The 121,104-nt window shown below is 43.1% G+C and overlaps 2 protein-coding genes and 1 long non-coding RNA gene across 6 annotated transcripts; 1 reads left to right on the forward strand and 2 right to left on the reverse strand.

Annotated features, from left to right (window-relative positions):
* Positions 1-17,349: 17,349 nt before the first annotated feature.
* Positions 17,350-19,547, forward strand: LOC115162535 (uncharacterized). The gene is made up of 2 exons (XR_003869572.1): positions 17,350-17,583; positions 19,109-19,547. It is a non-coding gene; the product is annotated as an uncharacterized LOC115162535 (long non-coding RNA).
* Positions 19,548-19,576: 29 nt separating this feature from the next.
* LOC115162530 (uncharacterized) lies at positions 19,577-21,881 on the reverse strand. 2 transcript variants are annotated; one of them, XR_003869569.1, is made up of 3 exons: positions 21,594-21,880; positions 20,447-21,159; positions 19,577-20,060 (listed from the first exon to the last, which is right to left on the reverse strand). XR_003869569.1 is itself a non-coding variant. In XM_029713934.1 (2 exons), the coding sequence occupies exons 1-2, from the start codon at positions 21,721-21,723 to the stop codon at positions 20,540-20,542; spliced, it is 750 nt and encodes a 249-aa protein (XP_029569794.1). In that variant the 5' UTR covers positions 21,724-21,881; the 3' UTR covers positions 20,480-20,539. The 2 variants fall into 2 exon arrangements, 1 of the variants encoding a protein (XP_029569794.1); XM_029713934.1 differs by lacking the exon at positions 19,577-20,060 and having other exon boundaries at positions 20,480-21,159; positions 21,594-21,881.
* An 8,509-nt stretch (positions 21,882-30,390) lies between these two features.
* On the reverse strand, positions 30,391-98,040 carry si:ch211-180a12.2 (uncharacterized). Of its 3 annotated transcripts, XM_029713962.1 has the most exons (14): positions 97,917-98,040; positions 90,183-90,494; positions 89,520-89,822; positions 79,410-79,718; positions 78,206-78,316; positions 62,985-63,146; positions 61,815-62,150; positions 60,216-60,266; positions 59,678-59,932; positions 42,486-42,830; positions 41,947-42,225; positions 41,264-41,533; positions 30,695-30,742; positions 30,391-30,480 (listed from the first exon to the last, which is right to left on the reverse strand). In XM_029713962.1, exons 1-13 carry the CDS (start codon positions 97,966-97,968, stop codon positions 30,711-30,713), a joined length of 2,817 nt encoding a protein of 938 aa, XP_029569822.1. In that variant the 5' UTR covers positions 97,969-98,040; the 3' UTR covers positions 30,391-30,480; positions 30,695-30,710. The 3 variants fall into 3 exon arrangements, with proteins under 3 accessions (XP_029569822.1, XP_029569832.1, XP_029569813.1); XM_029713972.1 differs by having other exon boundaries at positions 30,391-30,742; positions 61,815-62,048; XM_029713953.1 differs by having other exon boundaries at positions 30,391-30,742.
* Between the last annotated feature and the right edge of the window lie 23,064 nt (positions 98,041-121,104).

Genomic DNA, 121,104 nt, shown 5'->3' on the forward strand with positions numbered 1-121,104 from the left:
AACTGGCACGCAGATCGGTAGAAATGGTAAGATAAATATGCATTCCACATGAGCAAGGTTGTCGACTCCTCGTGTAGCCTATTACCGGCAACTTCAGGAGAGTAATGGCAGAATCTGCAAAAGCCAGCAGGAGTGGGAGGAGAATAGCTGGGTCAGGTTAAGGTTCCTGAGTGGCGCAGCGGTCTAAGGCACTGCATCTCTGTGCTAGAGGTGTCACTACAGACCCTGGTTTGATTCTGGGCTGTATCACAACCGGCCGTGATCGGGAGTCCCATAGGGTGGTGCACAATTGCCCCAGCGTCGTCTGAGTTAGGGGAGGATTTGGCCGGGGTAGGTCGTCATTGTAAATAAGAATTTGTTCTTAACTGACTTGCCTAGTTAAATAAAGGTTAAAAATAAAAGTTTTTTTTCTTCTGGTTATCTAGATCTCTGGCGCCCTCTTCAGGCATTTGTCTTATTTCATCAAACCATAAGCTTAAAGCATCAGACAAGCTCAATGAATATAGTTGATTTTATTAAAACACATAGGGTGTGTACATGTTTACCCGTTTCAGGAAACTAGGCGCATGTCGCAAGTCATGATTTCATAGGGGAGCTGTTTGAACGTTATATATTTTTATTTTTATCAAAATGCATTTTTTTGGGCAGAAATGCCTTCTCGAACATGTGAACTTTCATGTGATTTAATTACAAACTTTAATGCAATCTGTAAATATGGATACGTTTGTTAAATTACGAGCCTAGTTGGTTCAGCCAAAGAAAAAGTCAGGAACCTTCCCGCTAGCCATGATTGACTGAGATAATGAGTGGGCTGGACATGCCCGAGAGATGAGTTTCAGATTGGTCTGCAGTGTAGTATCTTGTGTCTATAAAATGAACTGCTTGTTATCTTGTTATGGATAGGGGGCAGTATTTTCACGGCCGGATAAAAAACGTACCCGATTTAATCTGATTATTACTCCTACCCAGAAACTAGAATATGCATATAATTATTAGCTTTGGATAGAAAACCCTCCAAAGTTTCTAAAACTGTTTGAATGGTGTCTGTGAGTATAACAGAACTCATTTGGCAGGCCAAAACCTGAGAAGATTCCAAACAGGAAGCGCCCTCTCTGACAATTTCTTGGCCATCTTGATCATCTCTATCCAAAACAGGGGATCTCTGGCATAACGTGACATTTTCTAACGCTCCCATAGGCTCTCAGAAGGCGCCAGAACGTTGAATGATGACTTTGCAGGCCATGGCTGAAAAACAGTAGCGCATTTGGATAGTGGTCGATCTGAGAACAATGAGACTGGGGGCGCGTGCACGAGCCGACACCATGTTTTTATTTTTTCATCTTTGAATGAAAACAGGGTTTCCCGGTCGGAATTTTATCGCTTTTTTACGAGAAAAATAGCATAAAAATTGATTTTAAACAGCGTTTGACATGCTTCGAAGTACGGTAATGGAATATTTAGAATTTTTTTGTCACTTCGGATAGTGTCTTGAACGCACGAACAAAACGCCGCTATTTGGATATAACTATGGATTATTTGGAACCAAACCAACATTTGTTATTGAAGTAGAAGTCCTGGGAGTGCATTCTGACGAAGAACAGCAAAGGTAATCCAATTTTTCTTATAGTAAATCTGAGTTTGGTGAGTACCAAACTTGGTGGGTGTCAAAATAGCTAGCCATGATGGCTAGCTATCTACTCAGAATATTGCAAAATGTGCTTTCACCGAAAAGCTATTTTAAAATCGGACACAGCGTTTGCATAAAGGAGTTCTGTATCTATAATTCTTAAAATAATTGTTATGTTTTTTGTGAACGTTTATCGTGAGTAATTTAGTAAATTCACCGGAAGTGTTCGGTGGGAATGCTAGTTCTGAACGTCACATGCTAATGTAAAAAGCTGGTTTTTGATATAAATATGAACTTGATTGAACAAACCATGCATGTATTGTATAACATAATGTCCTAGGAGTGTCATCTGATGAAGATCATCAAAGGTTAGTGCTGCATTTAGCTGTGGTTTTGGTTTTTGTGACATTATATGCTAGCTTGAAAAATGGGTGTCTGATTATTTCTGGCTGGGTACTCTGCTGACATAATCTAATGTTTTGCTTTCGCTGTAAAGCCTTTTTGAAATTGGACAGTGTGGTTAGATAAAGGAGAGTCTTGTCTTTAAAATGGTGTAAAATAGTCATATGTTTGAAAAATGGAAGTTTTTGGAATTTTGAGGAATTTGTAATTCGCGCCACGCCTATCATTGGATATTGGAGCAGGTGTTCCGCTAGCGGAACGTCTAGATGTAAGAGGTTATACGTAGATAATCCTTCCTACTGCATTTTTTTTAAAGGTATAGCGTTAATCATGGAGAACTGCAAATATGTTGCTACTGCTCTCAATAACATTGATGCCCTGAATTTATCAGGTGCTATTGACAAAGGTCAGTGGGAAAAAGTTGTAGCTACTTTCTGGAGGATGATCGTGCCATGCTGACTCTCTCTGACTCTGAAAATGAATCAGACGATGAGGAAATCCTGATTTCGGTAAAAACATTTTAATTGAAGGTATTGTAGAGTCTTCTGATGACAGTGATGGGGAAGAAACGGCTATCAACAGTGTTGTTGTCACTGAAGAAGTTGAAGTCACCTCACATACTGTATGAATCCTTAAAGAGATGGTGGGGCTGGCTTAAGAGGGTGTGAACAATGCTGAATGGGTGTAGACAAAGGAGAGCTCTCCAGTAGGTACCAAAACATTCAAAGGCCGTTTTCTCAAAAGTGAGTTTACAAGTTTATTAACTTTCAAATCAGAAATACTTTCCCATTGTTCCTCAAAAATGCAGTGTATGATATACCATTTTGTAGCTCTGAGTCTCTAATTTTATCCAATGTAAAAAACACAATTTCAAATTTTGCTACATAAGACCGATTTGAGCCGGTCGGTCACATATGGAAAAATACACAATAAAAATGTCGGGCCAATCAATTTTGAACAATCCTCCCACTCCTGCTGTCTTTTGCAGATTCTGCCAGACGACTTTCGGTCAACCAATATTTTTTTGTTGTTGTCAGAGACAGGCCTACATGGGATTCTCATATAACATTCTATGTAGCTATATCTTGTACAACACATATTTTCTCAGCTGAGTCTCAGCTTGATATGTTGTTGTAACTTGTCCGACTCGAATAAAATTTAAGTTAGTGTAACATCTGTGAGGGATCCTTTTCATATACGGGACAGTTGAAGAAGATAAAGGACACCTCTGAAGTAGTTCTAACAATAGGGGCCTTTTTACCATTCTTAACACTAGAATCCGCCATAGGCCAACGGCCATTGATGTTTGATTTTGTAAAGAAAAAACATCAGCCTCCAAAAAAGATGTGTCCTGCTCCTTTCTGACATTTCCTAAATGTTTGTATTTTACACTGCTCATTTGACAGAACTTTAAAATCACAAACAGAAAAGTATTTCGAGCCTTTTTACTTGTTTTTTTTTCACATTGGTACCCAGCCAGGCGCTAATGCACCTCTCTCTCCTCACTGAATGAATGACAAATGGATGAATGGGCGATAATTGCTTCATAAGTTACTTCATAATCAAATTTAAATTAGGCCTAACTGAATGATGAGGGTGAAGAGGTTGATTTAATTTAGAACAACATTATTGTAATGATGAGTTTGTGTTATGACAATTAATTTTAAAATATAAAAATATTTAACATTTATTTAACTAGGAAAGTCAGTTAAGACCTCATTCTTATTTACAATGACGGCCTACACCGGCCAAACCCAGACGACGCTGGGCCAATTGTGCACCGCCCTATGGGACTCCCAATCACGGCCAGTTGTGATACAGCCTGGATTCAAACCAGGGTGTCTGTAGTGACGCCTCAAGCACTGAGATGCAGTGCCTTAGACCGCTGTGCCACTCGGTAGCCCCAGCTTTGGCAGGTTGATACCATTCTCTTTTACGTTTTACTTTGTAAAAAGGTGTTACAGGACTGTTTTATTTACTGTAACTCTATTACTAAACAAATGTATTGTAAGGGAAACAAAAACATTCTAGGTCTTTAGAATAATGCAAAACATATCCTTGACTCTATCCAAGTTGATGAGCGGGAAACAAACAATGCCAATCAGCCTGCACAGCAGGCCCATCAAAACTACACCTAAACTATACATAAACTAATTTCACACATAATAAGAGAGCCTATGACAAGATTAAATTGACAATAATCTGATGAGTGACAATATTAGTGTAACGGTTGTCGTAGTAATTGGACCAAGGCGCAGCGGGTTGAGTGCTCATCTTAATGAACTTTTATTGTGAACACGACTAATAAACAAAACAATAAACGACCGATCAGTCTTGTAGGTTCACATAGCAGTACAAAGAACAACCTCCCACAATTCCCAAAACAAACATACTCCTAATTATAGGACCTTCAATCAGAGGCAACGATAAACAGCTGCCTCCAATTGAAGGCCCCAATCCCAAATACCTAAACATAGAATTAAACACCCTAGAACAGACATAGAAATAAACAAACATAGAACATAGACCAAAACCCCGGAATACATAAATCAAACACCCCTCTACATAAACACACACCCCAAACCATATAAAACAAATACCCCCTGCCACGTCCTGACCAAACAATAATAACAAATAACCCCTTTTCTGGTCAGGACGTGACAATTAGGCCTATCAGTTGTCAAATTGTACATGAAGAGATGGTGCATCTTGCAATTGACAGATTCAGGGAAAAGAGGATCACTTTACTAAAACTTCCTTCAGAGTCACATGCAGGTAAAACATAGTGATTTCTATATAGTATCAGAAAGAGCATATTCTGCAATTTCTATGATACTTACCTTTGTCAAATAACTCAAAATTCAGGAGGTGCTACTCTATTTCCAAATTTCACTTTTTCCAAGAATATCCATGCATTCAGCACATGACCACTCGTGCGGCAGCATTGCTCTGGCTACTCAGCAAAAAACAGTAACATTATAAAATAAAAATATGTTATTCTGTTGTCAGTCGATGAATGGGCGATAGAAAACATATTGAAATTGATAATGGTGCATGTGACTGATGAGGAGGGTGAATAGGGTGATTGAATTTGATTGATCTGAATGATGAGAGTGATGAGGGTGAAGAGGATGATTGAATTTAGAACAATAGTGTAATGATGATGAAGAATTGAAGAATTGTGGGCGGTCTAATTATTTTATTATGAAAGGCTGGAAAAGGTATATAATTCCCCTCGGAGAGTCAAATCAGACACTGAGTACACAACATACAATGTGTGTAGTTCACAATGGCAAGCCGAACCGAACAAATTAGTTGGAGTAGGATGGAGGAACGCATATTGAGCTTGAAATCTACGTTCCTGATGAAGAGTCTTCATCTGATTTTGATTTTGACTTCGAGTCTCCGATGCCTGAGCCTTGCCACAGAAAAACCAGAACAGAGGCAACTGAGAGGGTGATCCCAATTACCATGGTGAGACAGGAGTCTGGGAGGGATGGCACGGTTTGGGTAGAAAAGAGTGACGAGTTTATATGACATGCAAATGTTGCAGAACACCAGAGATTGTTCTGCTGCGCACAGAAAAGGAAACAGTACCTGGGACATGTCTATGGATGAACTCAAAGCATTTATTCCACACTTGTATGTCTGCGGGGCATACAGCTGAAAGAATATGGATGAGAAGTTATTTTGGTCTGATAGGTATGGGGTGGACTTTTTCCCGAGAGACTATGCCACACAACCGCTTCAGAAAAATTATGCGACACTTGCGACAGGTGCACACAAAACAAGGCCCATGAAAACTGTGTGCAGTGCTACCGATTTGTTTGTGGGACTTGCTTACACAAACCCCCGAAGCTGTGTACTGACTGTGGACCCGAAGCATAAAGACAAGACGAGAATGATTAATGCTTAAAGGCATGCGTATAAGGGCACGATACAGTGTCTGATAAAATCAACAAATGACTGTTTTATATCTTGTCATGAATATACAGTACTAGTCAAAAGTTTGGATACACCTACTCATTCAAGGGTTTTTCTTTCTTTTTACTATTTTCTACATTGTAGAATAATAGTGAAGACATCAAAACTATGAAATAACACGTATAGAATCATGTAGTAACCAAAACATGTTAAACAAATCAAAATATATTTTATGTTTGAGATTCTTAAATGTAGCCACCCTTTGCCTTGATGACAGCTTTGCACACTCTTGGCATTCTCTCAACCAGCTTCCCCAGGAATGCTTTTCCAACATTCTTGAAGGAGTTACCACATATGCTGAGCATGAGTTGGCTGCTTTTCCGTCACTCTGCGGTCCAACTCATCTCAAACCATCTCAATTGGGTTGAGGTCGGGTGATTGTGGAGGCCAGGTCATCTGATGTACCACTCCATCACTCTCCTTCTTGGTCAAATAGCCCTTACAGAGCCTGGAGGTGTGTTGGGTCATTGTCCTGTTGAAAAACAAATGATAGTCCAACTAAGTGCAAACCAGATGGGATGGCGTATCACTGCAGAATGCTGTGGTAGCCATGCTGGTTAAGTGTGCCTTGAATTCCAAATAAATCATTGACAGTGTCACCAGCACCCCCACACCATCACACCTCCTCCTCCATGCTTCATGGAGGGAACCACACATGTGGAGATCATCCGTTCACCTACTCTGCATCTCACAAAGACACGGTGGTTGGAATCGAAAATCATCAGACCAAAGGACAGATTTCCACAAGTCTAATGTCCATTGCTCGTGTTTCTTGGCCCAAGCAAGTCTCTTCTTATTATTGGTGTCCTTAAGTAGTGGTTTCTTTGCAATGTTAGCAAGCTAAGGCTAGCGTGTTAGCTTAACTAGCTAACTTTAGTGCTAGCAAAGGAATAGATCATATTTGGTGCTAGCTAGGTAATGCTAGCTAAATAGCACTAGGCAGCTAACATTAGTTCTAGCTAGATAGCTTGTTAACATTAGCTAAGCTAACTTTAGGTTAGGTTCTAGTTAGGTTCTAGCTAGCAAGCTCCACTAACTGGTTGTTGTTGACATAGCTAGCTAGTTAGAACAGCTATGTCTCTATGATTGTAATTAAACATGTAGCTAGCCAGGTGACCAGCTAATCTATATTGGCCAAATCCGCTGTTTATGATTTAATACAAGTTTATGTCATATAATAAACTATAGTTTCTAAGTCTGCTATTAGCTACCTAAATTGCAAAGTGTGTTAGTCAGCTATGTAATAACTTAATGAAACAGTGGATTTAGCTCATATGGAAATAGCTAGCCAACTGCATGTTTATGAAGAATTTTGAGTTGTAATGACACTTTCTTTCTGATTCACATGCTTAATTATGGCAAAACAGGAATATGAAGTCTTCTTCAAAGACAAACCAGTCCCCTCCTTGGGACTTGGTTTAACACAGTGGCCCGTAGGCAAGAAGGACAAGGAGATAGATCTCACTGAGTTGGTGATGGTCAATTGGCCAACTGGTGGCCTCTCCCACTGTCACGACTTCCACCAAAGGTGGCTCCTCTCCCTGTTCGGGCGGTGCTCGGCGGTCGTCGTCGCCGGCCTACTAGCTGCCACCGATCCATTTTTCCTTTTCGTTTGTGTCTGTCTGTTTTGTCACACCTGTGTTTCATTTAGTTGATTTCGGTGGGTTTATTTACCTCCGCTGCCTGCTAGTCTTTGTGCGGGATTGGTTGTATGTGTTACTATGTTAGGGGTGCGTGTCTGCACCACGGGGTTTTCTTTTCACTCGGTAGTTGTACCGTTTAGATATTTGTTTAGGAGTAGAGGTTTCTCCTCCGTGTGTTGCATTACTTTCCCTGTGTGTGGCGACTTCGTTTGAGCGTGTTTCCCCCCATGTTGTTGTTGAGTTGGGACTCCTTTAATAAACGTAACACCCACAAATCTAAATGCAGGTGGAACGAGTCCCATGCCAGAGTTTTGAAAGTATCTGATAAATTACTGGGCTTATGTTGCATGCCAAATCTGTGTAGAGGGAGAGAGAGTAGGGTGGGTTGGGTTTGCATGATATATATATATGTGTAAATACAGGCACTGTCAAAGCTTTCATTGTCTAAACTTAAGCAAACACCACCAACTAAAGCAGACAATGTTAAACACAGTAATAAAACATGTAAACAGATTTAGACATACATTTTGTTATGTTACAGCCTGAATTTAAAATATATTAAATTGATATTTGTTTGTCAATGGCCGACACACAATACCCAATAATATCAAAGTGGGATTACATTTTTCAAAATATTAAATTATAAAAAATGAGAAACTGAAATGTCTTGAGTCAGTAAGTATTCAACCCCTTTGTTATGGCAAGCCTACATTAATTCAGGAGTAAAAATGTGCTTAGTAAGTCACATAATAAGTTGCATGGATTCACACTGTGCGCTATTATACTATTTAACATCATTTTTGAATGACTACCTCATCTCTGTACCCCAGACATACAATTATTATTATTATTAGCTTTATGCATCTATGTAACATTACAAAAATCAGGAACTTTGTTAAAAAATGATACAGAAAAATGTATTCTTGCTTTTGTCACTTCTAGATTAGACTACTGCAATGCTCTACTTTCCAGCTACCCGGATAAAGCACTAAATAAACTTCAGTTAGTGCTAAACACGGCTGCTAAAATCTTGACTGGAACCAAAACATTTGATCACCTTATTCCAGTGCTAGCCTCTCTACACTGGCTTCCTGTTAAGTCTAGGGCTGTTTTCAAGGTTCTACTGCCAACCTACAAAGCGTTACATGGGCTTGCTCCTACCTATCTTTCCGATTTGGTCCTGACGTACATACCTACACGTACACTGCGGTCACAAGACGCAGGCCTCCTTACTGTCCCTAGAATTTCTAAGCAAACAGCTGGAGGCAGGGCTTTCTCCTATAGAGCTCCATTGTTATGGAATGGTTTGCCTATCCATGTGAGAGACGGAGACTCGGTCTCGACCTTTAAGTTTTTATTGAAGACTCATCTCTTCAGTAGGTCTTATGATTGAATGTAGTCTGGCCCAGGAGTGTGAAGGTGAACGGAAAGGCACTGAAGCAACGAACTGCCCTTGCTGTCTCTGCCTGGCCGGTTCCCCTCTCTCCACTGGGATTCTCTACCTCTAACCCTATTACAGGGGCTGAGTCACTAGCTTACTGGTGCTCTTCCATGCCGTCCCTAGGAGGGGTGCGTCACTTGAGTGGGTTGAGTCACTGACATGGTCTTCCTGTCTGGGTTGGCGCCCCCACTTGGGTTGTGCCGTGGTGGAGATCTTTGTGGGCTATACTCGGCCTTGTCTCAGGATGGTAAGTTGGTGGTTGAAGATATCCCTCCAGTGGTGTGGGGGCTGTGCTTTGGCAAAGTGGGTGGGGTTATATCCTGCATGTTTGCCCTGTCCGGGGGTATCATCGGATGGGGCCACAGTGTCTCCTGACCCCTCCTGTCTCAGCCTCCAGTATTTATGCTGCAGTAGTTTATGTGTCGGGGGGCTAGGGTCAGTCTGTTATATCTGGAGTATTTCTCCTGTCTTATCTGGTGTCCTGTGTGAATTAAAGTATGCTCTCTCTAATTCTCTCTTTCTCTCGGAGGACCTGAGCCCTAGGACCATGCCTCAGGACTACCTGGCATGATGACTCCTTGCTGTCCCCAGTCCACCTGGCCGTGCTGCTGCTCCAGTTTCAACTGTTCTGCCTGCGGCTATGGAACCCTGACCTGTTCACCGGACGTGCTACCTGTCCCAGACCTGCTGTTTTCAACTCTCTAGAGACAGCAGGAGCGATAGAGATACTCTCAATGATCGGCTATGAAAAGCCAACTGACATTTACTCTTGAGGTGCTGACTTGTTGCACCCTCGACAACTACTGTGATTATTATTATTTGACCATGCTGGTCATTTATGAACATTTGAACATCTTGGCCATGTTCTGTTATAATCTCTACCCGGCACAGCCAGAAGAGGACTGGCCACCCCTCATAGCCTGGTTCCTCTCTAGGTTTCTTCCTAGGTTTTCGCCTTTCTAGGGAGTTTTTCCTAGCCACCGTGCTTCTATACCTGCATTGCTTGCTGTTTGGGGTTTTAGGCTGGGTTTATGTACAGCACTTTGAGATATCAGCTGATGTAAGAAGGGCTATATAAATAAATTTGATTTGCATATTGAAAGGATGGATGGAGTGAGAGAGAAGAAATGGAAAAGAGACATTGAGACAGAATCGGAAAGAGAATGGGAACGAGCGAAAGATATCTTACACTTTACATTTTGTCATACAGAAAACAATGAGGAATTGGCCAAGTTTATCAATACTTACTGAATGAACAAAACTACAAGTGAGTTGAGGAAAGACGATAAAATAAAACACAAATCCTACCCGAATGAAGGGGTAAGATTGTTCAAAACCTTGTTTCTTATTATTTCTTTTTTTACTGTCTTTTTTTGCCATTTCTGAATGTGTTATTCAATGCGTTTCTCCGGCCTACAGTAGTAATGCCCCAATTCAAAATAATTGTTTAATATATTTTTGGGATACCTAGAGGGGTCAACCTCCCCCCGGGGTCAACCCCCTCAACGAGGAGACAAACTAAACAGTTGACAGCATTAAATCCCCCATGCAGTCCTTTTAATTTTATTTTTAAATCATCACTGTACGTCTAATAAATCACTGTGTGTGTTTATTTCATGAAAATAACTCCAACTTAGAGGTCTTATCGGCTCCAAAAAGTTGGACCTGGCTTTCCCACCTGGACCTGATATGCATAAATACATTTATAAAATATGGAGTCCCTGTTCCGAACGGACCCGAGGACAACTTGACCCGTTCCATATAGACCTGGTTGTAATCCAGACCCTGTCAGATCAGATCCGAGTGATGGAAGCAGCAGAAAATACATGTTTTAAGTTACTTTATTAAGCGTCTCTGATAATTCCCATACAAAAATGTACCATGGTAGTACAATGAAAATAAAACACGGTACTATCACAAGTTTTCCGTCACTACCATGGCAGGAAAATACCATGTTATTTGACCAACAAAAACATGGGAGGAAAACACCATGGTACCGGTGGAAATACAATGGTACGTATTTTCTTACCGTGTGTCACGAATCCCACCGAAGGTGGCTCCCCTGCCTGCTCGGGCGGCGCTCGGCGGTCGTCGTCACCGACCTACTAGCCGCCGCTGATCCTTTTTTCCTTTTCGTTTGGTATGTCTTATTGTTTGCACCTGTCCCTCATTTGGTTTATTGATTTTGGTTATTTAAGCCTGGTTAGCCCGCCCAGTGTTGTGCGGGATTATTTAGCGTCAGGTTGTGTTTTTGTATTTGGATGTGCTGGCGATCTACTACTATTATCTTTTATGCATGCTATGCACCTGTTCTGGGCAATTTGCATTTTTTCCACGCCGGTTGTGTTGGCGTCGATCGTGTTGTGTTTTATTTAATAAACACAAAGTTCCTTACCTCTGCTCTCTGCGCCTGACTCCTACCACCACTCCTAGCAACTACTGACAGAATCCCGCACCGGCCTATGGAGTCAGCAGGAGCAGCCTCCCCTCCTCTCCCATCGATGGAGGAACGGGTCCTTCACCATACCACCATCCTCCACCGAATCGGCTCAGCGATGGAGCAGATGATGGAAAGGATGGACCGATGGGAGAGGAGTGGCCTCCCTACCGCATCCCCAGCCCCAAATCCCCCTCCACCATCTACCCCTCCACCGACGTCCGGACCCGGAGCCCTACGCCTGGCTCTCCCCAGGGAGTACGATGGAGCGGCGGCTGGGTGCCAGGGGTTCCTGCTACAGTTGGATTTGTACCTGGCTACCGTTCATCCAACTCCCTCGGGAGAGGAGAGCGTAAGCGTCCTCGTCTCCTGCTTAACGGGACGTGCCCTGGAGTGGGCCAACGCAGTGTGGTATGGTCCAGACTCGGCAAGGGATCATTACCCCGAGTTCACCCGCCGTTTCCGGGCCGTGTTCGACCACCCAGCTGAAGGCCGGGCGGCGGGTGAACGGCTGTTCCACCTGCGTCAGGAGACGAGGAGCGCACAGGACTTTGCTCTGGAGTTCCGGACCTTGGCTGCTGGAGCGGGGTGGAACGACAGGGCCCTGATGGACCACTATAGGTGTAGCCTCCGGGAGGACGTCCGCCGTGAGCTAGCCTGTCGGGACACTACCCTGTCACTGGATGAACTGATCGACATGTCCATTCGTCTTGACAATCTGCTGGCTGCGCGCGGGCGTCCAGACGGGGTCCTGTTGGTTCCACCTCCAGGTCCTCCAGCTCCCATTCCTATGGAGCTAGGGGGGGCCGCGTCCAGGGGAACCGGAGGAGGAGGCTCCCCTTGTCCCCAGTGTGGTCGGAGAGGACACACTACCGACCGGTGCTGGGGGAGCTCCTCTGGGAATCGGGATGGCAGGCGGAGCACTCCTTGTCCATCTCAGGTGAGTAAGCACCAACCTCACCCAGAGCCCCCTGTTGGTCACATGTTCGTTTTAGTAACTTTCCCCTTGTTTTCTCCCTCTTTCCAGCATAAGGCGCTAGTCGATTCAGGCGCAGCTGGAAACTTTATGGATCGTGGGCTCGCATTAAGGCTAGGGATTCCCCTTGTATCGTTGGACCAACCTTTCCCCGTGCACTCCTTAGATAGCCGACCATTAGGGTCAGGACTGGTCAGGGAGGCCACGGTGCCACTGGACATGGTAACGCAGGGGGATCATGGGGAACGGATTAGTCTCTTCCTCATTGATTCTCCTGCGTTTCCAGTGGTGCTGGGGATTCCCTGGCTGGCCAATCACAATCCCAATATTTCGTGGAGACAGGGGGTTCTCAGAGGGTGGTCAGAGGAGTGCTCAGGCAGGTGTAAGGGAGTTTCCATCGGTGCGACGACGGTGGAGAGTCCAGACCAGGTTTCCACAGTGCGCATTCCCTCAGAATATGCCGATTTGGCTATCGCCTTCTGTAAAAAGAGGGCGACCCGATTACCACCTCATCGACGAGGGGATTGCGTGATAAATCTCCAGGTAAACGCTGCACTTCCCAGGAGTCATGTGTACCCATTGTCACAAGAGGAGACGTTGGCTATGGAGACATATGTCACGGAATCTCTGAGACAGGGGTATATACGGCCCTCCATGTCACCCGTCTCCTCGAGTTTCTTTTTCGTGAAGAAAAAGGATGGAGGTTTGCGCCCGTGCATTGATTATAGAGGTCTAAATTCCATCACAGTAGGGTTCAGTTACCCACTACCTCTCATCGCTACGGCGGTGGAATCATTTCACGGCGTGCGGTTTTTCACGAAACTGGACCTCAGGAGCGCTTACAATCTGGTGCGTATCCGGGGAGGAGACGAGTGGAAAACCGCATTCAGTACCACATCGGGCCACTATGAGTACCTCGTCATGCCGTACGGGTTAAAGAATGCTCCAGCCGTCTTTCAATCCTTTGTTGACGAGATTCTCAGGGACCTGCACGGGCAGGGGGTGGTGGTGTATATTGACGACATCCTGATTTATTCCGCCACCCTCGCCGCGCATGTCTCCCTGGTGCGCAAGGTGCTTGGACGACTGCTGGAGAATGACCTGTACGTCAAGGCTGAGAAATGTGAGTTTTTCAAACGAGCCGTTTCCTTCCTGGGGTATCGCATTTCCACCTCGGGGGTGGTGATGGAGGATGACCGCGTTAAAGCCGTGCGTAATTGGCCGACTCCGACCACGGTAAAGGAGGTGCAGCGGTTTTTAGGGTTTGCCAATTACTACCGGAGGTTTATCCGGGGCTTTGGTCAAGTTGCGGCTCCCATTACCTCACTGCTGAAGGGGGGTCCGGCGCGCTTGCGCTGGTCAACAGAGGCGAACAGAGCGTTCAGTCGCTTGAAGGAGCTGTTTACCGTTGCTCCAGTGCTGGCTCATCCGGATCCCTCTTTGGCATTCATAGTGGAGGTGGACGCGTCCGAGACTGGGGTGGGGGCCGTGCTATCACAGCGCTCGGGCACGCCACCCAAACTCCGCCCGTGCGCTTTCTTTTCTAGGAAGCTGGGGCCGGCGGAGCAGAACTATGACGTGGGGGACAGGGAGTTGTTAGCTGTGGTCAAGGCTCTGAAGGTGTGGAGACATTGGCTTGAGGGGGCTAGGCACCCTTTCCTCATCTGGACTGACCACCGTAATCTCGAGTACATCCGGGCAGCTAGGAGACTGAATCCGCGTCAGGCCAGGTGGGCCATGTTCTTTACCCGTTTCCGGTTCACGATCTCCTATCGGCCAGGTTCACAGAACACGAAGGCCGACGCACTGTCCCGCCTATATGACACCGAGGAGAGGGCCATCGATCCGGCTCCCATTCTTCCGGCGTCGTGTTTGGTAGCTCCGGTGGTATGGGAGCTGGACGCGGAGATCGAGCGGGCGTTACGGTCGGAACCTGCACCATCGCAGTGTCCGGCAGGTGTTCAGTACGTACCGCTTGGTCTCCGTGATCGATTGATTCGATGGGCCCATAACCCCCCCTCTTCGGGTCACCCTGGGATTGAGAGGACAGTGCGGAACCTGAGGGGGAAATACTGGTGGCCCACCTTGGGTAAAGACGTGCGGTTCTATGTTTCCTCCTGCTCGGTGTGCGCTCAGAGCAAGGCTCCTCGACACCTGCCTAGAGGGAAATTACACCCCCTCCCCGTTCCACAGCGGCCGTGGTCACACTTGTCAGTGGACTTCCTCACTGACCTTCCCGTATCTCAGGGGAACACCACTATCCTGGTCATTGTGGATCGGTTCTCGAAGTCCTGTCGTCTCATCCCGTTGCCCGGTCTCCCTACGGCTCTGCAGACTGCGGAGGCACTGTTTACCCATGTCTTCCGGCACTACGGGGTGCCCGAGGACATCGTTTCTGATCGGGGTCCCCAGTTCACGTCCAGAGTTTGGAGGGCGTTCATGGAACGTTTGGGGGTCTCGGTCAGCCTGACCTCGGGTTTCCACCCCGAGAGTAATGGGCAGGTTGAGAGGGTGAACCAAGAGGTGGGTAGGTTTCTAAGGACGTATTGCCAGGACCGGCCCAGAGAATGGGCGAGATACGTGCCATGGGCAGAAATAGCCCAAAATTCTCTACGGCACTCATCTACCAACATGTCACCGTTCCAGTGCGTGTTGGGCTACCAGCCGGTCCTGGCTCCATGGCACCAGAGCCAGACCGAGGCTCCTGCGGTGGAGGATTGGGTGCAGCGCTCGAAGGACACATGGAGAGCCGTCAAGGACGCACTCACCAAGGCGAGTGGACGGCAAAAGAAGAGCGCTGACCAGCACCGCAGTGAGACCCCTGTGTTTGCCCCAGGGGATCGAGTCTGGCTCTCGGCTAGAAACCTGCCCCTCCGCTTGCCCTGCCGGAAGCTGGGTCCGCAGTGTGTAGGGCCGTTTAAAGTCCTGAGGAGGATAAACGAGGTGTGTTACCGTTTACAACTTCCATCTTACTACCGTATTAACCCCTCGTTTCATGTGTCTCTCCTCAGGCCGGTGGTGGCTGGTCCCATGCAGGAAGGTGAGGTGCCGGAGGTTCCTCCCCCCCCGCTGGACATTGGGGGGTCCCCGGCGTATAGGATACGCGCCATTCTGGACTCCAGACTTCGGGGGGGGGGGCCTACAGTACCTCGTCGACTGGGAGGGGTACGGCGCGGAGGAGAGGTGCTGGGTACCCAGGAGGGACATTTTGGACCCCCCACTACTGAGGGAGTTCCACCGCCTTCATGGGGATCGCCCTGCACCTCGTCCTCCGGGTCGCCCTCGAGGTCGGTGGCGGCGCGCTGCGGGAGCCGCGCGTCAGGAGGAGGGTACTGTCACGAATCCCACCGAAGGTGGCTCCCCTACCTGCTCGGGCGGCGCTCGGCGGTCGTCGTCACCGACCTACTAGCCGCCGCTGATCCTTTTTTCCTTTTCGTTTGGTATGTCTTATTGTTTGCACCTGTCCCTCATTTGGTTTATTGATTTTGGTTATTTAAGCCTGGTTAGCCCGCCCAGTGTTGTGCGGGATTATTTAGCGTCAGGTTGTGTTTTTGTATTTGGATGTGCTGGCGATCTACTACTATTATCTTTTATGCATGCTATGCACCTCTTCTGGGCAATTTGCATTTTTTCCACGCCGGTTGTGTTGGCGTCGATCGTGTTGTGTTTTATTTAATAAACACAAAGTTCCTTACCTCTGCTCTCTGCGCCTGACTCCTACCACCACTCCTAGCAACTACTGACACCGTGGTAGTGACCAAAAACCATGGCAGGAAAATACCATGGTACTGGTGGAAATATCATGGTATTTTCCTACCATGGTAGTGACCAAAAAATCATGGCAGGAAGTGACCATGGTAGTGACCATGGATGGAGTCAATATACCATGGTTTTGCGGCATGTAGTGAAAGAACATGAAAGCATTTTAGTGGTTTACAATGTATTACCATGACACAATGGTCTGTGATCCCACAATTTGTCAGCCATTGCAGTAGTCAAGGTATGATACATTGACTACTCGCTCTGTAATGGTAACGTACTGTAGGACTGGTGTACTATGTTAAACCTCCTCAGCTCATAGTAAAATAACCACAACACCAGTATTTGGTTAAATTATTAAATACATTTAATCATACACTACATGGCCAAAAGTATGTGCTTGTCAAGCATCTCGTTCCAAAATCATGGATATTAATACGGAGTTGGTCCCCCCTTTGCTGCCATAACAGCCTCCACTCTTCTGGGAAGGCTTTCCACTACATGTTGGAACATTGCATCGGAGACTTGCTTCCATTCAGCCACAAGAGCATTATTGAGGACAGCCACTGATGTTGGGCGATTACGCTTCGAACACACCGACTGCATTATTGCGTTTCGATACACCAGAAGTACATTCATTTCCAATGGAACGCTGCGTTTGCCTTGCAGCATTGCGTTGCAGAGGCAGTTGCAGTGCGTTCTGTGTGGTGCATACGTTCGATTTATCGAACGTATGGGTCAAATTGTATGCATAGACTTGACAGAAAGTAGCGAAATGTGAATGTTGAATTTTTGTTGCACACATATCCAGCAAAAAAAAGTGGGATTACATAATAAAAACAGTTTGACTGGAGAATTTCTTTACATTTTTTATTGATTTATTTGCCAAGTATATTATTTATTTGATGACATCCACAAATGAATTGTGAGAGCCTATAATATAATTTCCCTCCAAAATGCAGCTTTGGAGCGAAATGCATAATAAATAGTCAAGGTGGCAGAGTCGGCTCTTTCAACAATGAGACCAACGTTGAGGAAGGTGGTCTTGATCGCACTGTTGGGCCGGGACTATCCCCGCCGAAAGCGCAGGTCTGTGTGGGTCCAGAGATGGTTAAAGTCCCGAAAGCAGGCAGGGGAGTTCCACCGTCTCATTCAAGAGCTTCGACTGTTTGGAGAGGAATTCCGAAGTTACTTTCGTCTGGACCGAAGCCAGTTCGATCACCTGCTCCAGATGGTTGGAGCCAGGATCGCCCGGATGGATACCAACTACCGGGAGTCCATCAGCCCAGTTGAACGCCTGGCGATTTGTCTCCGGTAAGCTACATTCTAGTACATTTTTAAAGCCTTTGATACCATAATTGATTGATATTTGATACTTTGTTTTTATGTGCAACCTAGCTAGCTAAAGGGCTCTCTAGTTAATAGTCCCTATTTGACATCAGATGTACTTTTACAGAATGTTCATTAGGACTATAACTTTTCCCAAAGTTGGTTTATAATAATTTTAATTATGCAATGTTACCAAATGAAAAGAAAATTGGGGTGCCTTCTGCTCTGATGAAGGTAGGCTAGTCTTCTCCAGGACCCCTTGTTGTTCAAGACAGTTACAGTCATTCATTACATTCTTATTGGACTCAAATACACTCTTAGAGAAAAAGGTTCCAAAACTGTCCTTCTGCTTTCCCCATAGGAGAACCATTTTTGGTTCCAGGTATAACCCTTTGGGGAAAATGTTATACATGGAACCCAATAGGGTTCTACTTGGAAACAAAAAGGGATCTCCTGTGGGGAAAGCCAGAGAACCATTTGAAGTAGATAGTACCATTCTTTCTAAGAGTAGAGTTGGCCTGGGCTATAGTTTAGTGATATAGTCATAGACTGAATTGTACTGTTTCAAGGCATTGTTAATGATGATTGATGAGTATTACAATCTAATTTGTGGAGCATAATAAACAGTAATGAGGTAGATATATGAGTAGATAGAATATGTGGGTGGAATTCAAGTTACACACAATATTGATAATTATTTAGAATTATATTTCAGATTCTTGGCGACAGGGGACTCCTACAGGACCATCGGATTCAGCTTCCAAGTTGGACGGTCCACGGTGGCAGGCATTGTCCCCTCTGTGGCACAAGCCATTTGGGACTGTCTGGTTGGTGAATACATGCCTGTCCCCAAGGAGGAAGACTGGAGGGCCATCGCTGCCGAGTTCCTGGAGAGGTGGAATTTCCCCAACTGTCTTGGCTCCATTGACGGGAAACGTAGTAATTCAGGCTCCACCGTGCTCAGGTTCGCAATTCTACAACTACAAGGGTACATATTCAGTTGTACTCTTGGCTGTAGTAGATGCCCTCTACTGTTTCCGTGTTGTCGATGTTGGTGCTTATGGCAAGGGAAGTGATGGCGGGACCATCCGGGACTCTGCCTTTGGCAAGGCACTTCAGGATGGCACCCTGGAGATTCCACCACCTGCATCACTCCCTGGGGCTGAAGACCTGGGACCTGTTCCCCACGTCTTCGTCGGCGACGAGGCCTTCCCTTTAAGACCCAACCTCATGAGGCCCTACGCTGGACGCCAGCTGCCATTGCCAAAGCCTGTAAGGATCTTTAACAAACGACTGTCCAGGGCAAGGTTAGTTGTTGAATGCGCCTTTGGGATTCTGGCAGCCCGGTGGAGAATGTATCGGAGAGTGCTTGGTCTCAGCCCCTCAAATGTCGATGCCTGCGTGAAGGCCACATGTGTTCTGCACAACTACCTGCGGAGGTCATTCCAGGAGCCGCTCCGGATGGAGATGGGCACGCCAAATGGTCACCTACCTGATGTCACCAGGGCAGGTGCCAACAACGCCCCCAGACAGGCACTCCAGGTGAGGGAGAAGCTGACCACCTACTTCTCATCGCCAGCAGGTGAAGTTCCATGGCAGTATGCCGTGGAGTGAAACAGCTCTTTGAAGAGCCCAATAACACAAAGGTTATTTTAAGAACCATCCACCGTTGTCCATAAAATATAATTTTTTCCCCAGATGACTTTATGTATCATTGTCTCTCTTCATTTGGAAGCTATATTTAAGTGACATTTGGGAGTAAAGACCACACCTTAAAACCCCTTCCCTCTCTCATTAACGTCAGTATTATACACACCTGGCATGGTACATCAGGTGAGCAGGAGCACTAATTAAGGTTATACGACATACAGTTAGTATGATAACTAAGGGAAAGGGTAACCTAGGGTCCATACAAATAGTACAGTTTACCACCATGTTCACTGGCCTGACAAAATACAGGTGGGAAAAAAATGAATTAGGAAGAGAATGTGTTTTTACTTTCATCTTGTCTTAGATCTGCGAAGGTGTAGGGAAGAAATGAGCAGATTAAGTCTAAATGAGATATTAATAAACAAATGAAACAACTGACTATGAAAACATAATTTAATAAGTATTCAAGTACAGGAAAGAACATGACAGGTATGTGTGTTGTAAAAAAATGTAAAAAAAAAAATACAACTATTGAAAGAGGTGTGTGTGCGTGTAAACATTTAAAAAAGAGCATCTGTGAATTCTTCAGTGTATGAGTTTCAATTCTGTCAATTCAGAAATCTATGTAACACTAATAATGAATGCTATCCCGAGACTTTATAAACAAATGACTTTATGAATTGACTGAATTTAAACGGAACGGACGTGTGTGAAAAGAAAGGTACAATGAGGGAGGTCAAAAACAACAACCAGACAACTCCTCTCCTCTTCCTGTCCTTCCTGTGAGCTGGTCGGCTAAATGGACTCCATCTCTGGACGGGAAGAGAAAAACAACACATACAAGCTGAACATAAAAGAAAACCATAAAAGGTGAGATTTATGTTAACTAAATACTGCTTGTATAGTGTAGTTAGAGGCATAAATATTGGAACAGTGCAGTAAAGTTGGTAATACTTGCTGTTTACTCATGGAATTTGTATTTCAGAGAAAGATGAATATGACAGGAAAATATTTAGACAGTAAACTGTTGTTTTGGGATATTTTCTAACCTACAAACAACAGCTGTACATTTGCCTCATATTAATACTTTGATCTGAAATACCAATTAGCCTACATGAGTATACTGTAAAGAATTACCTACTTCACTGTCGCAACACTTATGACACTACCGGTGATGTGGAGAAGAAAAAAAACATACCATTGAACTCGGCTTCGAAAAGCAGCTGATACATTTTAACTTTGACTGCTGCTTTTCTTTGCTGAGGCAGCCTCTTCAGGGTTGGCACCAGGCTCATGGCAAAGAGGGTCTCTTCATCCTCCTTCCTGTGAGCATCAGGTTGGGCTGCATCCCTCTCGACGGCTTGGAGGAGCCTCTGCTGAAATGAGTTGAGTGGATCTGGGGGCTGGAACCTTCGATGACGCCTGGTGTGACGTTGTTCCTCTTCGTTTCTCTCTCTGTCTCCACGGCCACATCCTGTTCAACGAGGTCCTCAGTGGTCACTTCCGTGAGGTTCATAATAATCTCAGGTGGTCCTAGATCCAGAGGTGCTTCCTCCATTTCATCGTCTTCCATGGCTGCACCGATGGTGGTCATACTTGTGGATGATGTAGACATTGTAGAGGGTCTCGCTGCACCGGTGGAGGCGATGGTCGCACTTGTAGGTGACATTGAGGGTCTTGATGCACCGGTGGCGACAACACTTGTGGATGACGTAGTAGAGGGTCTGGCTGTAATATTGCCACTCGTTGCCCTAGGCACAATAAATGGATCCAGAAAAGAAAGAATGTGGCAGAAGCGCCAAGGCTGCTGGCCTGAAGCTGCTGACCCAGACCTCTTCTTCTCTTTCTCTACCCTTCTCTCTCTCTGATACCTGTCCCTGAGTCCTCTCCACTTCTTCCTACAGTCTTCTTCTACATAGACATGATAAGCCAAACCATTACCTAGCATACCTATAGTTATTAGCTATCATGAACATGTCACCTACTGTACACATAGACACACACACACACACGGTTATCTGACCAAATTATCAGGGGTACAGTAGTATCTACCATTTCTATGACTATTTATGACATACATACTCACACTCTTTCAAACATGATTATTTGGTAAAGTTATCAGGGGTAGTAACTAGCATAATTTATTTGACTATTTCTTTCACACACACACACACACACACACACACACACACACACACACACACACACACACACACACACACACACACACACACACACACACACACACACACACACACACACACCTCTCATTGGCTAGGTTAGCAAGCTAGGTTAGCTAGCTAGCTAACTAGCCACATCTAGCACATGCTCACTACTAAACTGACCTGGCAATCCTACTATCGTGGACACTTGTCTCCAAGCAGCATTTTTTGTGTTTATGTCCCTGTAGCTGTCAGCAGTTGTGTCAAAAAGACACGGTTTTGAGGATACTGCGAAAATGATTCTCTCCTCCATGTGTACAACCGCATGCGACCATCTGCAAAAGGTACCTGCATCAGTATAGTTGCCTAGCTGTGCAAAATGTTACGTAGCAGTGATGCAATGACGCAGTCGGTGTGTTCGAAGCGTTAGGCCTGGCTTGCAGTCTGCGTTACAATTCATCCCAAAGGTGTTTGATGGGGTTGAGGTCATGGGCTCTGTGCAGGCCAGTCAAGTTCTTCCACACCGATTTCGACAAACCATTTCAGTATGGACCTCGCTTTGTGCACGGGGGCACTGTCATGCTGAAACAGGAAAGGGCCTTCCCAAACTGTTGCCACAAAGTTGGAAGCACAGAATCGTCTACAATGTCATTGAATGCAGTAGAGTTAAAATTTCTCTTCACTGGAACTAAGGGGCCTAGCCATGAAAAACAGCCACAGACCATTATTCCTCCTGCACTAAACTTTATAGTTGGCACTATGAATTCGAGCAGGTAGCGTTCTCCTGGCATCCGCCATACCCAGATTCATCCGTAGGGCTGTCAGATTTTTAAGTGTGATTCCTCACTCAAGAGAAGCGTTTCCACTGCTCCAGACTCCAATAGCGGCGAGCTTTACACCACTCCAGCCAACGCTTGGCAGTGCGCATGGTGATCTTAGGCTTGTGTGCGGCTGCTCAGCCATGGAAACCCATTACATGAAGCTCCCGACGAAGAGTTCTTGTGCTGACGTTGCTTCCACAGGCAGTTTAGAACTTAGTAGTGAGTGTTGCAACTGACGACAGACAATTTCTACGCACTACGCGCTTCAGCACTCTACAGTCCTGTACTGTGAGCTTGTGAGACCTATCACAGGACAACCATTTCTGCAGCACCTCAATCAAGCCTTTATGGTTAAGTGGCCAGACGGAAGTCACTCCTCAGTAAAAGGCACATGACAGCCCGCTTGGAGTTTGTCAAAAGGCACCTAAAAGACTCAGACCATGAGAAATAAGATTTTCTGTTCTGATAAACCAAGATTGAACTATTTTTTCTGAATGCCAAGCGTCACGTCTAGAGGAAACCTGGCACCATCCTTATGGTGAAGCATGTTGGTGGCAGCATCATGTTGTGGGGATGTTTTTCAGCGGCAGGGACTGGAGAGAGAGATCCTTCATGAAAACCTGCTCCAGAGCGCTCAGGACCTCAGACAGGGGCGAAGGTTCCCTTTCCAACAGGAAAGCAACCCTAAGCACACAGCCAAGATAACGCAGGAGTGGCTTCGGGGCAAGTCTCTGAATGTCCTCGAGTGACCCAGCCAGAGCCCGGACTTGAACCCGATCGAACATCTCTGGAGAGACCTGTAAAATAGCTGCGCAGCGACACTCCCCATCCAATTTGACAGAGCTTGAGAGAATCTGCAGAGAAGATCTGCAGAGAAGATTGTAGGGTCATACCCAAGAAGACTCAAGGCTGTAATCACTGCCAAAGGTGCTTCAACAAAGTACTGACTAAAGGGCCTGAATACTTATGTAAATGTGATATTTCAGGTTTTTTATATAAATGTATATAAATTTGCACATTTTTTATTTTTATTTGTCATTATGAGCTATTGCTTGTAGATTGATGAGGGAAAAAACACTTTAATCCATTTAAGAACAAGGCTGTAAAATAACAAAATCTGGAAAAAGTCAAGGGGTCTGAATACTTTTTGAATGCCCTGTAAGAATGATAGAGGCAGCTGTGTTCTTGGGGACCTTCAATGCTGCAGAAATGTTCGACACAATTCTGTCTCGCCATTCCAAGATGGCGTAGCAGTTCAGACGTCTTTGTCTTGTCGTGTCCTGTGTATATATCTTTTTTTCCTTCGTATATATTTCACATATAATTTGTATATTTTTTAACATCAGTTTCAAAATTTTCTCCTGCAACCCGCCTCACCCAATGCGGTATGGATCTGCAATTTTTTATACTTTAGAACCAGAACTCCCAACAGAAGCTAGCCAGCTAACTAGCTACTAGCTAGTAGTTAGTTAGCCACTGCTAGCGGTCATCAACTAACCTTAGCCTGGTCAACTCCTGCCAGTATGCACAGCACGCTTCAACCCAGAGCATACCGGACTGCTTTTTCTCCACATCTCCGGTTTCTTACCGTAAGCCCTGAACCTTTTCACCTGGATCATCGCAGCTAGCTACCTGCTCTCCGAGTGGCTACCCCCTAGCTAACGTCTCTGTCCCGAAGCAAGCACCAGTGAGCCTGGAGCTAGCCTCGTGCTAAGGCCCATCTCCCGGCTAACTGAAGAAGTCCATCAGCCACTACTTGGGCTACAATACATATTTTGCCAATTGGCCTGGACCCCTTTTACTGCCGACACAGAGCCCCGCCGATTCCATCACGACTGGTCTACCGACGTAATCTGCCCGAGGGGTTTCAACAGGCTCCTCCGTCGCAATGTTCCCTGAAGGCCCATCCGCTAGCCTGCTAGCCGCGGCCCGCTAGCTGTCTAGAGCATATCGGACTGTTAGCTGAAGAGGACCATCAGCCAATTTCTTGGGCTACAATACTTATTTTGCCAATTGGCCTGGACCCTTTTACCGCCTACACGGAGCCCTGCCAATCAAACAAGTCTGGTCTGCTGAATTAACCGTCTGAGAGGGTTACAACAGAATTTTTCCATCACGACGTCCCCCTATGCTTCCCAGTGGTCCCTATGATCACTCGGCTACGCCTCTCCCTAATGTCAATATCGCTTGTCCATTGCTGTTTTAGTTAATGATTATTGTCTTATTTCACTGTAGAGCCTCCAGCCCTGCTCAATATGCCTTAGCTAGCCCTTCTGTTTCACCTCCCACCTCCACTGTATTCACATCCTACCATACCCTTGTCTGTACATTATGCCTTGAATCTATTCTTCCGCGCCCAGAAACCTGCTCCTTTTACTCTGTTACGAACGCACTAGACAACCAGTTCTTATAGCCTTTAGCCGTACCCTTATCCTACTCCTCCTTTGTTCCTCTGGTGTTGTAGAGGTTAATCCAGGCCCTGCAGTGCCTAGCTCCAACCCATTCTTCAGGCGCTCTCATTTGTTGACTTCTGTAACTGTAAAAGCCTTGGTTTCATGTATGTTAACATTAGAAGCCTCCTCCCAAAGTTTGTTTTACTCACTGCTTTAGCACACTCTGCCAACCTGGATGTCCAAGCCTTGTCTGAATCCTGGCTTAAGAAGGCCACCAAAAATCATGGAATTTCCATCCCTAACTATAACATTTCCCGACAAGATAGAACTGCCAAAGGGGGCGGAGTTGCACTCTACTACAGAGATAGCCTGCAGAATTCTGTCATACTATCCAGGTCTGTGTCCAAACAATTAGAGCTTCTACTTCTAAAAATCCACCTCTCCAGAAACAAGTCTCTCACCGTTGCTGCTTGTTATAATCCACCTTCTGCCCCCAGCTGTGCCCTGGACACCATATGTGAATTGATTGCCCCCCTTCTCTATTCAGAGCTCGTACTGTTAGGTGACCCGTAACTGGGACATGCTTAACACCCCGTCCGTCCTACAATCTAAGCTTGATGCCATCAATCTCACACAAATGATCAATGAACCTACCAGGTAAAACCCCAAATCTGTAAACATAGGCACCCTCATAGATATCATCCTGACCAACCTGCCCTCTAAATACACCTCTGCTGCTTTCAACCAGGATCTCAGCGATCACTGCCTCATTGCCTGCGTCAGTAACGGGTCTGCGGTCAAACGACCACCCCTCATCACTGTCAAACGCTCCATAAAAAACTTCAGCGAGCAGGCCTTTCTAATCGACCTGGCCCAGGTATCCTGGAAGGATATTGACCTCATTCCGTCAGTAGAGGATGCCTGGTGATTCTTTAAAAGTGCTTTCCTCACCATCTTAAATAAGCATGCCCCACTGAATTTCTTTTTAACCAGGAACAGATATAGCCCTTGGTTCACTCCAGAACTAACTGCCCTTGACCAGCACAAAAACATCCCGTGGCGTACTGCATTAGCACCGAATAGCCCCCACGATATGCAACTTTCCAGGGAAGTTAGGAACCAATATACACAGGCAGTTAGGAAAGCAAAGGCTAGCTTTTTCAAACAGAAATTTGCATCCTGTAGCACAAACTCCAAAAAGTTCTGGGACACTGTAAAGTCCATGGAGAATAAGAGCATCTCCTCCCAGCTGCCCACTGCACTGATGCTAGGAACCACTGTCACCACCGATAAATCCACTATAATTGAGAATTTCAATAAGCATTTTTCTACGGCTGGCCATGCTTTCCACCTGGCTACCCCCTACCCCGATCAACAGCCCTGAACCCCCCACAGCAACTTGTCCAAACCTCCCCCATTTCTCCTTCACCCAAATCCAGATAGCTGATGTTCTGAAAGAGCTGAACAATCTGGACCCTACAAATCAGCTGGGCTAGACAACCTGGACCCTCTCTTTCTAAAATTATCCGCCGCAAATGTTGCGACCCCTATTACTAGCCTGTTCAACCTCTCTTTCGTATCGTCTGAGATCCCCGAAGATTGGAAAGCTGCCACGGTCATCCCGTTCTTCAAAGGGGGAGACACTCTAGAACCAAAATTTTACAAACCTATATCTAACCTACCCTGCCTTTCTAAGATCTTCGAAAGCCAAGTTAACAAACAGATCACCAACCATTTCGAATCCCACCGTACCTTCTCCGCTATGCAATCTGGTTTCCAAGCTGTTCATGCGTGCATCTCAGCCACGCTCAAGGTCCTAAACGATATCATAACCACCATCGATAAAAGACAATACTGTGCAGCCGTATTCATCGACCTGGCCAAGGCTTTCGACTCTGTCAATAACCACATTCTTATCAGCAGACTCAACAGTCTTGGTTTCTGAAATGACTGCCTCACCTGGTTCACCAACTACTTCTCAGACAGAGTTCAGTGTGTCAAATCGGAGGGCCTGTTGTACGGATCTCTGGCATTCTCTATGGGGTGCCACAGGGTTCAATTCTCGGGCTGAATCTTTTTTCTGAATACAACAATGATGTCGCAGTTGCTGCTGGTGATTCTCTGATCCACCTCAACGCAGACGACACCATTCTGTATACTTCTGGCCCTTCTTTGGACACTGTGTTAAATAACCTCCAGACGAGCTTCAATGCCATACAACTCTCCTTCTGTGGCCTCCAACTGCTCTTAAATGCAAATAAAACTAAATGCATGCTCTTCAACAGATCGTTGCCCGCACCTGCCCACCCGTCCAGCATCACTACTCCAGACGGTTCTGACTTAGAACATGTGGACAACTACAAATACCTAGGTGTCTGGTTAGACTGTAAACTCTCCTTACAGACTCACATTAAGCATCTCCAATCCAAAATGAAATCTAGAATCGGCTTCCTATTTTGCAACAAAGCATCCTTCACTCATGCTGCCAAACATACCCTCGTAAAACTGACTATCCTACCGATCCTTGACTTCGGAGATGTAATTTACAAAATAGCCTCCAACACTCTACTCAGCAAATTGGATGCAGTCTATCACAGTGGCATCCGTTTTGTCACCAAGGCCCCATATACTGCCCGCCACTGCGACCTGTATGCTCTCGTTGGCTGGCCCTCGCTTCATATTCGTCGCCAAACCCACTGGCTCCAGGTCATCTATAGGTCTTTGCTCGGTAAAGCCCCATCTCAGCTCACTGGTCACCATAGCAGCACCCACCCGTAGCACACGCTCCAGCAGGTATATTTCACTGGTCACCCCCAAAGCCTATTCCTCCTTTTGCCGCCTTTTCTTCCAGTTCTCTGCTGCCAATGACTGGAACTAATTGCAAAAATCACTGAAGCTGGAGACTCATAACTCCCTTGCTAACTTTAAGCATCAGCTGTCAGAGCAGCTCACAGATCATTGCACCTGTACATAGCCCATCTGTAAATATCCCATCCAACTACCTCATCCCCATTTTGTTATTTTTTTTTCTTCTCCTTTGCATCCCTGTATTTCGCCACTATGGCCTATTTATTGCCTTACCTCCCTAGTCTTACCTCATTTGCTCACAATGTATATAGATTTTTTCTATTGTGTTATTGGCTGTACGTTTGTTTTTTCCATGTGTAACTCTGTGTTGTTGTTTGTGTCGCACTGCTTTGTTTTATCTTGGCCAGGTCGCAGTTGTAAATGAGAACTTGTTCTCAACTGGCCTTCCCAGTTAAATAAAGGTAAAATAAAATAAAAAATAAAAAGTCTCAGAGCTCTACGGACAATTCCTTCGACCTCATGGCGTGGTTTTTGCTCTGACATGCACTGTCAACTGTGGGGCCTTATATAGACAAGGGTGTGCCTTTCCAAATCATGGCCAATCAATTGAATTTACCACAGGTCGACTCCAATCAAGTTGTAGAACCACTCAAGGATGATCAATGGAAACAGGATGCACCTTGAGCTCAATTTCAAGTCTCATAGCGAAGGGTCTGAATACTTATGTCCATAAGGTTTCTGTTTTCGCTTTGTCATTATGGGGTATTGTGTGTAGATTTTGGAGGAACATTTTTTATTTAATCAATTTTAAAATAAGGCTTTAACATATCATGTGGAAAAAGTCAAGGGGTCTGAAAAAGTCATTCGGAAAGTATTCAGACCCCTTGACTTTTTCTACATTTTGTTACATTACAGCCTTATTCTAAAATGGATTGTCGTTTTTTTCCCTCATCAATCTATACACAATTCCTTATAATGACAAAGCAAAAACATGTTTTTGGAAATTTTTGCTAATTTATATTTCACATTCACACAAGCATTCAGACCCTTTAATCAGTACTTTGTTGAAGCACCTTGGCAGCGATTACAGCTTCATAGCTTGGCACACCTGTATTTGGGGAGTTTCTCCCATTGTTCTCTGCAGATCCTCTCTAGCTCTGTCATGTTGGATGGGGAGGTTGGCTGAACAGCTATTTTCAGGTCTCTCAGAGATGTTCGATCGGGTTCAAGTCTGGGCTCTGGCTGGGCCACTCAAGGACATTCAGAGACTTGTCCCGAAGCCACTCCTGCGTTGTCTTGGCTGTGTACTTAGGGTCATTGTCCTGTTGGAAGGTGAACCTTCGCCCCAGTCTCATATCCCGAGCGCTCTGGAGACGGTTTTCATCAAGGATCTCTCTGTACTTTGCTCCGTTCATCTTTCCCTTGATCCTGACTAGTCTCCAAGTCCCTGCCGCTGAAAAACATCCCCACAGCATGATGCTGCCACCACCATGCTTCACCGTAAGGATGGTGCCTGGTTTCCTCAGATGCGTAAGTGCAACATCGGCGGATGCGGTGGATTTAGATGCATCCAATGCAACAACAAAAAAACTGACAGATTTTGATGGGTATTTTTTTAATAATGTGACTTAGATTGACGCACCGGTCTGTCAATCGACTCTAGTTAATAGACACTTACTTGTATGTTTTTATTTAACATTTTGAGATGGGAAACATGTTTTTCATAAAGTTGAACATGTGCTCTTTATGACAGAATGTTAAAATTAGGTGAAACCTTTTTGGTCCAAGTTAGACTTCTCAAAAGGCACAGAATTGGTGGAACGACCCAGTAATAGTAACAAAAGCTAGTACCACGGACAACTGTGCATAATATATCATTCTCTGTAGGCTATAGAAACGGTGTCCTTCAGTAAATTATTTCAGTGCAAAAACTCACCCAAACTGTCCAGAAAGTCCTCCCAGCATGAGAAAGTGGGCTTGCTGGTGAGTCCATCTTTTGGTGTTTCAGTGGCTTCTTCGATAAGATGATAAACTTCAGTTCAGAGTAGGCCTGCAACAAACTGGAACCTGAGGTAAGCTAGTTCTTGGTATTTATTATTTTATCAAACACAGAGACAACATAAAATCCCATTAGTCAGTTGTAAAATAGGCCTATTAATTGTCCTACAAATAACTTTTCTGATGAGCGGTCTAAACGTGAGCAAATTTAAAAATGGCCATTTCGGTAACAGCTCATAGAAATGCTGTTCTTGAGGCTGAGATGTCCAGTATACATCCATATGAGGAAGAGGATAACTGAACGCATTACTAATTTTGGCACATTGCATGCGCATCATTGAGGGAAGCGTGATTGAATAGGATCGATAGTGTACGGCTGTAATGTAGGCTATATTCATATTTTAAAACTGTGTCTAAATCTATTACTTTATATCAAGATTAGTTGCAGACAGTGCTATACCACATGGATTCTTAATCACCTGGAAATTGGAACATTCTTTCACTGACCCATGTCGGCTTGACTATAAAAAGACAATAACCTTGTTCCTTTTCTGTATAAGAGTCCAAATCTATAAGAGCAACCAAAGTAAACTAAATGAATATGTTAAATGTGGCTTTGGCTACACAAGCGCCAACCCAATGATACAGCTTATGCATTGACATTGCACAGAACACATGTAATATAATTATAAATAATTAAAAAGTTAATACTTAAGTATTAACACTGAGATCAAGGCAGAAGTGTGTGAAATGTGCAATGTGAAGGCATGTGAAATGCACTCCCCTTGTTTCAACTGTGGTTGAGGTGAAAGCAAGAGACAGAGAACCACGTCTATTATTGAAATGCATCAGGCTGACACATTTTGTCCCCATGCAAAAACAATGAACAACACAGTACAATGTCAGCGCAAAGGAAGAAAGAACTGTTTTATCCCCCCAACTTAAATGAAATTCTGCACAAAAAGTGAACCAAGATTTTATTGACAAAATTAAATTTTTTCGAAAATGTACATGTTTTTAGAAGATTATGCCACAAACGTTGTGCTGAACCTGAAACGAAATATGACATGAATATGAAATGTATGAATCATACAATTACAAATGACATTATGCGGGAACAAGCATCAAATCAAATGTATTTGTCATAAGCTTTGTAAATAACAGGTGTAGACCAACAGTGAAATGCTTACATATAGGAAAGTGTGACATCCTGAGGAGTCGTATACCATAAGTATTTTATATCTATGTTATAAAAAATAAACACCTTCTGTAAGCCCCATTCACAGTGAAGATGAAACCTCTTCATTGGGCTCTGCAATAAAAAAAAGACAGGAGTTAGAGTTATGTCTTGTTAAGTATGTCCTGTGATATACTGTACGTTGCATATAAGTTAAGTGTATTTCTTGTGATGTCTTATATTCATTAATTAAATGGGGCTTGCGAAAGCAAAAGTGCCAACTTTAAATCTTTGACAAACTTCTGACTTATTATACTGTAGTTACACTGTATTATTAGTGGGGTTTGTGACGCAAGATCCCCATTTTAAATCTTCGACATACTTCTTATTTTTCCTTTAGAACGCGATTCCTCCTACACTGTTTAAGCTAGAAACGTCATTCAAATGTCAAAACATGCAGATCGGTCTGGAATAGTGTGCTTGTAGAACATTTTTAGATATCTTTTTACTTTTTAAACTATTACATTTTTTGTCCTCCATCCACTTTCATTCTAAAGGCCCCATTGTGACATCACTTTCAACATTCCATTCACTGTAAATGCAATGATTGCAACTTTTAACACAAATCAGCTACTTTGACCACTTTGCCAACTACTTCTTAGACAAAAGGTTAGAACATATAAAATCTTCCTCTACTTCTCTGCTTTTCGAATCTGAAATCAGAAGTAATGTCAAAGACATTTTCATCTAACTTTTTATAAACAACTGGCATTTTGGCCACTTTCCCAACAAGTTAAACAAAAATGTAGAGGTTAGGACATCTTTGTCTACTTCTGTTATTCAAATCTGTCGTCGGAACAAAAAAAGATGTTACCAATCCAATGATACAGCTGTTTTAGTAACTGGATTGACACATTTTTTCTCAACTTTTTCCAAACTGCCATTTTGACCACTCCCCCAAAACTTCTGACAAAAACTTAGTGTATGAAATGCTCCTCTACTTGTCTGCTTTTCAAATCTGAAATCAGAACAGAAATAGCTTCTACCAATCAATAAGTAGAGCTGTTTCAGTAACTCACCAACTGCTTTCATTAAAGATGCAATAAGTCATGTCAGAAACTAGAAGATTCATTACTTACCAAAAACAGCTGCACATTCCAATAAAAGTACATCACATTTTTAAGTTCTCTTTGCTTTGTCATAAAATTAGCAAATACGTTTTGACTTACCAAAAGTAATGACCACAACTACTGACAACAACCACACAACTACTGACCACAACTACTAAACCTCAAATACTGACCACAACCACACAACTACTGACCACAACCACACAACTACTGACCACAACTACTAAACCTGGAATACTGTAATGCCCTGGCCATAGAGAGGGGTTTTTGTTCTTTATTTTGGTTAGGCCAGGGTTGGGTGGGCGTTATGTGTTTGTATTTCTTTGTTTTGGGCCGTGTGTGGCTCCCAAATCAGGCACAGCTGAAGTTCGTTGCTGTTGATTGGGAGTCACACAAGTGCATGTTTTTCCATTGGGGTTTTGTGGGTAATTGTTTCTGTTTAGTGTGTTTCACCTGACAGGACTGTGTTGGCTGTCAGTTTATTGTTTTGTATTGTATAGTGTCCGTTTTCTCTATTAAATATGACGAACACTAACTCCGCTGCATTTTGGTCCACTTCTTCCGACGACAGCCGTTACAAATACTGACTACAACCACAAAACTACTGACCACCACAACCACACAACTGCTGACTAAAACAACAAAACTACTGACAACAATTAGCTTTGTGACCACAACCACTAAACCACACACACCTACTTAAAGTTACTGGCCACTATTGACCACAACTAGTGACAACAACTACTAAACCACAAATACTGACAACAACCACAAAACTACTGACCACCACTACATACCAAAACTACTGACCACAACCACACCTACTGACCACAACCACACAACTACTAACCACAAAACTACTGAACCACACAACAGCACAACTACTAAACACATCCACTGAACACAACTACTGACCATGTCCACACTGTAGGGCCCAAAGAACCTGCAACACAACTACTGACCACATAATTACGGAGCACAACTACTGACCACAACCACACAACTGCTGACTAAAACCACAAAACTACTGACCACAATTAGCTACTGACCACAACCACTGAACCACACACCTACGTATCAAAGCTACTGGCCACTATTGACCACAACTAGTGACCACAACCACACAACTAGTGACCACAACTTAAAAACTGGTTGTTTAAGAGTCTTCCAGCATTTCCCAATGATTTTCCAATTCACTGATCTTCTAAAGTTTTAATTTCTGTAAATTAGAGGGAAGATGTGTAGTGTTTCCTCTTATGAAACCTTTTTCAGCTTTTTGAGTCCTCCACTGAGTGTTAACTTATTTCTAAATTTAAAAAAAGAAAAAAAAGATCTAAACTGAAAGATGAAATCAGAGTTGTGTAGTAAAGCATTATTAAACCTCCATCTCAGTGCACACGTATTCATTGGTGTCACAGTTGTCGTCTGGAATGGAGGACCAAAACGCAGCAGGAATGTGGATGCTCATCTTGTATATTTATTTAAATAACAAGAACACCAAAAAGAAACAAACTCACGAACAACGAAACAGTCTTGTCAGGCACACTCAGCAAAACAAGAAACAATCTCGCACAAACACTACACCAAACAATTACCCATATATAGGACTCTCAATCAGAGGCAACGAGAAAGCACCTGCCTCCAATTGAGAGTCCAACCCCCCATTAACCTAAACATAGAAATACAACAAACCAGAACGAACATAGAAATACCAAAACATAGAACATAGACCAAAAACCCGGAAATAATAAATCAAAACGCCCTACTAAATAAACCACCACCCCGAACCACATAAAACAAATACCCTCTGCCATGTCCTGACCAAACTACCATAACAAATAACCCTTTATACTGGTCAGGACGTGACAATTGGTAAGATTTTTAATTTACAAAAAATGGGATTATGATCAGATAGAAGGCCGGTAATGTTTTTATAAATTCCAAGTTACCTGTAATATCAGTAGATGTTAAAACAGTACATTTTCAAGAAAGTCTTAAATCTATCAGAAAAGCATGTATAGTTCTTAGTTGTGAGATTATGAGATTTCCAACAGTTACTAAGACTAAGATCTTTAAGAAATTGTTTAAGTGCATTGGAAGCAATCACTTGTGATGAGCTATGAGAAGGTCCAGATTTATCTAGCTTAGAATCAATAATGGTATTCATGTCAGCTCCAATAATAAGCGTATAATCTGAAGGGAGAAAATCTTTGTTATAGGAGCATAAATAGATACAAATGCTATTTTCCTCACATACAGAGTGGAACATAGTAAATCAGCCCTGTTTATAATTTCCACTTTTTTCAATTGTAAGGGGTAGATTGCATTTATGTAGAATAAGTACCCCTTTAGATTTAAAGCAAGAAACAGCTCACCCTCTAAAAGATGTCTCCTGCAATAGAGCAATGTCAACTTTATTCCTATGTAATACGTCAAGACATTCGCTTATTTGGCTCAGTAGAACCCCTCAGATTACAAGAAATGATCACAAAATTAGCCATGATCCATCTGTGGTAATGTGAATACCAGTTTGATGGATAAAAGGGGAGAAAAGTAACTTATGATAGCTATAAAATGACTATTTAGTTTCCAACTAAATAACTGTAAACATATCCATTGTTGGATAAAATTACAAAACCCTTCAGATTGCCATGCCACCCCAATAACCCTGAAAAATGTATCAAAACAGTTGAAACAAAGAATCCCTCCCCTTCCTAACAGGTTGGGACACAAAAGTCCTCCCTCTCCACTCAATGTTAGACCTATGACTGAACGCAGCGGTGTCTATCACTAAAACCCTCCAAATACCCCTGAACGTCTCACTCCATTTCCTAAATATCTTGCAAGAAATGCTCAATTGACTGAATGATTAAGCCTTAACGTAGCACAAACATGGAGAACTAATTTGCAAAATAATTCAGTGGTGATAGTTGACTTCTCTAGCTACGCAGTCGTTGTCATAGCAACATAACCTGCCCAGGGACTGCAGTTGAAAATTAGCCAGCTGGCTAAAACCGGCACTTTTACTGAAACGTTGATTATTGTGCACTGTCCCTGTAAAAATAAAATAAACTCAAACATGAGACAAGTAATCACACGAACGTTGTAAACGTAACTTAGCTATAAAATACAATTCTTTTATAGAAGCTAGATAAACTTTCAACAACATGTAGGTTATACTGAACACTACTGAATAGATAATCAGTTTGCTAGCTAACAGTTGTGATGATGACTTAGCTAGCTGTCCCAAGCTGTCCCAGTTACTGTCCCAATCACCCTGCTGGCTGGAAAGCGAGTAGCTAGCTAGCTTGCTGGTGCTCCATTGTCGAAGTTCATAACGATCACAAGTAGTTAGATAAAATGTTCCTCAAAACTCCTTGGAGTAGTGGATAAATCCTACTGACCAGTTTACTTATGGTCATAGGTTCCCCGGTGCTTGCATGGCCCCGTTGTTTAGTCTTCATCCTCACAGCAGTACATTACCAGCGTGGTGAATGAGATCTGCTGCTCTGGCTCCTTGTAGAATGGCTTGACAGTCGTACCGGAGGACCTTGAAGATCAGCGTCCTTAGTCTGTCTGAAGAATTACATGTCCCAGGTCCCAAGTAGGTGCGATGGGCTCTTTCTATATCAACCTTGTGAGATATGGATGGGATCATTCTCTGTAGGAATTCGATGGGGATCGTCAGTCTTGTCTCCTTCTTTTAAAGATATTCATTTTAAAATAGAGCAACGTGAACGGTTCTCCATTTCAGCCATCTTGAGCTGCATCTTCTCCAGTTGTGACGAACAGTCGTTGATTTTCCATTTGCTTTCTCTATTTTCATCTTGCGGATTGTCCACTTTAGTAGACAGGTTGTCAATCACTTTCATCCTTCTCTCAATGTCGATTGTAAGAGCTTCAACAGCCGCTAAAGTATCTTGATGTTTTCTGTCGAGTGGTTCCACCGCCTCAGCTAACACCCGTTGTAGCATATCCTTGAGAGAGTTCTGTTGCTTGGCTAATGCTTCAGAAATCACACCAGCTATGAAGGCCTCAGTTTCAGTGCTGAGGGCTGCCTTCTGACGCTTAACTACAGGAGAAGTCGGAGTAGCGCCGTTTTTCTTGCCTCTTTGGGTAGTCGGCATTATTAGTCAGTCAGGTTTGTTTTTTAAGAGTTCCTTATCAAAATAATGTAATAAAATATGGAAAAAAAAGGTATTGGGTTTCAAGCGCTCTCGTGACTGCAACCATAACGCCCGTTGGTCACGTTACATCCAACCACACACCTTTTGAGCACAACTACTAACCACAATACAATTGACCACAACTACTGACCACAGCTACTGACCACAACCACACAACTACTGACCACACCTACTAAACGACAACTACTGACCACAACTGACAAAAACTACTGACCACAACCACACAACTACTCACCACATCTACTGAACCACACACTTACTTACCAAAACTACTGACCACAACCACATAACTACTGACCACAACTACTAGACACACAACTACTGAACCACACAAATAATGATCACAACCACACAACTATTGACTGCAACTACTGACCACAACCACAAAATTACTGACCACAACTACTGCTCTAGTCTGCACTAGCTCTGGTCCACCTCTGGTCCTGGGCATAGCTAGCTAGCTCTGGTTTGCTCTAGCTCTGGTCAAGCTCTGGTTTGCACTATGAATTATAACTACTTAAATGTGCATAAATTAGTATATAATACCCACTAAGATTAATTGAACCATTCAAGCTAGAGACACCCAACCAACTTGCACAAGTTCAGGCTATCCAATCAATCAATATTTTCATCTGCCTACTTTTTCAAGTATAATCAGCCAAAACTACTATAACTTATTTCAAAACCATAAATACTTTAAAACAAACTAGCAAGCACACCACATTTTCTTCAGGAAATGCACTTTTCAGTGATGACTGTTAGCCTGAAAATGGTATTTATTAGCTAGATCTACAGCTAGCTATCAGTTCTTTCGGAAAGTTCAGACCCCTTGACTTTTTCCACATTTTGTTACGTTATTCTAAAATGTATTTAAAAAATTGTTCTCATCAATCTACACACAATATCTCATAATGACAAAGCGAAAAAAAGTTATTGTCACGTCCTGGCCAGTATAAGGGTTAATTAGTATTGTAGTTTGGTCAGGACGTGGCAGAGGGTATTCGTTTTATGTGGTTCGGGGTGGTGTGTTTTGTTGAAGGGGCATTTGGTTTAAGTATTCCGGGGTTTTTGGGCACTGTTTGGTTTTCAGGTATTCTGTTTAGTCTAGTATGTCTGTTTCTATGTTTGGTTAATTGGGGTTGGGACTCTCAGTTGAAGGCAGGTGTTGTCTATCTGCCTTTGATTGAGAGTCCCATATATTAGGGTGTGTTTGTGTTTGTTATTGGTGGGTGATTGTTCTGTGTTTAGCCTTGTGCCTTACCAGACTGTTTTTTGTCGATCGTAATTCTGTTTGTTATTTTGGGTGTTCATTTTGTTAGTTAATAAAAGTCAAGATGAGCCTGCTGCTGCGTTTTGGTCCTCCTTCACCGACGACAACCGTGACAGAATCACCCACCAACTATGGACCAAGCAGCAGAGGAAGGAGCAGAGGGACTTCGAGTTGGACTGGCGGGAGAAGTGGACCTGGGAGGAAGTTCTGGACGGGGCCGGACCTTGGCACCAGGCTGGGGATTATCGCCGCCCGCAGTGGGAAATTGAGGCAGCCAAGGCAGAGAGGCGGAGGTACGAGGCCATGGACGCGCTGAGGGAGAAGCACGAGAGGCACCCCCAATAATTTTTTTTGGGGGGGCACACGGGTAGTTTGGCTAGGCGTAGGAAGAGCCGGAAGCCAGCTACCCGTGGTTATATGGAGGAGCGTATGGGGTGGAGAGCGCTATGTTTCGCTGAGGAGCGCACTCTCTCACCCATACGCATGCACAGTCCGGTGCGAGTTATTCCAGCCCCTCGCAGGTGCCGTGCTAGAGCGGGCATCCAGCCTGGTAGGAGGATGCCTGCGCAGCGCATCTGGTCGCCCGTAACGCCTCCGAGGACCAGGCTACCCAACTCCCGCTCTACGCACGGCTACCATCAGGCCCCTGCACAGCCCAGTCTGCCCTGTACGAGCACCCTGCTCGTACAGGGCTACTAGTTCCATCCAGCCAAGGCGGGTTGTGCAAGAGGTAAGATCTAGACCGACTGTGCGCCTCCATAGCCCTGGGTTTCCAGCTCCTGTCTCTCGTGTGGACCCGGAAGTGCGTCAACCCAGTCCGACTGTTCCTGCTCCCCGCACTAGCCTTCAAGTGCGTAAACCCAGCCTCGCCAGTCAACAGTCGCCGGAGCGGCCAGACTGCGCTGAACTGCCGGAGCGGCCAGACTGCCCAGACTGTCCCGAGCGGCCAGACTGCCCAGACTGGCCCGAACTGCCAGACTGGCCCGAACTGCCAGACTGGCCCGAACTGCCAGACTGGCCCGAACTGCCAGACTGGCCAGACTGGCCCGAACTGCCAGACTGGCCAGACTGGCCCGAACTGCCAGACTGGCCAGACTGGCCCGAACTGCCAGACTGGCCAGACTGGCCCGAACTGCCAGACTGGCCAGACTGGCCCGAACTGCCAGACTGGCCAGAACTGCCAGAACTGCCAGACTGGCCAGAACTGCCAGAACTGCCAGACTGGCCAGAACTGCCAGACTGGCCAGACTGGCCCGAACTGCCAGACTGGCCAGAACTGCCAGACTGGCCAGACTGGCCCGAACTGCCAGACTGGCCAGACTGGCCAGACTGGCCCGAACTGCCAGACTGGCCCGAACTGCCAGACTGGCCCGACTGGCCCGAACTGCCAGACTGGCCCGAACTGCCAGACTGGCCCGAACTGCCAGACTGGCCCGAACTGCCAGACTGGCCCAGACTGCCAGACTGCCCAGACTGCCAGACTGCCCAGACTGCCAGACTGCCCAGACTGCCCCCCGGCGATGCCAGAGTGGCCCGACAGCCTGGAACGGCCGGAACCAGAGCCACCTCCAGATATAGGTGGGTTGGGGAGGGGGGGTGTAGCACAGTGCCGTCGTTGACGGCAGCCACCCTCCCTTCCCTCCCTTTAGTAGAGGGGAATTTTGGTTTTGTTGTTTGGGGTTGTTGTTTTTTTTGTTTTAGTTTTTTTTGTTTTTAAGGTGCTTCCGGGGTTAGCACCTTTAAGGGGGGGGGGGGGGGGGGGTGGGGTACTGTCACGTCCTGGCCAGTATCAGGGTTAATTAGTATTGTAGTTTGGTCAGGACGTGGCAGAGGGTATTCGTTTTATGTGGTTCGGGGTGGTGTGTTTTGTTGAAGGGGCATTTGGTTTAAGTATTCCGGGGTTTTTGGGCACTGTTTGGTTTTCAGGTATTCTATGTTTAGTCTAGTATGTCTGTTTCTATGTTTGGTTAATTGGGGTTGGGACTCTCAGTTGAAGGCAGGTGTTGTCTATCTGCCTTTGATTGAGAGTCCCATATATTAGGGTGTGTTTGTTATTGGTGGGTGATTGTTCTGTGTTTAGCCTTGTGCCTTACCAGACTGTTTTTTGTCGATCGTAATTCTGTTTGTTATTTTGGGTGTTCATTTTGTTAGTTAATAAAAGTCAAGATGAGCCTGCACATACCTGCTGCGTTTTGGTCCTCCTTCACCGACGACAACCGTGACAGTTATTTTTTTGATAATTTATTAAAAATATAAAACAGAAAGATCTTATTTTTAAGTATTCAGTACTAGGCCTGATCACCAACAACGACGAGACAGCCTATAGGGAGGAGGTTAGAGACCTGGCCGGGTGGTGCCAGAATAACAATCTATCCCTCAACGTAACCAAGACTAAGGAGATGATTGTGGACTACAGGAAAAGGAGGACCGAGCACGCCCCCATTCTCATCGACGGGGCTGTAGTGGAGCAGGTTGAGAGCTTCAAGTTCCTTGGTGTCCACATCACCAACAAAATAGAATGGTCCAAACACACCAAGAAAGCCTATTCCCCCTCAGGAAACTAAAAAGATTTGGCATGGGTCCGGGAGATCCTCAAAAGGTTCTACAGCTGCAACAGAGAGAGCATCCTTGAGATGTTTCTACAAATTGCTTAATTGATTGGACATGATTTGGAAAGGCACACACCTGTCTATATAAGGTCCCACAGCTGACAGTGCATGTCAGAGCAATAACCAAGCTATGATGTCAAAGGAATTGTCCGTAGAGCTCTGAGACAGGATTGTGTCGAGGCACAGATCTGGGGAAGGGTATCTTGAAGCATTGAAGGTCCCCAAGAACACAGTGGCCTCCATCATTCTGAAATGGAAGAAGTTGGAAAACCACAAGACTCTTCCTAGAGCTGGCTGCCAGGTCAAACAGAGCAATCGGGGGAGAAGGGCCTTGGTCAGGGGGGTGATCAAGAACCCGATGGTCACTCTGACAGGAGCTCCAGAAGGTTCACCTTCCAACAGGACAACGACCCTAAGCACACAGTCAAGACAACGCAGGAGTGGCTTCGGGACAAGTCTCTGAATGTCATTGAGTGGCCCAGCCAAAGCCCGGACTTGAATCCTATCTTACATCTCTGGAGAGAACTGAAAATAGCTGTGCTGTGACGCTCCCCATCCAACCTGACAGAGCTTGAGAGGATCTGCAGGAAAGACTGGGAGAAACTCCCCAAATACAGGCGTGCCACCGTCATACCCAAGAAGACTCAAGGCTGTAATAACTGCCAAAGGTGCTTCAACAAAGTACTGAGTAAAGGGTCTGAATTCTTATGTAAATGTGATATTTCAGTTTTTATTTTAATGTTTTTGCTTTGTCATTATGGGGTATTGTGTGTAGATTGATGACGAAAAAAAACCAACAAGGCTGTAATGTAACAAAATGTGGAAAAAGTCAAAGGGTCTGAATACTTTCCGAATGCAATGTACGAACCTATTCTACATAGTTCAACTACCACAAAAATACTTTTAAAGAGCTGCCATCACTAGATGCACCATTATATTTCTTTCCACAAATAATTTACACTAAACGTTTCACAAAAGTAAATCGCACATCTATTTATCTGAAACCCACAGCATGAATGATTGAGTTGCTTTGCTTTCCTAAGAGTGTTGTCCACATGATCCTGCCTTTTATTCCCATCTTCTGACAGAAGATGGCTTTGTTCTGTATCTTTCTTGTGTCAGTTTTGACACGCAACAACTGTAGTTTAGCCATTTTTGCGATCGAAATGCCACGCAATCGAAAGAAATAAAGGTTGATATAGTAGTCTATCAAAATAATCAGACCAATTATTTTACTAAATATTACTTTGTCTATATGTATGATTTGCTTTAAATAGTAAAGTAAAAGCAAGCCCAACAACTTTACTTTTAAAGTTACCATCTAGTTCATATATGCTGTTACTTTGACAGCATATAGCAATGTTATAGTATAGCGGTTTCATTGGATAGGCCTGTATGTAATATGGTATAGAAATATTACATTTGAATGATTTTATAGGATAAGCAGTGTAATACAGTACCTGTCCATGTTCGGTGCACAGGCAGCTTAAGGGCCGGGTGGGTGATCTCCACGCTCACTCTCAGTCGTGCTCTCTCCTCCCCTCTAGGCCCCTTTCTCATGTTCACCCTGTTAATGTGCAACGTTTCCATTCCTTCTTCTTCCTCTTCCCTACTCTCATCCTCCACCTCCATCTGCGTCACCTTTCTTTCCACGTCGTTGTTTTCTCCGTCTCTTTCGTCAATGTACTCTATTCCTTCCGTTTCGGGGTCAGCGACTGCGGCTTTTGTTTCTACAGACATTAAGAGATATAAAGAGATATTTAGTCACTTTACTGGATAAATTGTGAACGCATGTACAAGTACTGCATAGGATTTGTATTACTAATGAATATGCTTATGAAATGTTGCACACTTACAGCTAATGTTTAAACTTAAATCATAGGCGCAATGAGTTTGCATATGCACACATAACCTTGACTGAATTAGCCACAACAGCATTAGCTTGGGTCGAAACAGGAAGATGTTCAATAAGGCAAATCATTGCAAATTGTTTTGAAACTGAAAACTAAAATTAGCGTTTCTTATTCGACAAATGCTTGTAGTCCCTCCCTTGTCAGTCCTTTTCTTCCGTTTGATGCTTAATGAACACAATCCAGTTCTAACATGGACAGGTACTGTTTCACTAGTGTTAATAAAAACCCACTAAGTGTGTGTCCGTTTTTCCGACTGTCCATCTGACCATTTCCGTCTGTCTGACTGAGCCAGCAAGTGGATCTCTCCAAAGCGCACACGCTCCTAAACTCTCTCTGTCCGTCCACTCCCTTCCCGCCTGTCTCGTTGGACACCAGTGGTATGAAGGTGGTGCCCCCTGCTGCCCAAAGCACTTTAGCTTTTGGGTGGCCTCCCGTCAAAAGGAGATTGAAAACCCCAACACCCTCGCTGGTCCAACGGACAGTAAGAGAGGAGGGGATGGAGGGAGCAGCTGGGAAAAAGAGAGAGAGAAAGAGGGGAGTGAGGATTAAAGGTCAAAGTATTTTGAAAATGTATAGTAGATAGAATTCCTTGAATGTAACATATACTTAAAACATTATACTGTTCGATAGGTTATTCATAACCTATAAGAAAGTACATACGACCAGTTACAGGCTTAAAACAGTTGGCGTACTGCTAAATAACATTTAAATGAAGTCTATATTAACAATGTTCACATTACATGAATGTAGACTAGAGAGAGACAGGTACCGATAAGAATGTTTCTCCACCGTCTCTCGATGGGCTCCTCCAGCGAACAGTGCTCCACTCGGCACACCACCCCTCCTGCGCTCTCCTTCTCTTCATTTGTTCCCCCCTTCCTCAAAGTGGCATTGGCACGGTAGGTACTGGGACCGCTCAGCAGGGGCCCCCAGATTTCTCCTCCTTCTATCACCTCTTCCTCTCGGTCATCCACCTCTCCTTCTCTCAGACGGAGCCAGGTGACTGAGATGCCTGGAGGGTAGAACCCAGTCATGTCACAGCCCAATGTCAAATGTTGACCAGGGAAGGAGGCAGAGCTGATGATCTCGGACACATTGGGCCTTTTTATGAAACCTGCAAGAAACAAGATGTAATTGAAGATGAGTGGAATACATTTAATCATGACCAATGTTCCCTCAAAAAAAATTCCACACTGAGCAAATTTCAGGTCTGTTGAGCGCAAAATTGAACGTTCTGTGCAACTTCCAGCACACGTTTACTGTGACCACTGAGGCTGTACCTGCATTAAATTACAGTTTTAACAGTGGCCATGTAGGCTACTGTGGCAATTTGATCATAATGTACGTCTAACCAGTGTGGCCTACCATCAAAAACAATGGAATAAATGCATCCCATAACATTTTAACATGGAAATAGCTGTTCTATCATTCAGCCTACAGTAGCAGCCAATGTGTGGTGTTCAATTTAGGCCTGTATTCAATGAGACTTTTGAAAAAAACATGCAGGGGTTGACATTAACTTGTTTATCCACTTGTCCTTCAGACAAGGAGGTGACTGAAAATGTTGTGTTTATTGGAAGAAACCACTTTACAAAATAAAATGCATTATTATTCTGATACCATTATTACAGAGAATCAGACAAATGATGCTACCCTCTGCCTATTGGCTACTTAGCTTATTCAAGACCGCCTCAAAATACAACAGTACCCCATTAAGACAAAGCTTTTCAAAGATGTTTGATGTTGCCAGCAGCACTCTTCATGTTATACAGAGCGTTGGTGACTGTAAAACTGCCTAACCAGCTCCGCTAGAAGTAAAATGGTTAGAGTGCGTTAGCTTGGGTGCTTGACTGTCGTTGTGAGGTCAGAGCTTTCGGAAACAACCCTACTTATTGGCCTGAGCGCTCAGAGTGTGCTCTGAATGCGAAAGGCTCTGAATTCACGAACGGACAATCTGACAGCAGTTGCAGTCACCAACGCTCTGGATAACAAAGCAGCCTAACCAGCTCTGCTAGGGTGGGTAATGTTCAGTGAGCTGTTCTCTCTCTCTCTCTTAGATGTCTGAAAGTAGCTGGCAAGTTAGTACAGAACACACAGATCAACCCTTATAGAGATGGGTGGGGCTCAGGCTTAAGAGGGTGTGAACAATGCTGAATTGCGCCAATGGCGCCAACAGAGATGGTCACCTCGCTTTAGGTCCTTAGGAAACTATGCAGTAATTCGTTTTTTTTATGTATTATTTCTTACATTGTTAGCCCGGAAAATATCAAGTATTATTACATACAGCCTGGAAGAACTATTGGATATAAAAGCGGACCCTTTGGACATGGGATCTTATCTTAGAGGCCGATCAAAACAACGTGGTCGCCGCAGGAGAGGCAGACGGAGCGGCCTACTGGTCAGATTTAGAAGGCGAGCACACCATCCACAGGTTCTGAGCATATTACTCGCCAATGTCCAATCCCTAGACAACAAGGCGGACAGAATTAGGGCATGAGTTGCCTTCCAGAGAGACATCAGAGATTGTAACGTTCTCTGTTTCACAGAAACATGGGATATGTTGTCTCGGGATATGTTGTCAGAGTCAGTACAGCCACCCGGTTTCTTCACACATCGCGGCGACGGAAACAAACAACTCTCTGGAAAGAAGAAGGGTGGGGGTGTATGCCTTATGATTAACGACTCATGGTGTGATCATAACAACATACAGGAGTTCACCTGACCTAGAATTCATTACAATCACATGCCGATCGCATTATCTAACAAGAGAATTCTCTTAGATTATAGTCACAGCCGTGTATATCCCCCCCCTGACCAATCAGATTCCACGTTTCAAGTAGCCTCAGACAAAATTGATGTATTCGCGGACTCGGTGAGCGAGTTTATTAGCAAGTGCATCGGTGATGTTGTACCTACTGTGACTATTAAAACCTTCCCTAACCAGAAACTGTGGTTTGATGGCAGCATTCGTGCAAAACTGAAAGCGCGTACCACCGCTTTTAATCATGGCAAGGAGACTGGAAACATGACCGAATACAAAGAGTGTAGCTATTCCCTCCACAAGGCAATCAAACAAGCAAAGCATCAGTATAGAGACAAAGTAGAGTCGCAATTCAATGGCTCAAACACGAGACGTACAGTTGAAGTCGGAAGTTTACATACACTTAGGTTGGAGTCATAAAAACTTGTTTTTCAACCACTCCACCAATTTCTTGTTAGCAAACTATAGTTTTGGCAAGTCGGTTAGGACATCTACTTTGTGCATGACTCAAGTAATTTTTCCAACAATTATTTACAGACTATTTCACTTATAATCACTGTACCACAATTCCAGGGGGTCAGAAGTGTACATACACTAAGTTGCCTGTGCCTTTAAACAGCTTGGAAAATTCCAGAAAATGATGTCATGGCTTTAGAAGCTTCTGATAAGCTAATTGACATCATTTGAGTCAATTGGAGGTGTACCTGTGGATGTATTTCAAGGCCTACCTTCAAACTCAGTGCCTCTTTGCTTGACATCATGGGAAAATCAAAAGAAATCAGCAGAACCTCAGAAAAACAATTGTAGACCTCCACAAGTCTGGTTCATCCTTGGGAGCAATTTCCAAACGCCTGAAGGTACCATGTTCATCTGTACAAACAATAGTACGCAAGTATAAACACCATGGGACCATGCAGCCGTCATAACGCTCAGGAAGGAGACGCGCTCTGTATCATAGAGATGAACGTACTTTGGTGCAAAAAGTGCAAATCAATCCCAGAACAACAGCAAAGGACCTTTGAAGATGCTGGAGGAAACAGGTACAAAAGTATCTATATCCACAGTAAAACGAGTCCTATATCGACATAACCTGAAAAGGCCGCTCAGCAAGGAAGAAGCCACTGCTCCAAAACTGCCATAAAAAAGCCAGACTACGGTTTGCAACTGCACATGGGGACAAAGATCGTAGTTTTTGGAGAAGTGTACTCTGGTCTGATGAAACAAAAATAGAACTGTTTGCCCATAATGACCATCGTTATGTTTGGAGGAAAAAGGGGTAGGCTTGCAAGCCGAAAAACACAATCCCAACCGTGAAACATGGGGGCGCAGCATCATGTTGTGGGGATGTTTTGCTGCAGGAGGGACTGGTACACTTCACAAAATAGATGGCATCATGAGGAAATAAAATTATGTGGATATATTGAAGCAACATCAAGACATCAGTCAGGAAGTTAAAGCTTGGTCACAAATGGGCCTTCCAAATGGACAATGAACCCAAACATACTTCAATGGCTTAAGGACAACAAAGTCAAGGTATTGGAGTGGCCATCACAAAGCCCTGATCTCAATCCTATAGACCATTTGTGGGCAGAACTGAAGAAGTGTGTGTGAGCTCGGAGGCCTACAAACCTGACTCAGTTACACCAGCTCTGTCAGGAGGAATGGGCCAAAATTCACCCAATTTACTGTTGGAAGCTTGTGGAAGGCTACCAGAAACGTTTGACCCAAGTTTAACATTTTAAAAGGCAATGCTACCAAACACTAATTGAGTGCATGTGAACCTCTGACCCACTGGGAATTAGATCATTCTCTCTGCTATTATTCTGACATTTCACATTCTTAAAATAAAGTGGTGATCCTAACTGACCTAAGAGAGGGAATTTTTATTCGGATTAAATGTAAAGGAATTGTGAAAAACTGAGTTTAAATGTATTTTGCTAAGGTGTATGTAAACTTCCGACTTCAACTGTATGTGGCAGGGTCTACAGTCAATCCCGGATTACAAAAAGAAAACCAGCCCTGTCGTAGACATTGAGGTCTTGCTCCCAGACAAATTAAACAACTTAATTTCTCGCTTTGAGGACAATACAGTACCACCGACACGGCCCACTACCAAAGCCTGTGGGCTCTTCTTTACCGTGGCCGACGTGAGTAAAATATTTAAACGTGTTAACCCTCGCAAGGCTGCCGGCCCAGACGTCCTTAGAGCATGCGCCCTCCAGCTGGCTGGTGTGTTTACGGACATATTCAATATATCCCAGTCTGCTGTGTCCACATGCTTCAAGATGGCCACCATTGTTCCTGTTCACAAGAATGCTAAAATAACTGAACTAAATGACTATCGCCCCATAGCACTCACTTCTGTCATCACGAAGTGCTTTGAGAGACTAGTCAAGGATCATATCACCTCCACCCTACCTGATACCCTAGACCCACTCCAATTTGCTTATCGACCCAATAGGTCCACAGATGACGCAATCGCCATAACACTGCACACTGCCCTATCCCGTCTGGAGAAGAGGAATACCCCTGTACGAATGCTGTTCATTGACTACAGCTCAGCATTTAACACCATAGTACCCCCCAAACTCATCATTACCCTGGGTCTCGACCACGCCCTGTGCAACTGAGTCCTGGACTTTCTGACGGGCCTCCCCTAGGTGGTGAGGGTAGGAAACAACATCTCCACCCCGCTGATCTTCAACACTGTTGCCCCACAAGGGAGCGTTCTCAGCCCTCTCCTGTACTCCCTGGCCAAGCACGCCTCCAACTCAATCATCAAGTTTGCAGACGACACTACAGTGGTAGGCTTGATTATCAACAACAACAAGATGGCCTACAGAGAGGAGGTGAGGACCCTCGGAGTGTGGTGTCAGGAAAATAACCTCTCACTCAACGTCAACAAAACAAAGGAGATGATCATGGACTTCATTTAACAGCAGAGGGAGCATCCCCCCATCCACATCAACGGGACAGTAGTGGAGAAGGTGGAACGTTTTTCCTCGGCATACACATCACGGACAAACTGAAATGGTCCACCCACACAGGCAGCGTGGTGAAGAAGGTGCAACAGCTGAAGAAATTTGGCTTGTCACCTAAAACCTTCAAACTTTTACAGATGCACAATCGAGAGCATCCTGTCAGGCTGTATCACCGCCTGGTACGGAAACTGCTCCGCCCACAACCGCAAGGCTCTCCATAGGGTAGTGCGGTCTGCACAACGTATCACCGGGGGCAAACTACCTGCCTTTCAGGACACCTACAGCACCCGATGTCATAGGAAGGCCAAAAAGATCATCAAGGACAACAACCACCCGAGCCACTGCCTGTTCACCCCGCTATCATACAGCAGGCGAGGTCAGTACAGGTGCATCAAAGCTGGGACCAAGACACTGAAAAACAGCTTCTATCTCAAGGCCATCAGACTGGTAAACAGCCATCACTAACACAGAGAGGCTGCTGCCAACATACAGACTCAAATCTTTTGGCACTTTAATACATTATAACCAAGATGGCATAGCAGTCAGACATCTTTGTCCTCGTCTTTGTCGTGTCCCATGTATATATCTTTTATATATTTTTTTCTTCACATATCTTTTTATATTTTTCTAAACCTCAACATCAAAATACTCTCCTGCAACCCGCCTCACCCAATGTGGTGTGGATCTGCTTTTTTCTAAAGTATTTTTCTTTACTTCTGAATCGGAACCCCCAACAGCAGCTAGCCAGCTAACTAGCTACTTGCTAGTAGTCAGCTAACCACTGCTAGCGGTCATCAGCTAACCTTTAGCTCGGAAAACTCTCGCCAGTTTGCACAATGTGATTCAAACCAGAGCATACCGGACCTATTTTCTCTCTATGTCCCCGGATTCCTACCACAAGCTCTGAACCTTTTCACCTGGATCATCGCAGCTAGATAGCCAGGAGTAGACACTCGGATTGCAGCTAAAGTCTGTCCCGAAGCAAGCACCAATTAGCCTGGAGCTAGCCCATGCTAGGCCCATCTCCCGGCCAGCTGAAGAGGCCCATCAGCCACTCCTGGGCTACAATACCTATACCTTGACCCCTTTTACTGCCGGTACAAAGCCCCGCCGATCCTTCACGACTGGACTACCCACGTAATCTGCCCGAGGGGGTTATTCAACTGGCCCCTCCGTCGCGATGTCAACTGAATGCCCATCTGCTAGCCTGCTAGCTGCGGCCCGCTAGCTGTCTAGAGCATATTGGACTGTTAGCTGAATTTTTGGGCCACTATACCCTTTTTGCCAATTGGACTGGACCCCTTTACCACACGGAACCCTACTAATCCATCACAACTGAAGAGGAGGCTCCGCACGAGGAGGCTTTAACTGACATCCTCCGTCGCGACGTCCCTCTAAGGCCCTTCTGCTAGCTTGCTAGCCCCGGCAACTTAGCTGTCTGAATCGCAGTGTCTCCAGCCAGATTCACTACTTACTGGGCCCCTATGATCACTCGGCTACGCATGCCTCTACCTAATGTCAATATGTCTTGTCCATTGCTGTTCTGGTTATAGCCTCCAGTCCCGCTCAATATGCCTTAGCGAACCCTTTAGTTCCACCCCCCACACACGCGGTGACATCACCTGGTTTAAATTATGTTTCTAGAGACAATATCTCTCTCATCATCACTCAATGCCTAGGTTTACCTCCAGTGTATTCACATCCTACCATATCTTTGTCTGTACATTATGCCTTGAATCTATTCTATCACACCCAGAAACCTGCTCCTTTTACACTCTGTTCTGAACGTACTAGACAACCAGTTCTTATAGCCTTTAGTCGTACCCTTATTCTACTCCTCCTCTGTTCCTCTGGTGACAGAGGTCAGAGGTTAATCCAGGCCCTGCAGTGCCTAGCTCCACTCCTATTCCCCAGGTGCTCTCATTTGTTGACTTCTGTAACAGTATAAGCCTTGGTTGCATGCATGTTAACATTAGAAGCCTCCTCACTAAGTTTGTTTTATTCACTGCTTTAGCACACTCTGCCAACCCGGATGTCCTAGCCATGTCTGAATCCTGGCTTAGGAAGACCACCAAAAACCCTGAAATTTCCATCCCTAACTATAACATTTCCCGACAAGATAGAACTGCCAAAGGTGCAGAGTTGTAATCTACTGCAGAGATAGCCTGCAAAGTTCTGTCATACTATCCAGGTCTGTAACGAAACAATTCGAGCTTCTACTTCTAAAAATCCACCTTTCCAGAAACAAGTCTCAAACCATTTCTGCTTGCTATAGACCACCCTCTGCCTCCAGCTGTGCCCTGGACACCATATATGCGAATTGATTGCCCCCCCATCTATCTTCAGAGCTCGTGCTGCCAGGTGACCTAAACTGGGACATGCTTAACACCCCGGCCATCCTACAATCTAAGCTTGATACCCTCAATCTCACACAAATTATCAATGAACCCCCCAGGTACAACCCCAAATTCGTAAACACGGGCACCCTCATAGATATCATCCTAACCAACTTGCCCTCCAAATACACCTCTGCTGTTTTCAATCACGATCTCAGCGATCACTGCCTCATTGCCCGCATCTGTAATGGGTCTGCGGTCAAACGACTACCCCTCATCACTGTCAAACGCTCCCTAAAACACTTCAGCGAGCAGGCCTTTCTAATCGACCTGGCCCGGGTATCCTGGAAGGATATTGACCTCATCCCATCAGTAGAGGATGCCTGGTTATTCTTTAAAAGTGCCTTCTTCACCATCTTAAATAAACGTGCCCCTTTCAAAAAAAATTGAACCAGGAACAGATATTGCCCTTGGTTGTCTCTAGACCTGACTGCCCTTGACCAGCACAAAAACATCCTGTGGCGTTCTGCATTAGCATCGAATAGGAACCAATATACACAGGCAGTTAGGAACGCTAAGGCTAGCTTTTTCAAGCAGAAATTTGCATCCTGTAGCACAAACTCCAAAAAGTTCTGGGACACTAAAGTCCATGGAGAATAAGAGCACCTCATCCCAGCTGCCTACTGTACCGAGGCTAGGAACCACTGTCACCACCGATAAATCCACTGTAATTGAGAATTTCAATAAGCATTTTTCCACGGCTGTCTATGCCTTCAACCTGGCTACCCCTTCCCCGGTCAACAGCCCTGCACCCCCCACAGCAACTCGCCCAAGCCCCCCCATTTCTCCTTCACCCAAATCCAGATAGCTGATGTTCTGAAAGAGCTGCTAAATCTGGACCCCTATATAAGCCGGGCTAGACAATCTGGACCCTATCTTTCTAAAATTATCTGCCGAAATTGTTGCAACCCCTATTACTAGCCTGTTCAACCTCTATTTCGTATCGTCAAAGACTGGAAAGCTGCCGCGGTCATCCCCCTCTTCAAAGGGGGAGACACTCTAGACCCAAACTGTTACAGACCTATGTCTATCTTACCCTGCCTTTCTAAGGTCTTCGAAAGCTAAGTTAACATACAGATCACTGACCATTTCGAATCCCACCGTACCTTCTCTGCTATGCAATCTGGTTTCAGAGCTGGTCACGGGTGCACCTCAGCCACGCTCAAGGTCCTAAACAATTTCATAACCGACATCGATAAGAGACATTACTGTGCAGCCGTATTCATCGACCTGGCAACAAAGCATCCTTCACTCATGCTGCCACACATACCCTCGTAAAACTGACCATCCTACCGATCCTCGTCTTTGGTGATGTCATTTACAAAATAGCCTCCAACACTCTACAAACCGGATGCAGTCTATCACAGTGGATACATGTGGATACTCATGTTTATTGATAAAAACAAGTAAAGTATCCACTGGAAAACCAAAAAAACAATACTCACAACGGCAACAGTGTGGCAGGCTAAAACAAACGCAGTGCACACAAACAACTACCCACAATCCCAAAGAAAAACACACCCTTCTATATAGGACTCCCAATCAAAGGCAACTCAACACACCTGCCTTCAATTGGGAGTCCCATCCCCAACACAAACACTTAACATACAAACAACCTGCCACATCCTGACCACAACTGATACAATACCTCCCTCTGCTGGTCAGGACGTGACAAGTCCGGCTTTTTTATGGCGGTTTAGGAGCAGTGGCTTATTCCTTGCTGAGCGGCCTTTAAGATTAATGTCGATATAGGACTCGTTTTACTGTGGATATAGATACTTTTGTACCTGTTTCCTCCAGCATCTTCACAAGGTCCTTTGCTGTTGTTCTGGGATTGATTTGCACTTTTCGCACCAAAGTACGTTCATCTCTATGATACAGAACGCGTCTCCTTCCTAAGCGGTATGACGGCTGCGTGGTCCCATTGTGTTTATACTTGCGTACTATTGTTTGTATAGATGAACATGGTAGCTTCAGGCATTTGGAAATTGCACCCAAGGATGAACCAGAGTGGAGGTGGATTTTCTTCTGAGGTCTCGGCTGATTTCTTTTGATTTTCCCATGATGTCAAGCAAAGAGGCACTGAGTTTGAAGGTAGGCCTTGAAATACATCCACAGGTACACCTCCAGTTGACTCAAATTATGTCAATTAGCCTATCAGAAGCTTCTAAATCCATGACATCATTTTCTGGAATTTTCCAAGCTGTTTAAAGGCACAGTCAACATAGTGTACGTAAACTTCTGACCCACTAGAATTGTGATACAGTGAATTATAAGTGAAATAATCTGTCTGTAAACAATTGTTGGAAAAATTACTTGGGTCATTCACAAAGTAGATGTTCTAACCGACTTGCCAAAACTGTAGTTTGTTAACAAGACATTTGTGGAGTGGTTGAAAAATTTGTTTTAATGACTCCAACCTAAGTGTATGTAAACTTCTGGCTTCAACTGTAGTTGCGGAGAGTCCCTGTAAACCTAGATTCAGAACATTCAGGTGAGAAAAAACATCACCTAGATAGGCCAGTCAATTTTTAAAAAATGTGTCAATACTTTGCCTCTTGATAACCAGCGCACTTCTGTATGTTGTAAAAGCGTTACATGGTCGCTGCCCATATCATTCCATAGTGCAGAAAATACATAAGTAATTGTTTCAAAACATCTCCTGCCATGTCACTGATGCGTCATGAAACAGTGTTGTTTGATGAAGATATTGTCTGTATAGTTTTTTTGGGCCTTTTCCCCAAGCATTGTCCCAGCCATATCCACGGCAGTAGGAAGAATTAAGACCTCCGCAATAGTATGAGTCTTGCCAGTCCTAGCCACTCGGTAGCTCATCATACAAAACGCATCTAGCCCTTCTTATTAATGGTATCTGTTGCTTTTACACGTCTTACTACTCAAAAGTAGTCTTAATTCTCGCTCAAACAACTCCTGTGGCTTATTTTTCAAATTGTCATGTTTTATTTCTAAATGTCTGCGCAAGAGTGAAGGTTTCATCGAGTTGTGAGATAGTACTTTTGCACATATAACACACTCTGGCTGAGGAAAGGCACTACTCCCAATATAAGTGATCCCCAAATCAATGTAGTTCTAATAACATTTGCACCTCTTCGATGGTCCAACGTCCCTGTCTGTTGTTTGGTGCTTTCCCGGGTAAGGGGGTAGTAGCTCTTCGGCTGCATCAGATTCACAACTGTCAGTGTCCATGCTAGCTGGGCTGACAACAAATGTAGAATTACTGATGCTTGTATTGGATGTGCTCGTGGAAGCAGAACAACTTGTGTCGTCAACAGGTGCAGTTGTAGTACTGCTGGTAGTAGCAATACTACCAGTAGAGCTGGTATGTGTCTCTATGGACGCGGGCCTTACTTTTTTTAACCATTTATCCATTTTCGACAAACGGAATGAGCAGAAGCTACGTTTGGCTATATACGGACCGTTAGTGGAATTCCCGCGAGAGAGTAACGGTTAATGTGATTGGATGTTAATTATTTGACTAGGCTACCTGTATTTGACATTTAGTTTTTATTTCGCTGAACACTAGGTGGTTAAAATGTTATTTTTAGCAGTGAAACAAGGCTACTCAGGCGAGAAAGAAACCTCACCCAAATGTATAGCCCCATTGGAAAATATAATATATATATATTTTTTAATGTGAATCACGTTTTTATTTGGCGTACCCCCGACAGCATTCCCCAGTTTGGGAATACCTGCGGTAGACCATTCCATTATTGTGGGCCGGCTAAGGAGTATTGGTGTCTCTGAGGGGTCTTTGGCCTGGTTTGGTAACTACCTTTCTCAAAGAGTGCAGTGTATAATGTCAGAACATCTGCTGTCTCAGCCACTGCCTGTCACCAAGGGTGTACCCCAAGGCTCGATCCTAGGCCCCACGCTCTTCTCAATTTACATCAACAACATAGCTCAGCCAGTAGTAAGCTCTCTCTCATCCATTTATATGCAGATGAAACAATCTTATACTCAGCCCTCCCCGGATTTTGTGTTAAATTCTCCACAACAAAGCTTTCTTAGTGTCCAACAAGCTTTCTCTGCCCTTAACCTTGTTCTGAACACCTCCAAAACAAATGTCACGCAGCACTCATTCAGACTGGTCTTACTTCCTCATTATACAGGTGTGATTACTACCTCTGAGGGTTTAAAGCTTGAGGTAGTCACCTCATACAAGTACTTGGGAGTATGGCTAGATGGTACACTGTCCTTCTCTCAGCACATATCAAAGCAGCAGGCTAAAGTTAAATCTAGACTTGGTTTCCTCTATGGTAATTGCTCCTCTTTCACCCAAGCTGCCAAACGAATCCTGATTCAGATGACCATCCTACCCATGCTAGATTACGGAGTCATAATTTATAGATCAGCAGGTAAGGGTGCTCTCGAACGGCTAGATGTTCTTTACCATTTGGCCATAAGATTTGCCACCAATGCTCCTTATAGGACACATCACTGCACTCCATACTCTTCTGTAAACTGGTCATCTCTGTATACCCGTCGCAAGACCCACTGGTTGATGCTTATTTACAAAACCCTCTTAGGACTCACTCCCCACTATCTGACATATCTACTGCAGCCCTCATCCTCCACATACAACACCCGTTCTGCCAGTCACATTCTGTTAAAAGGTTCCCAAAGCACACACATCCCTGGGTCGCTCGTCTTTTCAGTTCGCTGCAACTAGAGACTGGAACGAGCTGCAGCAAACACTCAAACTTGACAGTTTTATCACTTCATTCAAAGACTCAATCATGGACACTCCTACTGACAGTTGTGGCTGCTTTGCGTGATGTATTGTTGTCTCTACCTTCTTGCCCTTTGTGCTGTTGTCTGTGCCCAATAATGTTTGTACCATGATCTGTGCTGCTACCATGTTATAGTGCTGCCATGTTGTGTTGCTGCCATGTTGTGTTGCTATCATACTGTGTTGTCATGTGTTGCTGCCATGCTATATTGTCATCTTAGGTATCTCTTTATGTAGTTTTGTGTTGTCTCTCGTCGTGATGTGTGTTTTGTCCTATATTTTGATTAAATTATTATTTTTAATCCCAGCCCCCGTCCCTGCAGGAGGCCTTTTGCCTTTTGGTAGGTCGTCATTGTAAATAACTGACTTGCCTAGCTAAATGAGGTAAAATAAAATGCACCTTTGGCAGCGATTACAGCCTTGAGTCTTCTTGGGTTTGATGCTACAAGCTTGGCACACATGTATTTGGGGAGTTTCTCCCATTCTTCTCTGCAGATTCTCTCAAGCTCTGTCAGGTTGGATGGGGAGTGTCTGTACACAGCTATTTTCAGGTCTCTCCAGAGATGTTTGATCGGGTTCAAGGACATTCAGAGACTTATCCTGAAGCCACTTCTGTGTTTTCTTGGCTGTGTGCTTAGGGTTGTTGTCCTTTTGGAAGGTGAACCTTCATCCCAGTCTGAGGTCCTGAGCGCTCTGGAGCAGGTTTTCATAAAGGATCTCTCTGTACTATGCTCCGTTAATTTTTCTCTCACTCCTGACTAGTCTCCCAGTCCCTCCCGCTGAAAAACATCCCAACAGCATGATGCTGCCACCACCATGCTTCACCGTAGGGATGGTGCCAGGTTTCCTCCAGATGTGACTCTTGGCATTCAGGCCAAAGAGTTCCATCTCGGTTTCATCAGACCAGAGAATCTTGTTTCTCATGGTCTGAGAGTCCTTTAGGTGCCTTTTGGCAATGTGCCTTTTACTGAGCAGTGGCTTCCATCTGGCCACTTTACCATAAAAGGCCTGATTGGTGGAGTGCTGCAGAGAAGGTTGTCCTTCTGGAAGGTTCTCCCATCTCCACAGAGGAACTCAGGATCTCTCTAAGAGTGACCATCGGGTTCTTGGCCACCTCCCTGACCAAGGCCCTTCTCCCCTGATTGCTCAGGAAGGTGCATTATCACTAGCTCTAGGAAGATTCTTGGTGGTTCCCAACTTCTTCCATTTAAAAATGCTGGAGGCCACTGTGTTCTTGGGGACCTTTAATGCTGCAGACATTTTTTGGTAGCCTTCCCCAGATATGTGCCTCGACACAATCCTGTCTTGGAGCTCTACAGACAATTCCTTTGACCTCATGGCTTGGTTTTTGATCTGATGTGCACTGTCAACTGTGGGACCTTATATAGACAGGTGTGTGCCTTTCCAAATCATGTCCAATCAATTGAATTTACCACAGGTACACTCCAATCAAGTTGTAGAAACATCTCAAGGATGATCAATGGAAACAGGATGCACCTGAGCTCAATTTCGAGTCTCATAGCAAAGGGTCTGAATACTTATATAAGTAAGGTATTTCTGTTTTCTATTTGTAATAAATTTGCAAACATTTCTAAAAACCTGTTTTCGCTTTGTCATTATTAGGTATTGTGTGTAGATTGAGAAAAATTGCTTATTTTATACATTTCAGAATTCAAAATTTGGAAAAAGTCAAGGGTTCTGAATACTTTCCGAATGCACTGTATATGATCACACCGGTAATAGATCCGTTGTTGTATTACTTGTGAAGCACAACTGACTGAGCATACATTTAAAAAATTAGCTTTTTATTATTATTTATTTACTGGGTAACTTTCACTTTTACTTGAGTCATTTTCTATTAAGGCATCTTTACTTTTACTCAAGTATGACAATTGAGTACTTTTTCCACCACAGCATGCATGTTGATTTTGTCCCTCCACACCAGATGCAATCAGGACACGTAGGTTGAATTATCAAAACAAACTCTGAACTAACTAAACTCACCAAAAAAAGAAACGTCCTCTCACTGTCAACTGCGTTTATTTTCAGCAAACTTAACATGTGTAAATATTTGTATGAACATAACAAGATTCAACAACTGATACATAAACTGAACAAGTTCCACAGACATGTGACTAACAGAAATTGAATAATGCTTCCCTAAACAAAGGGGGGGGGGGTCAAAATCAAAAGTAATAGTCAGTATCTGGTGTGGCCACCAGTTGCATTACGTACTGCAGTGCATCTCCTCCTCATGGACTGCAACAGATTTTCCAGTTCTTGCTGTGAGATGTTACCCCACTCTTCCACCAAGGCACCTGCAAATTCCTGGACATTTCTGGGGGGAATGGCCCTGGCCCTAGCCCTAGATCCAACAGGTCCCAGACATGCTCAATGGAATTGAGATCTGGGCTCTTCGTTGGCCATGGCAGAACACTGAACGAGCAGTATGGCTGGTGGCATTGTCATGCTGGAGGGTCATGTCAGGATGAGCCTGCAGGAAGGGTACCACATGAGGGAGGAGGATGTCTTCCCTGTAACGCACAGCGTTGAGATTGCCTGTAATGACAACAAGCTCAGTCCGATGATGCTGTGACACACTGCCCCAGACCATGACGGATCCTCCACCTTCAAATCAATCCCGCTCCAGAGTGCTGGCCTCGGTGTAACGCTCATTCCTTCGACGATAAATGCGAATCCGACCATCACGCCTGGTGAGACAAAACCGCGATTTGTCAGTGAAGAGCACTTTTTGCCAGTCCTGTCTGGTCCAGCGACGGTGGGTTTGTGCCCATAGGCACCGTTGCTGGTGATGTCTGGTGAGGACCTGCCTTACAACAGGCCTACAAGCCCTCAGTCCAGCCTCTCTCAGCCTACTGCGGACAGTCTGAGCACTGATGGAGGGATTGTGCGTTCCTGGTGTATCTCGGGCAGTTGTTGTTGCCATCCTTTACCTGTCCCGCAGGTGTGATGTTCGTATGTACCGATCCTGTGCAGGTGTTGTTACATGTGGTCTGCCACTGCGAGGACGATCAGCTGTCCATCCTGTCTCCCTGTAGCATTGTCTTAAGCGTCTCACAGTACGGACATTGAAATGTATTGCCCTGGCCACATCTGCAGTCCTCATGCCTCCTTGCAGCATGCCTAAGACACGTTCACTCAGATGAGCAGGGACCCTGGGCATCTTTCTTTTGGTGTTTTTCAGAGTCAGTAAAAAGGCCTCTTTAGTGTCCTAAACTTTCATAAATGTGACCTTAATTGTCTACCGTCTAAGCTGTTAGTGTCTTAACGACTGTTCCACAGGTGCATGTTCATTAATTGCTTATTGTTCATTGAACAAGCATGGGAAACAGTGAAGATTTTACAATGAAGATCTGTGAAGTTATTTGGATTTTTGCTAATTATCTTTGAAAGATAGGGTCCTGAAAAAGGAATGTTTCTTTTTTTGCTGAGTTTATATTCATTTGGGGAAAGGTTGAAACGTGTAACTGACCACAACGCTCGCGTTACGTTTGCGAGCATTGGAAAATGTATGTACACATACATGTTATTCAATCATTTAATCCAAACTGCTTGCGTGTGTCAACGAGTGTCTGCATAGCCAGGTGCTAAAATAGAACTTGGTTCTATTTTTTAAGCTTGACGCGCTTCAAGTCCTGCCTCTCCCATCTCCTTATTGGTTTTTAGGAGCATATACCCACGTGGGTGATTGACAGATGAACTGAGGTCCACACTCCAGTCCAGTTACTAGCGGTAATGCACCTTAAAGTTGATTGTCAACCGCCATAAAAAAATCCAAAAGAAGAAGACGACTGAAGGAGGGTAGATTACTAGAAACTAACTTGGTTTACCCTTTCACCTGTGAATGAATTGTCAGAGTAGAGGACCTTGTGCATTTCAGGTAAAATAAGAACCCAATGTTTACATCCCAGGACAAATTAGCTAGCAACACAAGCTTGCTAGCTAAATTGCCATGTATGTCGACAAATGAATATATTTGGTTCAGAGTTCATTTTGATATTTCAACCTGCATGTCCTGACCGCGTCTGGTGTGAATGGACAAAATAAAAATGCGCGCTAGCAGTTTGGATGAAATGATTGAATAACATGCATGTGTACATTTATTTTGCAATGCTCGTGGGTGTGGTCAGCATGTTACTGCTGCAGTACTTGCTGTAGCGCTGAGAGGAAATAGGAAGAAAGCGCATTTTATGGCGTATAAAAGTGTTGAATTCAAATTAAAAACAGCATCTCTTTGCTGTATTCGTTGACAGCCTCTTTAGTCATGGTTTTAAATGTTTTGAAATCTCACAGTATCAACTTTGCTGAAGCTTTCTTTTATGCCTGCTACCTTACTGCAGACAGGTCATCTGAGCCATCCGATTGGTCAGCGGTAGGCCTGTAGTGCAGTTGATTTGCTCTCTTGGCCTGCTGAGATGGTAGAGTTCATACCTTCAGACAAATGAAATGGTTCAAAATGGCAACAGCTCACCTACCCGGTGCTGCAGTGCAGCTGAATTGGGTGCACCTACCACCAACAGCTCGAGAGAAAAAAAAAGAAAATAGGAACACAAGGTTTTATCGTAGTTTTTTTTTACAGGAATGTTCGCAGATTGACTAGGAATGCCTTGGAGATCGACCGGTTGGTGACCACAGCTTTAGAAAGTTGAGTGAATTACAATCTCATGCTTCCCCTCTGTGGGCTGATAGGTCTATTTCTGGGTGGCAGTCCAAGGGAGCTGCGCAACAGTCTTAGGACTACTGTATGCGCGCATGTTGGCAGTTTAGAGGGAACATTGGGCATTCCTCACACCTATTTATGTTACATTTATGAAACTTCTGTGGAAAAAGACACAAAATAGGTCAATACTCCTGCCCCTCCTCCCTTAAAGGGGTAGTTGACCCAAATTATGAAATTATGTATTTGTTTCCTTAGCCGAAAAGCAGTCTGTGGACTCGTAGGTAAATAAAACCAAAGCTTGGATTGCAGTCTCTCCTTTTCCATAAACTATATTTAAGGTAAGTTAACAAATAATACACCTTTAACCCTCACAAACACCACCTTCCTCTCACCTCGGGTCTCGCGGGTGACGGGGTGCTTGAGGGCGATGTGATGGACGCTCACCCACACCTTGGTGCCGCCGTGCTCCAGCTCGGCGCGGGGCAGCTTGCACTGGCTCATGGCCGAGAAGAAGCCCTGGGTGTCGGGCCGTGGGGCAGACAGGGCCTGGGAAGCCACGGGGCTCAGTTCGCCCCCCTGGCAGAACCAACGGAAGGTGATGATGTCTGGATGGAAGCACGAGGCCTGGGTGGTCAGGGTGACCACACCTGGAGGAGAGAGTGGAAAGAGACATGCAGCGAATAGACTTGTGTGGGTCAGTTGGTAACAGTGCAGCACTGGCAAAGCCAAGGTTGTGTGTTTAATTACCACAGGAATCATACACAAAAAAATGTTGCACGGACTGTATTGTAAGTCGTTTTGGATAAAAATGTCTGCTATATTGTCAAGACTGTTAAAAACGCGATTGGTCAAGTTGAAATGGAATTGACTCCAAACCTGATATGCAGTGTACTTTAATTTGTATTTAAAATGAACTTGAGTTCATCTTACCGGAGTCATCACCTGCCTCTGTGAGCTGAATCTCTGAGACCTTGGGGGGAGCTGAAGAAAAGTAAGAGAGGACAGGACAAGTCATTTTAAAGTATTTTTTCAACCTTTGTGTTACAATCTGAAATTAAAATGTATGAAATTGAGATTTTTTTAAAAATCTCCGGCCTACACACAATACCCCATAATGTCAAAGTGGAATTATGTTTCTTAGAAAAAAATTGAAGTTCAGGAGTAAAAATGTGTTAACAAGTCACATAATAAGTTGCATGGACTCACGCTCTACAATAATAGTGTTTAGCATGATTTTTGAATGGCTACCTCATCTCTGTACCCAACACATACAGATAATTTTAATTTTAATGTCCCACAGTTGAGCAGTGAATTTCAAAGACAGATTCAAAGACAGATTTGAGCATGGTGAAGTTATTAATTACACTTTGGATGGTATATCAATACACACAGTCACTGCAAAGATACAGGCGTCCTTCCTACCTTAGCTGCCGGAGAGTAAGGAAACCGCTCAGGGATTTCACCATGAGGCCAATGGTGACATTAAAACAGTTACAGTTTAATGGCTGTGATAGGAGAAAACTGAGGATGGATCAACAACATTATAGTTACTCCACAATACCAACCTAAATGACTGAGGGAAAAGAATGAAGCCTGTACAGAATAAAAATATTCCAAAATGTGCATCCTATTTGCAATACGGCACTAAAGTAAAACCAAAAAAATGGGCCAAAGAAATTAACTTTATGTCCTGAATACAAAAGATTAATTTGGGGCAAATCCAACACAACATCATATTTTCAAGCATGCTGGTGGCTGGATCATGTTATGGGTATGCTTATCATCGACAAGAACTAGGGGTTTGGGGGGGGATAAAAATAAATGGAATAGAGCTAAGCACAGGCAAAATCGTAGAGGAAAACCTGGTTCAGTGTGCTTTCCAACAGACACAGAGACAAACTCTCCTTTCAGCAGGACAATAACCTAAAACACAAGGCCAAATATAATGGAGTTGCTTACCAAGAAAGACAACATTGAATGTTCCTGAGTGGCTTAGTTACAGTTTTGACTTAAATCAGCTTGAAAATCTATGGCAAGATTTGAAAATGGCTTTCTAGCAATGATCAACAACCAACTTGAGAGAGCCTGAAGAGTTTAAAAAGAATAATATGCAAATATTGTACAATCCGGGAGTGGAAAGCTCTTAGAGACTTACCCAGAAAGACTCACAGCTGTAATCACTGCCAAAGGTGATTTTAATATGTAAATTAGGTATTTCTCTATCAATCAATTTGCAAAAATATATACATTTTTTTCACTTTGTCATTATGGGGCATTGTGTGTAGATGGGTGTCATTTTTATTTTATTTAATCAATTTTGAATTCAGGCTATAATGTGGAATGTGGAATAAGTCAAGGGGTATGAATACTTTCTGAAGGCACTGTACACTGAGACAGAAGGAAGAGAAAAAATTAAAGACAGTGTTTCTGTAAAAGAGACAGGGTTGTATTCAATTCCATTTTAATTTAAAAAAAAATCCTGAATTGAAACAAATTGACACCAACCCTGGTGCGAGAGCTGTCCCTTACCCAATATGGTGAACTTGTCTGACACCCTCTCCACCACAACCTTGTCTTTCCCCACATAAGACACCTGGCACTTGAACACTGCCCCCTTGTGGATGGAGATCAGGGGGATGAAGGAGAGCGAGGACAGCAGTCGCTGCTTGCTGCTGTCCCCCGTCGAGTGCAGCGGGCCCTGGGTGTGCAGCTTGTAATAGCCCACGTCGCCACCAGGGAGCAGCAGGGGACCCTTCTCCGAGACTGGGGAGGTGAGAGTGAGACCGTAGGGTAGAAGCATGGTGCTTAGTTGGTTACGGAGAAAGTTAGTGTTGTTAGCGTACGCTTTGAATGTGGGACGGGATTCTGGTCATTTGATGTTGGACAATATTTGTTAGTAGAATTATGTAATGAAAAAGACAAAAGGCAGCGAGTTACTTAAGATAATGTACTGCACAAAAGCAAAATGCTAAATAAATGACAAAATAAAGTAATACTTCACTTAATTAAAAGTCCTTGTATAATTACTTGTATAATACTTTTTAACTTGTATGAGCCTTTATGGTGCCTACTGTTGTCTCTCTATGTAGGACATTTTAAACTGGCTGAAAATTCTATACAAATTCTGTCAGTTATTCAGTCTGGATCATTATGAGATGATAATAAGACATAATACATGCTTATGCCATGTCTTACAATACCTTCTAACTGTATAATAATGTTTTATACCTGTAGGCTGTAATTAAAGTGTTACCAAAAGCGACATTGTGGTCTGGCTCTATGTGTATATACACAACACAATATGCATTTGGACAGTGAAGCATTTTCAATTTGTCTCTATACTCCAGCATTTTGGATTTGAAATCAAATGTTTCATATGAGGCAACAGTACATAGTGTCGCAATTAATTTGAATATATTTTCATACATATCCGTTTTACCATTTTAAAATGAAAGCACTTATTTTATGCATCTATCCCCAAATGCTAAACTTTTGACTACTTAATATACATTGGAGTATTGTCACATTAAAACATGTAACTTCACTGTCCAAATACATATGTTGTAGAGTGTATATAATGCTATAATGCTTTATAATAGTATCATGCTTTATAACATATTATAATCATGAATGGGCCTCTAAAATGTCTTAGAATAAAGCTTATAATATGTTATGTGACATATTGTGGTTTGGCTCTACCTGTGTGTGAGGTGTCTGAAATGGGGGTGTCATTGAGGAACCAGGTGGTCTGGACCCTGTCCACCCTTCTCCCCTCCACACTGATGGTCACCCTGCCCTTCTGACCCACAATGACCCGGGGAGGCAGAATGATCCCTGATACATTTAGAAACTTCTGCTTCTCTGGGGAGGGAACGAGGGAGAGGGACAGAGAAAGAGGAGAGGGAGATAGATGTCAGTGGTGATATGAACACAATTTTCCGAGACTAGTGGTGTTACAAAACTTCATAATAAAAGTGCAATTATATACATACAGTGGGGTCTGAAATTATGGCACCCTTGATAAAGATGAGAAAAAAAGACTGTATCCTGCGTCTGTGTTTATGGACTACCTTCTTCAATTCAAACTACAGGTTCAAACTACAAGTCCGGAGATTGAGATTGAAATGACCATTGCAAAATGTTGATTTTGTGGTTAACCCAGAAGCCAGCCGCACCAATGTGTCAAAGGAAACACCGTACACCTGGCGACCGTGTCAACATGCATTTCACCTGGCCCGCCACAGGAGTCGCTAGTGCGCAATGGGACAGGAACATCCCTGCCGGACAAAAAATTCCCTAACTTGGATGACGCTGGGCCAATTGTGCGCCGCCCCATGGGTCTCCCAGTCGCGGCCGGCAGAGACAGAGACTGGACTCGAACCAGGATCTCTAGTGGCACAGCTAGACCACTGCACCACTCGGGAGGCCCCTATAAACTAAACCTATTTGATGATTCTCTCTTGATATACCTGACCAATATTGAAAACTCAATGCCCCTTTGCTAAAAATAAAATCTGAATACCAAAAAATCTGGATATAAAATGTATTTGGAAAAAACTAAATAATGGCAATAGGAAAAATAAAATAAATGATGATCTACACCACTTTTTTTAATACTTAGGATGCTTAATAAGTGACAACAAACAAAAAATATATAAAGATCATTGTATTCCATTACTCAACAATATGAAAGCAGATCTAATTAAATAGAATACATCTTCCAATAAATCTTACAGGTATAATAAACCTCTTTTAGAACAGCATGGCAGCCAAAGTTTTTGTATTTATTTTCAGTAATACCAATTACCCCACCAAAGACATCCGTTAAAAAAGTATACTCGGTCATAACAGACTTTATGTGGGAAAATAAAATTCAAAGAATAAAAAGGAACATTTTACATCTTCCAAAGTCTGAGGGTGGTTTTAACCTTGGAATTGTATCAACTCGCTACCCAAGTGTCACGTCCTGGCCAGTATATAAGGTTAATTGTTTTGTAGTTTGGTCAGGGCGTGACAGAGGGTATTTGTTTTATGTGGTTCAGGGTGGTGTGTTTGTGTAAAGGGTGTTTGATTTAGTATGTCCGGGTTTTGGTTTATGTCTAGGTAGTTCTATGTGGAATCTAGTGTGTGTGTTTCTATGTTTGGTTGATTGGGGCTCTCAGTTGAAGGCAGGTGTTGTCTATCTGCCTTTGATTGAGAGTCTCATAAATGAGGGTGTGTTTGTGTTTGTGTTTTGTGGGTGATTGTTCTGTGTTCAGCCCTAGGCTTTGCCAGACTGTTTTGTTGTTCGTTTGTTAGTTCTAGTAGTTTTGGTATTTTGTATTCAGTTGTTTTTTTGTAAGTTAATAAATCTAAATATGAGCATACACGTACCTGCTGCATTTTGGTCCTCTATCACCAACGACAACCGTGACAGAATCACCCACCACCAAAGGACCAAGCAGCAGAGGAAGGAGCGGAGGATTTTCGAAGAGGACAAACGAGAGAGATGGACTTGGGAGGAGATCTTGGAGGGAAAAGGCTCCTACACTTGGGAGGAGATCCAAGCAGGGAAAGATCGCCTTCCTTGGAAACAGGTGGTACGCGAGAGAGAGGATAGGAGTAAGGCTGGTATGGACCGGGAACGTTTCCGAGGGACAAGACTGGCGTTGAAGCACGAGAGGCACCCCCAAGAAAATTTTGGGGGGGGGCACACGGGTAGTTTGGCTAGGCGAAGGAAGAGCCGGAAGCCAGCTACCCGTGGTTATATGGAGGAGCGTATGAGGTGGGGAGCGCCATGTTTCGCTGAGAAGCGCAATATCTCACCCATACGCACGCACAGTCCGGTGCGAGTTATTCCAGCCCCTCGCAGGTGCCGTGCTAGAGCGGGCATCCAGCCTGGTAGGAGGATGCCTGCGCAGCGCATCTGGTCGCCGGTACGCCTCCGAGGACCAGGCTACCCAACTCCCGCTCTACGCACGGCTACCATCAAGCCCCTGCACAGCCCAGTCTGCCCTGTACGAGCACTCCGCTCGTGCAGGGCTACTAGTTCCATCGAGCCAAGGCGGGTTGTGCAGGAGGTAAGATCTAGACCGGCTGTGCGCCTCCATAGCCCTGGGTTTCCAGCTCCTGTCTCTCGTGCGGACCCGGAAGTGCGTCCACCCAGTCCGACTCGTCCTGTTCCCGCTCCCCGCACTAAACGGCAAGTGCGTAAACCCAGCCTCGCGAGTCAACAGTCGTCGGAGCTGCCCGCCAGTCAACAGTCGTCGGAGCTGCCCGCCAGTCAACAGTCGTCGGAGCTGCCCGCCAGTCAACAGTCGTCGGAGCTGCCCGCCAGTCAACAGTCGTCGGAGCTGCCCGTCAGTCAACAGTCGTCGGAGCTGCCCGTCAGTCAACAGTCGCCGGAGTGGTCAGACTGCGCTGAACTGCCGGAGTGGCCAGACTGCGCTGAACTGCCGGAGTGGCCAGACTGCGCTGAACTGCCGGAGTGGCCAGACTGCGCTGAACTGCCGGAGTGGCCAGACTGCGCTGAACTGCCGGAGTGGCCAGACTGCGCTGAACTGCCGGAGTGGCCAGACTGCCCTGAACTGCCGGAGTGGCCAGACTGCCCTGAACTGCCGGAGTGGCCAGACTGCCCTGAACTGCCGGAGTGGCCAGACTGCCCTGAACTGCCGGAGTGGCCAGACTGCCCTGAACTGCCGGAGTGGCCAGACTGCCCTGAACTGCCGGAGTGGCCAGACTGCCCTGAACTGCCGGAGTGGCCAGACTGCCCTGAACTGCCGGAGTGGCCAGTCTGCCCTGAACTGCCGGAGTGGCCAGTCTGCCCTGAACTGCCGGAGTGGCCAGTCTGCCCTGAACTGCCGGAGTGGCCAGTCTGCCCTGAACTGCCGGAGTGGCCAGTCTGCCCTGAACTGCCGGAGTGGCCAGACTGCCCTGAACTGCCGGAGTGGCCAGACTGCCCTGAACTGCCGGAGTGGCCAGACTGCCCTGAACTGCCGGAGTGGCCAGACTGCCCTGAACTGCCGGAGTGGCCAGACTGCCCTGAACTGCCGGAGTGGCCAGACTGCCCAGACTGCCCCGAGCTGACAGACTGCCCTGAACTGCCGGAGTGGCCAGACTGCCCTGAACTGCCGGAGTGGCCAGACTGCCCTGAACTGCCGGAGTGGCCAGACTGCCCTGAACTGCCGGAGTGGCCAGACTGCCCAGACTGCCCCGAGCTGACAGACTGCCCTGACCTGCCCGAGTTGCCAGACTGCCCTGACCTGCCCGAGTTGCCAGACTGCCCTGACCGTCCCGAGTTGCCAGACTGCCCTGACCGTCCCGAGCTGCCAGACTGCCCAGACAGCCTGGAACGGCCTGAGCCGGAGCCGCCTCCAATATAGGTGGGTTGGGGAGGGGGGGTGTAGCACAGTGCCGTCGTTGACGGCAGCCACCCTCCCTTCCCTCCCTTTAGTAAGGGGGAATTTTCTTTTGGGTATTGTTTGGGGGTAATTTTTTTTTGTTAAGGTGCTTCTGGGGTAGCACCTTTAAGGGGGGGGTACTGTCACGTCCTGGCCAGTATATAAGGTTAATTGTTTTGTAGTTTGGTCAGGGCGTGACAGAGGGTATTTGTTTTATGTGGTTCAGGGTGGTGTGTTTGTGTAAAGGGTGTTTGATTTAGTATGTCCGGGTTTTGGTTTATGTCTAGGTAGTTCTATGTGGAATCTAGTGTGTGTGTTTCTATGTTTGGTTGATTGGGGCTCTCAGTTGAAGGCAGGTGTTGTCTATCTGCCTTTGATTGAGAGTCTCATAAATGAGGGTGTGTTTGTGTTTGTGTTTTGTGGGTGATTGTTCTGTGTTCAGCCCTAGGCTTTGCCAGACTGTTTTGTTGTTCGTTTGTTAGTTCTAGTAGTTTTGGTATTTTGTATTCAGTTGTTTTTTTGTAAGTTAATAAATCTAAATATGAGCATACACGTACCTGCTGCATTTTGGTCCTCTATCACCAACGACAACCGTGACACCAAGGCTTTTACTTGCGACATATATAAAATGCACTAAAGAGGAACAATGGTTACATATTTTAGACACGCATGCTCATCCCCAGAATATTTTTACATGTCTATTTTCAAAGGATAAAGCGAAGAACATTAACAACTTCATAGGTAAGAACGGTATAACAATATGGAATAAAATAAAATGTATTTTACAAAAACCAATATGTCTTCCTAAAAACACAACCTTTTAAAACAATCCTTGGATAGCTTTTCAGAATTCACCGATAAACTGGTGCACATGGAAACTAAAGGCATAGAAACTGTAAATGACTTGGTAATAGGGAATACCTTTATTTCCAAGACAGTATTAAAAAGTAATTTTGGACTCACCAATGTAGATGGTTTAAAATACATGCAACTTAAATGTTACATATACTGTAACTACATTTCATTTTGAAATCATTTAGACATCAGTGCAACCTTGAGGGAATCCTATTTGAGTCAGAAAAGGATGTTCATATGATAGGGAAGATATATAATACCTTGCAGAGATCATATCTAAGAATGTATTATACAAGAGACAAAATTCAGAAATTCTACAGCACAACGGCAGAGTCATGTCTTAAGTCTAAAACTAATAATGACTAATTAACCAATGCTTCAACGTCCAGAAGTTGTGGGCGGAGTAAGAAAGTTGGCTGTCAGAAGTATTACAATGTAAACTTACTTTTAACAGTCAGAGGGCCCCAAGCGCAACATAGCTTCAGCATGTAAATCAGCTAGAAAGATGTGTCGGCATCGATTAATTGTCTCTGGCCCCCTCCCAGTTAGGGGGAGTGATGAGCTCTACAGCAGTCTCACAACTCAATCGCTGGATGAAAACTGTTTTCTGCCCCTCCCAAAAGATAGAATTTGTAGATAACTGGCCCTCTTTCTGGGATTCACCCACAAACAGGACCAAGCCTGGCCTGCTGAGGAGTGACGGACTCCATCCTAGCTGGAGGGGTGCTCTCATCTTATCTACGAACATAGACAGGGCTCTAACTCCTCTAGCTCCACAATGAAATAGGGTGCAGGCCAGGCAACAGGCTGTTAGCCAGCCTGCCAGCTTAGTGGAGTCTGCCACTAGCACAGTTAGCGTAGTCAGCTCAGCTTTCCCCATTGAGACCGTGTCTGTGCCTCGATCTTGGTTGGGCAAAATTAAAAATGGCGGTGTTCGCTTCAGTAATCTTACTAGTATAAAGACCTCCTCCATTCCTGCCATTATTGAAAGAGATTGTGATACTTCACATCTCAAAATTGGGTTACTTAATGTTAGATCCCTCACTTCCAAGGCAGTTATAGTCAATGAACTAATCACTGATCATAATCTTGATGTGATTGGCCTGACTGAAACATGGCTTAAGCCTGATGAATTTACTGTGTTAAATGAGGCCTCACCCCCTGGTTACACTAGTGACCAAACCCCCCGTGCATCCGGCAAAGGCGGAGGTGTTGCTAACATTTACGATAGCAAATTTCAATTTACAAAAAAAATAACAATGACGTTTTCGTCTTTTGAGCTTCTAGTCATGAAATCTATGCAGCCTACTCAATCACTTTTTATAGCTACTGTTTACAGGCCTCCTGGGCCATATGCAGTGTTCCTTACTGAGTTCCCTGAATTCCTATCGGATCTTGTAGTCATAGCAGATAATATTCTAATTTTTGGTGACTTTAACATTCACATGGAAAAGTCCACAGACCCACTCCAAAAGGCTTTCGGAGCCATCATCGACTCAGTGGGTTTTGTCCAACATGTCTCTGGACCTACTCACTGCCACAGTCATACTCTGGACCTAGTTTTGTCCCATGGAATACATGTTGTGGATCTTAATGTTTTTCCTCATAATCCTGGATTATCGGACCACCATTTTATTGCGTTTACAATTGCAACAAAAAATCTGCTCAGACCCCAACCAAGGAAGATTAAAAGTCGTGCTATAAGTTCTCAGACAACCCAAAGATTCCTTGATGCCCTTCCAGACTCCCTCTGCCTACCCAAGGACGTCAGAGGACAAGAATCAGTTAACCACCTAACCGAGGAACTCAATTCAACCTTGCGCAATACCCTAGATGCAGTTGCACCCCTAAAAATGAAAAACATCTGTCATAAGAAACTAGCTCCCTGGTATACAGAAAATACACGAGCTCTGAAGCAAGCTTCCAGAAAATTGGAACGGAAATGGCGCCACACTAAACTGGAAGTCTTCCGACTAGCTTGGAAAGACAGTACCGCGCAGTATCGAAGAGCCCTCACTGCTGCACGATCATCCTATTTTTCCAACTTAATTGAGGAAAATAAGAACAATCCGAAATTTCTTTTTGACACTGTCGCAAAGCTAACTAAAAAGCAGCATTCGCAAATGGAGGATGGCTTTCACTTCAGCAGTAATACATTTATGAACTTCTTTGAGGAAAAGATCATGATCATTAGAAAGCAAATTACGGACTCCTCTTTAAATCTGGGTATTCCTCCAGGGCTTCATTGTCCAGAGTCTGCACAACTCTGCCAGGACCTAGGATCAAGGGAGATACTAAAGTGTTTTAGTACTATATCTCTTGACATAATGATGAAAATAATCATGGCCTCCAAACCCTCAAGCTGCATACTGGACCCTATTCCAACTAAACTACTGAAAGAGCTGCTTCCTGTGCTTGGCCCTCCTATGTTGAACATAATAAACGGCTCTCTATCCACCGGATGTGTACCAAGCTCACTAAAAGTGGCAGTAATAAAGCCTCTCTTGAAAAAGCCGAATCTTGACCCAGAAATTATAAAAAACTATCGGCCTATATCGAATCTTCCATTCCTCTCAAAAATTTTAGAAAAAGTTGTTGCGCAGCAACTCACTGCCTTCCTGAAGACAAACAATGTATACGAAACGCTTCAGTCTGGTTTTAGACCCCATCATAGCACTGAGACTGCACTTGTGAAGGTGGTAAATGACCTTTTAATGACGTCAGACCGAGGCTCTGCATCTGTCCTCATGCTCCTAGATCTTAGTGCCGCTTTTGATACCATCGATCACCACATTCTTTTGGAGAGATTGGAAACCCAAATTGGTCTACATGGACAAGTTCTGGCCTGGTTTAGATCTTATCTGTCGGAAAGATATCAGTTTGTCTCTGTGAATGGTTCGTCCTCTGACAAATCAATTGTAAATTTCGGTGTTCCTCAAGGTTCCGTTCTAGGACCACTATTGTTTTCATTATATATTTTACCTCTTGGGGATGTCATTCGAAAACATAATGTTAAATTTCACTGCTATGCGGACGACACACAGCTGTACATTTCAATGAAACATGGTGAAGCCCCAAAATTGCCCTCGCTAGAAGCCTGTGTTTCAGACATAAGGAAGTGGATGGCTGCAAATTTTCTACTTTTAAACTCGGACAAAACAGAGATGCTTGTCCTAGGTCCCAAGAAACAAAGAGATCTTCTGTTGAATCTGACAATTAATCTGGATGGTTGTACAGTCGTCTCAAATAAAACTGTGAAGGACCTCGGCGTTACTCTGGACCCTGATCTCTCCTTTGAAGAACATATCAAGACTGCTTCAAGGACAGCTTTTTTCCATCTACGTAACATTGCAAAAATCAGAAACTTCCTGTCCAAAAATGACGCAGAAAAATTAATCCATGCTTTTGTTACTTCTAGGCTCGACTACTGCAATGCTCTACTTTCCGGCTACCCGGATAAAGCACTAAACAAACTTCAGTTAGTGCTAAATACGGCTGCTAGAATCCTGACTAGAACCAAAAAATTTGATCATATTACTCCAGTGCTAGCCTCCCTACACTGGCTTCCTGTTAAGGCAAGGGCTGATTTCAAGGTTTTACTGCTAACCTACAAAGCATTACATGGGCTTGCTCCTACCTATCTTTCCGATTTGGTCCTGCCGTACATACCTACACGTACGCTACGGTCACAAGACGCAGGCCTCCTAATTGTCCCTAGAATTTCTAAGCAAACGGCTGGAGGTAGGGCTTTCTCCTATAGAGCTCCATTTTTATGGAATGGTCTGCCTATCCATGTGAGAGACGCAGACTCAGTCTCAACCTTTAAGTCTTTACTGAAGACTTATCTCTTCAGTAGATCCTATGATTAAGTATAGTCTGGCCCAGGAGTGTGAAGGTGAACGGAAAGGCTGGAGCAACGAACCGCCCTTGCTGTCTCTGCCTTGTCTGTTCCCCTCTTCCCACTGGGATTCTCTGCCTCTAACCCTTTTACAGGGGCTGAGTCACTGACTTACTGGTGTTCTTCCATGCCGTCCATGGGAGGGGTGCGTCACTTGAGTAGGTTGAGCCACTGACGTGGTCTTCCTGTCTGGGTTGGCGCCCCCCCCTTGGGTTGTGCCGTGGCGGACATCTTTGTGGGCTATACTCGGCCTTGTCTTCGGACGGTAAGTTGGTGGTTGTAGATATCCCTCTAGTGGTGTGGGGGCTGTGCTTTGGCAAAGTGGGTGGGGTTATATCCTGCCTGTTTGGCCCTGTCCGGGGGTATCATCGGATGGGGCCACAGTGTCTTCTGATCCCTCCTGTCTCAGCCTCCAGTATTTATGCTGCAGTAGTTTATGTGTCGGGGGGCTAGGGTCAGTCTGTTACATCTGGAGTATTCTTGTCTTATCCGGTGTCCTGTGTGAATGTAAATATGCTCTCTCTAATTCTCTTTCTCTCTTTCTTTCTTTCTCTCGGAGGACCTGAGCCCTAGGACCATGCCTCAGGACTACCTGGCATGATGACTCCTTGCTGTCCCCAGTCCACCTGGCCATGCTGCTGCTCCAGTTTCAACTGTTCTGCCTGCGGCTACGGAACCCTGACCTGTTCACCGGACGTGCTTGTTGCACCCTCGACAATTACTATGATTATTATTATTTGACCATGCTGGTCATTTACGAACATTTTAACATCTTTACCATGTTCTGTTATAATATCCACCCGGCACAGCCAGAAGAGGACTGGCCACCCCTCATAGCCTGGTTCCTCTCTAGGTTTCTTCCTAGGTTTTTGGCCTTTCTCAGGAGTTTTTCCTAGGGAGTTTTTCCCAGCCACCGTGCTTCTTTCACATGCATTGCTTGCTGTTTGGGGTTTTAGGCTGGGTTTCTGTACAGCACTTTGAGATTTCAGCTGATGTACGAAGGGCTATATAAATACATTTGATTTGATTTGATTTGATCCGTCTGTCTGCATATTTCATGGCGTGGCACAGTGGGGTGTAGTGAGATACCCGATGGGTTGGACGATCCTCTTCTCATAACTTATCTTAAAAAAAGTTATACTAAAGAATTGGAAATCAATAAATCTGCCATCATTAACACAATGGAAAAATAAAATGATTTATTATTTAAATATCGAAAGTGTGTAGGCTACGAAGAGAAACAATAAAGACGTTATCCGTAGCATTATATTCCATTTTGTTGCGACTCGAGCAATACCTCTCCCTCATTCTACAGGTAACTGCCAAAATAAATAAAGGAAATGCATATTGAAAGCATGGGGCGCTTCCACACATTAAGTTCCAGACACTTCTAGAATCTATGCCAAGGTGCATTGATGCTGTTCTGGCAGCTCATTTTGGGTTAACGCCCTATTAAGACACTTTATGTTGGTGTTTCCTTTATTTTGACAGTTACCTGTAGTAGCAGGCTACACAGAGAATGGAACAGCTGTATTGAGGAAACGGCTCTAGTTGCACAAAAGGGAATATGACATTGCGGATAAAGTTCGGAATGACACAATTTCATGTCTACAACTACAGACCTGCATCACTATAATGAGAGCTTTGCCGTTTCTAAAAGGACATATTTGGGTGTTTTAGAAGCTTTTGTTCATGTTTTTCAGGGCACCCTTACTACACAATTAGGATGAGGAGTTGATTTGCAGTTTGGGGTAAGCTTCTCAAAAACAAGTGAAGTCACCAAAAAATGTGTCTGAACCTTTACCATTTACATCCAAAATAGAGATTTCATTGTAAAACGTATCCTTTAAGGTCAACAGCATTATGAACTACCTAGCACCATGACATTTTAGCTAAAAACCTGTTTGCCTCTGGCAGGAGGCTGAAACTTGGCCACAAGTATATCTTTTAGCAAGACAATAACCCCAAGCACACATCCAAATCCACAAAGAAATACCTCAATTGACCACAAAATAAACATTTTTCAATGGCCATCTCTGCCTCTGGACTTAAAGCCCATTGTGATTTGAATTGAAGAGGGCAGTCCATAAGTGCAGACAAAGGATATCAAGGATCTGGAAATATTTTGTATGGAGGAATGGTCTAAGACCCCTCCCAAGTGTTCTCCAATCTCATAAAACATTTTCGAGAAAGGCTCAGTGTTGTTAACCTCGCAAGGTGAGGTATTGAAAACAGGGGTGCCAATCATTTCCATTGAACATGCTTTTTAGTCCAGGACTGGTCTTGTTTCCGAGAAAATGGCCCTATACGTAGCACACGTCCATCTCAAATGACAGAAGTTTTGAACTTCTATTTGCTATTTATGGCCTGTAGGCCTCATTGACCTGAGCTTATACAACTCGATTTTGAGTTGCATAATGTATGGATTATTTTGACTATAACAAATACTCAGATTAAACATATTGTGCTATTTATCACAGACTACTTTGTGTCAAAGTTTAACAAGGACATTTGTTTTAAAACCATTTACATTTTTTAAATAGTGGCAGGATTTTATGTAATCAACCCGGGATATGGTGTATCTTGTTGGCCCTGGGGTCATCCAGATAACATTTCAGCCGACAGCCGACCTCTCCTCTCAGGTGGGGATGAAGACCAGTAAATTTCCATTATTTGACCAGAATGTAACAACAACCTCATCACTGGATTGTTCCACATCGGATGTCTCTTGGTCTGGATCATATTCTGTGTTGTCATCAACTACTGACACTCCCCCTCTAATGCATCTTCACTGTCAGTTTCCTGGCCTCTCTCCTCCTCACCAGTGTCATGATCAAAGATATGATCAAGAGCCTCACATATACATTATATCGTTTGGTCATTGTGCTGCCACAGAATGAATTGTTTGCAAGGCCTCAAAAAAGCTTTATATACCAGAGCTGCGAGAAAAGTTCTATATATTACTGAAACAATGTTGCGATTGTTTATGAAAATGCCAACAGGTGTGGTTCCAATGGGTGAAATATTACAGTTGAATTCAGATGTTTACATACACCTAAGCCAAATACATTTAAACTCAGTTTCACAATTCCTGACATTTAATCCTAGTAAAAAATCCCTGTCTTAGGTCAGTTAGGATCACCACTTTATTTTAATAATGTGAAATGTCAGAATAATAGTAGAGAGAATTATTTATTTCAGCTTTTATTGCTTTCATCACATTCCCAGTGGGTCAGAAGTTTACATACACTCAATTAGTATTTGGTAGCATTGCCTTTAAATTGTTTAACTTGGGTCAAACGTTTCGGGTAGCCTTCCACAAGCTTCCCACCATAAGTTGGGTGAATTTTGGCCCATTCCTCCTGACAGAGCTGGTGTAACTGAGTCAGGTTTGTAGGCCTCTTTGCTCGCACACGCTTTTTCAGTTCTGCCCACAAAATTTCTATAGGATTGAGGTCAGGGCTTTGTGATGGCCACTCCAATACCTTGATTTTGTTGTCCTTAAGCCATTTTGCCACAACTTTGGAAGTATGCTTGGGGTCATTGTCCATTTGGAAGAACCATTTGCGACCAAGCTTTAACTTCCTGACTGATGTCTTGAGATGTTGCTTCAATATATCCACATAATTTTCTTTCCTCATGAAGCCATCTATTTTGCGAAGTGCACCAGTCCCTCCTGCAGCAAAACACCCCCACAACATGATGCTGCCACCCCCGTGCTTCACGGTTGGGATGGTGTTCTTCGGCTTGCAAGCATCGCTCTTTTTCCTCCAAACATAACGATGGTCATTATGGCCAAACAGTTCTATTTTTGTTTCATCAGACCAGAGGACATTTCTCCAAAAAGTACGATCTTTGTCCCCATGTGCAGTTGCAAGCCGCAGTCTGGCTTTTTTATGGCGGTTTTGAAGCAGTGGCTTCTTCCTTGCTGAGTGGCCTTTCAGGTTATGTCGATATAGGACTTGTTTTACTGTGGATACAGATACTTTTGTACCTGTTTGCTCCAGCATCTTCCCATGGTCCTTTGCTGTTGTTCTGGGATTGATTTGCACTTTCGTACCAAAGTCCGTTCATCTCTAGGAGACTGAACGCGTCTCCTTCTTGAGCGGTATGACGGCTGCGTGGTCCCATGGTGTTAATACTTGCGTACTATTGTTTGTACAGATGAACGTGGTACCTTCAGGCATTTGGAAATTGCTCCCAAGGATGAACCAGACTTGTGGAGATCTACAATTTTTTCTGAGGTCTCGGCTGATTTCTTTTGATTTTCCCATGATGTCAAGCAAAGAGGCACTGAGTTTGAAAGTAGGCCTTGAAATACATCCACAGGTACACCTCCAATTGACTCAAAGGATGTCAATTAGCCAGAAGCTTCTAAAGCCATGACATCATTTTCTGGAATTTTCCAAGCTGTTTAAAGGCACAGTCAACTTAGTGTATGTAAACTTCTGACCCACTGGAATTGTGATACAGTGAATTATAAGTGAAATAATCTGTCTGTAAACAAATGTTGGAAAAATTACTTGTGTCATTCACAAAGTAGATGTCCTAACCGACTTGCCAAAACTATAGTTTGTTAACCTCTCTACGGGAGGTGGGACGAAATCGTCCCACACTATTCAACAGCCAGTGACAAATCAGAGCGCCAAATTTAAAACCACAAAATGTCATAATTCAAAGTTCTCAAACATAGGACTATTTTACACCATTTTATAGATACACTTCTCCTGAATCGAACCACGTTGTCCAATTTCCAAAAGGCTTTACAGCGAAAGCAAAACATTAGATTATGTTTGGAGAGTACATAGACACAAAAAAACACAGCCATTTCCAAGCAACTAGCATGCATCACAAATACCCCAAAACACAGCTAAATGCAGCACTAACCTTTGATGATCTTCATCAGATGACACTCCTAGGACATTATGTTATACAATACATGCATGTTTTGTTCAATCAAGTTCATAATTATATCAAAAAACAGCTTTTTACATTAGCATGTGATGTTCAGAACTAGCATACCCACCGAAAACTTCCGGTGAATTTACTAAATTACTCACGATAAACGTTGACAGAATATATAACAATTATTTTAAGAATTATAGATACAGAACTCCTTTATGCAATCGCTATGTCCGATTTTAAAATAGCTCTTCGGCGAAAGCACATTTTGCAATATTCTGAGTACATAGCTCGGCCATCACGGCTAGCTAATTTGACACCCACCAAGTTTGGGACAAACTAAAATCAGAATTACTATTAGAAAAATTGTATTACCTTTGCTGTTCTTCGTCAGAATGCACTCCCAGGACTTCTACTTCAACAACAAATGTTGTTTTGGTTCCAAATAATCCATAGTTATATCCAAATACCGCTGTTTTGTTCATGCGTTCAGGTAACTATCCAAACGGTGACGCGCGAGCGCATTTCGTGACAAAAAATGTCAAAATATTCCATTACCGTACTAAGAAGCATGTCAAACGCTGTTTAAAATCAATTTTTATGCTACTTTTCTCGTAAAATAGCAATAATATTCCAACCAGGCAACGTTGTATTCATTCAGAGAGAGAAAGAAAAACATGGAGCAGTCTCGTGAATGCGCATCTCAGTCTCACTGTCCCCAGGCTGACCACTCAAAAACAGAGCTGTTGTACTTTGCCCAGAGACAGCAGACATCCCATTCCACTTTCTGGCGGCTTTAGAGAGCCAATGGAAGCCTTAGAAAGTGTCACGTTACAGCACAGATGCTGTAATGTTGATAGAGATGCAACAGAAGGACAACAAATTGTCAGACAGAGCACTTCTTGTATGGAATCGTCTCAGGTTTTGGCCTGCCATATGAGTTCTGTTATACTCACAGACACCATTCAAACAGTTTTAGAAACTTTAGAGTGTTTTCCAAATCCAGTCCTCAACTGGCAGCTTCATTAAATAGTACCCGCAAACACCAGTCTCAACATCAACAGTGAAGAGGCGACTCCGGGATGCTGGCCTTCTAGGCAGAGTTGCAAATAAAAAGCCATATCTCAGACTGACCAATAAAAAGAAAAGATTAAGAGGGGCAAAAGAACACAGACACTGGACAGAGGAACTCTGCCTAGAAGGCCAGCATCCCGGAGTCGCCTCTTCACTGTTGACGTTGAGACTGCCGTTTTGCGGGTACTATTTAATGAAGCTGCCAGTTGAGGACTTGTGAGGCGTCTGTTTCTGCTGATGCTCCAGATACTCTTCAAGTCTAAAGGCCAGTTTTATTGCTTCTTTAAATCACGACAACAGTTTTCAGCTGTGCTAACATATTTGCAAAAAGGTTTTCTAATTATCAATTAGCCTTTTAAAATGATAAACTTGGATTAGCTAACACAACGTGCCATTACAACACAGGTGTGATGGTTGCTGATAATGGGCCTATGTAGATATTCCATTAAAAATTAAAATAAAAGAAATTCAGCCATTTCCAGCTTCAATAATTATTTATAACAATGTCTACACTGTATTTCTGATCAATTTGATGTTATTTTAATGGACAGAAAATGTGCCTTTCTTTCAAAAAAAATAATTTCTAACTGACCCCAAACTTTTGAACGGCAGTATATGTTGCACCAGCCAATCTATATACTGTGTATACCACTTTCATTAAGATAGCATTAGCAGGTATTACAGTGCACAGTGCATTAACACATCATTCATTATATACTGTATTTATATTCAGATATACATATGGAAATATATGGACATTTAAATATGATGTACATTATTATTAAAGTGAAATAATATTGTGTTTTACTCACCATCCCTCCTTCTCCAGGAGAAGCCAAAGCAGAGCAGAAAGACCAGCACCAGAGATATGCACATCAGAGCCACAGATGCCTTGGCAGACTTGGTCAGCACAGTTTGTGTCTCTGGGAGAGGAGACACACAAGGGAGGAGGTTAGAATATGTTTGAGGCCAGGCTGAATAGAATATATACTTTATTGTCCATTTGGTAAGGACATACATTTGTTCTCTGCCTTTTTCCCCAACCTCACACACTGTTACGTTCCCCAGTTTCTGTGTTGTGGTTTGTGTATTATCATGTATGTATTTCAGGAAATGGATTTCTGAAATTCTCTACAAGCAGCTGATTGGTCAATCAACATTGATGATTGGAGAGCTGACCCCGCCCCCTCGTGAGGACGCAGCTGTCTCCAATTACTAACTTCTTCTGAAGCTATATAAGCCCCAGTTCTGTTGCTCAGAAAGAGAGAGATGATTGCAGAGAGATATTTGCTGGGAGACCCAGAGATTATGGCTGAGAGTTATAGCATGTTGGTTGTTGCTAAGACATTTGGTTTGTACTGTGTAGTTGTTGCAGTGAGAGCTGATTGTAATGTTCTGTGTTAGTTTGTTGCTCAGAGAGAGCTTCTTTAATGTCCTGAGTTAGTTGTTTTCTCAGTTTGTTGTGAAGACATTTGGAATATTCTGTATCATTTGTTCCCAGGGGGGAAGGCACCTAGGGAGTGCTTAGGCAAGAGGCCCCGGGGGCTTTGATATTTAGTTTCTTTGCTTTGGTTCTGTCTAGCCCCTTTTCCCCAAACTTACCGCGTGAAGGAATAAATTCCCAGTAAATGGAATTCTCTGCCTTTTTGTCATCCTTGCTCACACCTACACACCTTTTTCACACCACGGAGAGTTAAGTTGTAGCAGGGTGTTGCGTGCCCTCTTTCTAGAGGCGTGCGTAACACACACACACAGCCGTGTTGCAGCGCCCCTGGATGGAGAGCTAGTTTTGGGGTTAATTGCCTTGCTCAAGGGAACAACAGTATTGGTAGTAATCATTTTGGTTACTGGTCCATCTCTCTAACCTCTTACCACCCTCTGTTTCTAAGAGCGGGTTATGGTGGAAACCCAGCTAAGAATTGTATCAAACCCAATGTTGGGATATCTTGAATTTGTGAACATTCTCTCTGTCCCTTCCCCTCTGCTCTCTTTCTCCCTATCCCCTCTCTCTCTTACCTATGATGGGGTCGATGTCAGCCAGGGCTGCGGAGGTGACCACAGGTTCAGTGACGCTGGGCAGATGGACGACACACTCCACCTCCCCGGCTAGCTCCCTCTGCTCGGGGCTCAGGGTGTAGTAGCTCCTGGTTCTGAAGGTGCCGTCCAGGCCCGACTCGCTCAGCAGAGGTGCGGGGAGCTCCGTGCCATTCTGTAGCCAGGAAACGGAGAAGTCCTCCGGATAGAAGCCCTCGATGTCGCAGGAGAGGGTGAGCGGGGAGTCGCGGGAGGGCAAGGGCACTGCGGAGAGGGTGACAGTCGGGAGGTCTGGGGAGGAAAGAGAAATTATACACTAATGTTCGAAAGTTTGGGGGTCACTTAGAAATGTCCTTGTTTTTGAAAGAAAAGCACTTTTTTTTTGTTCATTAAAATGACATCAAATTGATCAAAAATACAGTGTAGACATTGTTAATGTTGTAAATGACAATTGAAGCTGGAAACGGCTGATTTTCTTTTATTGAATATCTACATAGGCGTACAGAGGCCCAACCTTCACTCCTGTGTTCCAATGGCATGTTGTGTTAGTTAGCTCATCCAAGTTTATCATTTTAAAAGGCTAATTGATCATTAGAAAACCCTTCTGCAATTATGTTAGCACAGCTGAAAACTGTGCCTCTTATTAAAGAAGCAATAAAACTGGCCTTCTTTAGACTAGTTGAGTATCTGGAGCATCAGCATTTCTGGGTTAGATTACAGGCTCAAGTGGCCGAAAACAAATAACTTTCTTCTGAAACTTGTCAGTCTATATTTGTTCTGAGAAATGAAGGCTATTCCATGTGAGAAATTGCCAATAAACTGAAGATCTCGTAATAGTCTTCATTTCTAGTAGCCATTATTTACTGTTTCACACCTAGGGTTACTATACATAACTTTAACCCATTTTATAAGAGATTCTCTAAAACTGAAATATTCCAGGCATTTATATATAAACTCCAGTCGTACTTTATCAAAAGCCTTTTCAAAGTCAGCTATGAATATCCGGCCTGGTTTCCCATATTTTTCATAGTGTTCTATTGTTTCCAGTACTTGTCTTATATTGTCTACAATGTATAATATCAGACAATAGCTTTTTAATTCTATGCATTTTCCTATAATTTTTGTAAGTGTAAGAGGCCTACGATTTTTTGATGGACTGGATCTTTATATTTACCACTTGGATCCTGTTTCAGTAATAATGAAATCAGACCTTCTTGGTAAGTGTCTAATAATGTACCATTTTTATAGGAGAGGTTAAAACATGCTAATAACAGCCCTCTGACTATATCAAAAGGTTTGGTATACTTCCACTGGTATGCCATCCAGCCCTAGTTTTCCCGGACTTAAAGGCATTAATTGCGTCAAGAAGTTCTTCCTCTGTAATTTGGCCTTCACATCAGTCTTTCTGTACAGCTGTCAATTTTACATTATTAATAGAAAGGAAATCCATACAATTAGCTTCGGTTAGTGGAGATGGAGGAGACAAATGTAAACATATGCTTAAAGTACTTTACTTCCTCTTTCAAAATATTGTTTGGTGAATCATGGGTGACTCCGTCATTTGTAACAACTGTCAGAAAATTATTTTTGGAAGCATGTCTATGTTAAAGATTTTTTTTTTTTTAATGGTGCATTTTCCCCCATATTCCATCCCGTTTGCTTTATTTTTATAATATATTACACTTGACCCTTCTTGAATAAGTTCTTCCATTTCTTTTTGTTTTTCCCTTTAACTTATTCTGAGCCTCTATGGTGCAGTTTTTATTGCTATCTGTACTGTTTGTCCTTTCCTTTGTTAATATGGACTCTTGACCTAAATTACTTTTGCTTTAGAGATGAGTACTGAATTGCATGGCCTCCAAAGGCACATTTAAAAGTGTCCCATAAATTAAGGGGATCTGCTGTACCTATATTATGTCAGAAAAAGTCAGTTATAAATTATTCTGTCCTAGTTAAAAACAAGTTATCATCCAATAGGCTTTGATCAAATTTCCAATATCCTCTCGCACGTGGAAATTCTGTCAGAGTAATATATGCCAATTATTTGATGGTCTGACCTCATTCTGTCCCCAATCAACACTTTTTAAACTTTTGGTGCCAGAGAGAATGACATAAGAAAGTAGTCAAGATGACTAGCTTGATTGAGCCTCCGCCATATCTCCCTAGGTCAGGTGTAACGGAGAAGCTGGGAGTCAAGAAGCAAGGGTGTGACATGGAACGATACAAAACAAGAGCAGCGTCTGGACATGAAACATAACTAATACTGTCTGGGGAATGAACCAAAGTGTATAGATACAGATATAGGTGAGGTAATCGGTGAAGTGATGGAGTCCAGGTGAGTCTGATAATGAGTCGCAGGTGCGCATAACGATGGTGCCAGGTGTGCCTAATGGTTGTCAGAGCCAGTGATTAGTAGAGCGGGAGTAGACGTGACATCAGGAAATGTATGCCTCCACTAGTTCCAACATATCCATGAAATTCCTGAGTTCCTTAAGTGCATGAGGGTGATAGTTTGTATTGTGATTTCCTTTACGGTACATAGAGGTATTTAAAACCGTATAATAATAATAATACATGAATTGTATTGCGTGGATCATCATTATTTGGAACGTCCGTATAGGTTAATGAACCATATCTGTTTATGGTCCAATAACATATTTTAAATCATCCATCTACACTACCGGTCACTACCAGTATTGAGAATTTTGGAAAAAAATATGTGCCCATTTTTAACTGCCTCCTACACCAACTCAGAAGCTAGAATATGCATATTATTGTTCAGGTTTGGATAGAAAACACTCTGAATTTTCTAAAACAGTTTGAATGGTGTCTGTAAGTATAACAAAACTCATATTGCAGGCAAAAACCTGTGAAAAATAGACTTAAAAAAAAAATTGAATTTTGTGACTGTACTATTTAGTGTCATTGTTTTATAGATACCATAGTGAGAAAGGATTCAGTTCGCAACTCCTAAGGCTTCCACTAGATGTCAACGATCTTTATAAAGTTGTTTGACGCATCTGTCATGAATACAGACCGAATTAGAATGCTTACAAGTTGACACGTCATCACTTCATTTTTTTGCGCCTGCGCATAAATCTGAGAAGAGTGTCTTTGTCATTAATCGTTTATTCTAGACACTTGATTTTTTGTTGTGTGAAAATATTACTGATGTTTACTGATGTTTCACGTTAAAAATGGACCAAAAGATTAATGCTAAACAACGTTTGACATGTTTGAACAAACGTAAATAGATTATTTACTAGGTTTTCTTTAGCTTTTCGGCGTGACTTTACACTGCCCACCTCATTTTGTGGGAGCCTACTGAACGCTAACTATTTGGACATAAATTATGAACTTTGTCAAAAGAAACCACATTTGTTCTGGACCTGGGATCGCTGGCAGCGCCTTCTGATGGAGATAATGAAAGGTAAGGGGATATTTAGAATGTTATTATCGATATTAGATGATGCTAATGCTAACTGTATAGCTTAGCTTAGCTTATAGCTTAGCTTGCTGTTGTTAGCATAGTACCCAGTTTATTGCAAAATGTGATTTCCCAGTAAAGTTATTTTGAGATCTGGCCATTCGGTAGCAATTACGAGATGATAATATATTATTCTTTGAATGACAATATTATAATTTACCAATGTTTTCGAATAGTAATTCCGTGATTTGTAATGCTGGATTCACTGGGAGCATTCGAGCCGAAAAAAATTCTGAATTTCACCGCGACTGTAAATGCTGTTTTTGGATATAAATATGAACTTGATGGAACTAAAAATGCATGTATTGTATAACATAATGTCCTATGAGTGTCATCTGATGCAGATTGTCAAAGGTAAGTGCATAATTCTAGCTAGTTTTCTGTCTGTTGATGCCCTTCTTTGAAATGTCTAAACATTACACACAGCTATTGTCAATGTACTCTCCTAACATAACCTAACTTTATGCATTCTCCGTAAAGCCTCTGAAAATCGGACAGCGTGGTTAGATTTAGGAGATATATCTTTCAAATGGAGGAAAATAGTTGATTATTTGATTATTTGAAATGATTACTCTTGCAGTTTTGAATTCCCCGCCATGGTCACATGACAATGAATCCCAATACCGGGATAAGATCGGGATAAGATCCTCAACAGGTTAAACAAATCAAAATATATTTTATATTTGAGATTCTTCAAATAGCCAACCTTTGCCTTGACAGTTTTGCACACTCCCTGCGTCGTTTCATGAGTTATTGGCGTTCAAACAGGCAGCAATCTGGCTGGTATGAGGTAGCACCGTGATAGTCTCACTACACTGGAAGTTAATAGGAATATGATTTTTAGATTGTGAAAACGTCTATCGTGCATGTCAGATTTCAATACTGGTCGATGTCATAACTCGGGAGTGTGTCGTCTCTCGAATGAGCCATTGATCATACTTTTGCGATATTCTTACCTTGAAAAATGTGTAATTTAACGGAGGGTCTAGCACATTTTTGCCATTTGTCTGCCTCTTTAGTCCAGGGTGCATTGCATGGTGCCGTTGCCAGAGATATTATAGAAACGAGATAGGAATCCAATGAATTAATATATTTCACCACACCCAACATTCTGTCGACCAATCACGTCGTCATGCTCCTTCACGCGGTTTCTAAGCTAATCATCGCGCAGTACCTTCTCAAAGTCAGTGTATATGTCGAGAAAGGTGCCTATTTTCCTCGTATGTAACGTCACGATTCCAGAGCTATACGATAAAACAGAGAGCAAGTTAATTATCTCACATCTCGGGGGTTTTGAACTAGCACCCAATAAACTCAAATTCAAACCATGAAGAAGAGTGCTCGTTGTCCCAGAATCTTTCAGAATGCAATACAAGGCCCATTGACGTAGCATGGGCAACATTTCCCCATCTCCTCAAAAGTGTATCTGTCGTTGCGAATGTCAGACTCCAGTCTGTGAGGCATATCAATCTGCAGGTTGAACATGGTGATTTTGTAGACTCCTAAATCTGATAATGCAGTTTGTTTAGGCGATTTTACAGCTAACTAGCTACGTTACATGCTGATATTGTCTTTGGTATTGTGTGTAGCTACGTTTTCTTGCTGCCCAGTGGTGTAAAGTACTTTGTAAAAAGACTTTAAAGTACTGCTTAAGTCGTTTTTTTGAGTATCTTTACTTTACTTTTTATAGTTTTGCCAACTTTTACTTTTACTTCACTACATTCCTAAAGAAAATTATGTACTTTTTACTCCATACATTTTCCCTGACACCCAAAAGTATTTGTTACATTTTAACAGGAAAATTGTCCAATTCACACACTTGTCAAGAGAACATCCCTGGTCATCCCTACTGCCTCTGATCTGGAGGACTTACTAAACACAAATGCTTCATTTGTAAATTGTGTTGGAGTGTGCCCCTGGTGATCGTCAATAATTTTTTTTATTGTGCTGTCTGGATTGCTTAATATAAGGAATTTGAAGTTGTTTATACTTTTACTTTTGATACTTAAGTATATTTAAAACCAAATACTTTTAGACTTTACTCAAGTAGTATTTTACTGGATGACTTTCACTTTTACTTGAATAATTTTCTATTAAGGTATCTTTACTTTTACTCAAGTATGACAATTTATACTTTTTCTACCACTGTTGCTACCGAGCTTGCCAGCCAGACCATAGAGAGAGCATTGTGGATTTTGTAGTCGACTTGACATGCATCAGATTTCCACAACGATTTTCCATGTTGCTACCAACCTCATTATAACGCCAAAATGAAACATTTGTTCACAAAATATATTGTTCTCACCTATGTGTTATTTAACATTGCAAATTAAAGAAATGAGTGGTTTTGGGTGGATTTTAATAAACTGCATGCTTTCCCGACAAGTTGTAACGGGAGGACCACACAACCTGTCATCGCATGACTCCAAGTTTACATTGATATGATGGTGTCACACCCTGATCTGTTTCACCTGTCTTTGTGCTTGTCTCCACCCCCTTCCAGATGTTGCCAATCTTCCCCATTATCCCCAGTGTATTTATACCTGTGTTCTGTTTGTTGCCAGTTCGTTTTGTTTCGGGAAACCTACCAGCGGTATTCCCCTTGCGCCTGTCTGTTCTAGTGCCTGTTTTCTAGTTTATCCCAGTTTTGACCATTCTGCCTACCCTGAGTCTGCCTGCCGTTCTGTACCTTGTCACACCACACTGGATTATTGACCCCTGCCTGCTCTGACTCTGAGACTGCCTGCCGTTCTGGACCTTTTGCACCCTATCTGGATTACTGACCTCTGCCTGTCCTTGACCTAGTAATAAACGTTTGTTACTTCAACACTGGCTGCATTTGGGTCTTACCTAAAACGTGATATTACGAACTGGCCATGACTGACCCAGCAGACTCGGACCAGCTCCGCAATGCCATCTCCTCCCAAGGAGCCACCATTGGAAGGCACGAGGAGTTGCTTCGGGGTCTTATGGAAGGTTTCCAGACCTTCCATAAGAGCAATTCCACGGGTTGTCTGTTAGGCAACCTACCACGACGGTAACCTCCCAGCCCCTCAGTAACCCGGCTGTAAGCAGCACTGACTCCCCGGTCACCAAAGAACCCCTCTTACCTCCCCCAGAATGCTTCAATGGAGAGTCGGGCACCTGTCGGGCGTTTCTCGCTCAGTGTTCCCTCATCATTGAGCTGCAGCCCTCCTTCCCCTCGGGCCATTCTAAGATAGCATACCTCATTACACTGATGTCCAGGAGGGCTCACGCCTGTGCTATGGGCAGTATGGGAACAACAGTCGGCCATATGCTTCGGTCTGGAGGAGTTTGTGGCAGAGGTGAAAGTTTTCTATGCTCCGTTGTCCGGGAGAGAGGCTGCCTGGAAGTTACATCAGCTTCGGAAAGACTCCCGCAATGTGGCAGACTATGCGGTGGATTTCCGCACGTTGGCAGCTGTGTGCCTGGAACCCGGAAGTGCTGTTTGACATGTACCTGCACGGAGTATCGGAGGAAGTAAAGGACGAGCTTTCAAACCGAGAACTACTGACGGATCTCGACTCACTCATTGCCTTGACCATTCGTTTCGATGGGCAACTACGGGAAGGAGAGGAGATTCGATTTCACCTGCTCATCCAAGAATTCCACCTCGCCTCCGAGGCATCCCGCAAGTCTCTGTTGTCGAGAGAACCCGAGGCTACCTGAGTTCCCCCTAGAGTCTCTGAAGGTTGCCGAGTCACCTCTTCCCAAGCCTATTCAACTAGGCAGAGCTAGACTGTCTCCAGCTGAACGGCTATACAGGCTTCACACTAAGAGTTGCACTAAGTATTGCGGGACTACCGGTCATTTCGTCTTCACCTGTCCACTAAAAGACTTGGCTCACTGGTAGGAGTGAGAAATCTGGTGGGCCATACGGAGAACTTTTCCTCTCCCCTTATTCGCACCCCTTTTTCATGCCATTTTGCTATGGGGGAATCAGTCAATCTCTCCGGGTACTCATCGACTCTGTGGCTGAGAGCTTTATGGACGCTACCTTGGCTTCTGAGCTGGACATCCCTACAGCTCCTCTTAATTCCCATGGACATTAGTGCACTGGACGGGCGCTCTATAGGCCGGGTCACCCACAATACCACCCCCATCAACCTACGTGTGTCAGGGAACCACAGTGAGACAATCCAATTCCTGCTTATTAAGTCTCCTCAGGTTCCCGTGGTATTGGGATTCTCCTGGCTCCAGCGACACAATCCCCTCATTGACTGGTCTGCTGGGGCCATCATGGGCTGGAGCCCGTGCCCATTGCCTGAAGTCAGCGCAACCTGCCCCAGGACGTCTTCCTGGGGGCTCGGAAGTTGCCCTGGACCTCTCTGCCATTCCTGAGTGTACCAGGACCTCCGGGAGGTCTTCAGTAAGGCCCAGGCCACTTCGCTTATGCCTCACTGACCCTATGACTGCGGGATCAACCTTCTCCCAGGCACCACTCCGCCCTGGGGACTACTGTACTCTGTCAGGTCCGGAGACCAAGGCTATGGCGATCTACATTGAGGTCTCCCTAGCTGCAATGTTCCTCCATCCTTCTGCCTCCCCCTGCCGACGCAGTGTTCTTCTTTGTGGAGAAGGACAAAACCCTGCGACCATGCATCGACTACCAAGGTCTCAACAAAACGGTGAAGAACCGCTACCGCCTAACCCTCATCTCCTCGGCCTCCGAGTCGCTCAAGTGTTCTCCAAGCTGGACCTACGGAACGCCTACCACCTGGTGTGGCTACGGGAAGGGGACGAGTGGAAGACTGCCTTCAATGCGGTCACTACGAGTATCTGGTCATACCATTTGGCCTTACCAATGCCCCTGCTCTGTTCCAGGCTCTGGTTAATGATGTTATCCGGGACATGTTGAACTGGTTCATCTTCGTCTACCTTGATGACATCCTCGTCTTCTCCCGCTTCGCCAAAGAACACGTGCTCCACGTCCGATAGATTCTCCAACACCTTCTGGAGAACTAGCTTTTTGTGACAGCAGGTGAAGTGCGAATTCCAGTGCTCCACCATCCCCTTTCTGGGTTACGTCATCGCTGCAGGGAGTGTACAGATGGTTCCCGGAAAGGTGAGAGCAGTGGTGGATTGGCCCCAGCCTACCATCCAGGGTGCAGCTGCAATGTTTCTTGGGATTCGCCATCTTTTATCCTGGGTACAGCACCCTGGCTTCCCGCCTGTCTGCACTCACCTCTCCCAAGGTTCTGATCACTTGGTCCCCAGCTGCTGACCAGGCATTCCGGGATCTCAAACATCGCTTCACCACAGCTCCCATCTTGGTTCATCCTGACCTGACCCGCCAGTTTGTGGTGGAGGCCGATTTGTTTCGGGTGGCGGCTGGCCTGTCTCAGCGTTCTGCCCTGGACCTCAAGTTGCTGGACCTACGCTTTCTTCTCCCACCGCCTCAATGCCACAGAGAGGAACTACGATGTGGGGAATTGTGAGCTTCTCACGGTGAAGATGGCGATGGAGTGGAGGCACTGGCTGGAGGGGGCGGAACATCCGTTCATTGTGTGGACTGCCCACAAGAACCTGAAATCTTCACGCGCCTCAATTCCAGGCAAGCTAGGTGGGTCCTGCTCTTCACCCGGTTCAACTTCTCCCTCTCATACCGGCCGATCCCAGAATGTCAGGATGCGCTGTCACGCCACTATAGCCCCACAGCTTCAACCCCGGAACCCGAGACCATCCTTCACACCTCATGCCTGGCGACGGCACTCAGCTGGGGAATAGGGAAGCAGGTTCGTGAGCTGCGGTGTTCCCAGACGATTTTACACACACAAGAATATCTAACCTTGTGCAGTGGCACTTGTAAATGTTCATCCTTCAAACACCCCCAAACAGGGAAACTGATCCCAATCAAAGGTGTTATTACGTGCCCCACTAAGGCAGTTATTTATCTTAACTTGTCCTTGTGGTAAAAATTGTGGGTAAAACAAAGCGCGAATTAAAAGTGCGTATCACGGAGCATCGTAGCACCATTAGGTGCAAGAACTCAACTTACCCAGTTGCGGCCCAGTTTTTGGAAGAAAACCACTCACTTTCGTCGCTACTCGTTATATTGGCATCGAACATGTCACCCTCCCTAGGAGAGGGCGTGACCTTGACAATTTATTGTTAAAACGAGAGGCTGCCTGGATCTTTAATTTAAAGACTTTGATCTGAAGCCATTCTTGTGATTATTTTGATTTTGCTATTGTAAATATTTGCAGGCTTATGTAGCCAAATTGTATCTATGATCGTATACTATCCATTTGTTTTTCTATGCTATTTCAATACATGAAAATTAACCAATGATATCAGGCCACACCCGGCCATGATCACAGACACCTGTGTGTGTCTTTTGACACTATATAAATGAGTCATCCCGCAGTGTTTGTCATTATACCCTGATGAAGACAGCTTGTCTGTCGAATTGTTGGACATAAATCATTTTGCATCTGAGCTCCTAGAGTGCGCGGCTCTCCTTTATCTTTCAATGAACTTCTATACCATATAAAAAATCTGAAAACGGTCTCTTGACATGTATCATGTTGACAACCATGTATTGTATTAATCAATTGTAATTAATTGAAAAAGTTGACACTTACAGACGAAGCTGAGTTGAAACTCTAAGCTCAGCAGTTTGTCCAGGGCGGCGTGAGTGACCACACAGCCATAGATCACGTTCTGGTCATCCACCAAAGGGATAAATTTCAAGATGTTGACCGCCCAGTAGGTCCCTTCTGGGGTGCGGTCGACCGCTGTGACCGCTTGCTCTAGCTGGACCACCTCCCCAGCTCTGGTCCAGGAGAAGTAGATGAGTGGAGGGCTAAAACCCTCTGCAATACACTGAAGCTCACTCTTCACATCCAGTACCACCATCGTGGAGGGAATGGAGAGAGTGGGTGGAACTAAGAAATGAGATAGAGATTCATTTATTTGATTTCATGGTGAAGCGTTCAGATTCACATAACCAGTTGTGTCCAATGTTTTTGACTTATTTTCCCATCATCTGTTGCCCTTGTCTGAGAGAACTGGATACATGAATGTCACATGAGGGAACAACTACGAATTAGAAACTACTTAATGGCATCCTTTCCTTTCTCCCTTTAGTGAAAGTTATTGGATTGGTGAAAGCTGTGAAGAGGACCTCATGTTTTTACCTATCCAAACATGTTAGATCATTCAATACATCACGGAAGGGTGGAAGAGAGGAATTTGAGCAGGGCCTTAGACCTAATTTAAAACTGAAAGGACTATGAAAGACTTACCTTTGATGTCTAATGTGACATTGCTGGAGTGTAGCTCGGAGACGTTGTATCTGACTTTACACTCATACACGCCCTGTTGTTCAAGAGTGGCATTAAGCACAGTCAGAGAGAAGGTCCCATTGACAAATAAACTGGTGTCCCAACTGAAGTCTTTGTCGACATGGTTGTCGTCTGTCGTCCCGAAGTAGGCTATATGAGATCCGTTGAAGGTCCAACTGATCCCCAGGAGAGAGTCGCCTTCAGGAGGGACTGAGATAGAACAGGGGAGAAGGGCAGATGTATATGGCCGGACCAAAACTTCAGTTGGGGAGACTGAAAGAAAGAGTGAAAAACATTGAAAATATCAGTGGTCTATATACATGTTCATAAGGATTTTGTCCTTATGGTCCCGTGTGGCTCAGTTGGTAGAGCATGGTGTTTGCAACACCAGGGTTGTGGGTTCGATTCCCACGGGGGACCAGTACGAAAAAATAAAATAAAAAGAAATGTATGCATTCACTACTTTAAGTCGCTCTGGATAAGAGCGTCTGCTAAATGACTAAAATGTAAATGTAAAAAAAACGTCCTTATTGACAAACAAAAGTATCATCAGAGATGGACAAAGATGTATCTAGTTATAAAATACAAAATACGCTTAAGACCAACGTACCAAAGTAAAATACAAAATACTGGTGCCGAAAAAATGATGTAATTAAAATAAATGTATTTTGTATTTTCTAATGCGTAAAGGGGAACACTGCCATACCCTTTTGGGATATTACAACAAAAAACAAGTTTCTTCAAACAACAAACAGTTTTTTTTCCCCCTTCGGACATCATTGCACTTGCGATAGAACACCAGAATATGTACTACAATTATTTTTACCATGCTGCTGGACGCTCCTCTCCTCTGTTTCATCAATAAAACAATAACAAAGGTGCTGGGTCCAACAGTGGCGGTGTTTCCCCCTTGACGGATTTCAGCTTTAAATTAGTTATAAATAAACTTGTGACCCTTGGCTAACATGCTATGAGCAGTACCAAAAGTCCAGTTAATTGGCACAGTTCATGGCGTGTTAATCTTCAGAGCTTTGGCACTCTTTTAGTCCAAATTCGCTGCACTGGTGTCAGAAATGAGATACCGTACCTTGCCATGGACATGATGTTATCAGAGGTGCAGGTAGAAAGCGGTTTGAAAGAAATTAGAGGCATGGCACTCATTACCCGAATGAGAGTGAGTGTAGTGATCGTGTGGCAATAACATTGTGTGTGTTCGCTTTCAAAGTTGAGTTCACTTCCCACTTTTGGTCCAAATTTACCACATTATCCTCACTCTGGAAGTGCATCCCTGTGCATACAACTTTATTTCAAGGTCCTCCACTCATCCATCAGCACCTCATGGCCTCACACGATAGTGCCATCAGACTTCTGATACCAATGCAGCAAATTTGGCGTGACGGGGGCCACAACATTTTGAAGTGCTATAAACAATGGTAGAAAAGTATTTTTAGTAATTTGAAAATGCAAAATACCATTCTCTGAAGTATCTTACTACAATGACATGTTTTTTTTTTGTCCTTTCAAATACAAATGACCAAATACTCAAAAGTAATTGAAATACATGTAACAGAAATACTACCATCTCTGAGTATCAGCAACGTCTTAATTATGAAGTTATGTGAAGTTCAACATAACCTGTAAGATCAATAGCTATATATACAGCTTGGTCAACTGACTGAAAGCTCAGTTGATGAAACATTAGTTAATTCAGTGAGTTTAGAGCAGATTTACTTATCCCAGCAGATCACAATCAATAAATCAATCAGATGTATTTTATAAAGCCCTTTTAACATCAGCAGTTGTCACAAAGTGTTTTACAGATACACAGACTAAAACCCCAAAGAGCAAGCAATGCAGAGGCAGAAGCACAGTGGCTAGGGAAAACTCCCTAAAAGGCAAGAACCTAAGAAGAATCAGGCTCCAAGGGGTGGCCAGTCCTTTTCTGGCTGTACCGGGTAGAGATTTAAGACTACATGTGGCCATATCATTTTCCAAGACATTCAAATGTTCATAGATTTTTCATTTTTTTACCAGGCAAGTCAGTTTAGGAACAAATTCTTGTTTTCAATGACAGCCTAGGAGCAGTGGGTTAACTGCCTTGTTCAGGGGCAGAACAACAGATTTTTACCTTGTCAGCTCAGGGATTTGATCTTGCAACCTTTCAGTTACTAGTCCAATGCTCTAACCACTAGGCTACTTGCCGCCTAGAAGATTACCAGCAGTGTCAAATAATAACCATGATGGCTATAGAGGGTGCAACACTTCAAGATTCAGTGTCAGTTGGCTTTTCATAGTCAGGCATTCAAACCGCAACGTAAGAATGGTAGCAGGTTGACGTTTATTGTCATGAATCTTGTCCTGGCAGCAGAACTGAGCGATTTCCCCTGAGATAGGCCAGCTGCAAAGTCAAAATTGGCTAGATTGTAGTAAGAAAAATGTATTCAGGGTTGGGCATTAGGGTTAGCAGTGTAAGGTTAGAGTTATAATTTTAAATCTATTTTATGACTTTGTGGCTGTGCCAGCTACTGACCATGCACTATGCACTATGCAGAGCTTCTTCCAGAACAAGATTCATGATGAAAAACATACATCTGATACCATTCTGCAGGTTTATGTATCCTATGGCAAACGACATTCCTGTCACAGGAGTCGTAAGGAGTGGACCAAAATGCAGCGGGTATATTTATCATCTTCTTTTTTATTGAAGGAGAAAACACTTAAACAAAACAAACGACAAACAGTCCCGTAAGGTGCACAGACTATACCGGAAACAACCACCCACAAACACAAGTGAAAACAAACACAACTAAATATGGCCTCCAATTAGAGACAACAACAACCAGCTGCCTCTAATTGGAGGTCATTGACAAAACTAACATAGAAATAGAAAAGCTAGATAAACACAGAAATAGATAACCTAGAACATAAACCAAAAACCCTGAAACACACAAAACAAACACGCCCTGACCAAACTACAATAACAAATAACCCCTTTTACTGGTCAGGACGTGACAATTCCTGACTGTTGCTTGTCACACGAGTGGAATATCTTGAGAAATGCATATAACAGCCATTGTCATTAAAGCAATCAAGAGAAACAAACCACAGAGAACTTACAACAAAATGTTAGAACAGCAAATTATTGTTGTGAAAAGCATGCATTCCTATTGGCTTTGAACACATAGGTCTACAGTACATGTATGCAATTTCACAACACACAAATCTAAACCCTCAAGTTAAAGAGGAGGAGGGTTGGTGAAATACCATTGCATACTTTCTTTCCCGGCTTTCTTCTCACCTCTGACCAGCATCTCTCTCAAAAGGTCAATTTTGCCTCAATTTTGCAGTATGCTATATATAGGGTAAATATAGCTAGGGTAAATACAATACGAAGGCTTGGGAGACAATGTTCCACTACAGGAACACTGGTAAGGCTGGTTCCCTACATTAATAAATAACCAGGGCTATAAATATTTGTCGATAGGATTAAAGGCAAGCCGTGAAGTTTGATACTTGAGGAGAAGGTGAAGTGTTAATATTAGCACAACTTTCAGAATGATGGGTGGATGATGGGGAAGTGACCAGGAGAGCGGAAGGAGAGGAGAGAAAAAAAGAACAAAGAGCTGTGTGGCTTAGTTGGTAGGGTTGTAGATTCGAATCCCCCTGGGGCAACCCATTTGAAAATGTATGCGTGCACTACCGTAAATTGCTTTGGATAAAAGTGCCTGCTTAAAGGCATATGTATAGTAGAAATCTTGATAAAGAGAAAGATCTGATTAGTTGACCCTAAGACTCCTAAGATCTGTAAGAAGATAGACGACAAGATAGGTAATGAGTGACAACAAACAGAATAATTTATGCATAAACTATCCCTGTAAACATGGTTTTGAATTTGAATTATGAGTGAAACCTCAAGATGTGAGATATAATTGCTACATGTTTCTAAAAAGTAAAGAAGGATCTGCAAATTATTCTGAACTATTCTAATACAATACTGTTCTCTAAGAAAATGTTTTTAGGGCGTTGGATAGTGCAAAACAAGATTAAATTGTGATATGACTGTTGACATTGTGCTTTTGGAGTACAGTGGCTTGCGAAAGTATTCACACCCCTTGGCATTTTTCCTATTTTGTTGCATTACAACCTGGAATGAAAATTTATTTTTTGGGGGGGCGGGTTTGTATCATTTGATTTACACAACATGCTTACCACTTTGAAGATGCAAATTGTGAAACAAACAAGAAATAAGACCAAAAAACAGAACTTGATTGTGCATAACTATTCACCCCCCCCCCTCCCCCCCAAAAAGTCAATACTTTGTAGAGCCACCTTTTGCAGCAATTACAGCTGCAAGTCTCTTGGTATGTCTCTATGACCTTGGCACATCTAGTCCCTGGGATTTCTGCCCATTCTTCAAGGCAAAACTTATCCAGCTCCTTCAAGTTGGATGGGTTCCGCTGGTATACAGCAATCTTTAAAAAAACTTCTCAGCGATAGCCCCCTTTTTTTCCATTTTTGCCTAAATGACATACCCAAATCTAACTGCCTGTAGCTCAGGCACTGAAGCAAGGATATACATATTCTTGGTACCATTTGAAAGGAAACACTTAACTTTGTGGAAATGTGAATTGAATGTAAGAGAATATAACAATAGATCTGGTAGAAGGAAATACAAAGAAAAAACCAACCGGTCTTTTTCTACCACCATCTTTGAAATGCAAGAGAAAGGTCACAGTTAAAGCCATCACCCTGGTTGTAATTCCGATAGTGTCCACAAGATGGCAGCAGTGTATATGGAAAGTTTCAGATGGATAACTTGAGTGAACTAGTATGAGTGAACTACAATACTTTGTGTGAAGTCCTCAGGTACATTCTGGCAAATCGTGAAGGAGACTGTCGCATTCATATAACATTTTTCTGCAAGAATATCGTCAAATCTATATACTTGGACTTTGATTTAGCTTTCCAAGTATTAGCAAGTATTATAAGTTCAACATTTGCAAAACGACCAGATTTCATAACTTCATAACTCTGAATATCCTTATAATTTTTGTCCAAAATGAAAAGGCAGGTTGTCGTACAAGGTTAATAGCTACATTTTTACCACATATAAAGCCGTAAACTCCCATATCGCCCAGCTCATTGGCTATCTAGCTAGCTTTGTTTGCTTATTTGACAAAACAGTTGTTCAAGTGATGACCGCCCGCGTCATCGGCGTTGCTCTCTGACCAAATATGGTGTCCTATAGGATATACTACACTCCTAATGATATAGTGAAATCTTGTTACCTTCTAGGATCTCTGAGGAATATATACGGACGTGATGTGACTCGTTGAAACAACGTTTAGGGTGAGATTTTCAGATTCCTTTCTTTGCAAATTGAACGAGTGGAAATACAAAATCGATCGTGCATGCTACATGGACCTTTTTAGGATATGAAAAATAATTTTATCTAACAAAACAACACTTCATGTTATCTCTGCAACCCTTTGGATGATAAATCAGAGCAAGATTTCAGAATGTAAGTACACATTTCACCTTCAGAGGTGAACTTATCAAACCTATCGTGGTGAAAAAAGTGTTGTTGTTAGGAGCTCTCCTCAAACAATAGCATGGCATTTTTTTGCAGTAATAGCTACTGTAAATTGGATGGTGCAGGTATATTAACAAGAATTTAAGCTTTCAGACGATATAAGACACTTATATGTACCGACATTTGTTGTTTCTTTAAAATCTGCGATCTTGACATAACGCGCTGCATGATTTACATCTGTCCAGTTGTTGGGACACCGATCCTTAGGTCATACCACAAATTCTGAACTGGATTGAGGTCTGTGCTTTGACCTGTCCATTCCAAGACATTTAAATGTTTCCCCTTAAATCACTCGAGTGTTGCTGTAGCAGTACGCTTAGGGTCATTGTCCTGCTGGAAGGTGAACCTCCTTCCCAGTCTCAAATCTCTGGAAGACTGAAAAAGGTTTCCCTCAAGAATTTCCCTGTATTTAGCACCATCCATCATTCCTTCAATTCTGACCAGTTTCCCAGTTCCTGCCGATGGAAAAACATCCCTACAGCATGATGCTGCCACCACCATGCTTCACTGTGGGAATGGTGTTGTCACGCCCTGACCTTAGAGCCGTTTTATTTCTCTATTTGATTAGGTCAGGGTGTGATGTGGGGTGGGCATTCTACCGGAGCCACCACCAAGGGTAGATGCCCACCCGGACCCTCCCCTGTAGGTTCAGGTTTGCGGCTGGGAGTCCGCACCTTTGGGGGGGGGGGGGTACTGTCACGCCCTGATTGTGGGATGTTGTTTTTGTGTTGCTGCCTGTGAGCAGCCCAGAACGTCACGTTTCGTTTTTTTCCTGTTTTGTTGTTTGGTGAGTTTGATCTTCATTAAAAGATGTGGAATTCCATGCACGCTGCGCCTTGGTTTATTTATGATTGGGAGTTTGAAGATAGTGAACGTGACAGGTGTTCTCGGGGTGATGAGAGGTGTTGGGTTTGCACCAGACATAGCATTTTCCTTGATGGCCAAAAAGCTAAATTTTAGAGTACCTTCTTCCATATGTTTGGGAAATCTCCCACATGCCTTTTGGTGAACACCAAACGTGTTTGCTTATTTTTTTCTTTAAGCAATGGCTTTTTTTCTGGCCACTCTTCCGTAAAGCTGAGCTCTGTGGAGTGTACGGCTTAAAGTGGTTCAATGGACAGATACTTCAATCTACGCTGTGGAGCTTTGTAGCTCCTTCAGGGTTATCTTTGGTCTCTTTGTTCCCTCTGATTAATTTAAAATAGGCAATCATGCGCTCATTTACAGTAATGTCCTGGCCTTTATATTGGCCTAATACACAACAATACAATAAAACAGTACAATAATAATTCAAACAAGATATGCAAATGTTTGATCACGGTAAGAAGTGTAAGATGATGGAAGATGATCAGGCATTGCAAAAAGCAAATACCAGGCAAGTACAAGAGTTTCATAATGCACATTTATTTGTGTTTTGTTGGTTGGGTGTACATTGAATTTATTCAGTTGATAATTCAATACAATATCAGTGTACATTCAACACTGTGTGATGTTGGTTGCCCGCAGGCCACCTATGAGCATAGATGGAAATCCAATTAAGTTTGTTTCAGAATATTTTGCAGCTCATTCTGGCAACGTAAAACAATAGTGAGAGGCCTAATACACAGCACAAGAAGCATTCAAACAAACTATTCAGATGAATGACCATGGTAAGAAGTGGAAGACAAGTGACAAGATAAGACATTACAAATACACTGTACTCGGCAAGTTCAAGAGCCTGAGATTTAACCCTAGGCACTTTTGAGCATAGATGAAAACACAATTAGTTTGTTTCAGGATCTTCTGCAGCTCATTCAGTCAAAGTGAATCAATTGCGATCCAGGGCTGTAACATGTTGACTTGCCCTACTTGTCGAAAAGTGCAAATGCCATCCTCTCTTTTATGTTGCCAAAACGGTCTATAACTATCATACAGTACACAATTTTAGTTTGTTGTTCTAGGCTACCTGGCTAAAATGCTTGCTTGCTTGATTGCCTAACTTCCTTTCATGGGCATCGATGAACCAGCTAGTTAACATCTAGCTACATATTGAACTTCCATCCTCTCAGGCAAGGGGAACAATGTACGAATTTAAGGTTGGATCAGAATGGCACAACACTCACCATGCTTTATGATTGTCAGGAAGTAGAGGCAGAGAAGGACTTTACACTGCATGGTCCGAGCTTGTCCCAAGACTAACTTCTTATCATCTCTCCCTCACCGGCTCTTATATGGGGGGGTGGGGGGCAGTGGGCGGGCTTTTACCCATGAGGAGACACAGGGGGATAAGACATTTTGTCCCGAAGCCCCTCAGGAGAGAAAAGAGTGGGCTTGTGCTGTAGTTGGCTAAATAACCCCCCCCCCCCCCCCCCCCCAGTCACACTGACAGATGGAGAGAAAGAGCAAGGGAAGAGTGAGAGTAATGTGCAAAGACACACAAATAGGACAGCAGTCACTTAAAATTCAGTTGGGCCTACGGCCAAGGTTTTTGGACTACTTTACATTGGTGCTGCGTTGCGATGGCCAAATGCTGGTGGGTAACCCCACTGAGCTTATGTAGGCAAACAGCCAAGGAAGGCTACCCTTGGATTTGAATGAAGGGAAAGGACTGTATTGGCAATTTGACGGGGGAGAAAGGGAGAGCAGTGAGAGCAGTTCACACCTTTCTTTCCTGATCTGTCCCTGTTCTAGCTATCTGGCCAGCCACTATAATGATCTTTCATTTTGATTGTGGTTAACCATTAGCCAGACCCACAGCTTGAATTTTTAACAATAAAGTATTTACTACCTCCCCCACCAATTATTCATTAACTTTATTAGCTGTAACTGTCAAGGCTCAGGAGAAGACCCAGATGCAGAGAGTTTCAAAGTAACAAAAGTTTATTACAAAAACAGGGGGGCAGGTTATCGACACGTCAAGGGCAGGCAGAGGGCAGTAGTCCAGAGCAGAGTCCGAAAGGTACAGAATGGCAGGCAGGCTCAGGGTCAGGGCAGGCAGACGTCAGTAATCCAGGGTGGTAAAACAAGGTACAGAACGACAGGCAGGCTCAGGGTCAAGGCAGGCAGAATGGTCAAAAACCGTGAAGGCTAGAAAACAGGAACTAGAGACAGACAGGAGCTTGGGAAAACCGCTGGTTGGCTTGATGAAACAAAACAAACTGGCAACAGACAAACAGAGAACACAGGTATAAGTACACTGGGGATAATGGGAAGATGGGCGACACCTGGAGGGGGTGGAGACAAGCACAAAGACAGGTGAAACAGATCAGGGTGTGACAGTAACTAGACAGTCGTTATTGTTACTTAACTCCAATCACAGACAAAAAGTGTGTTAATCCCTGTTTGGAGATTATACGATGTTCAGTCTAGCTAGTTTGTGTTTTCAATTACTCTCTGTCATTTACTCAATGTTGTATTTGACACACGTTTCTTTCTTAGTCTCATTTCTTTATTTAGTTTTGGGTTACAGGTAAAAACATTTTTTAAATAAATGCATACAAAGACAACCCTGACCCATTCTCCCGCCCGAAGAACGCATGCCGCCCATCCCTTCCTATCCCACCAAGGTTACCTATCAGTCCCACTCCCACCCATCCATCCCCTGAGTCTCCTCTTAGATTCCCACAAATCCCCCCCTGCCCACCCCTACAACAACCATAGGGGGCTACCAATGTTAAGTAACATAATGGCAAGCATGGAATATTTACATTTATGCACTTCATAATGAATTTCGTAACTTTTCCCCAGAAGCATTTAACTGCAGGCCACTCCCACATCATATGAAGGAATGTTCTTACCTGATTTAGGGGACACAGTGAACAGTGTGGAGTTGGGGCCAATTTCATTGTAAAACGTTTCATTGGCGTTAAATACAAACTTAAAATGTATAATTGATGGTTCGGATTACGGGATGCCAAGGTCATATTTACTGACCATGATATCGGTCATGGTACGGATTCCACATTTGGACCATTGGGGAGATGCAAAAGGTCGCCCGCCAGATCGAAAGGCATGCCATTTTGATTCCAAATTACGTTGTTTAAACATTTTGCACCAAATAGAAATTGTGTGAGCAATAATAGGACCAAAGCATAATTTACATAAATTGTTCAATAAGGGATATACAGTGGTTCCTCCTTTAAAAGTTGCGAGCTTACACCGCGGGACTTAGAGGTACCCATCGTCATGGCTTCATTGCTCCAGACCACCACAAGGGGGAGTTAGAGCATACATTATGCATTTGGGTCCCAAGGTTTTTATATGACCAATCATATCGAGTGGTTCCAATGACGAATTTGATGCGAGCCACCCCTCCCTGGTTACTTTCTTCAACAAAGATGGCTGACAAAACATGGTGAAGCAAATTTAAGTAATTATAACGTCATAACGAGTCAAGCAAAAAATATACAATTGAGAGGAATATGTTAGATAATGTAGAGACAAACGATTGTGCATATTTTTTATCATAAAGTTAATTTACAAAAATTGCTATTTTGCAAGTTTTTTTTCTGTCACTATCCAATACCAGGTGTATCAAACGCCATTCTGTGAAAGAAGCTGTGTCGGCATGTATGTATTACAATTATACACTTCAACGGTGTTTAACACTCCTGCTCCTGGGACATCAATGATTACACATTGTAACTATGCAATAGACTAGTAACATGATTTTGTAATTCATATCTACAGAATAAAAAACAGTACATCCTGCCAGCTGTAGTGAGGTGCGTACTGGCAGCAGAGAAGTCAGGAGCAGGAGAGTGAAAACTGATTTACAATGGTGTCGTTTAACAAACATAAACCACCGTCAACAGAACAATACATGAAATGGGTCAAACAAAACCCGGTAATAACCAGCATACCGTGCACAAGCACTACATGAAACAATTACGGACAAGGACATGGGGGGGAACAGAGGGTTAAATACACATGTAATTGATGGAATTGAAACCAGGTGTGATGGAAGACAAGACAAAACCAATGGAAAATAAAAGTGGATCGGCGATGGCTAGAAGGTCGGTGACGTCAAACGCCGCCCGAACAAGGAGAGGGACCAACTTCGGTGGAAGTCGTGACACCAGCACACCCACACGCGTGCTGAATGAAGCGTGGAAGAGAGCGAGGAATGAGATGGGAGTAACAATCCAGGCTATTTGCACTCTTTTATTTTTGATTTCACCTTTATTTAACCAGGTAGGCCAGTTGAGAACAAGTTCTCATTTACAACTGCGACCTGGCCAAGATAAAGCAAAGCAGTGCGACACAAACAACAACACAGAGTTACACATGGAATAAATAAACGTACAGTCAATAACAAAATATAATTTAAAAAAAAGTCTATATACAGTGTGTGAAAATGGCGTGAGGAGATAAGGGAATAAATAGGCCATAGTAGCAAAGTAATTACAATTTAACACATTAACACTGGTGTGATAGATGTGCAGATGATGATGTGCAAGTAGAAATACTGGTGTGCAAAGGAGCAAAAAGTAAATAAAAACAATATGGGGATGAGGTAAGTTGATGGGATGGACTATTTACAGATGAGCTGTGTACAGCTGCAGCGATCGATTAGCTGCTCAGATAGCTGGTGTTTAAAGTTAGTGCGGGAGATATGTCTCCCACTTAAGCGATTTTTGCAATTCGTTCCAGTCATTGGCAGCAGAGAACTGGAATGAAAGGCGGCCAAAGGAGGTGTTGGCTTTGGGGATGACCAGTGAGATATACCTCCTGGAGCGCGTGCTACGGGTGGGTGTTGTTATCATGACCAGTGAGCTGAGATAAGGCGGAGCTTTACCTAGAAAATCCTTATAGATGACCTGGAGCCAGTGGGTCTGGCGACGAATATGTAGCGAGGGCCAGCCGACATATTCTAAGTCAGAACTGTCTAGAGTAGTGATGCTGGACGGGCGGGCAGGTGCGGGCAATGATCAGTTGAAGAGCATGCGTTTAGTTTTACTTGCACTTAAGAGCAGTTGGAGGCCACGGAAGGAGTGTCGTATGGCATTGAATCTCGTTTGGAGGTTTGTTAACACAGTTTCCAAAGATGGGCCAGATGTTTACAGAATGGTGTCGTCTGCGTAGAAGTGGATCAGGAAATCACCTGCAGCAAGAGCGACATCATTGATATATACAGAGAAAAGAGTCGGCCCGAGAATTGAACCCTGTGGTAACCCCATAGAGACTGCCAGAGGTCCGGACAACAGGCCCTCCAATTTGACACACTGAACTCTATCTGAGAAGTAGTTGTTGAACCAGGCGAAGCAGTCATTTGAGAAACCAAGGCTGTTGAGTCTGCCGATAAGAATATGGTGATTGACAAAGACGAAAGCCTTGGCCAGGTCGATGAAGGCCAGTACTGTCTTTTATCGATGGTGGTTATGATGTTGTTTTAATACCTTGAGCGTGGCTGAGGTGCACCCGTTACCAGCTCGGAAACCGGATTGCACAGCGGAGAAGGTACAGTGGGATTCGAAATAGTCAGTGTTCTGTTTATTAACTTGGCTTCCGAAGACTTTAGAAAGGCAGGGCAGGATGGATATAGGTTTGTAACAGTTTGGGTCTAGAGTGTCACCCCATTTGAAGAGGGGGATAACTGCGGCAGTTTTCCAATCTTTAGGGATCTTAGACGATATGAAAGAGAGGTTGAACAGACTGGTAAAAGGTGTTGAGACAATGGCGGTGGATAATTTTAGAAACAGAGGGTCCAGATTGTCTAGCCCAGCTGATTTGTACGGTTTCAGGTTTTGCAGCTCTTTCAGAACATCTGCTATCTGGATTTGGGTGAAGGAGAAGCTTGGGAGGCTTGGGCAAGTTGCTGCGGGTGGTGCGGAGCTGTTGGCCGGATTTGGGGTAGCCAGGAGGAAAGCATGGCCAGCGGTAGAGAAATGCTTATTGAATTTCTCGATCATTGTGGATTTATCGGTGGTGACAGTGTTTCTTAGCCTCAGTACAGTGGGCAGCTGGGAGGAGGTGCTCTTATTCTCCATAGACTTTACAGTGTCCCAAAACTTTTTGGAGTTAGAGCTACAGGATGCTGTTTGGAAAAGCTAGCCTTTGCTTTCCTGACTGACTGCGTGTATTGGTACCTGACTTCCCTGAAAAGTTGCATATCGCGTGGACTATTCGATGCTGGCACAGTCCCGCACAGGATGTTTTTGTGCTGGTCGAGGGCAGTCAGGTCTGGAGTGAACCAAGGGCTATATCTGTTCTTAGTTCTAAATTTTTTGAAAGGGGCATGCTTATTTATTAAGATGGTTAGGAAATTACTTTTAAAGAACGACCAGGCATCCTCTATCGACGGGATGAGGTCAATATCCTTCCAGCATACCCGAGCCAGGTCGATTAGAAAAGCCTGCTCGCAGAAGTGTTTTAGGGAGCGTTTCACAGTGATGAGGGGTGGCTGTTTGACCGCGGATCCATAGCGTATGCAGGCAATGAGGCAGTGATCGCTGAGATCCTGATTGAAAACAGCAGAGGTGTATTTGGAGGGCAAGTTTGTCAGGATAATATCTATGAGGGTGCCCATGTTTACGGATTTAGGGTTGTACCTGGTGGGTTCCTTTATAATTTGTGTGAGATTGAGGGCATCTAGCTTAGATTGTAGGACTGCTGGGGTGTTAAGCATATCCCAGTTTAGGTCACCTAACAGAACGAACTCTGAAGATAGATGGGGGGCATCAATTCACATATCAATTCACATATGGCGTCCAGGGCACAGCTGGGAGCTGAGGGGGGTCTATAACAGGCGGCAACAGTGAGAGACTTATTTCTGGAGAGATTAATTTTTAAAATTAGAAGCTCGAACTGTTTGGGCATAGACCTGGAAAGTATGACAGAACTTTGCAGGTTATCTCTGCATTAGATTGCCAATACTGCATAATAGTGTAATGAAACAAGCAGGGAGCAGGTTTTGAACCCTCAACATTCTAGCCCGAAATCCAGCACTCTACCTACTGTGCCCAATGTATTAAATGGGGTTGGGGCCGATTGTGGCTAAAAAACACTTTATCTATTGGAATCTTTAACATGTGGAAAGGGGGAAAAGTATTATGATTAGTTTTTCACAAGCGTAGCAGGATGGGCTGTTAGCTGAACAATAGACTATTCAACCTTTACTAAAGAATTGTCTAATACCTGAGCTAGGTGTGAACCCCCCCCAACTTGAGCTAGGTGTGACCCCCCCCAACTTGCAACAAATCATTTGTATATATCTCTCCACATTTACCTACACACGTATCTACCTACACACGGTTAATGTTCTGAAAAAAATATATATACGTATATCTATGGTTCGAATTCAGGCTGTATCACATCTGACTGTGATTGAGAGTCCCATAGGGCGGCGCACAATTGGCCCAGCGGGTTTGGCCGGGGTAGACCTTCATTGGCTGGGGTTGGCTGGTGCTGAAAATATAGCTAGCTTGTTATGCAAGTGTTGCACATCAACAGATGGAGAAAACCTACACCAGTCGAGCAATTCATTTCAACAATAATCTTAATTTGACTTTACAAACAACAAGAGGGCTTCATTGGAGTCTATTTCTTTGGAGCCTAGACCTATATAAATAACTTAACTGGCTGAGGTAGGCTATGAGGCTTTATTAGGCTTACTTACAATTGCAACTGGTCAAAAATGTAGCACCCTATATAAAACAATAATTTAAAGAAAAAAAGTCTGCACTTTCGAACTAAAACAATGTAACTAATAATTAAAAGCGCACATTTGTAAATCCTAAACTCTAAAAGTAAATGGAAAATGAGATACAAATGATGTGTGACACAATAAAGAATGTAAACAAAAAGCTGTGTTTTTATTTACTGTAGTGATGGACAACTGGATGCATTTTGAAAACAGGTTTTCAAACACTTGTTTTTCACAACTGTAACAGGTGTAGCCCATCATGCAAATGTTTTCTATTAGCAGGACAATAGACTTTTTATAACCCGGCTACTGTTGTGAAAATCCCTCAACTTGCAATGTATTCGGTGCTTAAGTACTCTAAGGTGTTACATTTCTAACTCAAAACAGCAGTACAATATTTATTCAGCAACATCTTTATGTTGCATACGTGTTACCAGTCCCAGACCTGCTGTTTTCAACTCTCTAGAGACAGCAGGAGCGGTAGAGATACTCTGAATGATCGGCTATGAAAAGCCAACTGACATTTACTCATGAGGTGCTGGCCTGTTGCACCCTCGACAACCACTGTGGTTATAATTATTTGACCTTGCTGGTCATCTATGAACATTTTAACATATTGGCCATGTTCTGTTATAATCTCCACCTGGCAGAGCCAGAAGAGGACTGGCCACCCTTCATAGCCTGGTTCCTCTCTAGGTTTCTTCCTAGGTTCTGGCCTTTCTAGGGAGTTTGTCCTAGCCACTGTGCTTCTACACCTGCATTGCTGTTTGTGGTTTTAGGCTGGGTTTCTGTACATCACTTTGTGACATCAGCTGATGTAAGAAGGGCTTTCTAAATACATTTGATTGATTTATGCTTTCGTTAATAAAATATAATAATGAGAAAAAATAAATTCAAAGCAGATGTTTATATAAACTACATTTTAGTCGCACTTCCACCCAGCTCCATGACCACAGGTAAAACCTTGTTGAGATGATCAATGTATTTGTTGCGTTGTTGCATCGTCAGTTTCTCTAGCCAAAACATCTTGATGGCCTTGACCAGTTCATCTTTGCTTGTCGGCTTGGCAGAGTTAAGGATGAATGTTTTCAGTTGATGCCAAACAAGTTCGATCGGGTTTTAATCAGGAGACCTACATGTAGAGATGAAAACAATATTTTTAGATATACTGTAGGCCTACCGAAGGTGTTGTAGGTCTTTTATTTATTTATTTTTATTTAACCTTTATTTTACTACATAAAGGTCTACTTAGTCTGCTGGCGTCTTGACCCATTGACCCACATTATTTGCAATGCAAACCCGGGCGGCAGTGTGTCTTGGGTCATTGTCTGCATTTGGAGAAGAAAAAAAGACATTTAGCCGAACAGACAAAATTAGGTACAATAATAGAAATACACATGTAAATAGGTCTAAATGTAACAAAATATTGCTATAATCCTACCTTGAAAGAAACGATGTGTGCCCAGAAACACCTCTCCGACATAGGGTCCAGCATATCTCTTGATGATTTCTTCCTCAAAGAAATCTCGAACCATGATACCTGAAAATGGAGGCAAGAGTGAATTATTGTTGAACACATAACAGTTTGTGAGGTGTAGGCTACAATATTTTATGTACCTTTTGCTTTGTAAATAGCCGAACTCCCCATCAAAAATCAAATATGGGCCTGGTCCCTGGCGAGAAATTGCCCCCCACGCATGGAGTTTGAGCGGATGCTTGGGACTGGGCTTGCTTGATCTTCTTCCTTTTTTTCTGTAGCAATTTTGAGCAAATTGCTCAAAGGCCACGGTTGATTTGTCTGTGAAGATGACATTATTGAATGTCTCACCAGTTTTGATCCATGCCTGGGCCTGCAGGACGCAAAGTTCTTTGTTTGTCAGACGAATCATTGGGTCAAAACTACAGAACAGTACAAAACAAGAGAACACACATGGTTAATGTTCTGATCATTAAAAATAATAATAATAATATATATATATATATATATATATATATATATATATATATATATATATATATATATATATATATATATATATATATATATATATATATAGTTAAAGTTGGAAGTTTACATACACCTTAGCCAAATACATTTAAACTCAGTTTTTCCACAATTCCTGACATTTAATCCTAGTAAAAATTCCCTGTCTTAGGTCAGTTAGGATCACCGCTTTATTTTAAGAATGTGAAATGTCAGAATAATAGTAGATATAATTATTTATTTCAGCTTTTATTTATTTCATCACATTCCTAGTGTGTTAGACGTTTACATACACTCAATTAGTATTTGGTAGCATTGCCTTTAAATTGTTTAAAAACTTCTTGAGGCTAGGGCTCAGTATCCTGAATTTCTGGCTGACTGACGTGCCCAAAGTAAACTGACTGTTATACTCAGGCCCAGAAGCTAGGATATGCATATAATAGCATTGGATAGAAAAGACTCTGAAGTTTCTAAAACTGTTACAATAACGTCTGTGAGTATAACAGAACTGATATGGCAGGCGAAAACCCGAGGATAATCCATCTGGAAAACTTTTGTATGGAGGTCACACGCCTTTTCAATGCAAGCCTATGTGATATACAAAAAAATAGCTCCCAGATTGCAGTTCCAATGGCTTCCACTGGATGTCAACAGTCTTTATACAGGGTTTCAAGCTTGTTTCTTGAAAAATGAACAAGTAGTTGTAGTTTATCCAAGGTCTTCTCATCAGGAATGGTAGGCTTTTGTCACACGCGCTCTTCGTGATTATCCTTTTCTATTGAACTCTGTTCTTTCTGTCTGAAATATTATCGTTTATTTACATATTAGGGTACCTGAGAATTGATTACAAACATTGTTTGACTTGTTTGGACGAAGTTTACCGGTAGCTTTTTGGATTCCTTTGTATGCATGTTGATGGAGTGGATTACTGAAATCAATGGCGCAAACTAAACAGAATTTTTGGATATAAAGAAGGAAAGGACTTTATCGAACAAAACAAACATTCATTGTGTAGCTGGGACACTTGGGATTGCAAAGAGAGGAATATCTTCAAAGGTAAATTATGTATTTTATCGCTATTTGTGATTTTTGTGAAGCCTGTGCTGGTTGAAAAAGTATTTTGATGTGGGGCACTGTCCTCAGATAATCGCATGGTATGCTTTCGCCATAAAGCCTTTTTGAAATCTGACAAAGCAGATGGATTAACAAGAAGTTAAGCTTTTAAATGATGTAAGACACTTGTATGTTCATGAATGATTAATATTACGATTTTGTCATTTGAATTTGGCGTGCTCCAATTTCACTTTGTAGACAGAGACATAATAGCAACATAATATTCAGTAATTTGAGTATTATCACGCTGGTGTAACACTTTGGGCTTCGTGGGTGTGGAGTCAGGCGCAGGAAGCAGGAAAATGTTTGGTACAATATGTAATTTAACCTCTCTAGGGCCGGCGGGACGAAATCGTCCCACCTACGTAACAGCCAGTGGAATCCTGTGGCGCGTTATTCAAATACCTTAGAAATGCTATTACTTCAATTTCTCAAACATATGACTATTTTACAGCATTTTAAAGACAAGACTCTCGTTAATCTAACCACACTGTCCGATTTCAAAAAGGCTTTACAACGAAAGCAAAACATTAGATTATGTCAGCAGAGTACCCAGCCAGAAATAATCAGACACCCATTTTTCAAGCTAGCATATAATGTCACATTAACCCAGAAGACAGCTAAATGCAGCACTAACCTTTGATGATCTTCATCAGATGACAACCCTAGGACATTATGTTATACAATACATGCATGTTTTGTTCAATCAAGTTCATATTTATATCAAAAACCAGCTTTTTACATTAGCATGTGACGTTCCGAACTAGCATACCCCCCGCAAACTTCCGGTGAATTTACTAACAATTTACTAAATTACTCATGATAAACGTTCACAAAAAGCATAACAATTATTTAAAGAATTATAGATACAGAACTCCTCTATGCACTCGATATGTCCGATTTTAAAATAGCTTTTCGGTGAAAGCACATTTTGCAATATTCTAAGTAGATAGCCTGGCATCACAGGGCTAGCTATTTAGACACCCAGCAAGTTTAGCCTTCACCAAACTCCGATTTACTATTAGAAAAGTTTGATTACCTTTGGTGTTCTTCGTCAGAATGCACTCCCAGGACTTCTACTTCAATAACAAATGTTGGTTTGGTCCCAAATAATCCATAGTTATGTTCAAACAGCGGCGTTTTGTTCGTGCATTCAAGACACTATCCGAATGGTAAATAAGGGTCACGCGCACGGCACATTTCGTGACAAAAAAATTCTAAATATTCCATTACCGTACTTCGAAGCATGTCAACCGCTGTTTAAAATCAATTTTTATGCCATTTTTCTCGTAAAAAAGCGATAATATTCCGACCGGGAATCTGCAATTAGGTAAACAGACGAAAGAAAATAAAGCACAGGGTCGACTCGGGCACACGCCTAAGCCCATTGTCCTCTGATCGGCCACTTGTCAAAGGCGATAATGTGTTTCAGCCAGAGGCTGCCTCGATATCGTTCAGCTTTTTCCCGGGCTCTGAGAGCCTATGGGAGCCGTAGGAAGTGTCACGTTACAGCAAAGATCCTCAGTCTTCAATAAACAGAGGCAAGAAGAACAACACCTTGTCAGACAGGCCACTTCCTGTATGAAATCTTCTCAGGTTTTTGCCTGCCATATGAGTTCTGTTATACTCACAGACACCATTCAAACAGTTTTAGAAACTTTAGGGTGTTTTCTATCCAAAGCCAATAATTATATGCATATTCTAGTTACTGGGCAGGAGTAGTAACCAGATTAAATCGGGTACGTTTTTTATCCGGCCGTGTAAATACTGCCCCCTAGTCCTAACAGGTTAAATAATAAACGTTTTGACCAAGTAAATCTGCTCATGTTGTGTGTGTGTGTGTGTGTTACATTTTTTGTGACATTGTGACAATGAAGAATGTAAATGAAATAAATACATATATCCTATTCATAAATAATAATTGTATTTGTGTTCGGAGCTGTTATTTTTTTAACAATACAAAACATGCACATACAAACAACATCACACAAACATCAACTACATCACAAACGACAACATCACACAAACATCAACTACATCATACCTGCTCAAACCCACATGCTCACACCCAAATCTCCAGCTCCTGCATCACTCTCCACAACATGGCATCAAACTGCACCATTTTGTTTCTCTCCATTGCCCATGGATTTTCAATATTTAGATAATAAAGCATTTTACCTTTCCATTTTGTAAATTACTGAGGATTGGTTGATTTCCAGTTTTTCAAGTATAAGTTTTTTAAAGATTATTGACAAGAAAAGTATCATCCAATCCATCAGGTATCTCACTGCACCCTCATATGCCATGTCTTGAAATATGCTGACAGACAGATTAAAATTAAATTTCCATTGTCATACTTCTGACAACCAACTTTATAACTCCCCCACCCCATAACTGTTTGACTTTATAACATTCCCAGAATACATGGATTATTATAACTTAATGAAAAATGAACCTGGTAATCGGATTTCATTTACTGCTGGCCTAAGACCTATGGGTTTAACCTTCTGAATGAATGATTATATTGAAGAAAGAAGCTGAGTTCTGAGAGCCGATCCGTTACCCAACAAAATAACAAATTGATTTAGCCTAATTGTTTTTATGACTACATACAGTAGGCTATTATTCCTATTTTCCTGCATGAATTAATTGGTCTGCATGTTATTCAACACTTGGCTAAACAGAAACCATCGCATGAATTAAGAAGGATATATTTTTTATTTTCACAATGCAATGAGGCACATTGACAACTCAAATCGCTTTGAAAGAGCCTTCTAATATTAGCCAACAAATAAAGCTACTAAAACAATAACTTCAAAAACAGCCATCACTGGATTTCTTTAAATTGCTGTGCAGGAAAAGGATGTCATCCACCGTGCCTGGTCGCAGGCTTGCCGCTGGCTTCTCTCTGACAGCACAAATCCATTTCTAGGTGAGGCTTTATCCTTTGGAACCACATAATTACCAGGTGAAGAGTAGGGTGTTTGCTTGCCTCCAAGGCGAGTGTGGCCTCTGAAGCAATAGAGGAAATCAACAAGATCCACAAGTATTCTTTCACAATAGCTGGACTTGTGTTATCTGCAGTTTGGAGCTGGGAACTGTCCCACTCTGTGGTGAATAGCACCCTCTCCATGAGCACCCATTCTTTGTTTATGTAATGGACAGTAAGGTGCAAGCATCCTATTTTTTGAAAACCGTCATCCAAATGGTAAGTATAATTGCGTCATTGAATTTACCCAAGTTCTCTCTCAACTCCGGGACCACACGCCAGCTGATTGTTTTGCCTGATGCAGGAATCTAGTGCAAGAGGAGAGAGACTCTCTGACAGAAACATCCACACCTCCATTACTTTACAAAGGTATAGTCTAATGGCTTGGATAGTTGAGAGGAATCCCCCAATTTGTGCCACCGTTATTAAGACTACAGATAGATGCTGTGGTCAGTCACAGTTGAATCCTATTGTAAAGTGTAGCCTAAAGGCCAAAAAGGTCAAACTTGCAATGTATTAGAGGCTTAAGTCCTTTAAAGTTTTACATTTCTAACTCAATTTCACCGACCTGATTTTCCCTCATGAAAAATGCATCAACCCCTAAAAATATGTAAATGTATTATATCCACATAATAATTCAAATGAAATGAGCTGTAGCTCTAGACAAACAGTTAATGTGCTGAAGTTGCTTACAGAGGTAGTTTGGAACTCGATAATTAGTGTTGCAACCAAGGACAGACTATTTTGGCTTCACCATTCTGTAAGCTTGTGTGGCCTACCACTGATCCATTGTTGCTCCTAGACGTTTCCACTTCACAATAACAGCACTTACAGTTGACCGGGGCCACTCAAGCAGGGCAGAAATTTGACGTACTGACTTGTTGGAAAGGTGGCATCCTATGCGACATTGAAAGTCACTGAGCGATTCAGTAAGGCCATTCATTATACTGCCAATTTTTGTCAATGGAGATTGCATGGCTGTGTGCTCGATTTTATACACCTGTTAGCAATGGGTGTGGCTGAAATAGCCGAATCCACTAATTTGATGGGCGTGTCCACATACTTTTGTGTATATAGTGTATATTAACTGATGTTAACCCAAGTAAATTCAAATATCCTAGTGAATTGCACCGGGACAGGTTTATGAGAGCAGCAGACTAATGTGACGAGCTGTGGCAACACCTCCTCCACTGCACTGCACTGGAGCGATTAACCTAGAGCAGGTAACAAGGGCTACAGCAAGGGCTACTTCAGTTAAAGCATCCAGGTATAATGCAGTATGATGCAGTTATAATGCATTGTAAGACTTGTCATGTATGATCCCTTAATAATGTATTATAAAGATCTCTTAATGATCGGGATAATATAACATCGTTTGAGACAGTTGCCAATTTTATGCATAGAGAGGCATTACAAGCTGTATATTATAAGCCTTGTTATAAGACATTATAAAGGCTCACAAATGGATACTTTAAGTGTTACCTATACTTTTCATGTTTGTTTCTTCAAAAAAGTATGTACAAGTTATAAAGCATTATTCATAGGTAGCACCTCCGTCACCTAGCCGCGTCATGCCATTGTTATGAATGTTTCTTAAGCTACCCTCCGCCATATTGGAGCACAAAAGTCGCGATAAACCCAGTCATTCTGAACACAGGCTAATTTACACTATAGTGACCTGAAAACAGGTGTCAGGTGGGTATGCCAGCTAAAGAACAAGATGTTTAAAGACGGCTTCAAAAAAGTAGAGTAAAATCATTCAAATCCCTATTAGAATGCAATGGATGTTTAACGTATTGATTGGCTGGCTTTAGGACCATGTGGAGTATCCCTCAGAGAGAAGCTGCCACCCAGTGCCAATTTTCTCTTACCATAGGAAAGCAGAGAGCAGAGACCATGCCAGACAGTTTGCTTTGCCAGTCAGCCGTTTAGACAGTGAGCCGATTGCTTTGAATTTGATGTAGGCCTTGTAAGCCTAGCCAACAGCTGTTGGCATATGCGGCGTGCCAAACAGGCTAGGAAAAGATAAGCTTCCCCCAAAGTAAATTGAATTACATTTGCCAAAATTAGCTATATAATTACTGGTGCCTATACAGAAATAGATAAAATTATTCTAAATAGTACACCAGAGAGCATGATGTGGCCACTGAGAATCGTTAGCTTATTTTGATTTAAGTGATTTAAGCTGATTGTTGCAGCAGCCACTAAAAAGCAGTTAAATAGGCTTATCACAGTATTTCAAAACACAATCGTGGGAAAAACATAGTTTAGAAAGAAAATGGCTATTGCTGAAAATAGAAGACAAAGAAAAGACTGTAATCTGTCTCTGGTAATCAAAATTCTCAACTCCCAATTGAGCAAACAATAGCCTACTGTATCTTATTGGCACCAGTGGAGCGCATCGGCCATATCCGTGGTGAGTGTGAGCATTTTCACTGTCTTTATCATTGGATCAGTGCCACTGGAGAAAACATTTTTGGGGGAGAATTAGTTCCTCCATCCAAGCTAGATTGACGTCATATTGTACAATTTGTGTCTCCCCTTTTCGTAGGCCTAGGTTAGATGTTCAAGACAACGTCATTTTTACTAATCTGTTTTTTCAGTGTCAGCAGAGTAGGCTTGTAACGATGTACGCTGAGAGTCGGGAAGCAAGTTCAGGGAGTGAATACATTTAATAAATAAAAGAACAAAACAAGAAACACAAACAGCACACTGACATGAAACAGCAACAATGACGACTGGGGAAGAAACCAAAGGGAGTGACAAATAAAGGGCAGGTAAACAAGGAGGTGATGGAGTCCAGGTGAGTGTCATTATGTGTGTAATGCTGGTGACAGGTGTACGCCCTGACGAGCAGCCTGGTGACCTAGAGGCCGGAAACGGAACAAGGCTACTAATTTCTGTCGTATAAAAACATGTTTTCCAAATAGCATTTTTGTGTATTGAAGTTGTGTAGAAATGCAGTAAATGAGCTTTTAAAGTAATTCCTTCCACCCCCTCCCACACCAAACTTTGCCATACCCTAGGTTTAGCTAAACTGATTCCACTCCCTGGAAATACGATGACATTGCTAAAGTAGCCAAAATTAGTAGGATACGAATAAAGTTCCTCAAAAATAGCTAGCAACTAAAGTGCGGTGATATCCCATCAATCTTAGCTAGCTAGCTAATGTTAATGCCACTTTAATAATGTTCACATATCTTGCATTACTCATCTCATATGTAAATACTGTATTCTATAGTATCTATTGCATCTTAGCCTATGCCGCTCTGTCATTGGATTACTGTACGGAAACCAAAAAACCCTGGCAGGAAAACGCCAAGGCAATGTGATGGCTTGGAACTGGGAAACAGATACCGGGTATTGGAAGAGTCGGAGGTCTTTGCCGCTGGCCCCAAAGGAACAAACAACTCTGCCCAGAAGCAAGTGGACCCTCGCCATCTAAACAATTTACAACGAAACAGCCCTACAACTAGCCCCAAACAACTTTCTAGGAGGAAGATAACTCAAGAGAGACGCAATTTAAGAAATGTACCTCAAGAGGGACCCAATTTAAAAGATTTACCAAGCAGCAGTCTCACTGTCCTTATTGTGGGCTCATCCATGATCCAAAATGTTTCTATTAGGAAAGCAAAGACCATCCGGGACATTGACTGTATGTTACCGCTACTCATTAGTGAACACCCGACTGCCTCAGCTATCACTCTCCATGTAGGGTCAAATGAAATTAAACTACAGCAATCTGAGCAACTTAAATGGACTTTAAATCACTGATTCATACTCTACTTCAATCAAGTAATGCATTATTTCAGGTCCACTCTTGTCTCCATGCTCTACGGATAATAATTTCAGTCGTATACACATCTGGCTTAAAGGTTATTGTTGTTCAATAAGCATACTGTATGTGGACCATTTTACAGCTTTCCTACATCGACCAAATGTATTTCTCTGGGATGGATTACGTCTGAACAGGTATGGTACAAGCATTCTCTCCTCAAACCTGGCTCTCACTATAGTCTCATACAGAGCATGTATTACCTTGAACGCTCCATCTGATATGAGCTCTCGAAACAGTGGCCTTGGAATTATACATTTGAATGCTAGAAGCTTGATCCAAAAGTTAGATGTTATTGAAGTACTGGTCTCAATCACATGCTGACATATTGATTATATCTGAATACTGGCTCTGTGTCTCTGTTCCAGACTCAGATGTTCTGTTAGCTGGGTACAAAATATCTACAGAGCAGACAGAGTGGGTAAAGGTGGAGGTATTGCCATATATGTTATTTTCATAAATGTTTACCTCCATGGCTGATAAACACGCCCCATTAAAGCGACTTAGGGAAAAAAAATCTAACTAATCCTTGGTTCTCCTGTGATTTGAAAATCCTTTTCCTGCAAAAGAATCAAGCATGGGCTTTGGCGAGGAAAACTGGTGAAACAGTTGATTGGCTGCTTTTTAGGCAATTGAGAAATAAATGGACCGGAGGAATAAAAAAGGCAAAATCAAGGTATTTTCTTAGTGCTATGACAGAGTCTGCTGGTGATCCCTCTAACTTCTGGAAAACCGTTAACTCACTTAAACGAGGAAACTCCTCGACGTCCCTGTCAAAGCAAATTACATCGGAATCTGGGATCACCAGTGACCGAACTGAAATTTGTGATGTTTTTAATAAGCACTTTATTTCTGATGGTTTTCTTTTTGAACGAAAAAATTGCCAATATGATCCTGACCGGTCTATTGTTTCAGTCCCTCGGCCTTCAGCTGATGTGGAAAACAGTAAGCCGGTTTTTAATTTCCAAAAAGTCACAGAAGATGAGGTCTTATCTGCAATAGATTCAAATAAATCGTTAGGCGCTGACAATCTGGATCCATATTTATTCAAGTGTGCGGCACCTATCATTGCTAGTGCAGTGATGCACATCTTCAATCAAACATTAGTCATAGGAAAGATTCCTAAAGCTTGGAAAACATGTTTTGTTTTACCACTCCTCAAAGTAGGTGATGGTAATGAATTGGATAATTATTGGCCCATCTCTAAGCTCTCCTGTTTGGCTAAAATTCTAGAGTCATTGGTGAATAAGCAACTACAATAATTTTTAACTGTTAACAATACTCTTTCTAGCAATCAATCTGGCTTCAGACCTAAACACAGTACCACTACGGCCATTATACGTGTTGTAAATGATATTGCTAATGCCATAGATAATTGAAAGTACTGTGCCCCCTTTGTTCATAGATTTGTCTAAAGCTTTTGACACTGTAGACTATGCAATACTTTTGCGTAAGCTGTCATCAATAGGACTGGGATTGGATGCTTGTTGTTGGTTTCATGACTATCTAAAGGATAGAAGTCAGGCTGTTAGAGTCTACGGCATCTAGTCAGAGCCATTGGAGCTGGTTAAAACCTGTTGGGGCTAGGGGGCAGTATTTACACGGCCGGATAAAAAATGTACCTGATTTAAACTGTTTACTACTCTTGCCCAGAAACGAGAATATGCATATAATTAGTAGATTTTGATAGAAAACACTCTAAAGTTTCTAAAACTGTTTGAATGGTGTCTCTGAGTTTAACAGAACTCATATGGCAGGCCAAAACCTGAGAAGATTCCATGCAGGAAGTGCCCTGTCTGACAATTTGTTCTACTTCATTGGCATCTCTATCAAAAATACAGCATCTCTGCTGTAACGTGACATTTTCTACGGCTTCCATTGGCTCTCAGAAGGCGCCAGAAAGTGGAATGACGTCTCTCCAGTCTCTGGGCGAAAAACAGCAGGAGTTTTTGTGAGTGGTCCGGCTGAGAACAGTGACACTGCAGTGCGGGTCCACGAGAGGACTCCATGTTTTTCTTTCTCTCTTTGAACGAATACAACGTCGCCTGGTTGGAATATTATCGCTATTTTATGAGAAAAATCGCATAAAGGCAGGTTGAAGGGGTCCCACAAGTTTCTATACATGGTTCATTACTGTTCACTCTCAACAAAAACTATATCGGTGATGAGGTAAGAAAGTATAAATTCATCTATATGCTGATGACACTGTCATGTACAGTTGAAGTCGGAAGTTTACATACACTTAGGTTATGTACACCACTCCACAATTTTTTTTGTTAACAAACTATAGTTTTGGCAAGTCGGTTAGGACATCCACTGTGTGCATGACACAAGTAATTTTTCTAACAATTGTTTACAGACAGTTTATTTCACTTATAATTCACTGTATCACAACTCCAGTGGGTCAGAAGTTTACATACACTAAGTTGACTGTTGTAATACGTGTCGTTGTAGGTAGACCAAAATGCAGCGGGTATATTCATCATCTTCTTTACTTTATTGAAGAAAAAATCACTTGAACAAAACAAATGACGAAAACAGCCCAGTAAGGTGCACAGACTATACTAGGAACAACCACCCTCAAACACAAGTGAAAACACACACAACTAAATATGGCCTCCAATCAGAGATAACATCAACCAGCTGACTCTGATTGGAGGCCATTGACAAAACTAACATAGACATAGAAAAACTAGAAAAACTACATAGAAATACAAAACATAAACCAAAAACCCCGAAACACACAAACAAACACCCCCTGCCACGTCCTGACCAAACTACAATAACAAACAACCCCTTTTACTGGTCAGGACGTGACAACTGTGCCTTTAAACAGCTTGGAAAATCCCAGAAAATTATGTCATGGCTTTAGAAGCTTCTGATAGGCTAATTGACATCCTTTGAGTCAATTGGAGGTGTACCTGTGGATGTATTTCAAGGCCTACCTTCAAACGCAGTGCCTCTTTGCTTGACATCAAGGGAAAATCAAAAGAAATCAGCCAAGACCTCAGAAAAAAAATTGTAGACCTCCACAAGTCTGGTTCATCCTTGGGAGCAATTTCCAAATGCTTGAAGGAACCACGTTCATCTGTACAAACAATAGTACGCAAGTATAAACACCATGGGATCACGCAGCCATCATACAGCTCAGGAAAGAGACGCGATATGTCTCCTAGAGATGAACGTACTTTGGTGCGAAAAGTGCAAATCAATCCCAGAACAACAGCAAATGACCTTGTGAAGATGCTGGAGGAAACAGGTACAAAAGTATCTATATCCACAATAAAATGAGTCCTATATCGACATAACCTGAAAGGCCGCTCAGCAAGGAAGAAGCCACTGCTTCAAAACTACCATAAAAAAGCCAGACTATGGTTTGCAAGTTTTTGGAGAAATATCTTCTAGTCTGATGAAACAAAAATAGAACTGTTTGGCCATAATGACCATCGTTATGTTTGGAGGAAAAAGACGGAGGCTTGCAAGCTGAAGAACACCATCCCAACCGTGAAGCACGGGTTGGCAGTGTCATGTTGTGGGGGTGCTTTGCTGCAGGAGGGTCTGGTGCACTTCACAAAATAGATGGCATCATGAGGCAGGAAAATTATGTGGATATATTGAAGCAACATCTCAAGACATCAGTCAGAAAGTTAAAGCTTGGTCACAAAGGGGTCTTCCAAATGGACAATGACCCCAAGCATACTTCCAAAGTTGTGGCAAAATGGCTTAAGGACAACAAAGTCAAGGTATTGGAGTGGCCATCACAAAGCCCTGACCTCAATCCTATAGAAAATTTGTGGGCAGAACTGAAAAAGCGTGTGCGACCCAAGTTAAACAATTTAAAGGCAATGCTACAAAATACTAATTGGGTGTATGGAAACTTCTTACCCACTGGGAATGTGATGAAAGAAATTAAAGCTGAAATAAATCATTCTCTCTACTATTATTCTGACATTTCACATTCTTAAAATAAAGTGGTGTTCTTAACTGACCTAAGACAGGGAATCTTTACTCTGATTAAATGTCAGGAATTGTGAAAAACTCAGTGTAAATGTTTTTGGCTAAGGTGTATGTAAACTTCCAACTTCAACTATACATTACTCTATTGCTTCAACAAATGACCAAGCTTTATCGTAGCGGGATACATATTTTAAGATTATTACAAGGGTCTTTTTTACAGTTGAAACTCTTTTTAAGTGCAAAGAAAACGCATTTTAAGATTTTTAATAGGTCCAAAAAGTTGGTTACAAATACACTTGCTGTAACGCTTACTGTAGTGGGTGTGGAGTCAGGCACAGGAAACAGGAGTGTTTGCTATCGGGCTTTAATGAAATGCACCGTCAAAAAGAATATACACCCAAGAAACAACAACAGGGTGTAATCCAAAAAACACAAGATCCAAAAACACGTACCACTACACGAAACACAGTGAACAACAGAAATAAGCCCGCACACAGAACAGGTGGGGAAACGGGCTTAAATACCTAACTAACACTAATGAGACACAGGTGAAACCAATAAAGACAAAACCAACAGAAAAGGAAAAAGGGATCGGTGGCAGCTAGTAGGCCGGTGACGACGACCGCCGAGCGCCACCCGAACAGGGAGAGGAGTCACCCTCGGCAGGAGTCGAGACACTTGCACTTACGAGCTTAGATGGCTCTCAAATGAATCAGGTCTCTGCATATAAATTCTTAGGGTTATGGCTGGATGATAATCTGTCTTTTAAAATGCATGTTTACGAACTTTGTAAATGGCTAAAAGTCAAGCCCATATAGAAACAGGACATGTTTGTCCTCCACAAATAGAAGACAAATTGTGCAAGCTACTTTTATGTCTGTTATAGATTATGGGGATATTATTTACATGCATGCTACGGCATCCACACTTAAACCGCTGGATTCTACTTATCATTGCGCACTTAAGTTTTTACGGGTGCTAGCTGCAGAACTCACCACTGTGTTTTATATCAAAATGTGAGTTGGCCTTCCTGTCCATGAGACGAGAACAACATGCTTTCGTGTTTGTCTCTAAACTACCTTCTTATTTATCATCACTTATCAACATTAGAATTATAATTCTGGATTACACTTGAGGCCCCTGCGATCTCCACAGAGTTGGGTATGGCTGCCTTTTCCTGTTGCGCTTCTTGCTTATGGAATAGCCTGCAGACCAAACATTAACTTGAGACTCTTCTTGCCCATTTTAAACATTTATTGGAGCATTTTTATTTTAGTATTGCTTGTAACTGCTTCGGGTAATGCAAGTTCTTGTGCTATTAGGGGAATAACCTGTGTGTAAATGTAACAATCTGCTGTTGTATTTTTTGATTGTTTTGATTGTTTTGTTTGTCTTGTGTAATTTCTTAATCATTGTACCTAAACTGTATGTGTAAACATGTATATGCAGGGCCCAGCTGTAAAAGAGACATTGGTCTGTCTGTGTTCCTTGTTGTAATAAAGGTATAATAATAACATTTATATATTCTTATTCCATTCCTTTACTTAGATTTGTGTGTATTGGGTATTTGTTGTAGAATTGTTAGATATTACTTGCTTGATATTGCTAAACTGTTGGAACTGCAAGCACAAGCATTTCACTACACTCGCAATAACATCTGCTAACCATGTGTATGTGACCAATACAATTTGATTTGATTTATACTGCATCTAAACTAAATTTGGCAACTTAAAAATGATGACAAAAGGTTTTCCGTATAAATAATTTTCCAAGGCACTGTAATGCAAATCTTCCTCAGCGCTCATTGACAATGCATTGAGTAGAATGCTCAGTCGGGCATCAATCCTAAAACGAATGTTCAAAACAGTATTGTGACTAAACATGCAACCCATGATTACCGAAATGCTCTAAATAAGGTGTTACCCATACGTCCTTATTTTTGTTTCTGAGCGCTAGTCATTGCTGTGTGGTGTAGTAGGCTGTGAATGTGGGTGCAGGTCAGGAATATTCTCTCCCTGTTTAAGTTATTCTCATTTAATGTTGTTTGCTCAACAGGAAGATGTAGGTGGCCCCTTGTTGTGTAAGTCCAGCCAAGCATGGTTCAAGACTGGAGTGATAACAATGAATGAGTATGTAAATGGCACCAATTCTTGAGCGACCGAGATGGTCGTTGACTTCCTCTCCCTGGCAACAACCACTGCCCCTAACATCAACACAGGTAATGTCTCCCCCAGCTCCCTCTCTCTTTTGCTCTTCTTTTCTCTTTTTCTCCCCATTTTTCTCCATGTTCTTGCTGTCAGGCTGGTAGTTCCTACAATCTCTCTGTTTGGCAGTGTCAAGAAACTTTATCAATGCACTTATAGTGAACAAGGTTATTCTTTTTTAATTTATTTAACCTTTATTTATACAGGTTTTTTCTCATTGAGATAACATCTCTTTTCCAAGAGAGACCTGGTCCAATAGAAGCAGGGGGAACAACGTTTCAGACAAACAACTTACATACACTAACACAACATTAAACAAAACTATAAACACACATACAGTACAACAATTACATATTACGTTACAAAACACGAAAGTCTTGACTAAAAAACAGCTGTCCTAAAGACAATTACAATCTTCTATGATATATACAGTATATAACATCACTGTGTAGCGTGAACCGTGAAAATATAACTTTCCGCTCCACAACCAGGGTAATGAAACTTAATGTTTACATTTGTGGTACCAAAGAAACAAACTAGCAATTTGACAAAAGCGTGAATGTCAAGAATAATCCTTTATTTTAT

The sequence above is a fragment of the Salmo trutta genome, chromosome 2, assembly GCF_901001165.1.
Source record: "Salmo trutta chromosome 2, fSalTru1.1, whole genome shotgun sequence".
Taxonomy (NCBI): domain Eukaryota; kingdom Metazoa; phylum Chordata; class Actinopteri; order Salmoniformes; family Salmonidae; genus Salmo; species Salmo trutta.

Bases quoted from the DNA above. Each gene is read 5' to 3' on its own strand.
- LOC115162530 (XM_029713934.1), bottom strand. From the start codon at position 21,723: ATGGAGGAGAGAATCATTTTCGCAGTATCCTCAAAACCGTGTCTTTTT. The intron at 21,160-21,593 runs GTCAGTTTAGTA...ATGTCTATGTAG, and splicing joins CACGATAGTAGGATTGCCAG to AAGAAGACTGTAGGAAGAAG.
- si:ch211-180a12.2 (XM_029713962.1), bottom strand. From the start codon at position 97,968: ATGCAGTGTAAAGTCCTTCTCTGCCTCTACTTCCTGACAATCATAAAG. The intron at 90,495-97,916 runs GTGAGTGTTGTG...TCTTTCTTTCAG, and splicing joins CCTGACAATCATAAAGCATG to TCTCCCCAACTGAAGTTTTG. The intron at 42,831-59,677 runs GTGAGAGGAAGG...TGTTTCTTGCAG, and splicing joins CGTCACCCGCGAGACCCGAG to GTTTCATAAAAAGGCCCAAT.